Genomic DNA, 134,658 nt, shown 5'->3' on the forward strand with positions numbered 1-134,658 from the left:
ATCATTACATTAACCGAAAGTGCTGGAATATATGTCCAGACCCACCACTGTGTTCATAAAGATGCAAAGGCTTGTGGCTAAGGTTTCAGAAAAAAAGCACAATATAATAGGATTTTTTTTAATTGCTAATTTATTCAGAGCAATTTCCTGCAGGCAAACTGCATTATTGTGATGTCATTTATTGGCACTGAACCTGCAACAACTGGGTTAGCAGTGCATATTTTTTTAACCATTAAGCTACTGTATCCCTTAAAACAGTGGTTCTCAAACCTCTCCAAGAAGTACCCACACCCCTGCACATTATGTATGTCTCCCTCTTTATCACACCTGATTCAACTCATCAGCTCATTAGTGGAGACTGCAAGACCTGAAGTGGGTGTCAGATATAGGGAGACATACAAAATGTGCAGTGCTGTGGGTACTTCATGGAGAGGTTTGAAAACCACTGCCTTAAACGATGAAAAAAGAAAGCATTTTTGGCACTGCTGTAGTTAAATTGCTTAGTTTTGGTGCGGTTCAGGACAATACAAAGTAATCTGTAAAGCTCTTAAGATTATAGAAAGGACAAAATACATGTGTTTAGGAATAATTGACACTGTGTACATCTAAAGACAATCATTTAATTCAACAGTCTCGCATGAAGGAGATGAATGTAACCTGGTTGTAGGCGAAGAGAGAGATTTAAATGAAACTATAGAAAGAGGCAGAATCGAAGGAACAGATGGACTTGGGCGGATTAAGTGAAATCTGGGTGGGTTTGTCATAAACATTCACTCGAGGTTGAGAATGAATGAAAGAAAACACAGTGAGAGACCGTGAGATAGTAAATGTGAAACAGAGGTGTCTTTACGGCTGAAGGTGGGTTGCATTTCCTTGTTTCTGTCTATATTATATTTTTTGATAATGCATAAAATATTTTTTAGGAAATGTAATGCCAATTTGACAACTTTTATGTCTGTGAATTTTGCCTTTATAACAATTAAAAAAATAATAATAATAGAAGTGGCATATATGCACCACATATATCTGCAAATATGGTGATGTAATGCAAATGTTTCTTTTAAATATTCTCTTATATATATGCATATATATATATTATTACATTTATAGCTCAGACTCCAAGATCTATAATCTACTTCATAAGACTTAATCTGTCTTAATACAGTTTGTTGCTTAGGTGTCTGGGGGGCTCTGGACAGACCAGGAGAGACAGATGTACCTTTCTTCCACAGATCATGAAGAGATCATGAAGGATTACAAAGAAATGGATGTTGGTGATTAAGACATGCAAGAACGAAATTCTCCGGAAATCTTTGTGAATCTCTCCAAGAAAGAGACCAGGTGAGAGATGGGTAAAATCAAAGAGGAAAAACAAGGTCATTCTTGATTGACTGCATGACTAAAGACCAATTTCTTCTGTGCTGAGCTGAAGAACATGCATCCGGGAAACACCTCTGAATATTCAGTATGAAGATTTGTGATCATCAGTCTCATCTCCATTGACTTTGAGGACGTTTTGGCCACATTTGTTGGTCGTAGACAAAGGGAACATGTTTAACACCTTCTGAGCCATTTCTGCTTTTCACCCAAGACATCTTTATATGGAAACCTAAGGCACTGGCAAGTGTGTTTTCACATGCTCACATCTGTCTAATTTCCTTCAAGTCCTCTGCTCATCATCTCACTTCCATTGACCTTTAGTTCTGCCTTTGCATCTTCAATTTCAATTTTTTTCTGCTCATAAACTCCTCCTCTCTGACTTTTGACATTTTGACCACTTGAATAATTTCTTTAGGTCTCGTAATCTTGCTTTCCCATACACAACTGACCACATTTATGTCGCTCTTCCCTTTCCCTCGCCTCATCTTTACTAACTCTAATTTCATATGTAGATGGATAGGCACACAAAGCTTCTTTCTTAGTATCTGAATGTTGTCTTTTATTTGTAAATTGCAGTATCAGGTCTTGTCTGTATCATTCCACCATGCTGGAGCATTTGTCCCGCAGGAATCGGTCCTTGCTGTCTCTCTCGCTGACCTCTCTGGCCCTAGCGCTCTCTGTTTTGGCCTTCTGTACCTCATACTGGTGCGAGGGCACACATAAAGTGGTCAAACCTCTCTGTCTGTCGCCGGTCAAAATGAAGAACTGCGGACAGAACAACAGCCAGCCTTATACAACTGGTAAGAAGTGTAACTGCACTCTTAAAATAAAGAGTAGAAAAGGAGGGTTTCACAGCAAAGCCATAGAACCATAATTTTTGGTTCCCCAAAGAACCTCTCAGTGAACAGTTCTTAAATGAAATATATTTTCTTAGTTTTATTAGCATATTATCTAAAGAACACTTCTGCACTATAAAGAACCTTTTGTACGGTGGAAAGTTTCCATGGAACCAGAGATGCCTAGAACCCTTATTTTTAGAAGTGTGTACTGTAAAATAATTCAAGCCCAACTTTAATTGTAAATGTTAGCCTGTTGCATTCATTTTTAGGGAAAATCAAAATTGCATCCTGCAGGGATTCATTGCACTTTTTTACAGAAATAATTGTGAAAAGTTCAAACGAATACAGCCAAGAGCTAACAAACTAAAATTGGGATATTTTGTTTATTATTCATAAATTACTACTTACAAAACCCATAATGTATATCTAATTTCCTTTTGAACAAACAGTCTACATTCATCAACGTTTAGATATAAACAATATGTGTTTGATTCATAAAAAAAGAACCAACTCATCAGAGCCTTTCGTTTGGGAATGGTACTTTCCTGTTCACGATGTATGTGTTTGATTCACTAAAAAGAATCTGTTCATTCATTCAAGAGTCATATATTCATGAATCAAACTACACTGGTTGCGTTGCATGTTTTTGATTCACTAAAACAACTGGTTCACAAGATTTGTTTGCTTTGTTGTTTTTTGTTGCATCACAATGTTTGTTCGCTAGTATGTTCGCCCCTTCCCACCACTGAATAAAAAGTTAAAAAAGTCGCTAATTGTGACTTTTTATCTCACAATTCTGACTTTTTTCTTGCAATTACGAATTAACATCATTCTGACTTTTTTTCTCAGAATTGTGATATTAACTCACTATTGCGAGTTAATTCAGAATTGCGAGATATAAAGTGAGAATTGTTGGATATAAACTCGGAATTGTGAGAACTAGTTTATATCTCACAATTCTGACTTCATTTCTCACAATTACGAGTTTTTATCTCACAATTCTGAGAAAAAAGTCAGAATTGTGAGATAAAAACTCCATACTATAAAGATTGGATTGCAGTGTTGAATAAATAAACTCTGTCAGGGAATTCTTTTTACAACATTGTACTTGCGTCGACACTTGCGAGAACCTGTAACAAAACCGAACATCATTCTGTTCTGGTAATTCTTTTAAAGAAATTGGCTGTGAATAAGCTCCCATTCCTAGTCATTATATAACAGACTTGACTAACATTTGGTAAGAAGTGTAGAGTACAGCCTGTTTACAGATACAGATGTGTTCTTTTGTAAAATTACTCATAACCATAGTTAAAAAATAAATAAATAAAAATCCACTGAAAATAACCTACTGCACTTTCTGTAAAGATCAGAGATTTACAGGTCAGTACTTGCTGTAGTGTAATCTTCCATGTCAGACCTCAACAAATCTAATAGATCGTTTTAACCCCTCTTACACTGAGGGAGATTATCACTAAATCTGAACATTATGAAGGATTCAAAATGAAAGGTTTTGCTTCAGATTAAGTGAACAATTACATGATTATAAGATATATCTTGGAAAACACCGCCATCAGTGTCAATTGCACAATTCTAGTCAAAAGCAAAAATGATAGTGTGTTTATAATCGTACAGAATAGATTTGACACATTCAGTCTCTTTTTATTTCTCATTCTTCTTTTATTCAGTTTTCCAGTCTTCTCCACTCAATTCTCCCTCTTTCCACAGAGGTCCCAACAGCAGACCCCAAGAAACCAGACTCCAATGTGACAATGTCCCCCAAGCAGAAGGAGGAACTGGCCCGTATGAGAGCCAAGAATCTGGCAAATGCAGTTCACTACATTTGGGAGACGGGTGAAGACAAATACATGCTGCGCTACTTTCACACTGGCTTCTGGTTGTCCTGTGAGAAACGCAATGACGGTGCTGGTGAGGGCAAATACTTCAGTATACTTCTTTCTGATATCTGTTAGCTTTTAATGATGATGGTAAGTGATACATCTTCTAAATTCACTTTTATTGACAGCTATTTTGCAGCTGTTTCGCTGGAGACTTCATATAAAATTCCAATGAATGGAATTCAATTTGGGTTCAAAGAAAATTAGTAAAACACACTTTTAACACATAAAGCAACTACTGTCATATGGCCAACTGTCAAAGCTGTTCTTGATACTAATGCCCTGATTCAGTCCTTTTGAACATCTGTTTGCTGTTGTGGCCTTTCTTAACCCTTATTTAATTGCCATGGGGTCACCCCAGTTCTCAACATCTGCTACAACAAGACAGTCTTACACAATTCAGAGGACATGGCTGCAAGTTTCTTAAGTTACGTAATGCACATCACTGTTTTTAAAGAGATAGATAGATAGATAGATAGATAGATAGATAGATAGATAGATAGATAGATAGATAGATAGATAGATAGATAGATAGATAGATAGATAGATAGATAGATAGATAGATAGATAGATAGATAGATAGATAGATAGATAGATTGATTGATTCCTCAAGAAACAGTTGGCAAAGACTGTGCCTATTCTTCACAGGTGAGAAATGTCGGAGCTTCATTGAACTGACCCCTGGAGAAACACAAGGTGAGATGTTTATGAGCTATAGATACAGAAATTGGCATGCATTAGCTCATTTCTGATTCTGTTTCATATCCTGTAGGAGTTCTGTGGCTCTCAGTGATCTCAGAATTTGCATACATCAGCCTTCTGGCGATGGGTTTTCTCCTGATGTGGGTGGAATTGCTGCTCTTGTGTCTGAATAAGGACATGTATGCACTCAAGATCAATGCTTTTGCTGCCATCTGTACCGTGCTGTCTGGTGAGTTTCTGAGAGTTTTGGGAAGAAATATGTTTTTTCATCAGTATGTAACAGAAACAACCAAGGAGAACAATATGTTTTCTACATTTCAGGTATGATGGGAATGGTGGCACATATGATGTATACAACAGTATTTCAGATGACTGTCAGCATTGGGCCCAAAGACTGGAGACCTCAGACATGGGACTACGGTTGGTCATTTGCGTAAGTCTCCTTCTTTCTTTCTTTCTTTCTTTCTTTCTTTCTTTCTTTCTTTCTTTCTTTCAAATACCATGCAATGTACAGTGGTCTCCAAAAACCAGAGCTAACATTGTTAATCTGGGCTTCATTACAGAATTTGAAGCTGCAGCCTTTCGATAGTCTTTTGGATAATTTTTATAATCTATTTTTAAAATGAATAATTAATGTGTGTGTGTGTGTGTGTTATATATATATTTATATATATATATATATATATATATATATATATATATATATATATATATATATATATATACATATATACATATTAACTGATAAACTTAATTAGCTGATTAACTGAATAACATTTAATATTTATTATTTATAAATATATAAAATATATTTATAAATAATAAATATTAAATGTTATTCTGACAGTATACATTATTTTCCTAGTGGTTTTAGACCCCACTGTATAATACTACAATTTTTTACATGTTTATTTGGATATATTAAATACCCTACTATTCAAAAGTTTTGGGTCAGTAAGATTAGTGTGCTTGTACTTACTCAACCATATTTTGGGGACAAATTTGTACCTAAAAGTGAGCAAAATCTGACAAAAAAAGATTATTTTTTTTATTGTAAAAATTCAGGAAGTTTGCTGAGGGTTAGGTTTAGGGGTAGGTTTAGGTTAGAAAATGTATAACTATATATAAAAACAATCAAAGTTTATGTAATGTCCCCATTTAGATAGTTAAGCAAACGTGTGCGTGTGTGTGTGTGTGCGTGTGCGTGTGCGTGTGCGTGTGCGTGTGCGTGTGCGTGTGCGTGTGTGTGTGTGTGTGTGTGTGTGTGTGTTTAAAATACATTTACTCAGGACATATTAAATAGATTAAAACAAAGACATTTACATAGTTACAAAAGATTTCAGGTTAAAATAAATGCTTTCTAATCATCAAAGAATCCTGAAGAGTTTATCAGTTTCCACAAAAATATTAAGCGGCAGAACTGTTTTCAACATTGATAATAAAAAGATATCTTTCTTGAGCACCAAATATTGGAATGATTTCTGAAGGTTTATGTGACACTAAAGACTGGAGTAATAGATGTAATAAAATGCAGCTTTGCATCATAGGAATAAATTACTTTTTAAAATATATTAAAATATAAAACAGTTACTGTAAATTAGAATAATGTTTCACAATATTACTGTTTTTAAATGGATGCAGTCTTTGTGAAAATAAGAGACTTCTTTCAAAAACATTACAAAATCTTACCAACCCCAAACTTTTGAATGGTAGTGTTAAAGGGGTCATATGATGCGATTTCACGTTTTTCTTTCTCTTTGGAGTGTTACAAGCTGTTCATGCATAGATAAGATCCCTAAAGTTGCAAAGACTAAAGTCTCAAACCAAAGGAGATATTCTTTATAAAAGTTAAGACTTGTCCACGCCCTTCTAAAACGGCTCATTCAAACACGCCCCCACATATCTACTTCACTGTGTGGGAAGATTTGCATAACACCACCCAAATTTATAAGCAAAGAAAGAGGGCGTGATTTTTATTCTCGCAGTAGTATTTTTGCTGCCGTCGGCGCCATGTCCTGGCTGTGTTTCATTGTAAAAGCGAAAGTACTTTGTTTGGGCTTCCAAAAGAGGACACAACTAGAAATCAGTGGTTAAGTTGTATTTACAACACTGTTCCAGAACAGTTCAACGCAAATATTAGAGTGTGTGCAGCACATTTTACAGAGGACTATATCCTGAACCTTGGAGAGTATCCTACAAAGCCAGCTGTGCACAACGGCTGTTTCTATAAAGTGGGACAATTCCTTTGCAATTCCAAATTCCAAATACTTTGCAAGGACAGTCTGGCGCTTCTGACTCACAGCTTGTAGGTATGTTTTCATATTTAAAGACTTTGCCACTGACTATTCAAATGCGAGTTTTGAGCAGTGTAGAGTAGTGCTTGTTGTTTGTCGTTTCTCTGATCACAAATGCAGACACGATACAACACGATGCATTAAAAAGACAGTATAAGTCATTATGTGGGAAGTCGTGGCCTAATGGTTAGAGAATTGGACTCGTAATCGAAAGGTTGCGGGTTCGAGTCCCCGGCTGGCAGGGATTGTAGGTGGGGGGAGTGAATGTCCAGCGCTCTCTCCACCCTCAATACCACGACTGAGGTGCCCTTGAGCAAGGCACCGAACCCCCAACTGCTCCCCGGGCGCTGCAGCATGGCTGCCCACTGCTCCGGGTGTGTGCATTTGTTCACTACTCACTGCTGTGTGTGTGCACTTGGATGGGTTAAACGCAGAGCACCAATTTCGAGTATGGGTCACCATACTTGACAATACGTCACGACTTTAGACTTTTTTTTTTTATAATCAGTAAGTAATGTCCCAACTGGGTGCAACAAATGCCTTGTTTTATTGTTTTTGTCTCGCGTTGGGACATGGCATCACAATACGGTAAGGGTGCGTAACATTTCTATTACACGCTTGAGGTATTCGGCCAATCACAAAGCACTGGATAGCTGGCCAATCAGAGCACACATCGCTTCTCAGAACGATGAGCTTTGTAAAAATGAACGCAATTCAGAAAGGCGGGGCATAGAGGAGCAACAATAATGTACAGTATGTGGAAAATAATTTTTTTTTTTTTTTTACTTTAAACCACATAAACACATTACATTACATCAAATACACAAAATAATGTTCTTTTTAGCAACGTCATATGACCCCTTTAAGTCAAATGATTGCAAGATAAGTCAAATCATTTGAAACATTGGTGCTTCTTCCACAGCATGGCGTGGATCTCCTTCAGCTGTTGCATGGCAGCAGCTGTATTCACCTTGAACTCTTACACCAAAACTCTGATTGAGATGAAGCACCGTGCCCGGATCCGTTTGGAAGAGGCCCGTGCTGCCAGCCATGCGCCGCCCTATGATGAGGTCATCACTACCGGTGGTGGGAGCCTCTACTCCGTCAGCCGTCTGGTTCAGCAATGCCAGAAGGGTGCATTTATCGACACCACTTGGAGCCACAGGGAGGAAGTGACTGGTGGGGGTATGGTGGGGGCAAAGAGTCCTCATGGACTGGTACTGGTGGGGGGGTGCGGGAGAAAGGGATGCGAGGACTGTGAGAGAGAAATGGATGAGGTGGAGGATGCATTAGAGAGGGAAGGGAATGATGAAATGTGTTGAGGAGAACACCTTCAGGATGTCCTTCATAATCGGCAGTATCAGTGACCGAGTTTACATGCATAACATTTTCTAATTTAGATCTATATTTTGGTTAGGCCTTTAAAAAAGAAGTTTATATGCACTGCAGGTGTTGAAATATCCCTGTATTCATGTAATCAGCATAATAGTTGTGATCTTGACATTTATTCTAAGTACAACCCGAATTCCGGAAATGTTGGGACGTTTTTTTAAATTTGAATAAAATGAAAACTAAAAGACTTTCAAATTACATGAGCCAATATTTTATTCACAATAAAACATAACATGTTTAAACGGATAAATTTTACACTTTTATCCACTAAATGAGCTCATTTCAAATTTGATGCCTGCTACAGTTCTCAAAAAAGTAGGTACAGGGGCAACAAAAGGCTGAAAAAGCAAGAAATTTTGAAAAGATTCAACTGGGAGAACATCTAGCAACTAATTAAGTTAATTGACATCAGGTCTGTAACATGATTAGCTATAAAAAGGGATGTCTTATAGAGGCAGAGTCTCTCAGAAGTAAAGATGGTCAGAGGCTATCCAATCTGTGAAAGATTGCGTAAAAAGATTGTGGAATACTTTTAAAACAACGTTCCTCAGCGTCACATTGCAAAGGCTTTGCAAATCTCATCATCTACAGTGCAAAACATCAAAAGATTCAGAGAAACTGGAGAAATCTCTGTGTGTAAGGGACAAAGCTGAAAACCTTTGTTGGATGCCAGTGGTCTTCGGGCCCTCAGACGACATGCATCACTCATCGGCATGATTCTGTCATTGACATTACTAAATGGGCCCAAGAATACTTCTAGAAACCACTTTCGGTAAACACAATCCGCCGTGCCATCTGCAGATGCCAACTAAAGCTCTATCATGCAAAAAGGAAGCCATATGTGAACATGGTCCAGAAATGCCGTCGTGTCCTGTGGGCCAAGGCTCATTTAAAATGGACTATTTCAAAGTGGAAAAGTGTTCTATGGTCAGATGAGTCCAATTTTAACATTCTTGTTAAAACGCCGTGTCCTCTGGGCTAAAGAGGAGACAGACCTTCCAGTGTGTTATCAGCTTTCAGCTCAAAAGCCAGCATCTCTGATGGTATGGGGGTGCATAAGTGCATACGGGCAGCTTGCATGTTTTGGAAGGCACTATGAATGCTGAAAGGTAGGGCTGTGCGATTTGGGGGAAATATGTAATTGTGAAATTTTATTTATTTTATTTTTTTTGACAGATATTGCGATTGCGATTTTAATTTTTTTTATTTGCGATTTTAAATTTCCAAAGTCAAGCTTCAGCTCAATATTGTCAATAATGTGCAGCACAGTATGAGTATCGTTACCCTGCTGAAAAAAACCCCCAATAGAAACCATCACAGACATTCTTATAAAAACTCTTATTCTTTCCATAAAAACCATTACAAAATTCCTTTTTGTTTTGGGCATTATTCCAATAGGAATTACTGTTGTTCTATTGATTGCCATCTGCTAGATTACATCTCACCAATAGAATGCACCAAATACCAGTAGACACCATTAGTTTACATTTAAAACCAATACAATTCCCATTATAACCCTTAAATCCATTACATTTTCTATTGTGTTTTGGGAGGTGTTCTACTGTTTTTTTGTTGTTGTTGTTGTTTTTGTGTGTGTAATTATTATTTATTTTTTTTATTATTATTTTTTCCTGCAGGAAAAAAAATAAAATGATGCTTTTACAGAATTATTTCACAGGAAAGATTTGTTTATTTTTTATAAATAAAGAACTGGATTTCTTTAGTCAATTATTAAAAGTATTACATGATTTATTCATTTTTAAGTATTTGGGATTTTAAGTGAGAAATGTGCTGAATGTTTCATTTCATCCAAGTGAAATTGGCAAGCAGTTAGACTTAATTTACATTCATTTTAAACGCGGAGCCTGGTGCGAGTTGACACAGGTTGCGTGTGTGCGTCAGGTCTCGTCCATATTGGCAGATGCGCTCGTGAGGGACTTGTGAAGCAGAACCGGGCGCAATACCGTGAGTATAAAAGAGCATTACGAGGCTGCGTGTGTGCGGCAACGCCGGCAAGTTTAAACTGCTCGTCCGTGACGCGGGAGACGCGCAGCGTGGGGCAGAGCGGAGCGACTATGGGAAGCATTCAGAGACACGGGCTGCGCGGTCTTCTGAATTAGAGAACATGCATTATAAACTTATAACCATAAACTCTTCAGCAGATGGAAACCTATATCAGGCAACAATGGGACCAAATTCCAACACCAAAACTCCAGAAACTCATATCTTCGATGCCCAGATGTCTTCAAACTGTTTTGAAAAGAAGAGGAGATGCTACTCCATGGTAAACATGCCCCCGTCCCAACTATTTTGAGACCTGTAGCAGGCATCAAATTTGAAACGAGCTCATTTTTTTTCAGTTTAAGCATTTATGTTCTCTATGTTCTATTGTGAATAAAATATTAGCTCATGTGAGTTGAAATTCTTTTAGTTTTCATTTAATTCAAATTGAAAAAATATCCCAACATTTCCGGAATTCGGGTTGTAGTTTTGGACTGTCATTTTATTATTCAATGTCAATCATGTCCTACACGCAAGAGTGGGAACCTTTGTTTCAATCTGAAATGTAGGTCTTGATGTTTCTTTCACTGTTTGTACAGTAATAGTAAAAAAAATGGTCCTCTTTGCTTCAGAAATGTTTGTGTTGACAATGATTTAGAGTTTTAGGACATTTGCGCTTTCAATTTAGTTTGGATCACATCTGGCTCTCTAGTTTGTGTCAATCTGTACAATCATTCTTCACTTCATTATATTTTGGGCTTTCAGTAAGATCACCAAGCACAATATATAAAATAATCTGAATATACAACAAGATGGACAGATTACAAAAAAGCAGGAATACCAGCAGCTCTAGACAGATGCTTTCAAAAGATGGACAGAAGATTATGTGAATAATCTCCCCCGTAAGAGACAGAGATAAAGTGGGAGATGCAGAGAATGAGAAACGGTAAGAAAGAAAATCAGAATCACAAACAAAGAGAGGAGAGAGAATTTTTTGCATGTTTTTAAGCCAATGTTTACTTAGTGATGGTCATGTTACAGCATACATATTCAAGTTATGGTAAAAGCATACACATATTTGCATGTTACTTTTTAATATTCCATTCAATCAGTAACCTATAATATTCTGTCTGGAGAAAAACAAATCTTTACACAAATGTTTTGCAATAATACAATGTAAATGTTATGCAAAAATAAACCACAAGAAGATTGTTTAGATTAACATAGACTACAATGAAAGGACACCATATTTTAATATGAATAATTAAACAATTTCAAATGGACACTAAACAATGGCTTACATCAACTAAAAGCAACTGCAATCTAAAAAAAAAGACTATTATAGTTATAAGGTAGGCCTGTGGGCCGTGCAAACCTCTAATTCAACAAAGGCATGACAGAAATCAAACACAGCCTGTCCTTAACCTAGAAATTACAGTCAAATGGAATAGAATATAATATTTCAACTGTAGTTACTAACTGTAGTAACTGTCCAAAGTCTATTTTACAAATACCACAAGTTTTTGTTTTTATTTGGCGTAGGCTATTATTTATATGCATTTTCATGAGACCGGGCATCTTTTTATCTTTTTAGATGTGAGTGTACCATCAGAATGACTTTGAAACTGATATTTCAATATAAAAAAATAAAAACTACAGTTGCTTTAATGAAAAACACGTGAAACTAGCATTTAATATACAACAAATGCACATGAAGTCAAGCATGACAAAACCACTGTTTGCATGAACATGATTATGTTGGGTCATTTATGGTCGTACTGAATGAGCCGTAGCGCAACTTCGTTTGACTGAACGGCCTCGATGAACTCTCCCTCTGCGACTCGTTCTGCATATGTGAGAGAGAATTTACTTTGTAAATGTTTTCTCTGTATGCTAATATCAATTAACAACAAATCATGAGAATCTTAAGTTAGTTTTCTTACCATTGTCCTTTTTGTTAAAGATGGCCCAGAGTTTCTCTGCTCTCTTCTCTGGCGTGCTCTCATCACTGGAAAGATTTGCCTGCTTCGCTTTTGGTATGAGATTGAAAATTGCCTAGTGAGAAAAGAGAGAACAGGATCAAATGACAGAGTTATTGGCTGGAGTGAACTCACCAAATCCATCAAAGCGAATACGGACTTTTCATTTGAATCACTGTAGGTTTAGTGGCAATTTTTATTTGAATTACTTTAAAGCCAATATACATCATCTGTACTGTATATTTCACACTTGTGTCTTTGTTAATGGGTCAAGTAATACATTTTACCTTGTAGATTTATATAATGTTTTATGGGTCTCAATGTGTTGCATGTTAGGGTGTAGTATTCTTTATTAACAATGTATTTTGAATGTTTCCGTTTAGTCAAGAGTTCAGCTGATGTCATAATTGCTGTAATGTAGGATTTGTTTTGTTTTTTTGTATGACGATGTTGTTGGCTATTACATGGACCTATTCTTTGGATAACATCTCATGACGCACAAACCTATTTCCAAGTCTGTTATTTTGTCCTGTAATCCATGCTTAGCTCAATTTTAATGGATTGTGTTCAGGCTATGTGCTAAATTTATTTCTACTCACTTTCCCTCAGCTCCCTATCTGTTCAGCCTAAGTGCTATATATGTCTTACTCCTTCTTTAGAGCTTAACTTGCTTGTTTGGTAATTTGTTTGCATGCTGATTCGGCTCAACCTAATATAACTGAGGTTACCTAACAATAGGCCAATACAAATAGATGAAAAGGTGACAGCTGTGCCAATCTTACTTGAAAGCTTTAGCAAGATAAAGAGGACAGCCATGTCTAGAGTGCACTTTTAACTCAAAACATACAAGGTGAAAAAGTGTAATAAATAAAAGACTAAAATGGCCAGACTTTCAATTACATTAATCGCTCGGTTAGCATAAATATCCAGAAAATGTGTAATGCTGAAACAGAAATGAGACATGTTTCAATAACCATTTAAGGTTTGGTCTGTTCACGCCAAACCAGTTGTATGAATTAAGAAGACCTGGAATCTAGTGCGTGAGACCTGTTCACACCAAGAACGATAACTGTAACGGTAATTACAACTATAATGTTTTAATACAACAACTATAACGATAAAGGCAGAGAAACAATATCATTGGAATCACTTTCAGAATGATTTTTTTACCCTGCTGACGGATGATAAAAAACACTGACAGCCTATCAGAATCCAAACGACTTTAAAGACCACAAGCATTTAAAGTGGCAGACGACAAAACTGCCGTGTGAACAATGAACAGAACATTATAATGCATTGGTGTGGACACTGTATAGTCATCATTATAATTATTGTCTTTGTGTGAGTTGACTTTAATAATTTTTGGAGCTTGACAACCCTCATTCATTTTTACTTTATGTTCAGTTCAGTGTTTAGATTCTCTCCCTGTGTTCCATGAAAGAAAGTTATGTTTGTAACAACAAGAAGGTGAGTAAATTCCAAAGTCATTTTTATTTTGTGGTGATCTATCCATTTTTACTCCAATAAGACAGGCGAAATTAGTATTTGACTCATCTGAGAATGCTAATCAGTGATCAGTCTCAGTGATGCTGCAAGTGTCTCCTATATAATTAATTTTCTTTCATGTGGAGCTACTACAGTTTGAAGAGAACCTTGCAGAGCAAATTAAAGTTTACAGATAATTAAACACATACAGCAATGGCACAGACATTTCAAGGAAGCGCTATCGTCCCCTTGAGTACTCATGTACCCCGATTCACAAGTATTCACAACAGAGTGATCTCGGGTGTCATAATCCAAAAGATAGCCCTGCTTTGATGTAATATTACACTATTTTTTTAAAGGAAAGTTTACTGTTTTCAGATGATACAACATAAGGGATATCATTTATTATGTTGATTCAAACTACAGCATCTCTGTCCAACACTTTACAATACTCCCTGGGAAATTTATCGCCCATTTCTAAGAAGAAGGCTTAAGAGTTGACATGTCATTGAATCCCCCTGCACCCATGGTCTTAAATCCTGATTGCACATTGAAGCGCTTATCTCTCTCACAGTACCCACCACCCAGTCCTTCTGCCTCCCTCCGCAATGAGTCCTTATAGAGCTCAAGCTTAAGGATGATGTCACTCTATGCTTCTAATCGCTGTTCTTAGGTCAGCTTTAATGTTAAATGCTTTTTATGTTTTAATCGTCACTGTCAAAATGACCTGACTCAGAGTCTGAGACACATTCATGATTCCTAATGACTTAGATGGGGTGTCCCACCACCAGGCAAACTTAAGATGCGGTCACATCGCCACAGTTTTGCAGGCATCTGTTCATTATCAATAGTGTAGCAATAGTTGATCAACAGCGAATTTGTGTGACCAACTGGAACACGAGCAAAATCTGCATGGGAAAATTTTTAACCCACACTCGAAACTCCCTAACAATTCTCCCTAAAGTTTCTGTACATTTACCCACCAGTAGCATGGCTAACTTAATAAATATGAAACATTGAGTTTAAAATACTATTATCTGTGAAGAATTGAATCGACATTGACTCAACCAATGTATTTGGGGGCAGGGCTATCTATTTGTCTGACCAATGACAGATGGAGGCGTGTTCATGGAAAACTGTTTGAAATCACGAATTATGCATTTCTATTTGATGACGTTGGTGGCACAGAAATGACACAGTTCAACTTAACAAAATCTATCAGGTAAATAAAAAGTATTATAATACATGGAATATATGTGTGACCAACTGAAACACGAGCGAAATCTGCATGGGAAACCCTTTAGCCCACACTCCAAACTTGAAAATCTGACATTTTTGGATTTCGCCTGCAAGATTTCGATGAGCAACAGTAACTGTGACTGCATTTTTACTGTTTTAAGTACTGTTGGAGTTTGTTAATGATGTTTTATCATAATGTTTTCCCAAGGGGTGTCAGCATTTTTAAACCGTAACTGTAAAGCTTAAATCATTGTTTTAATTCTGTAGTGAAGTCCACAACACAACTAATGACAACGACACAGAATTTAAAAAGCTTGAGCTTGAACCTCCTGCTTTTGCAGATTCGTAAATGGCTGAAATTTGCCAAGCAGTTTTACTTGTGATCCTTACTGTCCTACTGTCTTGCCTTACTGTCTTACGTCAATAATGTTTCATATCATAATTGCATGGCTAACTTATAAATAAAAAATATTAAGTTTCAAATACTGTTATGTGTGAAGAATTCTATGACTGAATCAATATTGACCGATGTATTTGGGAGGCGGGGCTATCTGTTTGTCTGACCAATGACAGATGGGGCGTGTTCAGGAAACCTGTTGGAAATCATGAATTATGCAGTTACGTTTGGTGACTTTAGTGGCACAGAAATTACACATTTTAAGCTAACAAAAATATATTAAGTAAATAAAAAGTATAGTATTATATTTTCATAGTAAATTCTATGATAAATATATTGGGAACAGAGTAAATCTGTGGAATGGAGGTTTGTAGGATGGAGAACAGCTCCAATTTATGTGAAATCTAATCATTTTCTTACCTGGCTGAGTTCAGTCACTTCAGGTTTTGTGACGTAACCATTCTTGTCCACATCGAACAGTGAGAAGACCCACTCTAGCTTCAAGGTCGACTTGCCCGAGGAGGTCATGTGAAGTGCAACTACATACTCTTTAAAGTCTAATGTCCCATCATCATTGGTGTCAAAGGACCGAAAAACATGTTGGGCATAAGCTTTGGCATCACTTTCAGGGAAGAATTTAGCGTAGATCTCCTCAAACTGCTGTAGTGATATGCGACCTGTAGGACATTGCTTCTGGAAGTTCTCATACCACTGGGTGAGCTCAGATTCTGAGAACCTGGTGGTCAGCTTGAGGTCATCCAAGATCTCTCTGGGAATCCCTCCACTCTGTGCGTTTCCCATGACCTCCCTTTGAGTGATAGAAGAATAGAAGATATTAATGTACTAACAAAGGTGTGAAATTGTATCCTTCGTGAGGATGGAAGTCAGTCATGGTTGAGTGTTAGTGTTGCTGAAAAAAATATGAAAATACTTCAAAACTAGAAAAAAAGAAGAAATGTGACTAAAAGGTACTTCTCTTTAGAAAGCAAAAACCCTCACCTCTGAAATATGTTCCCAAATTTTTGCATGCTGCAATTAGGAAACTGGCTGTGCATCTTATTCCATCTACTTTTAAGATTTTGTAGCTAACACAATCAGTGTCCTAATAAACTGTAGTAAATAAAGAGTGATTTAGTCTGTTTTTTCCAGCCTATATGACAGACTTAGTCTCATAAAGGTTCTTTAAGGCTTTATTTAATGTAGATAGAACTCACAAAAAAGACGGGAACGGGAAAAAAAAAATCAATAAATGAATAAATTAGCTCAGAAGTATACAAGAATCTGTACTGAGTAAAGCCACTGATAGAGAGAAATCAAAAATCTTACATGAATAGAGAACAATATGCTTACCTGTGGTTGCGGACTAAGAATGAGGAATCAAGGGGAAGTTATCAAGGTAGAGCGTGGAAGAGTAATGAGGCAGTGTTAACGGAGGCGGCTACCTCTCCATACTGGGTTAAGTCAATTAAACAAGATTCCACAAGGCTCAGCCAGAACAAGATTTTCATTTCATGTTTTGCACATTTGGTTTTTCTGTTCTGTTCTGTACTTTTTTTTAACCCCATAATAATTATAGTCACATCTTGGTCTTGGCTAAACAGCTCTGGCAAATGACTAAAATATAGTACACACTCCTGGATGAGCTGAAACATATGATACAACAAAAAGATCCAATCATTTGCCACAAATACCAGATTTTTACATTTTATTTTATGATTTGTTTTTAAGTAAAATGATGCTGACAGTTTGTGTAGCCTATTATTTGTGGTGTTGGTTGTTTTATTTAAACATTATGGCAAAAATCTTCCTCAGTAATGATTATCAGCATTATTAAATATATATATTGATTGATTGATTGATTGATTGATTGATTGATTGATTGATTGATTGATTGATTGATTGGTTGGTTGAGGATTTTATTGTGTTTTTGTAGGTTTGATAAGGGGATGTAAGTGGCGATTTATACCACCATTGTGACCTTGACAAAGGCACTTAACCTTTGGGATTTTCCTTGTAATAAATGTACTGTAAGTTACATTGGATAAAACAAAAAAAGAGAGAAGACCCTTCCAATTGACTGTTGACATACTGTATAAGCTGTCTTCACCTTTCATTTGTATCTTACCCTAACATAAAATCTTTCCACCTTTTTAATCGTTGGATTGTCTCTGGGGTCATAAATACATCCTGATAGTCTTCTGATCAGCTTACTGTCCCTAGTCTACCTTGTCCTGCCCACGATAATGTCTGATACCAGACAATCCCTTCATCTATAATGAGAGAGAGCACACAGAAATAAACATGGTTGGAAAGAGTGAAAGACCAAGGAAGGAAAGAACCAGAACACATGACTTGAAAGGAAAGTCAATCTTCTGTACACAGGTCACTTAATGTGTGGGATCCAGTTAATTACATCTTCCTATGCTTGATTAAGTGCAAACCCAAACATAATGTCACATAATGTTTTTTTGTTGTTGTTTTTTTACAGCATATAGTAAGCTGACATAACCTAATAAAACAGCACTGATAAACACATTGTTATAGTTTAAAATTAGGCATTAAACTTTTTTTGTCATATTGTTAGAAACTGTGACAACATAGCTGAATCTCTACGAAATGTCTTTCACGTGAAATACAGAAGTCAGTCTAAAACTAACAGCATTTTAAAATTGTGGAATATTTTTCCCCCTATCTGTCACCCTATAGAAATATAGAATTAAAGAATAGCAAGCAATGTTTCCTTTCAAAGTGGTATATCATGCAGTAGGTTCTTCACTAAGGCGTTTGCCTCAAAAATAGGTGTAAAATGCATTATATTCTGTCCAAAAGATTTTCAAGTTGTTTAATCTCACAGATTTGAATCCTTTTGAAAGGAGGTGGTTATCTGACCTTTGGGATCCACCATATTTATAAATAACTATTTCTAGCTTTTTTTTCCACAATTTTCTCTCTCTTATATTACACTAATTTATTGATTTAGAACGGTATAACTACCATTGATTTGTATTTGTATCTAACATTGTTCTTTTACCACATTGTAGGCCTACTTTTCTCACATCAAGTGCAAATTTTCCTTACGCACTCCAGTCTGGACCACACAGAATATGCCACTTTTAGACCACATGTGCTAATAAATCCCAATCCCATTAGACAGCTTAAAACGAGAAAAGCCTTCAGAGATAAAGTGTAAAACGGGAAAAGACCCTAGAGCTAAATAAAGCCCAGTTTTTTTAAGTCTTGGACTAACCGTAAGCTTCTTTTTTTGTTTACTGGAGGTACTTTTAGAAGAGGAAAGCTTATCTACTTAGAAACACAATATTCAGGGTTTAAGATATTTCAATAACAAATAACAATAATAATGCAGTTTCATATTTCTAAAATCTTTTTTCTTGCTAATTTGTGTTTGAATTTCACAACTGTCATACCATCTGTAGCAAAGAACAACGTAAAGGATATATATTTTAATACATTTATTAAAAAAAACACCTTTTAATTAGTCAAAAATGTCATTTTTATTCATGTTAAAATATGAACATGAAATGTTCAAGTTTGTCTCCACCTAGAGATCATATGAAGTACTGCAAATGTTCTCTGATTGGTGGAACTAAATTTTCTAGGCCACTTGAACATGTTCATTTAATATAAAACAATACTGACAATTTGTCAAATATCAATCAAGATAATATACATTTTGCGTACATGTTCAATACAACCATTTCTTGATAACAAAAGAAAAAATAATAACTAAAACATACTTTACAGAGAATAAACACTGCTCTTGTCCATAAGTTGCCAAAAACAACAACAAATAAAAATATAAGTTAACAAAATACATTGCACTACAGTACAGTAAAATTGTAACAATGTTGTTTAGTAAAGTTCTTAATTACTTGTTACAGTAACGGAACAAACTACAATAGTATTATATAAAATCTAATCTTTTAAAATTATAGTCTGTTTCCAGGCAGTTTACCGAAGCAGGGTGTTAAGGTCAGAATACTTAATTTAACAATACTATTTTCTCCTTTAAATCTCCATATTTAAATCTGTCAGGCACAAAAATGAGGCACTTTCTTTTTTATTTAAAAAATAGAAATTAGAAATAAAACAGCTAACAGCATCACTGTTAAAAGTTGAAAGTCAGGGCCCTCTGTGGACACGATGTGTGTATATTTTCCTGCTGAGGTTTCGGGCCAGGCGATCCACAGCATTGCCGATTCCGCTCAGATCCTTTTGTGTTGGCATACCCTCAATGTTGCCGCTGTACCACATGACCCAACCGCCAAGAGATATCAGTACCAAGACAGCCCCAGTGTAGACAAGAAGGTCCCCGAAATCTCTCCCCTTCATTTCCAGTGGCGCAAAGAGCCCCAGAAACAGGGCCGTAAAGCCAAAAATGTCAAAAATAACAGCAAAGCCCAGGGCCACTTTGCAGTGTTTCAAACCAGCACACGCCATCTTAACTGTTGGGGACAAACAGACAGTAAAATATGTTTTTTTGTAGCATCAATTAATGCATTCGTGAACAATGTATAATATCATACATATTAACAGTGTAAAATTGCACAATGCAAATAGCTAGTAATAAATGAAGCCAAATCCACAACTGTTTACCTTTCTACAAAACGATTTTGTTACTCTGTTGGGCCATTTGTAAAATTCTGGGGCTTGAAGCCTCAGATTTGAAAGTAAAGCAACTTTAAACGTTAAATCGATCAGCATAACTACACCAACTTTATTTTATATTGTTTTATGTGCTCAGAAAGACCATGTGCGAGTGTCAACACTCAAACAATACACAGTCATATCAACAAACAAAAATTACACATAGGCTACTCGTCGAGTATTTAAATGGCATTATTGAATATACTGACCTTTATTTTCGTATCTTCACTTCACGAATATTAAATATTTAATCGCTTTTCAGGTGTGGTTGCGTCAGGTATGAACTAAACCTGTCTGAAGCTGTTTCCGGAGCCACCCAGACGTGTTGATATTTGACACCACCGGAATGCGGCCCTTTCAAACAAGCTACCATGGTAACCAATTTTCCGCGAAAATAGCTAAAACGGTCATCATATCATCAAAATTAATCTATTTTAAATAATAAAATATTTAATAATATAAAAAAAGTGAAATACTAAATTACCAATGAATCAAAGTAAATAAAATGTTTGAATACCACACCATAATTAATTAAAATGATTCGTTTATAGATTAAATTATAGGGGAATAATTAAATTAAGGTGTGCTACTTTGTATAAAATAAATCAAATAAACACATTGATTAATTTATTTAAAAGTAAACTCATTTATTTAATCAAAGAAGAATCTGCTGTGGGCGTGTTTATGTGGGGATTTGAGCGCGCCGTAGATAATATATGATTTCTAAAAGACCCGGATAATCTCGTTCTGCAGACTGTCGTTCAGTGAGTCAATCCTTATGATGCAACGATTGACACAAACGCAAAACACAAACAATCAAGAGCCAATCAACACGCGGCCGCACCAATCCTGTTTGGGTCTTGGCTAGTGAGGTCCTTCAAGTTCCAGGTGTAAGTTTATTATCTCATAATATATGCATGCAGTAAATGCCTCATGCAGTTTAGTGGAACTGTTTGATGCGAATTAATATTACAAAGATAGGTCAATTTAAGTATACTCGCTGCCCTGTTTGACAGGACCGGGGAGACACACAATTAACTAACGTTTAATTAACCACTTGTTAATGTTAATGACTAATTAACTACTTAGTCGTCCTTAGTTGTTATCAATTGCATCACGCCCTGCTCTGTGTCGTGCATTCGCTCCAAAGTTTTGTATCAGTTTAATTTAGTTATCAGTTGGATTCGTGTTTTTGAGAGAATTTATATTTGGTTGTAGATTTGTGAATATCAGCCAAATCCATGTCACCGAAATCATGATGACTGATGCTCAGAGAAGCACGAGGAGCTGCAGAGGTCAGACTTTATTCATTTTTAAAAGTCTTTAAACTATCTTATTTGAGAAATATTGTTTGAAGGCGATTTTGGGATATGAAGCTGATTTCTAGTTGGTCTAAGCTGGTTGTTATCTGGTCCCACAAACCAGCATGACCAGAGATTTGTTTGTTGGTTTACTGTGGTAAAGTATGACATGAGATAATAGACGGAAAAGTGTTTGAAATTGAACAATTGATTGAAACCTTTCACAAAATACATATAAAAAAAAGAGTTTCCAAATTATGATGCATCAGGCTTTTATGGCTCGTATTGAGCTCACACTCAAGGAGGAAAAACACTGGCCCAAACTGAGCAAAAATTAGCAATTTGGTGCTGTATTTATATTCTAATAGCTTATGTAAATCACTAAAACTGTATAACAGACTACTTGCAAAAAATGTATATAAATATCCGTTGTCACTATATCTCTCATTAGTATCTCTTAAAATTATATTTAAACACTGTACAAGTAAACCCTAATCTGAATTTATCACACTTTAACAACATTTTTCTAAAAGAGAATTTATATGGATAATTTCAGTTTCTTCAGGCCAGTAAATGTTCATGTTGAAATATGAAAGTTATTCTTTCTTGCATAAAAATAAACAGACCGCAACCTCAAGGTGAATTGTCAGATTATACTAAAAAGCCTTTTTTATTATTGTGTTGATAATTTAGAGACCTTAAAATGTACGTTTGAGGTGGTCTACCACTTTGTACCAACAAATAGCCAGTTTGGACCTAAAACCAGTGACCATGCAAGGCAGATTTGTTTTTTTCCTGGTGACAGGTTTGAAGAATGAAGATGGGTATGAAATTTCCATCCCCTTTGAGGACAACAGCCTGGATGATTCTGGTTTCTATAATCAAAATGATCACACCTTCGATGGTATTTACTCCAGCCACACTGTAACATGTTTGATTATCGCAATTGAGGTCTACACAGTAGTATGTTTCAATGCGTCTGCAGAGTCAGCGTCAGGTCAGATCTCTCCTTGCAGTCCATATCTCCTGATTACCAGCCTCCGAGCACAACTGCAGATTTCTCTGGAAAAAAACTCCTGGCTTCAAAAACGCATCGAAGATCTGGAGGAGGAGAGGGACTTCCTGCGCTGCCAACTTGACCGATTTATTTTCACCACCAAGAGTCAGGGGAGCAATGGCATGATGGGAAAAGGTAGCTTTAGACTGCACTTGTGCAAAGTAGTGTCTTGTAATGTAATAACCCAATTTTATGAAGAGTTATCTTTATTTAATTTAAGAAACTGAAGCAGAAGCTGAGCCTCAACCCACCACTATGAAGCAGCCCACCCGGAAGACAGCTATTCCTTCTCCATCATCCATGATAACACGCTCTGGAAAAATCACACAACGCAACCAGAAGCGCAGCAGAAATAACAGCTAACTAGTTTTTGTTTATTTTTAGACCTACTTTCTTCTTTTTTTTTTTTTTTTTAAATCAATATATATTATTAAATATATGCTAAAGTTAAAAATCAGTCGCATCAATCTCACTATTGCTTTCTTTATCTGTAAGAGTATTATTTTAATATCATTAAAATAATATTATAGTTTTTGGTAGTGTTTTAGATTAGATTTTATTTTCATATTTGAATGTTTAACAATTTTGTTGTTTTATTTTCAATATCTATATAGTTTAATATCTATTAAGCTTTAGTTTAGTTTATTTGGTTTTAGTTATTTAGTACTTTAACAATCTAAATGAAAACAAGAAATGTTACCATGGCTGAAATAAAATAACATTTCAGTCAATGCTTATTTTATTTCAAGTAATGAAAATGTTTATTTTTATTTTACAATAATAACCCTATAATAAAAACTGATCTGCAATGAAAAATGTTTAAATTGTAAAGGTTTTTGTTTTTTACTTTCTGTTATTCACCTCAGATCAAGAGGACGAAGAGGTGATTGAGGAGGAAGAGTATATAGCAGAGGAAGACTTTGTGGAAGAGGAACAGGTTGTTACAGATGATGATGGCGATGATTCAGATAGTATAAGCTCACGTAAGAGCCGTTCAGGAAGGCAGAATGGTCAGACAAGGGTGAAAAGACGACGTGTTTTCCGTATTGCGCGAAGCATGGAAAGACAAAGAGGTGAGGTGCTCTTTTTTTTTTTAAGTTTCTATATATTTCAAAGCAACTCTCTATATTTAATAACTATCTAATAACTGCAATTTTGTTCGTAGTTAAAGACCCTGCAGGTGTTCTGCTTCGCTACAATAAGATCCTTGTCACCTATCAAAAGTTGAAGAGCATGTCAAGAGCATTCCAGGTCAATGGGGTTGACCGAAACACCGTGGCCTCCACCACTCCTATTGCTGAAATGCTTTTGGTTGCTCCTGAGAAGGTATCTGAAGTTGGTGAGTTTGATTCCTCCAAGGAAAAGCTTCTGGATTATGCAAGACGCTGCTATAAAGCCCTTGACGAGAACGCTCATGCTAAGGTGCAGGCCTTGAAGAAGAACAACCTTTTGCTGCCCATTTCATACAGGTTCAGACACTAAATTTCCACAAATGTATTCCTTTTTTGGGGGGAGGAGCCAGCGCTGTTGACACGGTCAAAGAATGGACTCCATAGTATCCAAACCACTATTTATAGGCCTTTTTTTTTCTTTTTCTTTTTTTTTTTTTCTTTCCATGCCTCAATTCTAGATCTACACATTTGGAGTGAAAAACTGTTCAAATCCCAACTCTGTGCCAACATTTGGGCAAATACTGTACAGTTAAAAAAATATGTGGGTAAAGAAATAAAGGAAGAAGAACATTTGTGAGATAAATAGTCAGCTACTGTATGTAAAGGGTTACCTTTTCTTTTGTAGGTATGCTTAAGTTTCTTACTGTAAAGTATGGAATCTCCATCCTTCAATGAAAGGGACTTTGTGTTGTTTGAGTTCATAATTTGGGGATCATGCAAGGTACTACTTCTCTTTAATATTCTGACCTTTGTGATCACATTTGGATGATCTGTGTCAGGCTTAAGATCACTGAATAAAAGTAAAAGTTCTCAGCTTGCTACCATCATCTTCAGAGTTTCTTAACTTTCTAAATTTGCTGTGAAATAATAAAGGAGCAACTTGTTCTTTAATCAGTGGCCTTGGCTATAATGAGCTGCTGTTTTTTCCATTCATAAACTAGTGAGAGAAACTCAAAGAACAAACAGAAGTAGTTGCTGAGATTATCTGTTTATTAAAATCACACCAGTGCGGTGTTATTCTGACAAATCATTTCAGACTTCACAAATGAAGCCTTTGTTTAAAAAAATACAAACCCTTACTTTTTGTGTTGTATGGGACTTTTAAGCACTTTTTTTGTATTGACAAAGGGGAAAATAAATTGTATATAAATTCAAAATGTGTGATATTGGAGACATTGTTTACATTGTGCAGTTTTTGCATGCTTTGGGTGTCAGTCCTACTTAGTGGGTTACAAGCAAAAGTAAAAAATTTTGAAGACTTTTGAGATTGTTTATGGATTTAAAATATTATTTGCTTGAAAATGTTGTTCACCACATTCCTTACTAGATCATAGTGTGCCAATAAGATTAAATGCAATGCTAAAATTGTGTTTATACATTTATAAATGTATACATGACGTTTTTGTGATTGTGATTACCTACTATTTTTCCTATTGTGTTATGACTATTCACTTCAAACCCGTACCCTGTTGTTAATAAACACATCTCCAACACAGTATGGAAGAGCATTCAGTTATTTTCAACATGAACTCCACTATATACTTTATAAATAGGAAATTTCACGTGTAATCTAAAGTGATCAAAGCTAAAATGGTTTGTGGATAGAAATTGAAAAACGCTTCCCTCCAGGCCTATAGGGGGCGCACTGCGCCAAAGCTCTTGTTGAGAGTGAGCTTTGTGCGGTGAAGAAACGGTCAGCGCATCCGCCAACGCGGAGTGAGCAGTTAGCTTTTTTGGCCGAGACGGGCTATACTTCAGCAGAGTCAATAATGACATATAACAGCATTTGATTATCAGGGAATATATCTAAAGAGCAAATCATTACATATAAGCGATTTAATCATCTATTTTGCCGACGCGAACATTTTATTTTCCTGCATCGGTTGGAGTTAGCATTAGCAGCTAACAACCATCTGAAGCAAAGCGTTTATTTCCCTCTGCACGAAATTTACGCGTCTCGGAAAACTTTATGTGCTGGTGTTACATTTTAAAACATCTATATTTTTATAGTCCGTCCTTTGAAATTGCGCGAGACTGAGAAAGCTATTTATAAGCGAAAGAGCGTGTTAACGGAAGATCAAAACACCAAGATGTCTGATTTCGATGAATTTGAGCGACAGCTTTCTGAAAACAAACAAGGTGAGTATAAATGTTCATTATTGCCTGCTCCGAACAGTAATCACTTGAATAACATCATAACTAAACATGGTGTCAGTATAAATACTAATTAATTAATCACAAATTAATGCTTTTACGATAATGAAATGAAAAGTATATTGTTGTCTTATGCTCAACCTATAAAGAATAGAGATTTAAAAAGCTGTAAATATGCATAAACATTTGAGAGTTGGTAATTGTTGATATTTACTGACTGGATACTTATTTTGTTTAAATTATGCACATTTGTTTTTGATACAACAACATCTCAATGTATTTGTATAATCTTTTGTAGTCACAATTGAATTTTTTTTTAAAACATACATTTACAATAAGTGCTGAGAGGGTTTTATATTTTAGAAATTACATGTCATTTAAAGCTTTGACTTACATGTCTTACATGATCAGCTTGTAATTTTAGTTTTGTTATCGGATCGCCTGTCATTAGTGACACATTTTGTATTCTGTTTGTAGGACTTAAGACGTTTGCAGTAAGTTGCAATATCGTCCTCTTTCCCTCCAGTTCGCAACATTTATTTTGTTGTTTTCCTGTTTATTATTGTAAATCTGCTTTGAAACAATCTGTATTGTATAAATTAAAATGATGACTTATACTCTCTCATTTTCTTCCGCACAGGTGACAGTCTAAACGGTCATGGTGGGTATCCCAGAATGATGTGTAGAAAATATGTACAACCTGTCTTCTTGCTTTCAATCTAATCTTCCTTTTTTCCTCCAGATACTCACTGTGAAAACTGAAAAGCTGTATAATATCTCTCTACTTTCTTTAATTCTGCGGCTGGATTGGGCTGCTTTCTTTTTCTTTCCTTACTCCTGTTTGCTTCAGGAACCTGCAGCTTTGTCTCATGTTTTTGCATGCTTGTTTTTTACTTGTTTGTCTTCATTCGGTCTCAGAGCGGGACAAAGAGAACCGTCACCGGCGACGCAGCCCATCACGCAGCCGCAGTCGAGAGAGGAAAAGGAGAAGCAGAGAGAGGAGAAGTAGGGAACGCCGCAGTGACAGCAAGGACCGCCGCCATAGACGCAGGTTAGAGTTTTTGCAAGTTATTGAAGCCTTGCCAGCAGAATAAAATCTTATTGTTTCCGCCCTGTTGTAATAGATGCTGTTATTACAAAATTTGTCACTTGATGCCCAGAATGTAAAACTGAAGTAGTGCACAGTAATCAAGAATAAAGCAAGTTATCCAGTTAAATCATTAATCCAGCTCTTAAACCTCATCCAGTTGTTTATGTACGTGGTTTAAGCTACTGAAAAGTAGCTACATGTCAAACCCTGTTCTTAAATGTCATTTCAGTGATCATACTCAGAACCAACCCCAAGACAATGTCAGGTAATACTGCAGATGGGCTGACCCTGGGTTTTTTGGGTTTTTATTTTTTTATTTTACAAATTCAAGACTTTTTGAAGGCATTTATCAGATGAATTACTACTCTAATTTATATGTTAAAGGAATAGTTCACCCAAAAATTAAGATTTGCTAAAAAAATAAAAATAATTCCTCACCCTCAGGACATGTAGGACAAGATGTAGATGAGTTTGTTTCATCATCAAAACAGATTTTGAAAAAAGTGTTACAGCATTGCTCATCAGTGGTTCCTCTGCAGTGAATGGGTGCCGTCAGAATGAGAGTCCAAACAGCTGATTAAAAATATTACAATAATCCACACAACTCCAGTCCATCAATTAACATCCTGTGAAGTGAAAAGCATTCCTTCAGGCTAAAATATGAGTCTTTTATGAGTCTATTGCTTTCTCCAGTGAAAGTTTATTCTTGTCTGAATTAGGAGAGAAATATGCACAGATCAAGCACTGTTTATAAACAAAAACAGTCCAAAACAAATATGTTGGTGGACTTTGATGTGAGGGGACAACAGGGGATGGTCTTTTCACTGGAGGAAGCATTATTATGGACTATATTTTGGCATATAGTCCATAATAGACTAGACATGACAATGTAAAGTTAAAATAGCTTAATATTGGACTTTGTTCTTGCAAACATTCAGCTTTTTGCTTCAAAAAACAATATTGGTTGAATGGAGTCATGTAGTCAACCCGTTGATAAAAACCTCACAATAATCCATTAGTAAACCCTCTGTAAATTATTGTGATGTTTTTATCAGCTGTTTGGACTCTCATATTGACGGCACCCATTCACTGAAAAAAGTATCCATTGGTGAGCAAGTGATGCAATGCTAAATTTCTCAAAAATCTGTTCCAATGAAGAAACAAACTCATCTACATCTTGGATGGCCTGAGGATGAGTAAATTTAAGCTCTGTCAGATAAAAATTCATCCTCATATTCTGGAACATTTAATATACCAGTTAGGTACAAATTAGTTAACTTCAGTACTTTTCTTTTTCTCTCTGTTTTTCTATAAATCAGCCGTTCTCCTCACCGGGAGAAAAAGAAGATAAAAATTAAGAAGTACTGGGATGTTCCTCCTCCTGGCTTTGAGCATATTACACCCATGCAGTACAAGGCAATGCAAGGTGAGGGACATGAAACTATGTCCACTCATTCTATTCACTCAGTAGAGTTGTGTGTGTGTGATACCGGTTGCAGCGATGCACAGAAATTTGTAGAGAACTTTTTTGCTCTATTAATGGCTGGTAAAAAAAATGACCTTTTCTTATTTCTTAGTAGGATTTTTAAATCGCTTTCCATCATTTCTATAATCATGCTATATTTTATCAACTTAACATTAAGAACATTGGAGGTTTTTTTTTTTTTTACTTATATCACCCACACCTATCACTAAGTATGATTTATTCTGTTCCTTGCTTTCTGTTTTTATTGTATATTAGGGGTGTAACGGTTCACAAAATTCACGGTTCGGTTCGAAACAGCAGTGGTGTCACGGTTCGGTACGTTTTCGATACGGTCGGCGGGACAATTGGTTACTTCGCAGTGTTGGAAATATTTCATGGTTTTAAACCATGAAGGCGAGCCAATGGATATCACACAAGCACGCGTTTGCACACGTGCAAGCTTTGCGCAAGATTTATGCCGGTGAACGTCTTAATCTCAGTCAATAAGCAGAAAGCGAAAGTAAAAACGGAATGGAGTAATGAGCTTTCAGCATCTGACACCGCTTATTCTCTCAGAGACAAAGAGAGACGAATCTACTTCAACATATGCTGATAATGGTATAGCATATAGCTGTTTTCATTTATTTCCTTTATATTTCTCTTGTGGCCCGTACATACTGAAAAAAAAGAAGAAAGAAACGTATTTCGTGTTAAACAGGTTTGAAAGTCGGTGTTTGAAATAAAAGCTTTTTATTTCATTGATTTTTTTTTGATGACTGCAGTGTTAATTTTTTAATTATAGGACTATAATTCATTGTAGGTAGCCTATAGCCTAATAGACCTGTTTTAAAAGACCTTTTTTAAAAACTTGAGGAGTAAATATAGCCTAATCTTATCCTCGCAGCGTGTCAGTTATGCGTTAATTATTGCAGGGCAAATTAATTGTCATTTTAATTTAATAACAAAAGTAACTTCATAATAATAATAGGCCTAATAAAAATAAGAATGTAACAGGCCTACATTAATTGGAAATGCCAAATCCTCTTAAGATTGCAATAATTTATGTTTTTGACAATATCTCTGGTTATCGTCGATACAAGATCATCGTCTATCGCGGGGCAGACAGTACGATGCCTGTTACATTGTTTGGGCTGCGTTGTTGAGCGCAGTGGCACTGATATTTCACACACTTTAAGCTTTTATTTTCCAAACGTAATAGGATTAGTCTAACGAATCGTTCGGTTTGTAATGCGTACCGAACGGTTCAATACGAATACGCGTATCGTTACATCCCTATTGTGTGTGTGTATGTATGTGTGTGTGTATATATATATATATATATATATATATATATATATATATATATATATATATATATATATATATATATATATATATATATATATATATATATATAAAATAATACATAAATAAATTTATTTATATATTTTGGTTAATTAATTTTTTTTTTTTACAAACATCTGATAACAATATAATTTAATCATTCATGGTCTGTTAATGGAGTTATTTTCTCTGTCTCTCCCTCAGCTGCTGGTCAGATCCCCGCTACGGCTTTGCTGCCCACCATCACGCCAGACGGCCTGGCAGTAACGCCGACCCCGGTACCCGTAGTGGGCAGTCAGATGACTCGCCAGGCTCGCAGACTTTACGTTGGCAACATTCCATTTGGCATCACAGAGGTGTTAAATGAACACTATTCACATAATAGAATTACTCTGCACATAGAGAACACTGGCACGATTAGATGAATTATGCAGAAGCATATTGCATGTTAAATTGTGTATTCTCATTTCCTCTATTTTTACATTTAGATTGCACTTGCCTTTATTCATTGCTCACTTAAATGTTATCTTTAAAAAAAAATTATAAGTTAATAACACTGTTAAATGTACTGTTTAGAAAATCTTATTTAATCTAATCTAAATTTGTTTTCAGTGTGTTTTTCTTATTTTAGACGGACTATAAATGTTAAACACTTTAATATAGATCAATTTGATAAGTTATTGTTTACAACACGAAATTAAATATCTGTATGTTAGTATCTGTGCACCCCTTTTAACACTTTTAATGTCCTCGCATTACGTAACAAACTCCAAACTTTTTCCATAGCTCACTTATAATTCTTCTTCCTCAGGAATCTATGATGGACTTCTTCAATGCCCAGATGAGACTCGGTGGTCTGACTCAGGCCCCAGGAAACCCTATCCTCGCCGTCCAGATTAACCAGGACAAGAATTTTGCTTTCCTTGAGGTGAGAGATGCCTATATTCACTGACCGAGGCTTATATTGCTAATAAATAGGTAAGCTGTGTTCATTACAATTTTCCTCCTTCAGTTCCGATCAGTGGATGAGACCACACAGGCCATGGCATTTGATGGCATCATCTTCCAGGGGCAGAGTTTAAAGATTCGTCGGCCACACGACTATCAGCCATTACCTGGCATGAGCGAGAACCCCAGCGTATATGTCCCAGGTACGCAGACTTTACATTTCCCCCTTTACTCTTGAGATCTTAGATCACAACAGACATGACATTTTCCTTTAAATACAAATAGATTCAGCATACATTTGTATTACATTTGCATTTCCAGGTGAATTAATTTTATTTAAACTTGACCCTAAGAAAATTAGCCTGTTACCAGGCTGATATTTCTATTCTCTTCATTACAACCCTCTCATTTTGGTTTTTCAGTCTATTATTTTCTTCTGCCAGTCAATTGTCTGTTAATGGCTCCATCTGCTCCACAGGTGTGGTGTCCACTGTTGTGCCAGACTCTATTCACAAGCTTTTCATTGGTGGTTTGCCAAACTATCTCAATGACGACCAGGTTGGTTACAAATGGTTTCTAGTAGAAAGTATATATAACACACACATTGTATCAGAGCATATTTTAGCAAATTTTATTAAGTCTTTTTAGATAAAAAGCCTAATATACCTTGAAAACATAGATACTTTTTATTATAAAGAAATGAAAAAGAAAAAAAAACATTTATTAATTTTTAACCATGGGAACCGAGGCCCGTTAGGGGCCTTAGGAAACTTTCAAGGGGACATCAATATGCTTTAAAATAAGCTAAACAGCTTAGGCATCAGGCAATTTCTTATTTTAATTCACCCCCTCAATAAGTGTATTTTTCTTTGGAGAACTATGGTTTAGAAAACCTAGATATGAAAAGTAGCCCAATTTTAATGTTATTTCTAGACCTGCAAATGGTCATGGTAATTAATAAAATATTAAAATGCCATGGGCAGTTTTATAATGAATATACATTTTTCTTTTGAGTAAAAGTTTTTTTTTTTAATCTATACTCTTAGTTCTTATCCAGTAAATTGTGAACAACTGGAAAAGTCATGGGGCCTTCAAATATTGTTGTGGACAATGTGGGGCCTTGGGGTCAAAAAGGTTGAGATTTTGAATCACTGAATTAAACTGCAGAAAATGAGTAAGTTATACTGAAAAAATGAGCTAGTAGGATACATTGCATTAGTCCTAAACACCATAAGAGCTAACAATAATTTGTGGTACATTTTGCCCAGATTGTGCTTGTCTTGTGTAGCTCTTCATTCTCTTCAGTCTCACATGAGAAATGTACCTAATTATTTTTGTGGCACAGGTTGTTTTGTGACAACAAAGTGATACATGCATATTTGACACAAGCAAACACCCAGCAGAAAATGCTAATCGAAAGCTGAAATGTTATTGGCACAAAAAATCCTTTAACATTTTTACAACTTTTTTTCTGTTGCTTTTCCCTGCTTATGTTTGGTGTGGTGTAGCAATTTGAATGCATTTCTTTATGTCCTCAGGTTAAAGAGTTGTTAACTTCTTTTGGACCTCTCAAAGCCTTTAATTTGGTTAAGGACACTGCTACCGGCCTCTCAAAGGGCTACGCTTTCTGTGAATATGTGGATGTTAACATCAATGATCAGGTGAGTTGGCATGGTTAGATTTTCCATAGTATCCATGGATTTTAACATCTTTTGGACCACTTTAACAAAGCTAATTTTTTCCCAGGCTATTGCAGGACTGAATGGTATGCAGTTAGCAGATAAGAAGCTGCTGGTTCAGAGGGCAAGTGTAGGAGCCAAGAATGCGACAATGGTGAGCAAGGAGCTCAACTTCAAATATTTTGTATATTGTTTTAAAGGGTATGTCGATTTCAAGTTTTCCTTTCTCTTTGGAGTGTTACAAGCTGATTGTGCATAGATAAGATCGCTGAAGTTGCAAAGACTAAAGTCTCAAAACCAAAGAGATATTCTTTATCAAATTTAAGACTCTGCCACGCCCTCCTAAAACGGCTCATTCAAACACGCCTCCACATGTCTACATCACGATGTGGAAATATTTGCGTAATGCCGCCCAAATGTTCACGCAAAGAAAGAAGTTGTGGTTTCAGTAACCGCAGTAGTGTTGATGCAGCCATGTCAGAGAGACGCTGTGTGTTTCTAGGCGAAAGCAAAAGCACTTTATTTGGCCTTCCAAAAGTAGATGCAATTAGGAATCATTAAGATTACTAACAATAGAACAGCAATGCATTTTATGGACAACCGTTTCGTGAACCTAAGAGAGGAGGTAATTCTGACTTTGCTATGAAAATCTGGTGCTTCTGAATCAGCGACTGTAAGTATGTTTTGTTATTAGTTTAAGTATTTGCTATTGACTGTTTAAATGCGGAGTTTTGCATGTTGTGTGTGTGTGTGTTCGCGTGTGTGAGAGAGGGAGACACGGTCACACAACCGCGGCTTGTGTTCTGCAAACACGTACAAGCATCATCACGCGACTCTGTTCCCCTCTCAAGGCTTGAACTGATGGTAAAACTAAGGACATTATTATCTGTCTTTACTTTTATTTTGAAAGTAAAGCTTGCGATTATGGAAAGGGGCGTTACATTTCCGACTCTTGCTTTCGGTGTTTGGCCAATTTCAATGCACTGTGCCAGTTGGCCAATCAGAGCAGACTGTGCTTGTCGGAAGGAGGGACTTTATAGAAAACGAAGCATTTGAGAGAGGCGGGGCATAGAGGAACTACAATAATGTACAGTATTTGAAAAATAATGTGTTCTTTGAACATTAAAGCATGTCAACATATTCTGTTACACCAAATACACAAAATAATGATCTTTAAAAAAGCTTCATGGCCCCTTTAAAACGCATTCAAAATAGACCTTTTAATTTCTTAATACACTACTGCTGTGGTCAGTAAAATTTGTTTTTGAAAGTCTCTTTTTTTTGCTCACTAAGACCACATATATTTGATTAAAAATACAGTAAAAAAAAAAGTAAAATAGTGAAATATCATTACAATTTAAAATAACTGCTTTCTATTTTAATATAATTTTTAAATGTAATTTTTTCTGTAATGTAAAGCTGCCATTACTCTTTAGTCTTCAGTGTCAAATTATCTTTCAGAAATCAGTAATATGCTGATTTGCTGCACAAGAAACATATATTATGAATGTTGAAATCTAATGTGCTGCTTAATATTTTTGTGAAAACTTTTTGATTAAGACAAGTTCTTTGATTAAGTTTTAAAAAAAAAACTTTAATTTGACGTATTTCTAACAATATAAATGTCTGTCACTTCTGAACAGTTTAACGCATCTTTTCTGAATAAAGTTTTAATTTCCTTTAAAAAAAATTACTGACCCAAAACCTTTGAACGGTAGTGTATATATGCTGGTCTCAACTGTGCATGTTGTTCCAAAAAAAGTCTTTAATCAAAGTATAGGCAGCACTTCCTAGGAAAAACCTTGATGAGTGAGCTCATTATTTTAAATGAGAATTTTTTTTCTCAAGCTGTCTGTCTTCACTTCCGTTCACTTACCTTTTATAGACAAGTATAAATGAAACTCCAGTGACGTTGCAAGTGCCGGGGATGATGACGAACCCTATGGTGCAGATGGGCGGTGTTCCCACCGAGGTCCTGTGCCTGATGAACATGGTGGCTCCAGAGGAACTCCTGGACGATGAGGAGTATGAGGAGATAGTGGAGGACGTCAGGGACGAGTGCTCCAAATACGGCCAGGTCAAGAGCATAGAGATTCCCCGGCCTGTCGATGGCCTTGAGATCCCTGGAACCGGCAAGGTAAGCTTTACCAAACCAGCAAGTGATGGATGGAGGCCATGGACTTGGTCAAACTCTGCGGTTCTTCAGTCCTTACGTAGGTGCTGATTAAAGCACTTTGACTTTGAACCCCCCCAGCAATGAACATCTGGTAGACTACTACACAAACATACACAATCAGTCTCACGATCTGTTTTATTTTTTCCAGATCTTTGTGGAATTCACAACTCTTTTCGACTCCCAGAAAGCCATGCAGGCCTTAACGGGGAGAAAGTTCGCCAACAGGGTGGTGGTGACCAAGTACTGCGATCCAGATGCTTACCACCGCCGAGAATTCTGGTAGAGGAAGAGAGCAAGAAAAATAGGATGGAGTAGTAGCAGCTTTGCGATAACTCATAAAAAGAGAGAGAAATTGAGGCAGAGATGACAAAAGGGGGAATTTTTTTTTTGTACTCTTAAAAAAGAAAAAAAAAAAAAAGGTGAATGTTCTGTTTTTTGTTTGTTTTTCTGGCTGAGATGATTTGTGGGCAATTATGGGAGGGCTTTTGCTTTCCTTTGTATTTTAAGAACATTAGCGGGAGATATTCTGTTATACTGATTATACTTATTCTGTTAATAAAATTACTATTTTTTAATTGCATACTGAAACAAATGATGTAAAATCTTGGCCATCAGAGAAGACGCAATAACTATTGATACCCAACTAAATGTTCATATTAGCCAGGTAATTCAAATGAAAACATCACATGTCGGTCTCTTACCTTGATTTTATCTCTTTTTATTTCTCATTTGAATATCCCACTGTGACAGACCCTTCTCGGAAGTCATTCGTCTTCTCTGTTGGCCAACTCACCATGTCTCCCTCTCATTTTGTAGCTTTTTGCAGTTCATATCTCCAGGTATTAGACTGTCCCAGTTTTTGTCTGGTTTTGTTCTTAAACTTAGTTTCTTCCATACATATCACCAACCCATTAGATGATGGCATTTGTCCAGTGTGGCACCGTTTTTCTGTATGTGTGATGTTTTTTTTCCCTCAGTATAATAGGCCACTTTTGATAATAAAACTCTTGGAAGTATGATCAGTTGTGAATCTGGTTGTCATTGATTTGCGAGACGCTGCACGCTACTCTGTTAAGAAGCAATGTGTAACATTTTTGTACTTTATTTTTGGCCGATCACATAACCAATATTTTCTTCATCTTTGGGTCGAAGTATAAATATTTATTCCCTCTGCAAATCATGTTTGGAGTATGTTTTATGCTGCTTATTGCTTCTTACATAGTACAGCATTATCAGACTTGTATATTTGCTGATTTACTAAAATAGAACTATTTAGTGAATGCTAATACCTGTAATCAGTAAATTTAAATAATACACTCATGTACCACAAGTGTCTATAATCAATGACAGATTTTCAAATGTTTCTCATTTAAGGACTATTTAGTGTTACCTTTTCCATAGCCACTGAAGTTTGTTTTCTTGTGGAGGTCGTGATTGCTTCATCAGTCTTTTCAGCTTGTTATAGGACATCAGATTGAACTGGGATGTATTGAGATGCCGTGGAGGGACTGTGGTAGTTCATTTGAACTGCTTTTATGAATCTGAACCAAAGTTAATCACTTCTTTCTCTGTGAAGTTGAAGGGTTTATCACTGCCGTGCAGCAACATGCTGCAATCACTTTTTTATTAGTGTTTTCCGATTTAAGCCGGTTTTTTGTGCGTTTAATTCTACTCTAATCATGTTTGTTGTGGTTTCAACATCAAGGAGTGTTAATAAGCGTGTTTGGTAGAAACCTGATTAGGCCTATAGTGTTTGTGTCAGCTTCGACAGTTATGTGCATAGTGTGTTGATGTGTCTGTTTCCGTCTCAATCTCTGTTCATTGAATAAGTTTGGTAATGTCTTGATTTTCTTATGCAAACAGTAGTAAAATGCTTTTACAATCAACAGTTTTTTAATGGAATAGTTTTTTTAAAGCATTTTAAAATCACCAAAAAGCATCTTATTTGATAGTCATAAAAGCAGAGCATAAATCATCGGCAAATGAAAGTATGTATTAATATTTTGAATTAGCTTAGTATTTTATATCGTTAAAATTAAGTTTTATAATTGTTAGTTTTACTTTTTTAACATAGCTTGATCTTTACTTAATTTTTTTTCGTTTTAATACGTTAACTTGTTTCAAATTAGCATTTCTAATTTTTGTTGGTTTTTCATCTAGTATTTACATTTTTAAAAATGCGAAAGATTTGAAATTCAGGTTAATTTTGCATGTCAGAGGAACCTGGTGTGTTGCTAATTAATAACAGTAGAGTTAAAGGTAAATATATTTAGAATGATCTTTTTGACTAAATAATTGTGCATTCATTTAATCAGATCTGATGTACTATGGAGTTTACATTTTATTCACTTTTTTTTTACTTTTGTGGGCTTTATTTCATAGTAGATGTGTAACAGTCATGACTGATACTTTTGAATAACTGAGCAGCACCTACAAATGTTGGTCTAAATGATGAAGGCTAATGTTTAGAAATTATTTTACAGGTTTTTCCAGTCTCATGAGCTTTTATGTTGCTAAATCTAAGCTGGACTGCACTGATCGTGAGCAGCATTTTAGATTCTAAAACCTGGAAAACACTGTGAAACAGTGCTAATAAACTACGCTTTCTTTTGTTAGAAGCTTAATACACTCGTACAGAATAGTACTTAACTTACTAGGCAATTTGCATTGTTAAAAGCGCTATACAAATAATATTAACTTGACTAGGCCATATAGTAAGTCGGAAAATTTCAAAACATCCCGGTACACCTTTAACCTCTCCATATACACCAGCCATCACTCGCTATGTATGCACGGAAGCTGTCAAGCACTGAGAGTAGATCGACAGCTCCTCTTATCCAATGAGAGAGAAGAACCGATGACTGATAGCCAATGGCGTTTCATTGGGCGGGGTCACAAGCCTCCAGCGCACCAGCGGAGGAGGTGTTCCTGACGGCCATCTTTGATGTGAGAAGTGATTGTTTGGCGAATAGAAATAATAGGAAATAAAAATATAGCGTGAAAAGTTGGGCAATTGTGGTGGAACTGAAGGGGTTATTGAAAGGAAGAGTGAAAATCAGGTAAAACATCCTCTCAGCGTCACTCCATTTACGTGCTGCTTTTTTTCTTTTCCTTTCTAATTTGTATCCCAGCCAAAAAAAGCTCGAGCCGGTCGCGTTCACTACAGGCTCGCGAGCTGCTTGCTGGACCGGAGCTTTCTAACTCCTCTGAACTGTTAATATTATCGCATCAGTGTTTCAGCACGTAGAAAAAGTGGAGTGCATGCAATTTAAGTTGGGTAAGAAGATATCAAAGAAGCCACATGCATGGAAAGACGGTGGCAGTCTCTGGTTTCATATTACTGCAATGTTATTTAGTAAAATCCAGCTTGCTCTAAATGAGATGTTATCACCAGGACTTTGAGATCTGTGCTTTTAGGTTTACTTTAAACTGTTAACATATCTGATGGAGGCTCAGCTCTCTAACTGCCTGGTGTTGTGTTTGCACGCGCTACATTGTTGCGAAAACTCAATGGATGCGCGCGACTGTGTCAGAGGATTTTGATTGACACGCAGCTGTCATCCAGACTGTTTATATTTTATATAATTATCAGGACTGTGGTGAATGAATAGCAATTTTTGATGCATTATTAGCGTTCAGCTCCAGTCACACATGTGCTAACTAGTCATTATGGAAGTGCATGGATGCATGAAATTATGTCTGTCTTCATTGTGGCAAATGAGGCTGATGCGTCTTGCTCAGTGCAGTTAGAAATTAGTTTGATAAAATAGTTAGATGCAAATCTGAATGCATCGTTTTTAGCTGTTGTCATCATTTAATTTGACATTTGTTGCTTCATTGTTGTCTAATTTGTCTTATGCCTTTTAAACATGTGTTTGCATTGCATGTTTTCACTGACCAGGAGCAGGTTAAGTCAAAAGGAAGTTATATTGGTATTTTGTCAACAACCAAATCCATTTCTGTATGCACTGTAACTTGTCTTAGCTTTGAAAGTGCAGTGCTGGAGAAATTTGTCTGTGATAGTCCTTTAAAAGGACCTAAAGGGGCTATTTAATCATTTATAAATGCAGGCTTCAAAGTGTTATTCTTGCTATCATGTGCCTTTATATCATAAGCTTGTTTATTTACTGAAGAAAGATAGGTGACAACCTTCAAATACAGGTCTTCAAATGTCTGCATCATAATTGATTTTCAGTTTAAAGGAATCTTTCACCCAAAAATGAAAATTTGCTGAAAATGTACTCCCATTTAGCCCCCTTTTTCACACATTTGGAGAAAATTTAGCTGATAAAAGTATCACAATATTACAGAGAAAATGTGAGTGTTTGTAATAAGCAAAGTCAAGACATTTTAACTTTAAACTGTTGCTTCTGGCTAAAATAGGGAATCCTTTATCTATAATATTGCTCTCGCCAGTGAAAATGTCATCTAGTCTGAATCAGGAGGAAAAATATGCACAGATCAAGCACTGTTTATAAACAAAAACAGTTCTGAACAAATATATTGGTGGATTTTGATGTGAGAGGGCAACAGGGCATGGTCTTTTTCTACTGGAAAGTTAAAATACTTTAATGATAAATTTGTTTCTTACAAGCATGCAGCCTTTCACTTCACAAGAAACTTAATTGATGGAATAGAGTCATGTGAACTATAATGATGCTTTATCAGCTGTTAGGACTCTCATTCTGATGGCGCCCAATCACGGCAGAGGATCCATTGATGAGCAAGTGATGTAATGCTAAATTTCTCCAAATCTTTCCTGATAAGGAAACAAACTCATCTACATCTTGGGTAGTCTGAGTGCGAGTACATTTTCAGCAAAGGATCATTTTTTGGTGAGCTACTATTTTAACAAGCAAGTCTTGTATACTTGCTGCTTGTGTTGAGCAACACTCTTGAGCTTTCTGAATCTAATAAACGCTAAATTTAGACTGAGATAGCACATCTTTAAGTTTCACACCGGCATTCTTGTGTGCATGCATCCTAAGACATACTTTAAGCTTGCAAGTATACATTTGACTAGACATCCCTGTCTGCACATGATTGGTATCCGATGCTAAGAAATATGATTTATTACTATATTTACTTGAAATAAATGCAATATAATGATCTAAATTCACTGAGAGATTTTTGTAAAATTGTGCACATCTCTCCTGTATAATAAGGGTTGCTCTCATGTAGATAACCAGAACTGGAAAATTGCATTTGCGTTGGTGGTATTTTCCATAAAATTAGTAACATGTGTAGCAGATTTGCATAGAATGCTTTTTGGATGGTGTAGGTGAAAAGGTGGAGTGTGTAATTTATTCAGTGTTAAAATATTTTATCTCATTCCATTTTAATGTGCAGAAACAACTCCGTAATTGTCATGGAAGTCATCTGGAGGTGGACTTCCAAAGAGAGTGTTAAACCTGTGGCTCTTATGTCAGGATTTTATCTCAACCAATGCCATGGATTTTTTTTTTTTCTGTACAATTATTTGCAGAGACCTTTAATGCTTTGTTTTTATTTTTACTATTATAATTTTTTTTCTATTATAATGATCTAATCTAAAACACTGCCACCAAATGGCAAATAAAAACAAATTTTGGTTGCTTTGCATGTGTGAATAAGTATAAGCCTTCATTGAAGCTTATTGACAAATTAAGTGTGCCACTTGGTCCAGTTTTACAGCTAGTCCCAGAATTACCAAGTAAAAAGAGTATTTGCGTTTTTGTATTCACGACAAACCTGTCTAGCCATCCCAACGGCATTCACAAAAGTTGTTTTGTATGTTTGTAATGATGTCACTGTGTCATTATAATAATTACTCTAACAGTTCAGCGGGAAAAACATGTAATTATAAAATAGACCATCAGTCTGTGAGGCATGTGTTCTTTTTTTTGTACATATTGCATTGAAGCACATTATAATGACAGTCTTGTTGATTTCATATTAATCGCAACAATGGTGCTCATTTTCTCTTCTATCATTTTCAGTAAAAGAAGGCATGAAGAAAACATAATCGAGAAGTCATGGCTGATAAAAGAAAACTTCAAGGTAAGAGGGGCATTTTGTTTCTGGGCCTTATCTGTTTAGTGGATGATATCTCAATGCAGCTTCGTTTGAGGAGAATGCTACATGAGTAGCTTAAATTATTTGGCGTTATCTGCTGTATAAAAGCATGTGTGTCTGAGAATATGGCCTGGTCTCACCTCTTCCCATCATGTACCTAAGGTTCGCTTCTCTCTCCTCAGGTGAAATTGACAGATGTTTGAAAAAAGTTACAGAAGGGGTAGAGCAGTTTGAGGACATTTGGAAAAAGGTAAAGAACGACTACGTTAGCACTTTGTGTAAAGCTCATTATATCATGTTAATTAGGTTAAGATTTTTTAAGACTGGTGTTTTACAATGTCATGTCAAATTCAAAAGAAAAAATGGTGAAAAATGAGAGCATGATCATGATCACAAAAATATTAAGCAGCACGACTGATTTCAACATTGATAACAATTGGTAAATGTTTCTTGAGTGCTACATCAGCATATCAGAATGATTTCTGAAGGATCATGTGACAATGAATGCTGAAGTAATGGCTGCTGAAAATTCAGCTTTGCATCACAGAAAAAAGAAAAGAACCGTTATTTTAAGTTTTAATAATGTTTTACAACAGTACTGTTTTTACTCATAAATATTTCCTTTGAAATCTTGAGAGAGCGCTGGACATTCACTCCACCCACCTACAATCCCTGCCGGCCCGAGACTCGAACCCGCAACTTTTGTATTACGAATCTGACTCTAACCATTAGGCCACGACTTAAACCACAATGCAACACAAAAGTGTGAGTCCCACTCCCATGATGAGCAAATGTAGTCAGTGAAGACAATATAAGACATTTTTGAATGTGAACGTCTTCAGTTGACATCTTTTTCATTTATATTTGATCTGCTGCTCAGGGATGTGATTGTATGTATCTTTTTCTTGAGGTTAAATGTGGGCAGTAGTTCACAGTTCTGTGTGTGTTCAGAGACGCTTAGACCTGGAACTCTGGTGTGATTTAAAAAAAAACAAAAAGAATTGTTGTCTCTTCACTTCATGGAGCATGAGCAGAACAAATTGTTGTTATTAGGTTGTTCATTAAATACAGTAAAAGCAGTAATATTGTAAAATATTATTATAATTAAAAATAACTGTTACCTGTTTTAATAACTATTAAAATGTAATTTAATACCAGTGATGGCAAAGCTGAATTAGCTGAAATCAGCTGCCATTATTCCAGTCTTGATGATATGCTGATATGGTGCTTAAGAAACATTTATCAATGTTGAAAACCGTTGTGCTGCTTAATATTTTTGTGTGAGCAGAAAGTTCAAAAGAACAGCACTGATTTGAACTCGAAATAACAATATAAAAGCCTTTCCTCTCACGCATCAATTTAATGCATCCATGCTGAGTAATTATTTTCTTTTTTTAAAAATCTTACTGACCTCAGACTTGATCAGTAGTTCTGAACGTTGGTGTACTTTTTTTCTCTTAGCTCCATAATGCAGCCAACGCCAACCAAAAAGAGAAATATGAATCTGACCTCAAGAAAGAGATAAAAAAACTACAGGTAAGAATTTTGTGTTGATCACAAACTGAATGTGCTGTAGGTGAACCAACTTTTCATTTTATAAGACATCGGGCTTTTCGCTGTTCAAGGTGTGTTTTTCTTCATTGGTAGCTATGAGGACAAGCGCTACCCACGCCAAGGGTCATGTATGTGCGTGTCCACTGTGCTTGGCGGCACAGGATGATTTGGGCACGCTTGATTTCAGGCGTCCAGCTCAATTTTCTTCTTTGTTTCTACATGCTCTTTCTGTTTCTGTCTGCATTGGTTCTGCAGCGTCTTCGTGACCAGATTAAGACATGGGTCGCCTCCAATGAGATCAAAGACAAAAAACAACTAATAGAGAATCGCAAACTCATTGAGACGGTGAGTAGATGCCTGTTTTAATCGGACAAAAATACCTCATACTAATAAATAATGGTAGATTTAATATGCTTTAAGTATCTTAAATCATTTTTAGATTAAGTACTTTAGTAATGTTTTCAGTGAGGTGGGACCTTTGAGATGTAAACTGAGATCTATTTGTAATTTTGGGGGGGATATACGCATAGATCACTGTAAGATAAGAAATAAATAATAAATCTGTATGATGCAATTTTCCCCTACAGCAAATGGAGCGGTTTAAGATTGTGGAACGGGAGACCAAAACAAAAGCATACTCTAAAGAAGGACTCAGCCTCGCTCAGAAAGTCGATCTTGCACAGAAAGAGAAAGAAGAGGTCGGCCAGTGGCTAACGGTAAGAACGCAAGCATGAAGCAAAAGTAGGATTGCCCTCAATTTTTACCCATTTTTTTTTTTCTTTGGACTAATGTGCACTGATAAATCATTCATAATAAGACAAGAAATGTGCATTAAGAAAGCAAATATGATTTGTTTTGATTTCTTGTTGACTTGACCGAAATTCCTGTCATTCTAGGAAGGAGTTGTCTGTCTTGATTCAATATGATAAAACATTAGGCTCATTTTAGGTGCCAGATGCCTTGTTTTTAAAGTAGATGATAGTAGGCGGCTGCTGTCAGGGGAGGAGTGAAAAAAAGAGCAGCTGAACTCCCACTTCTTATAGTGGTCTAGGAATCCAAGCAAAGGAAATATCGTGATAGCATTCTTTGTTGCCAGTGAAGTGGATGCGTTTGACATTGCTTTTAGATTAAGATTAATATGATGAATAAGTAATCCAGTGTATCCTATTTAATTGATATAATCTGTATCTTTTCTGTTCATTTCTAGTTTAATAAGGCATTATTACAGCAATATGTTAGAAGTAAGTTCTGAACTATAACACTAAATTTTGATGAAACTAACTTGAACTTGAATCCGTGGGGAAATCAGCCTCAAGTAAAATTCAAAATTGCATGGATTTCTGTTGAAATTACTCTATTTGGCCCTTGAAAATTTGTTCGTTTTCCAATTATTGTTTTTTTTTTTGGCGAAAAATATGCTCATCTTAACTGTTGCTCATCATTTTCTGATATCATCTACTTCTGCTTTGTACCTTGGTTGTTCTAGAACACGATAGACACGTTAAACATGCAAGTGGATCAGTTTGAGAGCGAGGTTGAATCGCTTTCTGTGCAGACCAGGAAGAAGAAAGGAGACAAAGAGGTCAGTTACATTTACTCCGCCATTCTTTGTTCTCATCTTTTACAATGCAACTGTTTGATGTGGGATAGTCTAGCCTAATAGTTAAAGATCTGGGTTGGAAACCCAAAGTGGTTGATTCAAACCCAACATTTGGTCATTCATGAATGAGTCCTTTTGTCCTCTTCAACAAGGCACTTATTGGGTGATTGGCCCCTTATAAAAGTATCAGATAAGTGACAGATTAATTAGTGATTATTGATGCTAAATACACATTTTTTGGTCCTTCATCTACCATAGTATTTACCATGTTCTGTGGTGTTTAACACAGAAAATTATGGGATTACCATGGTGCATATAAAAAAAAAAAGGTTTAACATTATCGTGGTAGGTCATTAGTAAGATATTTTTCTCATGCTGTGCCCTCAGAAGCAGGATCGGATCGAGGAACTGAAACGAATGATCGAGAGGCACCGGTTTCACATCCGCATGCTGGAAACCATCCTTAGAATGCTGGACAATGACTCGGTACAGGTGGATGCCATCCGCAAGATTAAAGATGATGTCGAGTACTACCTTGATTCCTCTCAGGATCCTGACTTTGAGGAGAATGAGTTTCTCTATGATGACCTTGACTTAGACGACATGCGTAAGTATTTGGTGCACGTATCAGAATTCTGTTGCATTTTGTTCTTAATCATAACACTTTTTTTTTTTCGGTTTTTAATAAAAAAAATAAAAATTTGTAGCCCAGCCACTAGTTGCCACATCTCCACCAGGTAACACAGAGGATGAGATCTTCCAGCACTCCAGTTCCACACCGACCTCCACAACGTCGTCATCTCCCATACCTCCCTCTCCAGCTACTTGCACTACGGTGAGCATCTCCTCCTCATTGACAGACCTAAAGTTTAATCAATATTACCAGAGCTTGGGATATCATATCAGTCATCAGTTAAGTCATTTAATTTAGTTTGTAAAATGTAATTTTTAGCAAATATAAAAATTTATATAAAATTTTCATACTGAACATAATGTTGTGATGCCTAAATTAACTTAATTTTTTTTATTAATTTCAATTTTATTATTAGTTATTGGTTCGTTAATCTTTAAAAATTAATAATTTAATAAGACTATTAACTTATTAATTTTTCCTTAACTTATTTTTATTTTAAAGATTAAATTGATTTGTATAATAAAAAATAATCTTAAAATAACAAATTATTTCTAAGCTAATTTATTAATTGTTAATTTGTTAATTGTAATTTCTTTCCTTGGGGTGTTTATTTATTTTTAGCAGTTATCTGCCATATGATAATATTTATCGACCGATCAATGTGGCTTTTTTTTTTTTTCAAAGCAATATAACTGGCTTTTCAAACCTACTTGCCTACAAGCTAATTTGTCCAATAGAAGTTTATGTGATGTTATTATGAAAATGTATCCTGAATCTCACCACATTTCCTGAAAATAAGTCACATTAGATAAATGGTACCCTGATTTGTTCGTGGACAGTGACATTTAAAAAATATATAAATATGCTAAAATATAAAGTACTAAACTTCTAAAACACTTTTTAGATTAATTAGATTAATTTTTAGATGAATATTTTCAGTGTGAATGCTGTAGATGTGGATGGATATGGTTTATAAAAATGCAATTCAGTAATTAGTTTTGATTTGCTTTTGATTTGTCATGTTCTCTTCATTTCTGCTTATGAGAATTTGGAAGATGATAAGAAAAGAGGTCGTTCAACAGACGGTGAAATCAGCCAGGTGGGAAAAGAAACCCCATGTCACTTGTATTATAATCCTTTTGAGCTGAAACCGAGCTCAAAAAATCCTATTGTTTTGTCGCAGTCACCTATCAAGAATGGAAATCCATCTTCATCTCTATCCTCCTCTTCCTCATCCTCGGGAGCCTCTTCAAACTCTGTGATCTCAATGGCCACTGTCGCCAGCAACATAAGCTCGGCATCAGGGAGCAGCAGCCTCTTAGGCAACATGGGCGGCCCCCTCCAGAACTCTGGCAGCTATAGTTCAGCAACCCAGCAACAAACACAGCAATCTCAACAGCAGCACCAGCCCAAAAACTCTGTCTCCTCTCTCTCCAATGCCAACTCGGCCTCCTCTATCAACAGTACCTTACTCCCAACATCCACCTCCACGTCTCCGCCCAACAACAGCACACTGGGCCCTCTGACACCCAGCTTGCAGAGCCAGCCTCCATTGGGAATGGGCCTTTCCTCCAGTCTGGGCCTTGGGAAAGGGACGTCTGTTACTAGTGGCACAAACCAGATGCCCAGTCTGGTTCTTTCAGGGATGCCGGCATCATTGAACAGCATGACTGGGTTTGTGAGTGGACCCACCCTGGCACCTTATGCACAAGCGGCTGCCGCAGGTTGCGTGGGCAGCGGGTTGTCAGCGTCGATCGGAACGAATATTAGCAGTACAAACTCCAGTGGAGTCGTAACCTCAGTGGGGACTAACGGAAGTCTAGGCCCAACAAGCCTCTTGGGCTCAGGGACTGGTGTTCTGGGTCTTGAGTCCACACAGTCCACTGTGGAGCCTCTACCTTTGGTGGCTCCCAGCTCTGTGGGAGGCGCACTGACCTCAGGGAGCAACGTGGGAGTTATTGGAAGCAACGGAGGAACCTCTGGGACAGGAAATGCAGTGGGAAGCGTCTTGCTACCACGGCCACCTAGTGGGCCGAAACAAAACGGCGGTACAAGTGAGTGCAGAATAGCTGTCTAATCAGGAAAAATGTAATAAACAGGGTTTCTGCAGGTCTTAAAAAATATTAATTTGCCCTTACACAAATTAAGGGTAAAAAAAAAGGTGTTAAATGTGAGCAGAAAGTCTAAAATTCATAAAGGCATTGCATTAAATGTTGCATGCATTGCAAAAAATGAATTTCTTGCTCGGTATTTGTTTTTGTCTTGTTTTCCAGTACAAGTATCTCAACATCCTTAAATCAATATACATTTACTTGAGGTACAAAATGACATAAGAAGTCTTATTTTCTGTAAACAAAATTGATTATCTTTAAAACAAGAACAAATACTGTATTTTCCAATAAGCTATGAAAAAGGTCTTTAAAGGGTTCAGATGTTTTTCGTTTGAATTAAAGCTTTTCTTAGTCTAATCAGAAACTCAAAATGCATAACAGATTTTCTTTTCTTTTTTTTTTTTTTAAGTGTTTCTAATAAAACTCAGTATGTTCTCTAAATGTAATTGTCTATAGAGGACATAATGAGTTTTAATTTATTCCTTAAATTTTCTTTACTTAAAAAGGCTTTTTAAGAAGTCTTACATTTCTTATAAAACCTGAAGAAACCCTGAATACATTTGTTCAAAAACATTATAAGACACTGAAATTTTATAAAAAGTAAAACTTTGTTCATAATTTACTTAAATATTCCCGCTTCTTCCAGGTTATAGTGCTGTGGTAGCAGACAGCACGTCAGACTCCGCCCTCCACAGTGCCAGCCAATCACAGAATAGCCAATCCTCATCCTTAAATTCCTCAACAAATCAGCCGTGAGTACTCCTTGCTTACACCTTAGCAACTACAAAGCAATGCCCTGGCAACCATCTACATACAACAACCTAACACTGAAAAGTTTTTGTGAGGTTTAAAAGATAGTCAGTAATATTTAGCACTATGACTGCACTGCCACTACTGGACGAGAACCACATTTGAACTGAATTGAGCTGGACAATGATAATGATACCCTTTATTGCTGAGATGTTGTTTATTAACTGATTAATTTTGTGATATTGGCACTGTTATTGAGGCAACATTGAACTATATTGAGCCGAATGATGGCACTATTGTCTTCGTCTTCTGTAGAGCCGTTTTATATCTTAATTAAATTTTTCATTATCAAGCTTTGCAACATCGACATTTTTATTGAACTGAACTGAATCGACATTAAATTAAGCTGAACTATTGTTTTCTGTAAAGCTGCCTTACAGCGGAAATTGAATGTTTCATAATTAAATTTCACAACATTTACACTTATTTTGCTGTTAATTAATGAGAAGCTGCTTTGAAACAATCTGTATTGTATAAAGTACTTTCCTGGGGAAAAAAACAAACGATCATCTGAATTGCAAATTTATGTTATTCCTCATTAAATTGATTTTCTAAATGCTCTTCTCCCTCCTGTCAAAACAGTAAGGACAGTGGGTCCAGCCTTCTGGGGTCGATGACACTGCTGCCCAGCTCGCCCTCACCGTCATACAGTGAGAGTAAAGCAGGCGGTGGCAGCCTGCTGAACGGCCCGCACTCATACACACAGGCTGCCGACACCAAGGTCAGTCACGCAGTGTTTGCATATACGCACTCAGCACATTGTGTGTCATTACATCACACTACACCTGTTTGATGAGTGGGTGCACATCTCAAGGCGAAGTCCACATCTCTGTTCCCTGATAGTGCCCTGCAAAGTGGATTTCATTGTGTGATTGGCCAAACTGAGATTAGACCGCAACAGGCAGAGCATTTAACACATTAATTATTGCACACCACCTTAATGCTACATGAGGCTTAGATGAAATAAATGTGGTGAAAAAGCATTGGGAGGTTGGGTTGTTAGTTGTATGAAGACAAATATGCTACCATTCAAAAGTTTGGGGGTTTTGAAAGAAAGTAATACTTTTATTTAGTGAGGCTGCATGAAATTGGTCAAAAGTGAAAGTAAAGATTAAAAAAATGTCTAAATCAAATGTTCTTTTGGAGAAACAAAAAATCATCATATTGAATGATTTCTTATGAATCATGTGATGCTGAAAGATTCACGATGCCAATCTTTCGTCTGGGACAGCTGAAAATCGTGCAGCGTGTCTCGGGCTTTAGAGAGTTCTTTCAAAAAAAAAAATCTTGCCAAACAATTTTAAATGATATATTGTACGTTTAAGTTAATGACATTCATAATTCATACTGAACATCTCACTCTAAATGTTGTTATAAATGACTAATTATTTTAAATAAAGTGTGTTTGTGTGTGTGTTTCTGTGAATTGTGGGGACTTTCCATAGACTTCTATTACTTTTACACTGACCAAACAATATATATATATTTTTTTTCCCTTAAACCTACCCATTACAGAAAACCTGTTTGCATTGTTACACTTTTAGATAAACATCATTTACTATTTTTAATGATTGTTTTCCCACAATGTCAAAAATTTCAGGTTTTACTATCATTGTTTTACAAAGGTGTGTGTGTGTGTGTAAAATACATGAATGTATTATATAAATTTATATATGGAACCTATTATTTTTATATAAAATAAATGTTACTTATATTTCATCAAAATATCTCAAATTTATCTTAAGCTCTTTTGTCAGATAAAGTGAAATTCTATGCATATCCCTTGCTCCGTGTGCATAGGGAACATTGAATACTGCATTGGATACTTTCTAGGCTTTATTAGGCATTCTTGTAAAATCCATTAAATGATCTGTATATGCCAGTGTGTTATTCATTTTATGATTTGCCTCTGTCACTATAAAGCTGCCTTATTTCTATGCATAATAATTTCTTAGATGCGATTTATGCGATTTATGCATAGGAACTGTTCATCATCGCTACTCATTTGCCCATGGCACTGTTTTAAGAATATGCTAGAGCACTAAAGTCAACTTTTAATTGACCATTGTTTCAAAGTGTTTTTTTTTTTTTTTTTTTTTTTTTTTTTTCCACACTCTCCAGCCTCAGGAGCCTCCGAGCTCTTTAAAGTCTATGGCTGAGAGGGTTGCCCAGGGCTCAGGGTTAGAAGGAGAGCTGTCTGCACTACATATCTCAAGTGGTAAGTATCAACAAGTACTCATTACTCTCAGCTTATAGTGCACTATTTTCTATGTTATTTGGCTGCATTCTTTTTTTTCATCCTCCTCTAGATATATTCCCCAGCACCACAGCCCCTTCAAGCACTCCTGCAGCTCCTCAGTCTGCTCTGTCGGAGGTGAGCATCCCCCCATCATTGGGTGTGTGTCCACTGGGCCCCGCCCCCCTCTCCAAAGAGCAACTCTACCAGCAAGCCATGCAGGAGTCCGCCTGGACGCACATGCCTCACCCGTCTGACTCGGAGAGGATCAGGTGAACACACATACAAACACAGTTCCTTAGTGTGCACTGATTCTGACAGGTGACTAGTCACATGCCTCCAAGTCTGAGAGATTCCTGGAAACTTGCTTTACAATGTGACCATGTTTTGCATTAGTTTGTCATAATTTTTTAATCCATTTTATTCTAAAGTATAATGCAATGTTATCTTTTGGGGCAATGCAAAATGAAGAGTATTTGCATTGTTTTTTGTACTTTTTCCAAATGAAAAATATTTGGCACTTAGTAAGCCATATTAAATAAGTAAATCAATATTAATATTTCAATCTACCAGTTTATTTGATAACATTCTATGGAAACATTATTGCACAAACATTTCATAATATCTGCTCTCATAAAACAGGCACTGGAATGAATGAATGAGTGAATGAATTACATTTCAAAATTTAAATAAAAAATAAATCATTTCAATTCATATAAAATTAGTTTCCACCTGTCACTTCAATGTGCATTTAATTTAACACACTTTATTAATTTGATTTATCAAAGTGTGCTTATTGGTCCATTTACTTGCATGTATTTATTTTAAAGGTATGTGTTTAGGAGTACATAAAATGTAAAAAATAAATGTATTTATAATGAATTAATTAAATGTATCTATTTTTGACTCCATATTAAATCCACACACAAATAAATCTTGTCCTAACCTATTTCAGATTATCAGACTGATTATCATGAAATGTTTTGAATGTATTCTCATGAATCGTTTTTTTCTTTTTTTTTCTCTCTCTTTTGGACACACAGGCAGTACCTGATGAGGAACCCCTGCCCAACACTGCCTTTTTACCAGCAGCTGCCACCTCCTCACTCCGACACTGTGGAGTTCTACCAGAGGCTGTCTACAGAGACCCTCTTCTTCATCTTTTACTACTTAGAGGTGTGTGTGTGTACGTCTTTACAGTTAACGCCCCATTGGAACCTCGGTAATTGTAAACAGGTTGTTTTGTTCTTCAGTAAGAACATATGGCTTACATTTTGATTAAGATAGTCGTAATATTAATCTTAGAGTGTGATTTAAGGATTACAGTCTGTTTCATTGGCATATTTCTGGTGAATGACAAATTGTTGCTTTACACTCCCTAGGGTACAAAAGCGCAGTATCTAGCAGCCAAGGCCTTGAAAAAACAATCATGGAGGTTCCATACCAAGTACATGATGTGGTTCCAGAGGCACGAGGAGCCCAAGACCATCACTGATGAGTTTGAGCAAGTGAGTCACACTATATCAAGAGCCGCAGCTTGGAACTCTATGGCCCGTAATTTTTTGGTCAAGAAAATGCACCTGGTCAAAATATGTTGAGCATGCCTATGAAATTAATAATTTTATTCAGCAGGGATGTTGAATTAAGGAAAAGTGACAGTAAAAGACTTTTGCGTTAAACTAAATGCTTTTTGAACTTTTTATTCATCAAAAAATCCTAAAAATAGTGTTTCTTGGTTTTTACAAAAATAAGTTTTCTGTCTTGATATTTCTGAAGGATCATGTGACACTGAATATTGGAGTAATGGCTGCTGAAAAATCAGTTTTGCCATCACAGGATTAAATTATATTTTAAAATTCATTACAATAGAAAATAATTATAAATTGCAATATTACTTTTTTCCCTTTTTTTTTACTGCATTTTGTATCAAGTAAAAGACTTTTCAAACCCATTAAAACAATCTAACTCAGGGGTGCCCACTTTTTTTGTGTGTGGATCTACATTTCAAATGAGAAGCTCACCGAGATCTACCAAGTGAAAAATAAATAATAAAATTCATAAAATAAATGCATAAAGAAGCTTGTTGGGATGTATCCTTTATATTGCATTCATTTAATTTAATTAAAAATAATAATAATAAAATGTTCAATTCTTAGTACCCACGTAGAACTGTGCCTGCATTTACAAAGCAGTGATTCTCAACCTTTTTTACTCCCAAGACCCTCTCCTCTCCAAATCAATTCTGCAAGCCCAAACTTTTCTATTCACTAAAACCTTTGTATTTATTACTTTTCAATTACATGTGTTTTTTTTTAAACAAAACAAATTCAAAATAGATTTAAATATTAAATATACTTTGCAAAAATGTCACTGCAATTATTCTATACAACTTAAAAGTATGTAAAGCTCAATTATACAGTAATTTTAACATATAAGCTTGAGACAATACCACAGGGAGATGACCAAGGACTGCATATAAACTACGGTCCATATGGGGCCATTCAGAATCATTAAACACACCAAAATACAAATGAAAAATTAAACCATTCTGAACTCGACACCACAGTGAATAGTTTGGAGCGTCTGATGCCCATATCGAGGGGTGACAACCATAAAGGCGTAATTGTCATTTCACCAACTTTACAGGAGAGCCAAAACAAAAATTTGACCACAGTTTGATCTGACTTTGTATACTGATTTCAGTTGTTTATAATAAAAAATGGTACACTCATGGATGACTACTTCTGCCAGTAGAAAGAGCTCATTAAGAACTTTCTTTTTTTTTATATATAGATAGATAGATAGATAGTGGCGCGAGGAGCAAACGACAGACACAGTGGGTGTGGCCTCAAGCCTCGGAGAGGTTTTTATTAAACAATAAAGGGTAAAATAGTGTCCAAAGGGGGAAAAGTGTCCAAATAAACGGGGAATCTGGTGTCCTCGTTGTGCTGCGGGGCTTGTGCAGGAAGGTAGTGTTCAGAAGGGAAGGGTCCAGGGAAGGGGCGGAGTCCGGTGGCCGCACACGCTCCCTTCTCGGGGCCGGGAGCGAGTGGTGGCGGCGTCTCTTGTGCGGCTTCTTCCATCTCCTGGGCCCCCGGCGCTTCTGGGGGACTCGACGGCCCGGCATCCTGGCCCATCAGCCGCCTAACGGGTGCGGCAGTCCTCCTCGACGCACCCTTCCTGGACCCACGAGGACACCAGCGTGCATGCACGGGGAAGAGACCGGTCTCCCGAGGAGAGGCGCGCTCGGCGTTTAAACAGCGGCGGTGATGAGGCTCTATTCACATCAGGTGCGCCTCATCACACGCCGCCAGCCCTAGGTGTTCAGCGCCCCTCCTCTCTCACACACCCACTCCCGTCGGGAGCCTGGTGAAGGGCGGCGAATACGGGACGGGGTGGTGATGATGGACAGGGGGGAGGCAGCCGACTCGTCACAATATATCCATTTCACCAAAAATGTCACTTATGCCCTTCTGGTTCTCACCCCTCTATGTACAAAAACACCACTGATCCTCGCAAACTTCTCCAAAACACGCGAGCATCCATTAAAAAACTCACTGTATTCAAATACATTAATATACAGAGCTGTATTCAAGCAGAAATGTTATAGTGATCAGTGCGCCGCGAGCGCACATACACGGTTCGTTTGCACATCATTATAACGGACACAATGCGCGCCTAATGCACAATCCTGTATGTCACTGTAATCATCTTTACCTTGATTACAATCGTCATCCATCAAACTCCCCCCACCCACCCAGTAACATAGTGTATGTGTTAATAAAACTTCATTAGTAACTTAATTTTGCTGAATGATTCGTTATTTCTGTCTTTCTACAGGGGACGTATATTTACTTTGACTATGAGAAATGGGGCCAGAGAAAAAAGGAAGGATTTACATTTGAGTACAGGTACCTTGAAGACCGGGACCTCCAGTGACGGATGGTCAACTAGAACGGAGGACTGCTGTCGACATTCCGCACTGAATCAACACACATGTACACTCTCTTTCATTCATCAAGGAGGAGACCCAGATGCACGTGCGAGGCTGTTTTATGTCTTGCTGGTGCATATTGCATCTGGAGCCCCTCCCACTCTTTACAATTCTCCCCGCCCACCAGCCGATCCCTTTGTGACTCCGCCCTCTCATTCAATCAAACTTAACCCCAGTAAATCACCCCTTTCTGAGAACTTTATGGAGCATTTTGCGCCAAAAAAGTTGAGTGTGGTCAAATAAAACATTCACACTGTCAGCAAGATTACAAATACAAATCAGTGTGGATTAATTATTTAGCTTATAGTTCTGCTATAATATTGATAAAATAAAGCCAACTAATCCAAATTCTCTGCACTACAGTTGTTATTCAGAAAATTATTAGGTTAAAGTAAACATAAGCAATTAAATTCTTATGCACAATTTTCTTGCATATACCTGTCCACCAAAGCTGCGGTTTTCTCTTACCAAGCTTATTTTATGGCTTGTTACACCCTTGTCTTGTTAGCTCCAATTAAAGCACAGGTCTTAATACAGATAAACTTGCAAGTACGTGTTCCAAACTCTAATATTGATAATAATATTCGTGCTATCACTGTGGCACCAAATAATTGCACCAGTTCAAGCACACTATTTTTGTTTATAGACAACACAATAGGAGACCAAGTACACATCACTCAGCTTGTGACTCTCATTTAAAGAAAATAGTTTTTTAGACTGGCAATTAATGAATATGTTAATTTATTAGAGTAAATGCACATCTCCATCTGTAAGTTTTGCAAAGCGACAGGCTTTTGAGAGCTTCAGTAAACTTGTATGTCTTATAGATTTCACTAAAACTTCACCGTTTTATTTCAATGTGGCACTCATAAATTTTCTAGGATTTTGTTCCCCTTAATTGTTTGTGCTGTATAGATTAACATCCACGGAATTACTTTTAATAAGAAAAAAAAAAATGCTGTAGAGGTGAATGAAGTCAGTCATTTTGAAATTTAATTCATAGGGCGTTAAATATCCAATCAGAAATGCGCGCACGCACACACACACATACAACCTTGTTTTTATCTTAACCTTTATCTTTCCCTATGAGCTTGTGGAAGAGAGCAGAAATGTGATAATTTTTTTTTTTTTTCCTAAATGGAAAGTGTTGTACAGAACATTTGTTCTCCTTCTGTTGACCCCCCTCCCCTTTCCATTTAAACAGCATGGAAAATTACACTTCCAAAGTGGACTGGAGTAAAAACCTAGTAAATAAAGCATTGCAAAGAAAATAAAGACTGTAAAATATAAATAAAAGAACTACTTTTCAAAAAGAGAGCGTGTGGGTTTTCATCATTGCTGAGCATGTGTTTTGAATTACATTGTTCTCATGAGACTGTCTCCAGTAACACAATTTATTGCCTGCCTCATGAAGAAACTGATTATCATTTTAATTTAGTCCCATTATAATTCAGTTAGTTCCAGTCCTTGAGTGTCGTTCTGAGAGTGTTGATATACAGTACAACAGCTCTGGGACTTTTCACTGTTCGTATCCTTCTGCTTGTATTTTTTTTTGCAGGGTGGAAGCAGAGCGAGGGGCAGGTGTTGAAAGTCAGAGCATCTGTGATTTCTCTTGGTTCATGATCACTTATGTTTTTTTTACTATTAAGGAAATGGAGCTGAAACAGAAGTGAAGTGCAGAGAAGAAATCTGTCATTCCACATCACTCCCATACTCTGTTCTACACTGGCTTTCATTCTGTGCTTTGCTCAGTGATGGCCAATGCTTAAATCTTTGGCTCATTAAGAAAAAAGGCGGTTGTTGGTTTAATGTAGAAATCATTACCGAAAATCTCGTAGTCAATTCTGTCTTACTGAAAGCATATACTACCTTACTACATAAGTTCAGGGTCAATTTTTTTAATACTTTTATTCTGCAAGGATGAATTAAATTGATAAAAGCATTGCCATCACAGAAATAAATGACATTTTAAAATGTATTAAAATAGAAAAATATATATAAAAAGATATAAATATTCTCTTGTGTGTGTATATTTATTTCACAATATTACTGTTTACTGTGTTTTTGATCAAATATGCGAGCATGAGACTTATTTGAAAAATTATTTTTCAATTTTTTTTTACCAATCCCAAACTTTTAGACTGTAAATTACAAATTGGAGTTATATATGTTTGGATATACAATTGCCCCAAAATATTTGGAGACTTGTATATAGACTACATTAGAAAACAAAATATCAAACCAAATGGCATCTGCAAACAAACATAGAGCTTTTCTCAGATCTAACTTGGCTTTTCTGAGCCATATGTGTTAGCTTATTATCCGGCCATTTTTTTAGTGAATGTATGAAGTTAACACAGTCCAGTCCAATGCAGTCCTCTGAATCTGATGTTTTATCATTTCAAACCTATAAACCTTTTTTGTCAAATGTTTTGCCTAATATGTTTGCTGTGTCTTTGAAATGAATTATTTTAGTATTTTGTCATCTAATGTAATGACATTAGAAAACCAAGCTCTTTTGTGGGGTAGTATTCATTGTGTAAAAGACGTATTTCAGGCAAGTATATTGACATCATATTGACGCTTGGCAAAACCTTTCGGTAGCAACCAAAATTCTTTATGCTTTGGTGTTGAACCACTTTAACAAAACACCATGCTTGAACTTGTCCCACACCTGAACCTGTTTTTCACATTTTTCATCCGTTCACGCATGTGTGAGCGTGTGATTCTGTGTTTTTGTGTCTGATTATTTTTGTGTGGCTCTGTGACGCATTTGGTTTGGGCCAGCGGCTGCAGGAGTTTTTGAGTCATCTGGCTGTGTGAGAGCGCATTTGTGTGTGTTTACATGTGTGTGCGAAAGCTACGAGCACTTCTGGCAGGTTCACTATGAAGCTCCCACAGCGACAAGACTGACCCCACCATTGCCTCCAGCAACACAGGGAGCCATGTCTTGCCCCAAATAAAAACATTCGCTCTCACGTCACTGCAGATCGGAATGCTCATACCCCAATGTCCTAAAGTGTGTAGCCTTCAGACTGCTGTATGATACTTGAGAACAATGCTGTCTCCTCCAGAACGCCTCCTGAAACCATCTAGCCTTTTCCACGATGTGAGATAACCAATGCCAGCTTCTGAAGACTTCACAAACAGAATGTGAAAATTGATTTAAACATTTTTAAACCATTTTAATCACTTTATTTTTTTGCTTTTGCTGTTTTGCAGTTCAGCTAAATAGTCCAGTCCTGTTCTGGAAAATTCTCAATTAATATGATAAAACAGCATAAATATAATAAATCAAGAAGTGTAACTATGATATACAATAATTAGTAAAAATGTGTTTAAAATGGTTTTAGATATATATGTCACATTGCGGTCACCGCTTGACATGTTGACAACCTATATGCAATGCTTTTTTTATTCTCTAATATTGTCCGAAAATTATTTTTAACTTTATAACTTTTTGCTACTTATAGCAATATCATATTTTAATATAATATTAACAATAATAATTGTAATATTACATTAATAAATATTATTTTTAACATAATATTAATAAAAATAAGGTTACATTTTTTAAGGTGTCCTTGGTACGCTACATGTACTTACTATTATAATAACTATTAATTACACATAATTACATGCAAGTAACCCTATAAGTACATGTATAATACTACTCAGAACTTAAATGTATAATTACACTGTAACGATATAATATACACTGTAATGTAACACTATAACTACACTGTAATGAAAATATTTAGAAATAAAAATAAAAGATAGTTTGTTATATCTAAAATCATTATCACAACAAGACATCACCCACCCCCAATTATCATGTTTTCTGACGTTTTAACTCATTTTTATTCTCGTTTTCATTAAAATACTTTTCATTAATTTCTAATTTCTTTTTTCCAATAACTGTAATGTTGAAATTACAGTAGCCTACATTTTTTTAGTAGTAGTTTTTTTTTATTTTATTTTTTTTATATTGTCCAAATTACAGAGTTTAGGATAGTTACTAGAATTAAATGCTTTCTAACATGCATTATTATCAAAATAATGATAAATAGGGGATAGGGAATTGTCATACTGTCATAATAGCCATAATATCTTAATGGTCCATTAAAACTCTAAATATCTATAATATCTTCTTTTTCAAATTCGATTTATACTCAAATTGACCAAGACATGTTCTTGACATATTTCTTAAGATTCACTATCAATCCAGGTCCTTCAAGGGATGCTGCGGTTACCACAGCAACCACTGGCACAACACTTTTTATAGCCTATACATTTCTGTTGCGCAAATGGAGGAGCTAAACTCTATTACTTTAACTCATCCTGACCTTTATTTCTCTTATACACGCACAACTAAGTTAAAATCTAACCCGCGTTTAGGAGTTATCTGAATTATCGCGCGCTAGAATCTCCGCGTACCATTCTGCGCACGAGCGTCAGTTGATTTTTCCTAAAAACCCAGATCGCGTGGAAAAGACGTTCTCAGCCAATAACGCGTGCCAGCCATCGGCAAATCATTTCCAACATTTAGCTAATGAAACCACGTGCAAGCATCTGTTCGCTCCAATCAATTGATGTAAACTGAGCGAAGCGGACCTTTGTGAGAGCAATTGCGTTTCCGTGGCGCGGAGGTAGATCTCTATTAGTGAGTGTGGAGCCCACTGAATTTGTGGTGAAAGCGGAATAATACGGTCATTTAAATAGTAGGGAAACGGATAATACCGGGCGCGTCTAATTAATCAGCTGCTTTATGCTTATTTGGCAACACACGGATTAGACTGCGCATAGTAAATAGCGTTTTATATGAAAAATAACCTATTTTTACCTGGATGCACAGATTATTATGCGCTTTCCTTTCTCGTTGGACTGTAAATTACGCATGGTCGATATTTTTGCTAATAGTTGGACGTCCACTTATTCCTTTCGTCTTTTTGTGACTTGTGACTCAATGAAAACTAAATTTTGAAACTGACATTTTTTTTGTAGACCATCCAGGATTTATTCGCCTTTAAATGAGATACTCTCCCATCGCCAATGCCACAAAACTGCGTCTTTTTCTACGAACCAAGAGCTGTAAAGAAACGCAAGACCCATCTCTGTGAATACTGCGAGTGCTGCATCATCTCATTCAATTTGCTGTCAGCCAAGAGAGGGGCGACAATAACTTTGAACGGTTATCGTGTCACATTTCCTTCCGTCTCCGCATCATTTTCCACAGATTCGAAGCGGGCAGCTGTTGCAACACACGCAGGTAAGACGTGCCTTCATTTTGTTCCCATCTGATGCTGCTACTGCTGCAACGTGCGCAAGGATCGCATACACATTATAGCCCTTGATTTGCGGTTTTTGTTTATTTTCTGTGTGTGAAGACATTTTTATGAGCTAAACCGGGAGCATTCATAACGAACATAAGATTTGGGAATGGATAGCCTACATGTCATGGGGATTGGTGTCGCACAGCGTGTGTCGTCCGCCACTGGAATTTTAATTTCCTCCCTGAGATCTGCCATGATGCTGCTGCTGCTGCTGTGTGTGTATAGCTTGCTATAGTGTTTGCGTGTGTGTGGGTCAGGATTTGTGGACTAAATAATGCTAAACGAAAACGTAAAATATCTTTAAAGGAGAACTCTAGGGGTAAGGGAACGAAAATGTAATTATCTCAGTATAACAACAATAGAAGTCAATGGAAAGTGCTCACTGTGTGGTAGAAAAACAAGCATGTTTGTTGTTTGTGTCACTTCTAACTGTGGCGCATTGTGAACACCAGCATTCAAATGTAATAATTAAGCAAATCCTTCACTTATCAGTTGACTATTAGATGTCTTTGTTCGTTTCTTTTGTTCGTGTCCATCTCAAAATAACATAGCAAAGCTTTTTCTTTCTTTTTTTTGTACTAGGACTTGTTGCTAACTACCATACTTTTCCTAAATAAGATACTTTCATTTGATCTCCCAAGGCCTACTGTCCTCTTTCTAACCTTCATCCCCATTTCTGTGTGTGCTCGCTCGTAAAATGGTAATGGGCTGCATATTGGCCTGACATCTGTCATCTGCACCTGTTTGTGGATGGGACGGATGCCTCCCATCCTCCTGAGTCAGAGAAACAGGCTGATGGTGATGATGAGGAGGATGAAGGGGGTGGGGAATGGAGAGGAAGAGGAGGCTGAGTGGAGATGTATACTGCTCTCTCTTATAGGAAGAAGTATGTTGGATATTTACCGCAAAGGGAGGATGAAACGAGCGAGCTAAGCGAGGTGATCCATCTACCCATCTCTGTCACATCCCTCTCTATCTCACTCACTGCAGCAGAGCTATTCTAAGAGAACACTTTCGACCCACGCTCTGACAAACAGATTGGGAAAAATAAAGAGTGTATGAGAGAGAAGGAAGGACGAGAGGCGTGTAGTGTGGCACGCTCAGGCCATCTTTGGAGAGTTAGTGTGCATGTGTATCAGAGGAGTATGTGCAGATGCTGTACAGTACATCTGTGAGGCAGCCCGTGCTTCCAGGACCCTGTCTCTCTGCTTCACATCATTAGCCACACAAGGCGTTGCCGATGGCAACCCCGGAAAAGAGGCATCTCGGTGAGCGTAAAGCACGCTGTAAAAGTAAAGGGCATAAGATGCACTTGGTTTCTGCATGTGATGGACCGTTGAAAGGTGCGTAGCCTTGCTCTTTTCCCCTCGTGCCTTCTTCCATAAGGGTCCCAAAGACCCTTCCTCCCCCATCCCTGCATCCTTCCTGTCTTCTCTTCTCCTCTCAATAGGGTCTCTCTCTGCCCTGCCAACCCCCCACTCGGCACACATCTGTGGCTGTGTCACCCCCCGCTTCCTCTCTCGTCCAAAGCTGCACCTCTTTGAATGTATTAAGCCTTCAGTATGTTCCCACAAGCCTTTTTAGTGGCATTTTTACACTGTTTTGTACCAGATTTTGAGCCTGGTGCTGTCATTGAGGATTTAAGATTCACTGTATTGCATCAGCTATGCTAACATGTGCATGTTATTCACTGCTGAAACGTGTGACTCAGTATGTGAGAAAGCTGAGGTCGCACTACTATATGCAGGAAATATGGTGTGCATATTGCATATGCTTTGCACCTTGTTGATCATGGAGGATGATGTGATTCACAGCCATATGATTTTGGATGACTTTGGTTTTGTTGTAAAGAAACAATATACAAGTGTAATCAAACCTGAATGCACAAATTTGATACAATTGTCACAAATTTTAAATAGTTTCTTGATTGCCATAATTGCGTGGCTGAATGTGTACATATGTGTCAGTGTCTGAATAATAAGCAAAATCTTATATCACAGAGTGAGTAGTTTTATATCACTGTTATGGTGTGTATAGGCCTAGCTATTTTATTGTACAATACAATTCTTTTTAATGGGAAATTCAAGAAAATTGGGTTATATATTAAATAACCATATGGTAATGTGTAATTTGGATAATTCAGTAAATTACATCAAAACACTGTGATTTATTTTCACTTTTATTTAAACAAAAAATAGGATCATTTATAGTGAATAAGTCTGGCATCAGTACAACTACTGCTTCACATAATGCAATACTAGAGTTAGGGATGGCTCGATCCCATAATTTTGGCTTCGGTACGATACCAGAATGTAATATATATAGGCTAACTGAAGTAATAAGATGAAAATATATTCAAATCTTATCTTTTCAGTGCAAACAAAATGTCTCAAAATGTAACAAAAAACCTACCGGGAACATGGGATACATTTTGACTGAGTTTGAAGAAACAAAATTCAACTGAGGTTTCGCAATTAATGAAACAAATATTGCTTTATTGTAAAGTGTTATTCTAACAGTCAAAGTAATATTCAAAATCACGTTATTATTTCTCTCTCTCAGATTTCAGACTCAGCCCAAGAAAAAGCATTAAATATAAATCTCACTCTCTCAGCTTCATAGTAGCGATCGGCAGCGCGTCAGAAACAGTCCCTTCATATCATTGATACTAAAATTAATATAGCAAAACTCTTGCTCAATTCAAATCCAATTAATATTCGATTGTATGAAATGCAAGTGCATATATTATATATTATATGCACATTTGAGCTAGTGTATCACATCTGTATGTGCGTTGATCAGTTGTAAATAAAAGTTCAAATTAAATCTGAATTTATGAATGATGCACTCACCTGTCGATCTCTTAATTTTCTGAAAAGATCAGGATGAGCAAGCGATAAATGCTTAAAAAGGTTTGATGTGTTGTCTCTGTGGAAACACATGATTTATAGCAACGCTTGCATACAGGTGCAGTAAGGTCAGTCCCTTCACCTTTGTCATCTGTTTTGTATGCAAAGCCATATATCACTTCTACTGTTCTCTTTATTTATTAATTTTGGGTGCGTTGATAGAGTTTAATCTGTTTGATGATCCACGACGTTGTTCTGTTGTCACATTTATCAGTTGCGCAGTAATTTGGGAAGCACTACCACCTACAAGTGCATTTCGCAACTGCAGCGTATGAAATAACGAATTGAGCAAAATTATGATATCGTACCGTTTGAAATATAATATATACCGGTACTTTTCCAGTACCGCATGTTTACCACTTGTAAACAATGCAATGCTATGCGTTGTGCCTAAAATGCCCTAATATGATCTTCTGTTCATCATCCTACTTTGATATTACTCCAAGTTTCATTAACATGAAGCAGGGCTGCCCACTGATATTATTGTCTAATTATTACTATGTTTGTTGTATTAAAGCTGCAGTCCGTAAGTTTTGCCTCTTTGTTGCCATCTCTGTTTGAAAACTATGGAATTATTTTTGTGTCAATAAAAATGAACATAACTTTATAAAAATGAACATAACTTTATAAAAATGAACATAACTTTATAAAAACAAACATAACTTTTCCAGAAACGATCAAAAATATGCCATTACAAAAGAAGAAAAACACAATGAAAATGAAAAAAATTAACTGATTAACAAATGTAACATGCTCTTCAAATAGGCTTAATTCTTTGTTAATGATTTTCATAGCTTCGTTTTCGCAAATCGTGGATTCTGAATGCGTTGCAACAGATTTCGCTTAAGCTTCGCAAATTTTCGTTTGCTGTTTTGGCACAAACCTCTCGTGGGGACGGGCTTAACAGCGATCCACTCTGATTGGCTAGTGAGCTTTTGATGGACAGCTGCTTTGTTTTTATAAAGTTATGTTCATTTTTATTGACACAAAAATAATTCCATAGAAAACCTGCAGTTGCAGCTGTGTGCGCAATTATCTTCCTTGCGTGGGATGTGCTCCAGCACGGCTTCAGCGCGGATGAATCTAATGTTTTGAGGAGTATGTGTGGCAGTCAGTCACCGCACCGGTGTGGATATTTACTGTACTTCGCAATCACAGATTCTGGCCTACGTCTTGGAATATATGACCCAAATAAGAATTTTCACCATATATTTTCATCTGAACAAGTAAATAACAAGTCTGCCATGTTTGTTCTGGCCATGTTCTCGAAAATTTCACATGCTGTAGACATGTTTCTTAAATGATCCGAAATCAATATTTGAGCAAGTACACAACCAGCCAGTGTTCAAAACTATCACCTTACTTTAGCCCAATTCACAACGGTTAGCTTATAATAATGTTTTCTGTTTGTGATATATCATTTTGGGCATTTAAGCTCATTGCAGATCAGGTATTTGATTCATTCTTAACTTCCTTTTGTCTTTCAGTTAAAATCCAAGACTAACAAAGGAAAACTGAAGCCAAGACGAAGAGCCATTAGCCTGGATGAAAACGACTGGAGTCCTGGCCAGGAATACAAGTCGTCTTTTCTAAAGCAGATGAACTATCGCTGTTTTTGTGAGCCAGGGGCTTTTTGAAAGGATGTTGATTTGCACAGATTGAAGATTTTCTCTTTGATTTTTTGCTACCAAAATCAGTGCCAAACACTAACTGTGCCAACCAGAAGCAAGAAATTATTTCACTAGTATTTTTGCAGTTATATTGATCCATTTAAGCCATTGAAACTCAATTTTCACTAATATAAGTTCACAATTTTACCTTACCTTCACTATTAGTCTTTTTTACTATAATAGCATGTAATGGTTCCCAAGGTGGAAAGTTTATATGTGTATCACTTAGTTTAAGTCAAAAAACAACAAGCAGCTTTCACTCCCCAAAATAGGGAAACAGTGCATTATTGGTTAAACATGCTTTATGTAAGAGTGGCCGTTACGAATGCATTAGCTTGAGAGAGTTTGGCTCCTGATCGATTAATCGATGGATGGACGGGCTTATGGATGGCTGGCACAAGCCTCATTAAACTTTCCAAAGTGAGCTGCTGCTAATTCTGTTGATTAGTCGTCCGTTCCTCTCACTAAGGCCCATTTATCTCGTCCTCTCCATCAGATCTCTTTAGTCATCCATCTCGTTTGCTCCTCCCTCCTCTACAGACTCTGCACATTTAGAGCAGAACCCTCAGAAATCTCTGAAGGGTTTAGATACTGAAGCCATACGTCTCATAGCCATACTAACGTCAAGATCCCTGCCATCACTGCAAGGATTCGGCTCGGTCATTCGGGAAGAGCGGGTGCATGGGTATTTTCAGGAAAATTTTTAGAGCTGTGCAGGTTCAATGGTGGTTCAGGTTTGACGTTCCGTAATCTGCCATATTCCCCAGCAAGCCATTGACACATTTACTGTGTTGACAGTAGGACAACATTTGAAGTTGTCCCTCTACTTGAAAAGACTCTCTTTAACACTTAGAATAGGTCTTTTGGTGCGTTTGCTTGACGATCTCCACGTGTTCCACATTGACGGATGAATCCTGACTTGTTCATGCCTGTTCAGTGGGCTCAACCATGCTGTCCTGCCAGAACTGGGCCCAAGCCCCCGTTTGTTTTATTCTGTTGGGTTGAGCTAAATCCAGAGCAGAGACACTCACGCAAGAGGGTCCAACACACATAGACCCTCAAACTTTACCTAGACTCAGTTCATCCTTTCATTTCCTCTCTTCCTTTTCTGAACACTTCTTCCTTTCTGGCCTGACTTCAAACCAGGAAATTATATATACCTGCTGCTTGTTACACTTTGTGAGTGCCCTAACCGACCTATACTCTTCCAAAGCCTTCGTAATGAGCCTTTGTCCCGTGGTGCCGCCTTTAGAGAAAAGATCAGCTCTTCCCCATTTCTGAACTCGTTAAAGTTGCTCGTTCATCGCTTCATCCTAACTTTATCTCTAGCCTCAATGACTTCCTCCTGAAACTCGAAAAGATTAATAAGTACTTATTATTTTTCTTGAGAACTGACACTGTTAGCCTGATTATGTGGACTGCACAACAGAACCTCAATGACCTTGAAAGGTACTCTTGTTAGTCTCATAAGACATTCTCATTGACGATTAAAGCCTAAAGCGGCTACCAACTGAGATTTGTTTACAAGACGACATCGACGATGACAATTGTTTACAAGTCACATGGAATAACTGAGTACTAGTAACTGTTTCTTTCTATACGGTTGTTTAGTGAGTAGACAACTGAAGTGCCAACCAGAATAGAAAACATTTGGTTTACACTCGAACAGAAATGTTTACATGTTGCCCATAAGGTGAACTCAGAGTCTTGAATGAATTGTTAGTGCCATAGATCCGTTCAGTTACACAGACTTAAATAAAACCATCTTTAAGAAGCTGTACCCATGACTTTGCGACACTTTAAAAGGTTTACATTGGAAAAATATACATTTTGTTTACAGGACTAAATTGCTTGCAACAAAAGAGTCAAATATTTGTTCATTTCATCTCGCATTTGAGTCATTTTAATATTTTTAAAGCCATTGTTTTATAGAATTTGCTCATTGAGAAGATTCCAAATATTTAATTTTGTGCCAAATCAAACTTTTCAAACATTCCAGCTCTCACCCATTAAGCATAAAAATTGTATATAGATTTACCTCATTCTAGTTAATTATTTCCTCAGAAATTAGTTTACACCCTAACAGAGAGTCTCATGCTTATTTTCTTTAACCCGAACTCCCGCACTTGGATGTACACTTTACATATTAAATAATTTGCATACTACTGTATGCACCCGAGAAAGAGAGATTAGACTTGTCTACATGTCTTATATTGCCACACTGACTTGCAACTTTTGATAGACGTCAGCTTTTTGTAGGCCTCGGAAGTCTTTTGTACGAAGGCTTCACATTTTGTTCATCTTTGATAAAATAAACGTCCATTGTATCAAGATGCCACCCGCTGCCATCTTGCTTTTCTTCCTGTTTGGCCCTGTGGTCTCCACAGTGACTATTACCTCGGAACGCTCCTCCGTGAACGGGGGTCCGGTGCTGCTTCTGTTGCGAGGACGCGGCCGCAAGTTCCCTCAGCCCGATGTGAGGGGCAAGGAGGCAGCAGCCATGGCGGCAGAGCCAGAGGCAGCCGAGGTCCCTCCGAGACCCCTGCCACAGATTATGCTACCCCGCAATGTGACGGCCGATGCCCTGAAGCCCCCGCTGGGCGCTGCACAGGTGGCCCCTCCTCCTCGGCGCCTGGTGGATGTGGACGTGTGTCAGGGCTACTACGATGTGATGGGACAGTTTGACAACACTTTCAACTGCACCAAGGGCACCTACATCTACTGCTGCGGCACCTGTCATTATCGCTTCTGCTGCGAGCACCAGCGCAACCGTCTAGACCAAGACTCCTGCACTAATTACCGCTCACCCGACTGGGCCATCACGACGGGACCCGTCACCCAGACCCCGGTCCGACACGACCCAGATTTCGACCCACTGCAGCAACAGAGCAACAACACGGCTTATGTCATCGGGGGAGTCATCTCGTTTACCATGGCCATGGCCATTGGGGTTAAAGTGGCCTTCCATAAACTGTCTCGACGACCGAGGAACAGAGACATCAACATGCCTAGGTGAGTGAAAGGCCCATTATGACTGGGCTCACAATGTGGAAGGAGACAATGCTGTACACATCTGAGTCTGCATCAGTGACTGCCATCTGAAGAGATCCGTAGTGATTTTGATGTCAGACTCTTTCAGCATTCGCCTTTTGATTCCGTCATACACTCATCCTTCTTTTTTACTGTTTATCTCTCTCTCTTCAGAGCGCTGGTGGACATTCTGCGTCACCAGTCCAGTCCGGTCCAGCAAGGAGAGAGGAACAACAGCACGGTCCTCACAACCGCCACCTCCAGTGAGGGAACGCTGGGGCGGACGTCAAAAAACCTCTACACTCCAGTTCTCCAGAGCAAAGACAACCGGAGTGAGTCTATCTCACCCACTCATGAGAGTTACAGAACGAATAAAAAGCTAAAAGGGCATAATGGATGTAGTCACAACGTATATACATTTGCAGGGGAATGAATAAGCAGATATTGAGAAAGAGGGGTTTGAATTGTAGAATCAACTGGGCAGAAATTCAATCTGGAAGCATGATTTAGTCGACAGATCGACAAGCCTGAGTGTATGAGGTAATGTAGAACAGAGGATGTGTCAGAAATGAGTCAGATTAATTCTGCTTCAGATGCTATGTAACCACATGAAACTAGAGCAGCAAGTAAAGGAGGAGGTGTTTTCCACCTTTTAAGCTAAAGCATTCTCGATTAACATCCAAAATAGGAATGCTTAACGTATGCAGCTCGGAGGCTGCTTTTAGGAAGTAATCAGCAGCCAGTGAATACAATACAAATCTTTTCATAATGTTAGTTGTTTATTAGCTGGTTTTGAGGAGTGCAGTAACCAACAATTGCACCTATGTCTTAGACCTGTTAAGTGATGGTCAGTTTTTAAAAGATGCTTTTCATTTTCGTTAGTGAACTTAAATTGAAATGCTATTTACAATTCAAAACACGTTCACACTATACATTCAAAAGTTCGGGGTCTGTAAAGGATTTTTAAAAATGTTTTGGAAAGAAGTCTCTTTTTCTCACCAGGGCTGCATTTATTTGAAAAATAAAGTTAAAACAATAATTGTGTGAGATATTAAAACATAAAATAATATTGTGATGGCAACTACAGGTTTTAGTGATCCTTCAGACTTATTATCATCAATGTTGAAAACAGTTGTGCTGCTTAATATTTTTGGAGAAACCATAATACAATGTTTCAGGATTCTTTGATGAATAGAAAGTTTAAAAGAAAATCATTTATTTGAAATCTTTTGTAGCAACATTATAAATTAATTTACTGTCACTTTTGAATAATTTACTCCATCCTTGCTTAATAAGACTTTTGAACATAGTGTATATATATATATATATATATATATATATATATATATATATATATATATTCATAAAATTAATTAATACTTTCTAAATGTTTTTTTAAAAATAATTCATGTGCAAGAAAAAAAATCACTTTAATTAATCTTAAGGATGTAACCAAAAATTTAAAACTGGGGAGACCAAAGGTAAAAATTAAGAATTAAGTCATTGAAAAATATATTTAATGAATAATATGGGTATGCACCCTCACTGTTTGTGGTATTTATCGCTGATTTTACATTTGGTGTTCTTTTTAGGATTGAGTCCATTTTGTCATGATTTGTCTGTTTTCACTCTCAAGTTTTCAATGTTTGGCTGCAGTTGCTTACAGAACACGTGCTTTTTAAATGTGCTGCAGGCAGTCTGTCCAATCAGTGATTATAGTCTTTTAGTGGCACCAATCAGCTGTAAGAATATTTTACATTTTTTTATCATCATTATTGAAACTGAAATATGACTGCACTGCAAGCAACGTGGTAAAAGCTAGACCGCTTCATTCGTTATAACTGGACCGTTATTTTTGCGTCGTGTTTTTCACTTGCAGTACTGATAGATATTTCATAAAAAATATGGGATGCAGGCCACTGAAAGCCATTTTTAAGTGGAGATATTAAACATGCTAAGAGGCCTCGCATTTTCTGACCTGGGAGTGGATCAGTGTTCACTCTGCTCTCTTGCAGCTGGGAAACACAGTTTTGGCCAGACTGGGTCCAGTCCAAAACACACCGCTACTATCGGTAAGCCAAGGAGCTTAAGCAGAGTTTGCAAATGTGTCACTTCTGTGAAAGCGCCAGTAAGAAAGCTTCAGATTTGTCTGTGTGTATTTGTCACTGCCTTTGCTTTGGCTTGGTCTTGTTGGTTCGAGTGTGTTTGCTCGTGCCCTCCCACTCTGTCGCTACCCTGATCTATTTTCTTGTTGTTTGTCCTGCACCCAGTGCTGTTTGCACCAGTCACCAAAGCTTATGTGCTGGCATGCATAGTAGCAAAATGCCAAAATCATGAAGAAAAAAAGTGTCTCTTCTTCATGTTTATGTGTGTTGTTAATTTATATTTATATTAAGCACATGAATATATTGTTTAACCAATAGATTGGGAGAAAATCATCGTGCATCCCTATATATAAATCGTCTTTCTTTCTATCTATCTATCTATCTATCTATCTATCTATCTATCTATCTATCTATCTATCTATCTATCTATCTATCTATCTATCTTTGCAGGAAGAACCCGACAACATTTTTTATATATTTGAAAAAAAAAAAAAAAAAAGTTAAATCTTAAAATAAAATGTCTGGGGGGGAAATGCAGCGATCTATATAGTTTATTTATATTTATTTCCAAAGCTTCATTATTTTTTAATTCTAATAAATAAGTTCTTGTTAAAAACTAACCAAAATTTATAATATTTTGCTTATAATTTCTACACAGGAGAGACTTGGTGTTGTTTCCAAATAAAAGGAAATATATATCGGTATCGGCCAAAATGAGTTGAAAAATATCGGCATATCGGATATCAGCAAAAATCTAATATCGTGCATCCCTGTTTATGTATATATATATATATATATATATATATATATACACACACACACACACAAACTTTTTCTCAGTTGTTTTGGTGCATTTCTCGAATCATCCTTATATTTGCAAGGAAGTATGTGCATTTTTCAAAACAATTCGTACAAACCGCACCACACAATGGATTACCTGCAAAAGCCTTACTCAAAATTATTAGTTCATCTCTCAAATGTATTTATGTCAATGAACATATCAGTGCCATCAGAATGAAAGGTCCTTGTGTCATTGTTCACAAACAAGATAATGCTTAGTCATGTTGTCAGTATAACAGTGTTATTTACACATTACTGTATGTGGGATATTGATTGAAAGAGACTGAATAGGATTCACAGTTACACTTTTACTAGTGGTCATTACAACGTCATTATGATAATGAAAAGAAAAAGAAATATGGGAACAAAGGCAAAAATAATCATTTTCAGAATTTGTAACTCTTGTGTTGTTCTCTGTCTACATATGCTTTTCAGTTGAAGGTTCATGAGATGTACCTTTTGAGCTATTTCAGAGAACTGGTTTATCATTGGTTGATCTACATTCTCTTCATTAGTGAAAGTCAAGATTCAGTTCCACAATTCATGGCAAATTTACAAAAAGCCTAATAGAAAAAAAGAATAATACATTTCTTTTACGATGTGCACAATTGACTAGATGATGTGGAGGTTGAACAAGTATTTTTGAGAATTTCATTTCTGATTCGAGAAATGCACCAAAGCTACTGAGAAAAACTGTATATAAACATTTTTTTGTACATTTATTTATTTTCTTTTATTTATACACATATTATGTATCATTAAACATAGCATATAATATTATGTACTGTACTATATGATATGTGTGACCCTGGACCACAAAACCAGTCATAAGTAGCACGGGTATATTTGTAGCAACAGCCAACAATACATTGCATGGGTCAAAATGATCGATTTTTCTTTTATGCCAAAAATCATTAGGATATTAAGGGCCAGTTTTACTTACAGGTTGCGCCAGCACAAATCATCTTTTGGTGTTAAAATTATACTGTCAGGATTTACTAAAGACGCGCAGTGAAATATTAGCGCTGAAAAGGCATGGACACAGTAATTTTTGCGCCTGACCTTACTGAATATGCATTTGTAGAAGTTTCCCTTTCAGATGCAAAAGTTATGGGAGGAGAGTATTAAAATGAATCACGCAATGCGTTTTGCTAACTTTTGCGCTCGTCAAATTACTGGCATTTGCACCATTATTTAACGCACCAAAAAAGCATATCTTTATTATTAAAGTAACTATTTTGTGCTTGAAACGGCTGCAATTGTTGTTGCTAGGAGGAGGCACCGCACAGAGAGCGCGTGGTAGTAGGGAGAGGATTTTTTCCACACGTATTTACTTATTTTAAATGCCAGAAGAACACATTATCCGAACATATCATTTGCCAAGCCATGTTATTTTTAATTTGTTTCAGGAAATAAAAGACGACTTTGAACCCTCAACTAGGAGTCATGCAATACCAGGTCTATCAAAACTTCTTGAAACCTTTCATTTTTTTGCCTCCAGTACTTTTCAACGTACTGTGGCGTCTTTATTTCTTTATCGTTTATTTGCGACTACGCTAATTTGCGCTGCGCATGGTATATTGCGTTGGTCGATATGTAAATGAGATGTTGCACCTGTGTTCTTTAATTTGTGCATTGTTAGTAAATCACCTGCAGAAATTTCCCTTCCCATCGGCGCTGTTTTGGAATGAACTACTTGCTCTGAACCTCGTAACGCACTTCCGTTTTGAAATAATACGGCTCGGCTATTGCCGGTTATGTATATTTTCAATGTGCTGTAATCATCTAGTTGAATTAAACGCTTATTAAAATGAGAGTCCGTAGGATGATTTCGAAATCCGGACATTTCAGATAAAGGAGAAGAGATATTCTGATTACTGTGTGCAAAATTTTTCAAACTCAACGGAACTTTAAATTTTAATCCAACAGAAACCGATCTGAGAAAGCAGTGGCTGCTAATCATACGTGATTGTTTCACCAGCGGGTGTCAGTGCAATAAACTATTAATCGTGACGAGTGTGAATATTCAAAGTACTGCTACGTGTTTACTGTTTAAAATGAATTACATGTTTGACATCGTTAAATTTCTGTAAGGCAGTTACTGCACATTCATTCAGCCATTTTAAACACTGGAATAAGAGCACCAACGCATACAAGCATACGCTTATGAAAATTACCCATGGTTTTACAATTGTAGTTAAACCACATATTAACCACAAATTAACCCGAGTTTTCTAAACTAACCAGAGTTTAACCATTGTATTTGTAGTAAAAATGTGGTTACACAAGTAATCCGCAAAAAAAAGAAGAAAAAAAAGAAAACGGTACTACACTTTACCATAGTAAAACCATGGTTAATTTTCATAAGGGTGTATCAGTCAAACTGTAAATTCAACAGGTATGAAATATAATCAGTAAGAGAAGAATACTGTTTATGAGAAGACAAGCTCTGGACCTTGGCAGGTTAGTGAGAAAATGTATTTATTATTCAGAATGCACTTTTGGAAGGGAAATATATTTATAGGAACATTTCAGCAACTTAAAGATAATTTACGTTAATGCAGAGAATGTTTCATTGTTTTTTTTTTAAATTGCCAGCCCTAAAACGTAGTAATAATCTGCGTTCTCATTAAAATCGATCTGCATTTAGGTGCGCTAAATGCTGACCGGAAACTCCCGAGTCATAATAAGTAGAACGCAGAAGTAGTTGTGCAATTAGTCCATTGCGCTATCGTGCTAATTTGCCCCGTTTAGTAAAACTGGCCCTAAGTAAAGATCATGTTCCATGAAGATATTTTGTATATTTCCTATCATACATACATAAAAAAATAATTTTTTCATTAGTAATACGTGTTGCTAAGAACTTGGACAACTTTAAAAGGCGATTTCTCAATATTTTTTTTTTTTTTTTTTTTTGTCCCATTTAGATTCCAGATTTTCAAATAGTTGTGTCTCAGCCAAATATTGCCCTATCCCAAAACACCATAAATCAATGGAAAGCTTATTTATTCAGCTTTCAAGTGATGTATAAATCTTCAAATTTAAAAAAATTGGTCCAGTTTTTGGTTTTGTGGTCCAGGGTCACATTTATATACTATATTTTGTAACATATATGTGAGAATCATAACAGTTTTATTCTAAAGTAAAATTAAAAGCCTTTGACTTCATGATTCAAAATAGCAAATGTTGCATGCCATGGTGAATTGGGGCTGGTGGACTGAACTGGAATGCTAACTCCAAGGTACTTAAATTAAAATCTCAGCAAGGATGATCTATGAACTGGAGAGTTTCTGAGTTCCCCTGTGACCACTGTGCCCTTGACTACATTTAATCTGAAGTGCTTCAGTAATCCACAGATTACTTATAAAAGTGTCTGTGGAAAAAATTACTACATGAATAAGGATATTATCATTATATAAGGATATATTAAATTTAAGGGAACAACCAATAAGACAATATTCTAGTCACACATCTCTACACAAACATTCCAGTTCCAAGTATTTCTGCCGTTGTCATTTACAGACTCGGGATGCAGCTTCAGTGTTCCAGTCACCCATATTCTACATTCGACCCAGATAGATATGCTTTGAACACATCAGTTGTTGGTGTTTTTCTTATTGTCTTTTGTGCTCCTCTTCTAGAGCGAGTTCCACGCATGAACAACACCCAGCTGGCCTCAACAGGAACACTGCTCTCCAGCAAGCACAATAATTCTGGCTTTCATCCCTCCTTCTCTCACTCCTTCCACAACCTTGCCCAGCTACCTCCATCATACGAGACCGTCATGAAACCAGAGCTCAACCGCTACAGCTCCCTCAAGAGACTAGGTGAGTGTGTGTCTGAAAAAGAGAGTGTTTAATTTCAGAACTGCTACTACTCAGAGGGTCTCTGTGAGGGAGTGTAGCATGGAGTCAGCCGCTACTGTTATAGGAAGGATGCCCTGGTGGCATTGGAGAGTTTCTGCATGTTTAATTTTATCAGCAAGTTTGGGGAAGTAATATTTTAGTTGATTATATTCATATTCAATCAATGCTCGAAAACTATAATTGAAAGAATTTGGAAATTTCTATAAACAAAAATTGACTTGCAGTCAAAAATTGCTTTTTTTTTTTTTAAAGGGTGGAGATTAATTTTCTCTATTTCTACCTAGCATTACTATACATTTCATATCTGGATACTATCTGTATATTTTAGCCAGATTACATTTTAAGCCCGGTACACACCAAGCCGGCTGAAGTTGGTCCTCGTCGGCTTTTTTTCAGCCGATTTGACATGTTGAACTGGTGTCGGAGCTCGTTGGTCAGTCGGGCCATCTGATCATTCTGATTGGCTGTTCAGCTGGCGAACCAGTGCACGAGAAAAGCGCAGAACGGACGTGCTACTTGGCCGTCAGGTGTCAAGCGTGAATGAGTCTGTTTTCGTTGCTACTAGTTCGTCGGCGTCGGCATCGGCTTGGCGTGTACCGGGATTTTCACATTCAACTTGAGTGTGATTGGATGGTGTGATCTCACTTTACCAAACAAAATGCAAATCTCCACATACATAATACAAAAGAGGTTATGTTAAACTGGAATTAAGTCAGTTAAATCTAAATTTAAATTAATTTTATAAACAATGATGGATAATGCAGAAATCTTTCCATCATGTCATGCTTTTCCTTTCTTTATGAACCCTGTAGTTTGTTTTAATAATGAAATATTTAGATTTTGACTAAAGATAACACATTAAGTGTCATGAACTAAAATTTAACACTTTTTACAGCATCTGGTTTAAAATGAATTAATAAATATATACTTTGTTATTAAGATATTATATTAATATATACTTTGTGAATATTAAACTATGCGTTATTAATATTAAACATTAAGTATAGAAATATAAAAGTTAGCGTTAATAAATGCTGTAAAAGTATTGTTCATTGTTAGTTCATAAGGCCTAATGCGTGATCTGTTAACGAACTGAGCCTAATTGTGAGGTGTTACCAAAAAATCTGCAACGTAGCTTTTTTAGCAATTAATTTTAGCTTTGCAAATTACTTGCATAGCTAAATATGGAAAACACATTTGCATGTTACACCTTCATTAAATGTGGTTAATATCCATCCCAGACAACTTCCAAATGAGTAATCAGAAATTCAATCACATTGCATCATTTTAATGCGGTCAAGTGTGATCTGATCACCAAAACGCTTGTTAATGACAGGAGTAATGGGTTAAATTTATGAAAGATACTAATTTTCATATTTCCTTACTACAGAAAAAAACTTTGAGGAATATTCTGGATATTATACCTCCAAACAAAGGCCAGATAATGCTCCTCCCAGCTTTCACTCCTCCCAGCACCACATTCCCTGGGGTGGTGACTTCACACTGGGAGCCCGGGGTACCCTCCCGCTAAACACGTCCCGCACACGTATCCATGTGCCCACTTCCACCCCCAACCCCTACCCTCTACCCCAGACGCAGTACAACCCCACGTTCGACACGATGAGTAAACCACCTCGCCGGGTGATGTCCCAAGACCAGCTTCTGGCGCTGGGGGAGGGGAACACTCTCTCACGCCTCTCCAAGAACCAGCAGCATCAGTACTACAAACCCATGACCACCAGCAAGAGCTCCAACACCCAGACTTTACGCAAGTCTCATGAACGCCTCCTGGTCTCTCCGGACCGCCTGGAGGAGCGAATGAGGGGTGATTACGGCGGGATGGTGCCTACCATGTCCCGTCTCACGCACCACCAGAAAGCGCAATCCACGCAGAACGTGTGCGTGACGCCCTCGCTCGACCGCCATCACATGATCAAAATGAATTCGCACCCTACCTCCGGCCGCGAGCAAGACCATGCGGTCGCCACCATGTCCTCTGGCCATGGGGCCGGGACTTTGGGATGGGGGGAGGGCCACGGCTCCGGAGGAGGACCCGGAGCGAGGGCGCACAGCGCTCGCCGGATGGCCTTCGCCACGAAACGCCAGAACACCATCGAACAGCTGCATTTCCTTCCCGGAGGAGGTGGGGGAGGGGGGGCAGGGGGTGGAGGTCAGGCGCTGAGGACGGGGAGCAAGAACGAAGTAACCGTGTGAGCGCAAAAAGAAAGATGGTAAGGAGACGATGGATAGATGATATGTGATTGCGCAAGCCGAAGGGAGGGAAGACGGTGGAGTGTAAAGAAGGCTGAAGAACGGAAAGTAGGAAGGAGATAAGAAAGGGGTCAGAAATCAGGCCCAAATGAATGGAATACACAGTGTATTACTATTGAGAGAAGGAGGGATGTAAAAACCATAGCATAAGTGATTCTGTTAATTCCTAAATTGCCAGATTCTCCATAAATAGAAATGTGTAGAAGGACCCAGGTCTCCTCTGACCTGTGAGTAGCATATAGTGTCTCGATGGCACTATTTAGACATAATCTGAGGAGATGCAAAAAGGAAAAGTTTCATTACTAGAATAGGCCAAGTTTTCTCTAATTAGTACATTCCAGTTGATGTAAAAGTCAATTGGTTTAGGGGTTCATTTGTTTTTCCTGAATCCAGTGATACAGTTGACCTTGCCTCCAAATGTTTGGTTTCGTTCAATGCAAAGTGTTATTCTCAGAGAGGTGTATCACAATCATCATTAAAATAAGGGAACAATGAGATAAACTGGATGAAACTGTCAAGTGTCCAATAGTACACTGAATTACCTCACGGAAACTATGATTTGACCTGTCTCAAATCAGATCTGACTTGACTTGGGAATGGATTATTGTGCACATTAAGCAGTTTTCCATCAAGTGAAGAAAACACTGGTAACTCAAGAGAAGAACTCGAGGACTTGAAAAATGTCACTTGTTTTGTGACCTGACTCTTTAGTCTGCACTGTTAATATTAGTCCAAATCCATCAGCCATATTAGAGCTTATTCATATGGAGTATAATGGAGGAAAACATCTTCATTGGGAGACGGGTGTTATACTGATGATCAAGAGATTTTTAGCCTCTTATACTGAGACTGTGAATCAAAGCTGACATGAATACTTGTCGGTTTTGATGTTTGCATTGTGGATAAAATTTTGGCTGTTTTATATTATGATCAAAAGGCTGTCAGATTGATGGAGGAGTCAAGTCCGAACAAAAAATGCTTGAGCAGACAGATGTTTGGAAACTGAATTCAGCCATTGAAATCTGATAGAAGTCATGCCTCTTTCTTGCATGTTTGACCAATCAGAGAACAGCGTTATAAGCGTTAAGAGCTGAGATTTAATCATGGGCATGCAGTAATGTCAAATAAGACAGCATACTCTTCACACTTAATTTGCTACTCAAGCTGTTGTATTGAGGGGGAAAGGGTTGGTTATACAATGGACAATTTAATCCAAGGGCTATTCTGAAACTTCTTCATTTGTATCTGTGCTTCCGTGTTCTGACGGCTTTTTATCTTTTCCCGTGACACGGCTGTGCAGAACATAGAGACTACGTGCCAATGAGTGTACAAAACAGAAAAATAGAACAAAATCTGCAAAGCTACTTCAAACACTCTGTGTCACTCTAGTATGCATTATTATCTAACTGATGAGTTAGGATTTAGGATTAAAAGGTGTCTTGTTTATCTATACTATATTCAAGAAAAATGTCTTTTTGTTAGCAATTTCTGTGTTTTTCAGCTGTCTCCACATCAAATGGACACTGTTGTGGTGGAATGTCTGAGAACGACCTGGCTGAGCAAGATTATTGGGCCATAATATAGTATTTTAGATCACTCTGCAATGTTTAAGCTTTTATTAACTTTAACTCAATTTAAACACGTTGAAAAAAAAAGGTAAAAAAAAAAAAAAAATTGAATTAAATCCTGAATGTTCAAATATGTACACATGCCAATTTATGTGCATATATATATATATATATATATATATATATATATATTAGTCATCAATATTATTCATATTCTTGTTTACAAACCTTTTGTTTAGTTTTTTTCCTCTGTGACTTTAGAAATTGTTTTTATTCCTGTTTTCTGTTTATATTTGAGTTTCTAGTGGATTCTAACCTTTGTAACTCGACAAAAAAAAGCATATGCAATCATAGTGAAAAGACAAAACGCATGAAGATGTCAAAGCCAGTGTTGATGATGTCATATTGCTGACTTCTGATGTCAAGGTGTGTATGTGTCCAGTTTGTGTGTCGGTATTTGTGTGCTTGTGTGTATTTCAGTGTCTATTTTGGAATGCTTTATCTCGCATTTTATCTGACTTTTGCTTTGTGTGAAGTCAGAGAATGTGCATTTCAGAAAACCCAAAATATAATTTTATTTTTAAGTCTCTTTGAATGCAAAAAAAAAAAAAAAAAAAAATTCCTTTGCTGCATTCACCAAAGTTACGGAAAACAAAACAAAGAGTATTTAGTGTCTTTTTTTTTAAAGATTTTTTTTTTTTCATGAGATACATAAAGCTTGTTGTAAATTTTCTGGGGGAAAATGCCAAAATGCCATGCATAAAATATTTACAGCAAAAACTTTATTATTTTTAAATAAAATCCTTACCATTAAGAAAGACGTTTCCTGGAGATTGATGTGTACTTTTTCTCATCAATTATTAAATATGTTGGTTGGTTTTACATTTTTGGGATGTTTATTCCAATATATTATGTGCTGAGTATTATGATCTTTAGATTAATTGTTTGTTTACATTGGGTCAAACAGCCAGTGGTCTGTTAAACAGATGTAACTCATTTAGCTACTTTTGACAGCTATATGATTTAGGGTCAATTTGGATTAGAATGTGTGGATGGGTTGTGTTAACAATGAAAGACAGAGAGAATAATCTAGTGGCTGATGTATTGTCTAAAGGTTCAAAGTGGATTCTGCACATTTACATAGGCCTACCGTAAATCTCAGCTTTTCATTCACTTGCATTCATTTTCTTTATATTTAGTGGTCTAAAATATTGTTTAAACCTAGTTTTTTATTTCTACTGCTATGGTGTAGGCTACATTATATTTTTATTTGACATCAAATCCTTTTTTTCTGCAGTATAATGTTCTGTTTTATTGTATTTATTGATCCAAAACGGGCCGTTCGTTTCAGGTTCTTAAACGGTTCCTGAGGGAGACGGACGAGGCATCACCGGCATTCGCCATTTTGAGGGGCAGGGTGGGCGAGGACCTTATGTTCGGGTAGGATGGGGTGGGAGGGGGACGGGGGGGTGACGGCGGCATGTTGGTAAAATGGCTTCAGAGAGGTGAAGCCTCATCCTTTCCAAAATATATGTGCTGTCTAAAAATGCTGCGCGCGTTCTCTCTCTCTCTCTCTCTGTCGTTCTCGCAACGTGAATTAATTGTTGTAATTAATGCGCGGAACAGCTGCTCCGACTGGCTATTTTGTATCAGTCAACGCGCAGTGCGAGAGATGAAATGTGATGTTTTTGAGTCTCGCGCGGGAAGCTCGTGAAATGTGCGGTTTGACAATGTGTTACTACGTCACACAGCAGTGGAATATTTAGAACGCGCCGTTTGTTTTTGTTTTTGGCGCTTTTACTAACCCCGTAACATTACGACGACTAACTTAACGTCAAATACAAGGTTCGGGGTGTTTCATTTAAACTAAGTTACGCACCATGTCCCTGTCATCCTACCTCAATAAACTCATATCATTGAATGAAACCATGAATGAAAACGCCTTTCTTTGACCCCACTTCATCGCATACTGGATTCAGTGCGTTAAGCAGGAACATGTCGGACGTTTTAACATGTAACACCACCCGGAACTTGTATCACTGCCCGGAAACGACCACTGTGAGGCGAACAGAAGTACCCAAAGGAAGACGGGGGCACTAAAAATTGACACGGGGCGGAAAATATTTGGCCGACCATAATCCGCAAAAAAATTAAGCGGAAAACGGACTGGAAGAGCTGTTTCGGTCGAAATCCTAGGATGAGAACGATCTCGCGCGAGGTTAAGCGTTAGCGAGCACAGCCAGCGGAAATCGGGGTTTGTTTAACGGATCGAAAGCGATGGAGAGGCCTGCGAGAGTGTTTTTCCACGGGATGAGGAAAAATGACCTGCTAACCTGAAATCGGAAACCGCCTTTGTGCACATCTACGCTTTCGGCGCCCTTTTCAGCATTATTATTTTTACGCATTGCTCTTCGAGAGGACTTTCTCCGTCCACGAGCAGGTGGGATACCAAAGCTTTTGAATGCATTCTGTTGCAATGTAAAACGGTACGACGTCTTTATTTAGCTAGCTAAGAGGCTAGCAGAGTGAAGTGGGCTTATAGGCTGAATTGATCTGACGGGCTGTCTGCACTCAGTCACTTTCTTGTTTATGTTTCTGTTTTTCTGTCATGCTGTTAGCCTCTACGCAACGAGTAGCATACGCACATTTAAGCTAAATTAGTGCATGATAATGCCGAGTTGTTTAAACTTTTAACAGCTCTGATTTTGCTGAAATTTTTTATTTTGAAACTTTTTGCTGTGCCATAGAGGGATGTGATTGAAAGAGTGAATTCGGCTCTCCCCTCTCCCTCATCCCCCTTCACAGTCCACACAACCATCCCGAGGACCAGTCGGCGCTTTTCTTTCTACCTGCAAAAGCATTGGTAAGTTTTCAGTTATACAATGGAATTTAATTGTAGTTGCGTGGATCCACCCCCCCCCCCCCCCCCCCCCCGTTCTCTAATTGGAGTTATTGGTATTAGAATGACCAGTGTTTTTAGTTGCATTTCAGTTACACTTGACAAGGCTCTCTTTATATTTACGTTAAAAATATATATTTATTCAAGGTGAATTCATGTAAATGGCAGCCATTTGTTTGTTTGCTTAATACATATATTGCTGTACAAGTGTGAATTTTGTCGCCTTTGTTTACGTTGAGTAAAACAACCATTGGTATTTTTAAGTAGTGTCAGTTCACTTACTTTTGACTAATATAGGGATTTGATTTGTGCAGATATAAGCATGAATGTTTGGGTCATTTATTTGTTTATCTAATAAATTACTTGCTGTGCAAGTTTTGGTGGTTTTTACATTGAGTAAAACAATCAGTGGTCATTTAAATAGTTTCGGTTGAGTTAGGCTACTTTTGACAAATATAATAGCTATCAAAATCAAGTCCTTATTATAATTTCTAAGGACCACTAAGTTTGGAATGTATGAATGTGGACAGTTTATTTATTAATTTATTATGATTGTTATTAGCTTAGTTCTTAATTATGTATATTATGAAAAATAGGCTACTTATGTAGTTGCTTAGAATACATTTTGCTTGTGTCATAACAATCCTTGCGTATCTGACAACGGGATGCACTGTTCATCTCAGACCTGGATACACCTGATAACCTCAAACTGAGTTTAACCTGGTAACATGTTATTTTGGCTTAGCCCTCAGACATCAGGCGTTATGGTTATCAGTATTACTATACTGTAGTGTTGTTGTAATACTACGTTTTCAGTATTTGTTACCAGAGAAATTTCATGTTATTTAATACCAATTTGCATACCACAGCAAAAAAGGAATGTACCATTCTTACATTGCATGTTATATGCATTCCTTTATTTAACTAAATATTAAAGTTTCATTTTTATTTTTTAGGTATGCATGAGCTTGTGACTAATTTAGTGATGTTTGTTTACACTGAGTAAAACAACTAGTGGTCTTTTAAATAGTTGCAGCTCATTTCCTTTTGAAAGCTATAAGGACTTCTAAGGACTAATTTAGATTTTTTTCAGGATTCCTTGAATATAAAGTTCAAAAGAATGTAATAACTTAAAGTGTAAAATTTATGCTTTCTGTTTACACTGAGTAAAAGAACAAGTGGTCTTTTAAACAGTTGTAGCTCAGTTACCTTACATTCCTTATAGGAATATGTGAATGAATGTGAATCGTTTATATTAACGAAGGTGCCTTTATTTGCTTGTTTCTTCAGTTACAGTCTGCATGTTTTCCATGAAAAATGTTTGTATGTCATAGCAGTGCTATTTGGCAACACAGATGGAGTTATTAGCCTCATACTAATTTTTTAAATTGTGAAAAAAAATTGGATCTTAGATGTCAGCTGTTTATGGTTTGTTTGCTGTCAATATTATTTTAAGGTAAATTAAAATGCAGAAGTTGATACCAATGCCAGTGAAATTCTGCTATGCCATACCTTTCCATACATTTCAGCACCACAGGAAAATATTGAATTATTGAAAAATTACATTGAACATGCTCCTGTATGTAAGTAGTTAATAAAGTGAAATATTAATGTGTATGTTTAAACATTAAATTATGAAGTATTATGCATTTCTCTACTAAGTAAATGCTGCTGTACGTTTTATTATTTTTTAATTTTAAGTAATTAATTTTGGTATTGTACAAAAGTAACAGTTCTGACATCCCTGTTTTAAGGTAACTAGTTGTTTTTTTTCCCCATTATTTACCATTACAGTTCTAAAATTATTTCTATTGGGATTTATGTCTATTATCTTGTTGTGTTTTATCTCTTTTATCTTTGTGTCTTTAGGATTTTTTTTTGTGGTAGATAGTGATGTTTTGTGAATTGTGTTAGAAAGTTATGCTTTGCATTTGGATTGTGAGTCATTGCTTCTCATGTCTTGTTTGTACCAATCTCTTGATATTCTTTTGAAATATTTGTCCTTTGATTAAAAATCTTCTTACTATATTTGATCTCTCTTTTCTTTAAATCAGGACTGACAGGGTGCCCAGGGCAGAGAGGAGGAAGAACTACTTGGTCATACCACTGTGCTGTGTTTGTGGTCTTCCAGCTGAGGTGTTCTAGACAGAGGTTGGATACACCCTGTGGACTATCTGACCTTTCACCTTTTCACTTCAACTTGGAACAATTGGGGGAAAAAAGTTGCTCACCAGAATTTTCTCATTAAATGAAGACATTACTGAGGAAATCAAAAAGTGGGACCATATTATTCAGAAGTTGTCAAAGGAATACACCAATATCAAGAAAGAAAGACATTCCCTCGTTGCTTCAGTTTTAAGTGGCTTTCAACACTAAATGGTTTGCTTTTTAGTGAAACACATTTTGTGAAGCAAATTTTCATATGATATTAGTAGACATGTTTTTACTGTTTCAACTGTAGATATAGTAATTTTGAAAGACTAATGCAGACCTGTGTTTATTGCATGATATTGTAAACAACCTTTACCCCTTTTTTCATATTTATAGACGATTATTTAATCCAAGACTTCCAGAGTTTTATCACATGTAGTGGTCCACTACTATAGCCAAAACTCTGTTTGTTTGGGATGGACGGTCATAACATCAGACAAATTACTCCCACACAGGCATTTCTTTGTAAAAACTGGAGCTGCTAGCAGATTACTTTAAAGCTTTATATTGATTATTAGTGGCCCTAGTGCCAGATATTTTTTTTTTTGTGCACATCTCTTAGGTTAGATTACATTGTCCACTTTACTGCAGTAACAAGTGAGCAGGACAAAAATATCCTAGGAAGACCCCTCAACAGTGAGAGGGAGATGTTCCAGTTTGGAAAGTACCCAATGGACATTTTAGAAATGCTCAGTGGACACCAGGCCCACCAGTTCAAAGGACTGGGGCTGGAAAGACAACTGCAGCACCAACAACAGGTCCAACTTCAGCACCAGCAGCAGCTTCAACAGCAACAGCAACAACAGAGTGAGGCATCTGGTGGCCTCCTGTCTGGGCTTGGCCTCGGTTCCCTTCAAGGATCTAGAAGTAATGCATTCGCGGATTCTTCATCCTTATTTGCCAAAATGAGTGCACCCCCTCCACCTCTTCCACAACAAACTCAATCCTCATCTTCACAAAGCACACGTAAATCAAGCAAGATGAACAGCAGCAGCGGGAGTAGCAGTTCTGCCTCTGGCTATCCACAGTTCCTACGCACATTTCACCCTGCTGAGGCTGCTCTAGCGCAGGAGCAGCTTCACTCAGGAATGGGGCGTTTCGATTTTGCTGGAGGAAGTACTGGAGGAGGCTCTGGGGTAATTGGAGGTGTTGTAACATCAGCACCACCTCCACCACCCTTGCACCCTGGCCTCTCAGTTCCTCAGCCATCTCCTGGGCCATCCTCGTCATCGCCCTCCCCTTCGAGTTCAACCACCACTTCTAATAATCCCCCTAGCAGTAGCAGCTCAGTGGCTGGATTAGTCGGAGCACAGTCTGATGCAAGAAGTTTACACCAGCAGTTCAGTTGCATGCTCGCTGCAAACCAATACCTGTTTTCTGGAGTGCCCACAAACGCCAGTTTAGAACAGTTTCTAGTTCAGCAGGGTCCACATAATCATCTCGGCCTTGCGGATTCGAATACAGGTCTTGCTCCTCCCCCAGCCCTCCATCCTTCCCACACCCATGGCCATCCAAATCCCCAGCCCCAGCAACAGCAGCAGCAGCTGCCACCTCATGCGTTGTCCCACCCTCACAGCCATGCGCATCCACACCACCCTCTACACCCTGCCCCCCAACCTTCACCTCTTGGTGGTTTTGATTTCCAAGGTATTCCTGTTCTTTCATCTAATCAGTTGGCTTCTCTAATGCAACAAGAAACAGGCCTGCCTTTGCCACTCCCACTCCATCTCTCCATACCAAAAGATGATGGAAAAGGAGATAGTGGATCTGGGGCTGGAGGAAGTGGAGGTAGTGGCAGCAGGAGAAAGAAAGCCATGGCTGGCTACCTGCCCCAGAGGAAGTCAGAAAATAACAGTAGCAGCAGCACAAGCAGTGCTAACTGCCATGCCAGCTCTGGGGCACATGGTCATGATGGGTCCTCTGGTCTTGTGGGAGGAGGTGGAGGGGTTGGTATGAGGGGTCTTGGTGGTGACCCCTCTTCCATCCTCTCCTCGTCAACACCGTCCTCCTCTTCTTCAACTGTCTCCTCCTCTTCTTCCTCTGCCCCATCTTCAAATTCTGCTTCTGTGCTGGTATCAAACATCTCTCAAAACCCCAAGCCCGAAAATCAGCAATCAATGACTTCCAATATAACACAGCCAGAGCAAGAGCCTCTCTTTCATTGTGGAGAGTGTGGCAAGTCTTTTTCCCACCTCCCAAGCCTTCGCCGACACATACGCTGCCATGAAGAAGATGGTGGTGGTCCCAACAGCAGCACAAACACAAACCCAAGTCATCAGCATCAGTCAGATCTCCCCCACTCAACACAAGATGGAATTTCGCAAAATACTCACCATCAGCATGAGAATACAGACCCCATGTCTTCCACTTGCTCAAGTCCAGATAAGTCATACTGTTGCAATGAATGTGGAAAGGGGTTCAAGAAGAGAGGGCACCTCCTTCAGCATGGCGTTATCCACTCTGGGGCTCGTCCATACGCCTGTTCTGTCTGTGAGCGTTCATTCAACCGCAGAGAATCGCTCACTCGACATGAGAAAATTCACGAAGAGAAGCCCTACCGCTGCCCTGCTTGTGGCCGCTGCTTTAGAGAGAGCACTTCCTTGCTTAACCATGCTGCATCAGGTAACTGTGGCAAGCCAGGGAGGAGATCTAGAAGCAGTGATGGTAGCTCAATAAGTTCAGTAGAGGGCAAGGTTGAAAATGACTTTTCAGGTGGACAAATGGATGACACAAAAGAATTGGTATTTTGCAAAAATGAAGAAGGCACAACAGCGATGTCTTGTGACAGTCTTTATTCACAGGGAAGAAGTGTTAATCAAAATCCTGTGGGCAAAACTGAAGAGAAGTACAATCCTGAGTATTCAAGAGATCCTTACCAAACTTCCTACAGAGTCGATGACTATCGTCGTCAACAGGCCAACCCGTCATCCTACTCTGGAGACTCCTGTAGCAACAGCATGTCGAGTCCGGCCCTCAGAAAAGCTCCTTTAGCCCCCACACTTCATCCACACCCTCAAAATCAGCAGCACCATCACCAACCACAGTCTCATCTGCCTCTCTCCTCTCTTTTGGATGACTCCGAGGATGAAGTCACCAGTAGTGCCATGTCTGCCATTGCTGCAGCTGCTGCCGCTTCTGTCTTGCCTGCTGAGATGAACAATACTGGGGGACGAGAAGAACGGAGAGACATTATCGGAGGTCTGCTAGGAGGGCTTGGCTTTGGGTCTATGGGTGCCTCTTCATCTACATCCGCAGGAAATGGCGGGAATGAAGAATGCCTGAGTGGTTCAATGATACCTTTATCTCACCCCACCCAACAGCAGCAGCCTAACTCACAGAATGCCAACAATCCTAATGCCAAACCCAAGCGGCCACGGAAGCCCAGACAGAAAAGAGAGCCGAGACCTGGTGGGGCTCCAGGAGAAGGAGTGAAACGTCGGAGAAGCAATGGTGCTGCTGGAGATGGTTCTGAAAGGCCTTATTTATGCACTGTTTGTGGGCGGGGCTTTAGTAGACGTGAGACCTTACGTCGGCATGAACGCGTGCATACAGGTGAAAAGCCATTTCATTGTGACATCTGTGGTAAAGACTTCCGGGAGCCGTTTCATCTTACCAAACACCAGACTGTTCACTCGGGGGAGAAGAACTACAAATGCACCCTTTGTGGAAAAGATTTCGGATATGCACAGAGTCTGAAAAGGCATGAAAAGCTGCATCTACGGGGAGATTTCAAGCCGAGGAGGAGTAAAACCAAATCTGCTGCAAATCAAGGGGCACCCGCTAATCAAGATCAACCCGATCAAACCAATCAGACCAACCCTGGCGCTTATTACTCCTATTCTCAGGATAAAGTTCAAGGATCTAATGCTAGCACAAGTAACCAACCCCCTCCTAAGCTATATACATGTGAGATTTGCTGGAAGTCTTTCCGCCATCACTTCCACCTGACTGCCCATCACCAAGCCATTCACGAACACGGCGGGGAGAAACTATTTTCGTGTGAAGTGTGCGGTAAGGCGTTTTCCTACTCCAATAGCCTGACCAGACATAGATTATCTCAACACGGTTTGACTCGTACTGGGCCAACGACACAGCCAACTGGAAGTGAATCTATTGGAACTGCCCCATCTGTCTCCGAGAGTGAGGCTGCAACCAATGCACTCCTTCATATAACACCCGAAAGTGGAAGTCATGGAGTACAACAGCCCCATTCAACCATTTCTCTCACGCAGCATCCTCAGCCTGCTGGTTATTCTCCGCTCTTCTACACTCCAGAATCAGGACATCACGGTTCAAATGTGAATTCACTCCCCCAACATCTGCACTACTCAAACCCCACTATGGGTCCCCTCCAGCTTCAACAACCAATCAGTGGGAAGCAGCTAATTTATTCAGGGGTTCCAAGTAACACTGTTCATTCCACTCCACCTCATATCCACATTTCACCACCCCAGCACTCTCAACACCACCAGCAACAGCAGCAGCACCCCTTTTCGATGCAGTCTCAACATCTACAGCAAAACCCTCAGGCCCAGGGAGATGGCACCCAGAGGAAGAAAAAAAAAAAAAAGAAAAAATATAAACTGGCTAGTAGCATGCAGTTGATGGCTGGATTCAGTGCTTATGAAATTGCCAGGAGGCATATGTATTTAAAACGAAAGAAGTGCAGGCTTCAGCAGCAGCTAAAGAGGAAGAAGTGGATAGCTCAGCTGAAATGGGCCAAGTTTACTGGAGGAGGGCTTGGTTTAAATGTAGGTGGAGGCACATGGCGTGTAGGGCGGTTAAGGTTTAGAGGCCTGCGGTCTCTCATCATTCCTTTAAAGTCATACTCTTGCCCTGTCTGTCCCTTTACCAATTTCTCAAGCCGCATAACTCTTTCAGTGCACCGTGTGACCAGGCATCCGCCAAGAAAACATGGCCGTCAAACTCGCCTGCGCTGCATAGTCTGTGGAAAACGTTCTCGAAGGCTACTGACAGCTCTCCGTCATCGGGCCCACCACCTGTCTCAAGGGGCGTTCTCTTGCTCTCGATGTCCCTCTCGATTCTGGAATGGCACACTCCTGCAGCGCCACAAATTTGCTTGTCGGCGTGTCAGTAGAGGAATCAAAATGTCAATAAAGGGGATTAATGCTCAGAAGGCAGAGGACCAGACTGAAAGATCAACAGTTGTGACAGGTTACAGGCATTAAGTAAATTGACATCAAAATTTACATAAAAACTGATGCTTTCGAGGCAAGGATCACGTGAAAGTAGGCATAGAGGACTTCGGTGGAAATCGCCACACATTCAACTCGTGGTGAGACTATAACCAGGGGAGTGCCTCTTAAAGATAAAAGACTCGGTTGACGTGAAAACAAGCCTGTACCTAAAGAACCATCCATTATCGACATGGATCTCTAACACGGTTTCTCCAAAGGGGAAGAATATTCTAGATTATGGAACTGTTTTTTGGTAGCACCTTTGTTGTAATGGTAGCATCTCTATCCTCTAAAAATGCATTCATTATGTATTTTCTTAACTTTATTTGTGCTGCAATGATGGATGCATACCAGTGAAAGTGAACTAATTTGAACAGTAACAATCTATTCTCTAAACTAGTTTCCTCCCAGTACTCAGAGCTTAACGGTATAGCCTTTGTTTACTCTCAATTATACGTAGCTTTTTTGTTCATTGAGGTGTTGTTTTGTTTCCCCCCCTTTTGCTGTCTTCATGTTAAAATGCAAATATTTGACCTGGAACTGAAAGTTACTGGTTTTGGGAAGAGAATCAAGTACATGGTGTGTGTATTCCCTATGAACAGCCTCAATTATGACACTCCATTGTTGAATTGAACAGTGTCTCAAAGAGGACTCGCTGCAGTGAAACTGTCAAAACGTGCAAAATATTCTGCAGAGCTGACGCGGAGGGGACATATAATGGTGTTGCTAATGCCATGTTCCTGTGTTTAATGTCATCTGTTTTTTAAGAAATATGTAAAGAAACCTTTGCAGGTGTTTCTATGGCAAGTGTTAATGTTTTTGGTTATGAGATTGGCTTGCGGGAGCGAGGAATAGCCAGTCTGTACTGTACAATGCGTATTATATTTTATTATGTAACAGTTGTTCTTTTTTTATTATTCAAAGTATAAGTTTTTTTTTTTTTTAAATAATTTTTACTATTTTAGGGGTGGGTGGGGGCCTGTCATTGTAAGATGTGGGGAATATATGTATCAGTGTGATTTTTGTTCCCTGCCCCTTTGATCTGTTTAACCCAAACCACAGTTTAGCCCAGCTTTCCCAACACTATTGTATTCATTCTCAATACTTTACTTAGCTCTACTGTCCCAATGTTTCCCTTTCAGTAAACTAAAATACAAAATATAAATACTAAACAACTGTTTTCTTTTTCTGAGTCAACAGAAATGTTTTGTTTCTCAGAAAGCAAATAAAAAGATAGAAAATGTACAGTTTTTGTTCTGAGTGTCTCTTCTGAATGTTTATGAGAAGCAGAGCTTTACCTCTTCGTGACGGTAAGCAGATTGGGTTAATTGGTTATTTATGCAAAGTTAAATGATTTATAAACATAAAATGAGAGGATACGACCAGGTGTTACGCACCTGGTGCCATGGTGCCTAGTTCTGCAGGATGGGGCTGTTTACAGCTCGCATGTGTTGGCACATGCTCTATGCAGTGCCATACACTATTAGAGGTGGAGGGAAGAATGCCCTTAAGGGTACTTTGGTTTGGTGTGTCAGAGGAACACAACCGTCTGTTCACTTAGTTTCTCTTTCGGGTGTCTCCAAGCAAAAGTTTAATGAGTTCAATACAGGACCTTAATTGAAATTAACATGAAACTGTGAGTTGCAAACAATGTCCACTAGGTGGCAGTACTGTTCTCTGTGTGGCAGAGGTATCAGAAATCAAATCAACTCGATTTGCTTTGCAAGGCTTGTGCAGTGCAGGCTGCTTAACAGAATCATGCACAATACCAACAATTCATTTTTTTCTCCCTCCATGATCACATATAATAATTTAATTTGTTTCCAAATCTGTTATGTTGTACTAATATATTCTGAACACTAGTATAAGGAAATTTCAGATTTAAAGTTACTGTAACAGTCTTTGTATACTCATGTTTTGTATAAAAAACCTGGATTTATCTGAAATTTCAGGCAAAGTTGTGACATATTGGCCTGAAAAAGTTGCAGAAATTTACATAGCGAGTGTATTTTTTTCTAACATTTCAAAAAGTGAAACTTTCACATATATTTTACATTCATAACATGTAAAGTAAGACATTTCAAAAGTTTTTTTGTTTTAATTTTGATGATTAGAGCTTACAGCTCATGAAAGTCAAAATCCAGTACCTCAAAATATTAGAATATTTATATTTGAGTTTCATTAAACGACCATCTCTACAGTATAAATTCTGGGTATCTCTTGTTAAACCACAATAATGGGGAAGAATGCTGACTTGGCAATGATCCAGAAGACAATCATTGACACCCTCCACAAAGAGGGTAAGTCACAGAGGGTCATTACTGAAAGGAGTGGGTATTCACAGAGTGCTGTGTCAAAGCATATTAAATGTAAAGTTGACTGGAAGGAAGAAATTGGGTAGGAAAAGGTGCACAAGCAACAGGGATGACCGCAAGCTTGAGAATACTGTCAAGCAAAGCTGATTCAAACACTTGGGAGAGCTTCACAAGGAGTGGAATGAAGCTGGAGTGCATCAAGAGTCACCACGCTCAGATGTCTTCAGGAAAAGGGCTACCAAGCCACTTATGAAACAGAAACATCGTCAGAAGCATCTTACCTGGGCTAAGGAGAAAAAGAACTGGACTGTTGCTCAGTGGTCCAAAGTCCTCTTTTTTAGATAAATTTAAATTGTGCATTTCATTTGGAAATCAATGTCTGGAGTCTGGAGGGAGACAGGAGAGGCACTGAACCCAAACTGCTGGAAGTCCAGTTTGAAGTTTCCACAGTCAGTGATGATTTGGGGTGCCGTGACGTCTGCTGGTGTTGGTCCATTGTGTTTTATCAAGTCCAGAGTCAATGCAGCTGTCTATCAGGAGATTTTGAAGCACTTTATGCTTCCATCTACTGACAAGCTTTATGGAGATGCTGATTTGCTTTTCCAGCAGGAATTTATCACCTGCCCACAGTTGCTGACCATGATATTACTGTGCTTGATTGGCCAGCCAACATGCCTGACCTGAACCCCATATGGAATCTATGGTATATTTTCAAGAGAAAGATGAGAAACAGTCGAACTAATAATACAGGCCAACTGAAGGCTCAATAGTGCCTCAGCAGAGCCACATGCTGATTGCTTCCATGCCATTCCTCACTGATGCTGGAGTTTGTGCTAAAGGATCCCTGACAAAGTATTGAGTGCATAAATGAACATACTTTAAAGAACTTGAACTTTTCTGCTTTGCAAATCCTTTTTTTGATTGATCTTAGGAAATATTCTAATATTTTGAGATACTGGATTTTGACTTTCATGAGCTGTAAGCTCTAATCATCAAAATTAAAACAAAAAAACTTTAGAAATGTCTTACTTTACATGTAATGAATCTAAAATATATATGAAAGTTTCACTTTTTGAAATAAGTTACAAAAAAAATCTGTTTTTCACAATATTCTAATTTTTTTTAGATGTACCTGTATGTATTGGTTCTTCTGAGTGCTTTTACATGTTTGCTTGTAAATCAGGATGAAACATAAGTCTATCTTTTGAGGTTCTTAACCTCAACACTATATTTTAAATTAATACAAAAGACTGGTGCCTGCCTTATGGTGCCACCCCAGTCTCTATAAATAAATAAAATAAAATAAAAATATTCAATAATCCTTAATTGCATTTCACACATCTTTTTTACCAGTAATTTTCCATAAACTGTTCAGTTGTTTATCACTGGTTAAAAGCCTTTCAAAACCCACTTATGAAGAACAACTTCTATCCAATAAAATATAGAGATGAGCATAACTAGACAAAGCTATAAAAATGTCCATAGAAATTTCTATGCCTTTAAAACTTTTAAAAATTGATTCTAAGAAGCCTAAAAGTCACAATTTCAAAATTCTCTCATATTTATAGGTTCTCCGTGACGCTTGAAACGCTGAATCATTAAGGAATAAAAGCCATGGAAATTCACTTGTCAAAAGTTATGGGGGTTAACATATGTACATAAGTTACTATCTTGTTTACTATGCAGCTGTAAATCAGTTCCAGAAAAATGATTTACATCTTGCCCTTTCGCGCATACAACTTAATAAGGATCAGATGGTTTAATATTATTTCAAAGGGATATTATCATAATCTCACACACTTTAAATTGTGCATAGTAAACCTATCAGCTGTGTGATCAAAAACTGCAGTCTGTGTATAAGAATCCTAGTGCATGGAACCTTCTTCGTATTTGTTTTCATTTTTAAACACGCAAAGGCAGATTCCATTTGATCTCTGCATCTGACAAGAGTTGCCGGCACTAATCCACAAAGATCTCACCAAGCCGCCTTTGCATGTTGTTTTACTCCCATCTCACGCGGCACTAGCATGGGGAGAACTCTGGGAGGAGCGACTGACCTAGTTTTGTCCAATCGGATCTGGCGAAGGGCAGATACTGACCTACTTTAGACCAATCGCGTGAAGGAGAGGCCGTCGGTAGGTAGCGATCGCGCGTGCCTGAGCCATGTGCTTGCTACGAGATCTAGTCCTGGCCTTAAGGTACTGTGGAAATACATTTGTGTCGGCCAAACTGACATGCTCACGTTTTTTGACTTATTCTAGCCAATGACAGCTAGCTACAAATTAGAGAATGAATGAATATGATGATGCTTAGAGAAAGCAGCGTTACCAAGAGTCACAGTTTGAACTTGGACAGACCAGACAAATGTTATTGCAATTCCAATAGTAGTCTTTTGTCTTTGCATCTATTGATTCTGTCATATCTGTTTACATTTGCAGGCACATTCTCAGACAATATTGCCACTGTGTAGATCATTGCAGCCCAGCAGATCTTGCAAGGCAACTTATGGAGCGCATTTATAGATAAATGATATGACGCTGTGTCAAAGTTACACATATGATTCTTACATACACATTTATTATGAATGGTGTCAATTCAAAGTCCGAATTCAAAATTATTTTAACATTTTTTTAGCGAGTCTGTAAAAACGTATTAATACGATTAAGATTGTTCAAGGAAAATGGAAGCAAGGTAAGGAGCAAGTACAGCATTCAAGTATTTTTTGTTGAGAATGCTGAAATTTTTTTCAAAAAGCCAACATAAATACAAAGTACACATTTATGAGAACTAAACACTTTTTAAAATTCCCTTTTGTCATTGACACGCACATGCATTATATCGAGCTGTGTCCTGCTGTTTGGATGCATGAGTCCTCCCGTTCAAATGAGTTCGATCTATGAAAATGTATCGGCACAGAAGAGTTTAGTGAAAAACAGGGGTGGTCTGGCATTAATATGTAAACAGGGACACTTTCTATTGGCCAGAGCGACTCGTTTATCATATTGTGGGCGTTGATCGAGGAGGTGTGTATAATGAATAATTAATAGCCCCGCCCTTCAGTGCCGTTCCACCGTGAGGTGATGTCACGAGCGCTGCCCGTGTATGTTCCAGCTGACTCTCGCTACGATACCGAGCGCTCGCTTTACCGAGCGCCTGAAGAAAGAAAGAGAGAGAGAGAAAGAGAAAGAAAGAAATAGGTTGCGGAGGTTAGCTACAAAAATAACGAGAGAGAGAGAGAGCAACAAAGAGGGCAGAGGAATAATAACAGCCATCAGTTTTGACCGTCACCGGTCACGTTTAATTGTTTATTATATTCTGAAGAGGGGAACCATCTTTTTATTTGCACACGGAGTTTTTTTCAGCTCTCTCTTGATTCGATATTATAGTTTACTCGCAGTTTCCTGCTGACTGTGTGGGACTCAATCGTATCTCTGCCTCCATGGACGCCCGTCTAATCCAACTCATTCGTTTTTTCGGGGAATATTTCTGTCCTGGCTGCGAGGAGCACCAGTTAAATGCGATGACATACGTCAACAAATGAGCGGCGATCCGACGGAAGGTTTACTGAACGCCAAACAATCGGCACAATCTTCTTTAAAGGGAGCCTGTGCGTTTGAAGGGGATGAAGTACAACTCCGGCATCTTTCTCACTTGAGCAGACCATACAGAACGTCAGTTCACTTCAGATTCCTAATGGGAACGCATTAGGACTTTGAATTCGAATTTAAATGCTCATGAACCTCCATACACACACACACACCACGATCCAAGGTTCATTCAACTGCCAAACTCTGTGTTTTTGTACATTTCTACTTTTGATTGGAACGCTTGATTCAGTCAACCAGCTCAACTGTGCAGTGATCTGAAAAGTTATAAACTGGTTAAACCTGGACTAGGTGTTACACCAAGGAATGTCCAGGCCAATTTCTCAGCTATTGCCACCTGACCTTCCAGCAGGGACCAGTCCACAGCTCGGTCCTGCTAACCCTGCAGGTACCACCACCAATGGCCACCTGAATAATTCCATGGCCAGTCTGAAATCCCTTCTTCAGCTGCCTATTAAAGGGGACCAGAGAGGGAAAGACTGCTGTGCTGAGATGAAAGGTGACTCTCTCTCTCTTAAATAGTGTCTCTGTTAAGATAATCTGTTTATCCACAATGTAATTTTTGCTTATAGTGTAGTTAAATCACCAATAGAGAGCAGCAATATAACTTTTGGTGCCTCACAAGCTCTAGGCTGATCTACCTAAGTTCTGTACAACCAGGAAACATCTTCTATTCTTGACTCAGTTAGGCTGTTTCCTCGACTCAATGGCTAAATCGTTGACAAATGATGTGAATTGATGGGTTCACTATAAATTGAAGAAATTAAGGGCCTCTCCCCTCTCTTAAAGGGATTTCTAAAGCTCCCATGGCTGCCATTAAAGGGATGCCATCCTAAAATGCATTGAGGTGTTGTCTTAATACAGATGTACACATTACTATTTGCTCAGTTGCGCAATCTTGTGGATAATGCATGTCACTTCAGGTTTAGAAAGGTTAAAAGTAATCAGGAAGAGGAGGATGGGTACTGTGACAGCACTTTTAGTAAAAGGCCAGTGTTGTTTTATCAAAATGTATTTGTTCATTCTTTAAATACGAGTTTGTTATTGGTAAATTTTCCAGTGTAATGACACCTCGCTGCTGTGCTTTCTAGAAAACTCCCAGTCTTCATCGATATTCTCTTTCTCTTTCCATTTGTTACCGTTGTTTCCCTCTTCCAGTTTATTGGTTGCAACCTCTTGAACATTCCTCCACTTCCCATTTGTCAGGACACTGTTATGTAGAGTAAAACACAGCTTTTTCCCAGCTATCACTATGCAGTGCATATTCCCCAGCTCCATCTTCAAAAGCCCCTGTGCTGGAGATGACAGCTCAGCTCCCTGCTTCCCTCAGAAGCACTCATGCAGTACTTGCCAGCCAGATTCCCCCCCAACCCCCCACATCTCTCATCTCTCCATCTGAGCGACGGGCAGAGAGAAAGAGACTTCCATCTTGGCCCATGGCATTCCAGCCATGTACATGGCATTGTGTGTTTCTAAGCCCATTGCAGCTGTGATACTGCAGGGTTCGAGGGTCATGTACTCGTGAGATTTGTTTATTCATTAAGCACACTGTCCGCCTTTATGCATGGGCGGCATGTTTATTTGTGGAAATACGTTGGGATGCACCGGTATTAAAAATGTTTATTTTCATGTTATGGTTGAAAACCGATAAACGTCCAATTAAAATGATATACTGTTTTGTCTACATAAACAAAAATAAAGCACTAAAAAGACAATTATTTTAAATGCTATAAGTGAATTTCGGCACCCAAACATTATAATGTACATTATCTTAAAAGGATATTCATCTTGAGATTTGCTTAAGATTACATTTAACAGTGTTATTAAATTATTGGAGGGGACTTTAAGTGAGTGGACTTTAAGTGAGTTTTAGATGATGGCGAAGATAATCTAAATGTAAAAATAATGGACATGAGCATGCAGAATTTAGTATTCCGTATTATCCAGCAGTGTTGTAGTTGTTGTTAACTACAGCTAAAACTACTGATAATTGTTTGTGGTAATTAAAAAAAATCAACATTAAAATTACTAAAATAAACTAAAACTGTAATAAAAAATTAACATTATATATATTAAAAAATAATAAATATTTGGATTAAAACATTTAAATAATATAAAAATAAAAGCTAATAAACACTAAAATAGTAAAATGATTAATTACTATTCAAATAATGTGTAATTAATATTAAAATACTAAGTAACTTTTTTGTTAAAGTTTACAAAATTTAGACAATTACGTCATTAATCTTCCAAACCGTGTTTTTGTGTTATCCTTAATCACTACAGAATGCCTACATTTATATTCAGATTATTCTTCCGCAAGACACATGCAGTTTTGTTTATTAACCACTAGAGCTCCAAAAGATGCATAGTGTACCTTTAAAAATCCAGAATCTTGCTGATAATGTTAGGGTACTGATATATCATGCACCCCTTGAAAATTTAATTTGCACAAAATTTGAGCTTTGTGCTATGGTAAATTAAAGTTTTTTTGTGTGATTAAATCCAGAATTTTGCAGATTTTCTTTCCAGTGACATACAACCCGAATTCTGGAAATGTTGGGATGTTTTTTAAATTTGAATAAAATGAAAACTAAAATAATTTCAAATCACATGAGCCAATATTTTATTCACAATAGAATATAGAGAACATAACAAATGTTTAAACTGAGAAATTTTACAATTTTATGCACAAAATGAGCTCATTTCAAATTTGATGCCTGCTACAGGTCTCAAAATAGTTGGGACAGGGGCATGTTTACCATAGTGTAGCATCTCCTCTTCTTTTCAAAAGAGTTTGAAGATGTCTGGGCATCGAGGTTATGAGTTTCTGGAGTTTTGGTGTTGGAATTTGGTCCCATTCTTGCCTGATATAGGTTTCCATCTGCTGAAGAGTTTGTGGTCGTCTTTGACGTATTTTTCGTTTAATTATGCGCCAAATGTTCTCTATAGGTGAAAGATCTGGACTGCAGGCAGGCCAATTCAGCACCCGGACTCTTCTACTACGAAGCCATGCTGTTGTAATAGCTGCAGTATGCGGTTTTGCATTGTCCTGCTGAAACACACAAGGCCTTTCTTGAAATAGGCATCATCTGGAGGGGAGCATATGTTGCTCTAAAATCTTTATATACCTTTCAGCATTCATAGTGCCTTCCAAAACATGCAAGCTGCACATACCGTATGCACTTATGCACCCCATACCATCAGAGATGCTGGCTTTTGAGCTGAACGCTGATAACACGCTGGAAGGTCTCGTGGAAGATTTCCAACAAGAATGTCAAATTTGGACTCGTCTGACCATAAACACTTTTCCACTTTGAAACAGTCCATTTTAAATTAGCCTTGGCCCACAGGACATGACGACGCTTCTGGACCATGTTCACATATGGCTTCCTTTTTGCATGATAGAGATTTAGTTGGCATCTGCAGATGGCACGGCGGATTGTTTACACCGACAGTGGTTTCTGGAAGTATTCCTGGGCCCATTTAGTAATGTCAATGACATAATCATGCCGATGAGTGATGCAGTGTCGTCTGAGGGCCAGAAGACCACAGGCATCCAACAAAGTTCTTCGGCCTTGTCCCTTACGCACAGAGGTTTCTTCAGTTTCTCTGAATCGTTTGATGATGTTATGCACTGTAGATGAGGAGATTTGCAAAGCCTTTGCAATCTGACGTTGAGAAACGTTGTTTTTAAAGTATTTCACAATCTTTTTACACACCCTTTCACAGATTGGAAAGCCTGCTTCTGAGAGACTCTGCCTCTCTAAGACATCCATTTTATAGCTAATCATGTTACAGACCTGATGTCAATTAACTAGATGTTCTCCCAGCTGAATCTTTTCAAAATTTCTTGCTTTTTCAGCCCTGTGCCAACTTTTTTGAGACCTGTAGCAGGCATCAAATTTGAAATGAGCTAATTTTATGGATAAAAATGTAAAATTTCTCTGTTTAAACATTTGTTATGTTCTCGGTGTTCCATTGTGAATAAAATATTGGCTCATGTGATTTGAAAGTCTTTCATTTGTAATTTTATTCAAATTTAAACAATATCCCAACATTTCCGGAATTCGGGTTGTATATGCTAATTTCTCTCTTAGTCCTCTCTGCGCTGTCTGGTGCATAAGGCAACCTGTTGTTTCCATAGCAAAAGGTTTTTAAGGGGCGGGGTTGCTAGCCCCACGCCCAACCCTCCTCCTTTCTCAACCGGGCTTGGGACCGGCTACGACGGAGATGTATGCTAATTTTTTTATGATAAAATTAAAAAAAGTGAACATATTTGATGGATTATTATTCTTTTTGCCACTCTCAGATAAAGACAAACCGCTGGACTCCGATGAGGATTCATTGGGTGGAGTTGGGGGCATGAACAGTGGGAACGGCGTCCTGCGTTCCACTAACCAGTCCGCCTTCCTTGGCCCATTGCTATGGGAGCGTACATTGCCGTGTGACGGCGGACTGTTCCAGCTACAGTACATGGACCTGGAGGAGTTCTTGACAGAGAATGGGATGGGGTGCATGCCATCGGGAAACACCTGCAGTACAGCCGCTCAGGTCCCTTCCCAGAGTACGCAATCAGCCGTACCCAGCCAGAGTTCCCAGTGCCCACCTTCTTCCTCTCCGCCATGCTCTTCCTCCGCTTCCTCCATCTCTTCCCTCTCCTCATCGTCTTCATCATCCTCTTTACTGGGTCTAGACGTGCCGCAGGGCCCTGGACTGCTGGGAGGTCCGGAGTGTCTGCATGGTAAGAATGTTTTTCATTCTAATTTATGAGAAATCATAATGGCTTGCTAATGGTTTAGTTGCCGCATACTGTTTTTAATGAACTGTCTAAAATAGTTGCATATCACAGATTGATTAGTGTTTGTCTGTACGACAATGTTATTTTGTTTCCACCACTTTTTTGGTGTATTTTAGTGTGTGCATTGGTGTGAACTTGAGCAGGATAGTCTCAGCGACTCGTGTAGACTGCAGTGAGGCATGATGGGATGTCTAAAACTGTTGGCCTCTGAAGCCCAGGGCAATGCAGGCTTTGAAGCTTTAAGGGCACAGCTGTGTGTGTGTGTGTGTGTGTGTGTGTAGAGTGGAAATGTTTCTTTACAGCATAACCTCATGTAATATTTGGGGAAGCACCAAATTTTGCTTTATCAAGCAAAATAAATCCTAACTAACAACGTAATGGCATTATTGATTGCATATACTATGTGCAATACTTCCAATATGTCCTTAGTTTTGGACATTGTTAAATTGAAACTAATATAAATTATTGTACAGTATTCTGCACTGTATTCACAAAAAGATCCATTTGAATTTTCAAAACGCTGCACAGAATGACGGAGAGAGAGGAGCGCTGAGATGTGGGTGCCTTTCTATTGCATGTTTTGAAATCTTTCTCTCTCTCTCTCTCTCTCGCTCCCCCTCCCTCCTGCTCTCTCACACGTTGGGGCCATGTGCAGTAGACTTGTCACGTGCTGATGCAGAGAGCAATGGAGAGAGAAACTGAGGGGAAAGAACGGACAGGGGAGGAGAAGGAGGGGCAAGAGGGATAGAAAGAGAAAGCTAAAATATATAAGTTTTAAAATATATGTATGCCTATGCCTGGAATTTGTCTTTTCGTAATGGTAAAACAAATGTTTGATTGTGTTTGAATGTCTGAAACAGATCAAGCTGTGTGCATTGATATGTGTGGCGCTAATAATGTGGGGATAATTGTATATTTAAAGTACATTAACTTGTTTGTGTATAGACAGACAGACAGATAGATATACCAATAGATCGATATAGTGAGAAAGATGCATTGGTCTAGATAGATAGTTAGGTAGATAGGTAGATGGGCTTGCTTTTGTATGGCAGTATAAACACTGTATGTCATTGTGTGTGTTTGTATAGCTTGTACTATGTGAATTGTGCACACAGCTGTGTCTCTTGTTTATGTCTCCTCCCGCATAGAAAGGAAGAGGCCTAAAGGACAGCTGGTCTTGTACATGTTCATGGGAAAAAACACTTTTTTTCCCCTTGCTAGATTTCAGACAGACGAGGATTAGTACAGGAACTGGACAATACGTCGGTTTGGTGGGAGCACGCTTTACGTAACGATCTTCCTATATCACTTTGTGTTGGTCTTTGTGTGTTGTCTTAATGAATGAAAAACAAATCTTTGGCAGGCCTCCTGAGTGCTCAGGCTTAGAAGCTCATTATTAAATTACAAAGAATTTGATTATGTTTACATGAGCAAATTGGGCTTTCGAGAGCTGTTTTAATTCTGAAACCTGATTGTTCTGTTGTTGAAATAAACAGAATGATTTTATTTCAACATTTACAGGCGATGTTTAAAGTTGCATACAAGAGCAAATGCTACATGCATATAATTAGCTCTCAATTCTATGTGTGCATCCAAAAATACATTATATCTGTGTAAGAAGTTACTCAGGAGCAATTTAAAGCAGCAGCTCAGAACAGCTAAAGCAGAAAAACTGCCATTACAGCTAATGTATCATAATTAACGTCAAGTGCTCGGCTTCCAATCGCAGCGTTATCAGCTGCTCTAAAAGCATATTTCACACTGACAAGAGGAAGAATATATGAGAAGTAAGCAATGTAAAGTGCTGGAAAACGAGGCCCAAAGAATTTAAACGATCTCGGCCGTGAACAAAATGTGAGCGTTTTCAGGGTCAGTTTTATGGTGTTTCTCTGGATGTTTATAACATGAATTGAAACTGCAGGTTGGCTTGTCGACCTTGCCTGCCAGCTGCTGAAATTGGCAAGTGTCCACGTTGGCTTTTGGCGGAACCTTGTGGCCAAAACAAGCCACCGCATCTAGTTAGGGAACATACTCTTGTATTGTTCATAATCCTCATTGCTTTTCGCCCAGACGCGTGGTGTTTTCATCTGTCTGGTAACACGTGGTCTGCGACATGTGAGAGACTCTTTTTTTTTTTCTGATGTTTTTTTTTTCCTCAACAGGGGCTCAAACTGCACCACCTGACCCTTCTCCGAGCCCCTCCTGCCCACCTCCGCCGGTGGTGCCGCCCACCAACGTGGCTGATGTCATGGTGAACTTTGATCCCGACCCCGCTGACCTCGCCCTGTCCAGTGTGCCAGGCCAAGAGGCATTCGACCCACGCAGGCATCGCTTCACAGAGGAAGAGCTGAAGCCTCAGCCCATGATCAAAAAGGCCCGCAAAATGCTGGTGCCAAATGAACAGAAGGTACTACAGATCATTTTATTTGTAGAGATTGTTTGCCAAATTTCTTATCATGCTGCTGGCAAGCATCTATAAATAATCAATGAAATAAATCAATGAAAATTAAATATTATAAAAATCTCTAAAGTATAATATACAGTTTTATTCAGCATCCTAAGAGTCCATTTTATAAAAAACATCAACCGTATTGTTATTAACATTGTAACTGTATGGTTCTGAGCTTGAATAAGCCGCTGTTATTCTGATTATTACATATTACAATAGATAGATAGATAGATAAATTATTGTTTTCCAAATTCCAGATAAACTTCATTGTTTTATCATGCTGTTGGCAAGACGTCTATGACAATTAAAATTAAATATTATAAAAATCTCTTATATAAAATCCATTTTATAAAAAATTATTGTTATTAACATTGTAAAATTCTGTGCTTAAATAAGCTGTTATTGTTCTGATTATGATATATTATAAAGGACGCACCGATATAAGCATTCTAGCTGATATTTAAATTTATATGAAGCCAATAATGATTAATTATTATGGTAAATAACAGGTAAATGTTAACATTTTATAACATTAAGAAAATAAATTAAAAATAAAACACATACACACACAAAAACTTTATTTTACAGTAGGTGTACTTACATGTACATACAGTGTACGTAAAGTGTAAATATCTAAGAAAGTACTGGTAATATAAGATAACTACATGGGGTAGGGTTAGGTTAGTACCTAGATATTACCCAGTTATTGTAATTACTTTATTAAATACATAGTATGTACATGGGGAACAGGACTGTAAAATAAGGTGCTACTGTTTCAAACGCTAAGAGGATTCATGTATGAATTTATTTACGTATAGAATGAAAAATGGATATACATTTTTTGAGGATTACATTTAACAGTGTAATTATTCAATTACTTGTTTTTGTGAGCATAAATGTGAGCATGACGATAAAGCTAATCTAAATGTAAGAATTGGTGGAAATTAGCATGCACAATTAAATATCGAATATCAACTGATATGACTAAAACAAATTAATATTGTCTAGTAATAACCCATATGGTACTCATATATCATGTCTCCGTAAATTATGATCTGACCCTTTTCCCCATTTTTTACCTCCAAAGGATGACAAGTACTGGAACCGACGCTTCAAAAACAACGAAGCAGCAAAGCGTTCTCGTGATGCCCGCCGACTGAAGGAGAACCAGATTTCCGTCCGAGCAGCATTCCTGGAACGGGAGAACGCCGCCCTTCGCCTGGAGGTTGCCGATATGCGAAAAGAGCTGGGCCGTTGTCGCAACATCATCAACAAATACGAGAGCCGTCACGGAGACTTATAAAAAGGAGAAAGGAAGAACAGAAGGAAGAGAAAGACACGATTACTGATTTTGAAATAGCGATTCAAGGACTGTTCAACTCATCCTGGAATAGCATTTTCTCGTAGAGTTTGCTTCAAATAAGCACTACGATACTCTGTTCACTGATTTACATTTCTTTCCGTACGTGCAGGGATCGGTTGAATTAGCTGGTGTGGTGCTTGGTTGAAACAAATACTTGAAAATTGTGGTTCAAAGTTGAGCAGCCCCAGCACGAGGGATGTGCATAAGGTCTACCTGTACTGTAAGCACAAACGCATTTCATAAGCATCGGCTCTTCTCCTACGATACACCCCAAACTTTTCTGAGGATGTGCAATCCAATCTCTCATAAATACTCACGGATCATAAAGGCAGATCATTTATAACGTCACGTAGCCCTTGTGAACATCCTCTTTCTATACAGGACGATTTTCTCAGAGAGAGAGCTATACAGGAGGCGGTAGAGATGTAATTTTTTCTATGACAAAAAAACATTGTATATTTTTGAACTGTTAGGGTCAGCTATAATAGAGTAGATGAAGAGGCGGAGGAGGGAACGCGGATGGTGGCAAGAGCGCGAAAGAGATTTTGACATAGGAAAACTGTATATTTTTATACTTGCAGAAGCAGGCAGACGATGAGATTTTGGAAATAATCTTTTTTGTATATTTTATATATGGGTGGGAGGGTGCGGGGAGCTGGACAGAAAGAGGGCTATATGAAGAAAAAGTCAGGATCGTTATCATTAAATGATATATTTTCAACATCAGGAGCAGTCAGGCTGGTCAGGAAGAACAAGACTAAAGGGACGGACGTCAATAAGAGTTACAAAAAGAAACGGAGCTGATGAGAAACTAAAAATAGCGGACATGAAAACTGTATAGTTTCACATTTTTATCATGGGTTTGTTCGAGCACTTGTTTTGGTATCTTTGATTCCTTTTCTTAAAATTCAGTGTGTTTGTTTGTTTTATCCTGAGGTAAGAGAGAGACAGAGAAAGATGGCATTACATCCTGTCACTGTGTCTCGGGAGTCGTGAAATGTGTACAAGATTTTTCTGTGTATATATTTAAATGTTAAAGCAAATACGTCCACATGCACACACACACACACACACACACACACACACACACTTTTGAACACAAACTGGACGTGGGTTTTCATGGCCAGTATGTTATATATGCACAGACAGACTCTTTGAAGACGTAAACCACAGAACTGTTAAACACAGCAATATCCTTTCTCTCTCTTTTTCTCTCTTGCTCGAGCTTTTGACGTTGTGATCGGTGCTGGTTTGACATTTCTCACCCAGGTCGAGTCGGCAGCGAGTGGGTTGCATGCTTGCGCATGCTTGCGTATTTTTCCACTGCAGTTTACGACCTTCATTTTATATGGTGCTCACCAGTCTCTTGACCCAGACGCACATAACCCAACAGTTATAACCTGTTTGCCTATAACCTTTGCTCTTTTATGGTTTCTTATGATTATTGATTATTGTATGAGGGATCGTATACATATATATACATAGACCTACACAAGTATATCTATACATTTCCTCGAAATTAACCCCCCCCCCCAAAAAAAACCATGCACCCTAATACTGCTGTACCATACAAAGTACAATATTATATTATATATTAAATATTAAACTATTCTCTCACTAGATATGTGTGTACATGAGTATATGCTTGAATATGTGATTATAGATGTAATTTGCATAACTTGACTATATTAATGTAGTATCTTTCCGATAAAAAAAGACCGATCTGATTTCTTATCCGTTTTCTCAGGTGTCTGGGATGACTATAAAAAAATGCCACGCTGATCAGCGATACTGTGGCTTTTTTTGCTTGATTGTTGTCCAATTTTTTGAAGCCAGCTAATGGTGGCTGTATAATTCCACGGAAAAGAATAGTGCACTACCAACTATTTTTGGAAGAAGATTCTGTTAAAAAAAGAAAAGGACAAAAAAAACAGTGCTGGATAAATAACTTTATTACTTTACAGATAGGAATTAAATGTCTTTTCCTTTTGAACCTTGTTGCTCTATTATTACAATTGCTTGCATTATCATTGCTGTTGTTATGATTATAATTATCACGTTTCTTTTCAGCGTTTCAACTTACTTTTCAAAGGAAATGTATTGCTCTCTTACCTCCCTTGTAACTGCAAGACCATCTTGAATTACTCAGTCGAGCCCGTTCACTGTTGGAACGATCCACCGAGACTGTGCAAGGCCTCAAGTGCAATGGGGGGGCCGTAATCTTGTCCTTGTGTGTATGAATTTGCTATAACCTGAAACAAACAAATAGTAGACTGACTGTTCCTTTCTCTTGACAGAACTTCTTCTACCACCTTTGACTCGCTACTTTTTGATGCCATGTCAAAGACGTACAGTTTGTTTAAAAGAAGCTTAAAGCAAGTGAAAGTTGAAACCTTAAAGAGCTTAAAAACTTTTGACAGTGCTATTTTTCTATGTAACTGTGTGCACATACTCTTTTCATGGGCATTGGTAGCCAGCGACAACGGCGCGCTGCTAAATGTTATTGCGGGTATTGTATACATCATTTTATCCATTTTCCACGTGGATTATGAACAGCTCCCTGTTTGTGACTGTTATGAACTATGAATCTCATGAGTGCACCACTACCAAACATCACTTGGTAATGTCTACTGTTCCTGCCTATAGGGATGCTGGGAAATGTGGTCTGGCTCCCCCCCCCCCCCCACCCCAAAACACCAATAAACAATTACCCCTGTTCACTGACAATGAATCCCTTGTGCTGTAAATACCTATTTATTTCAGAATTGATGGTTGAAAGCAAAGTCATTTATAAATAGGACATTTTGAATGAATGCCTTGATCTGATCAGAAGCTGATTTGTTATAAACCACTGGTAGACCAGAACATTATGACTCGCAATCTGAATGGTGATAGAAGTGAAATAGCAGCTCAGCCCTAGCTTGTGCATTTGGTTACTCGCTGCTATTGTCAGTCTCTAAGCTAATTGAATGAAGGTTAACAGCAGCTGTTTCGCACACGCCATCAGCCAACTATCCAAACCAGTTTCAGACATGCAAAAGGCCTGCTTGCATGCTATCTGTTTGGCCTTGCGCATCGAATGCTTGCGTCAACACACGGCTATTATGCTCATATTTATCTTAAACTAGATGAAAGTTCCAATCCAAAACGCTCCAAAAGGTCCCGTAAAGTTCAACCTTTCTCGGTCTTCGTCTCTGAGAAGCATTCAAATATAGCATCCATTCTCTCAAGTGGCCTTCAACAGACTGCAGGTGAAAAGCTTGAAATTGCAGAGTGAAATGTTTTTGCTTACTGAATAGTCTCACTGTGACTCTAGCTGCGTCTAATTTTAAGTTAGGGATATGTATGAAAAATGATGTCTACAAATCAATTTTATAGGTGTCTTGAAAACAGTCTAGACTTTGTATTGGATCACCGACTCGAGTCAAGGTTTATTATTGCGGCTCTCTTCTTCAGCATTGGAGACTAAACAAAATGTACTTTCTCCTGTGTGAACATTTAGCATAAGACAGGCAACATTAAAAAATAAATGGAAATAGAAATAGAAAAATAAAAAGAACATTACCAGGAGTGGGCAACAATAAATGGGAGATTAAAATGAAATGTAGTGCTCAGTATAGTGCATTATTGCAGTGTTGAAAGGAGAATTATTACACTGAGGTCGGTACTGTAATTTCATACACATATGCAGGCCTTTCAGTGCCTAGTAGACTTTTCAGGTGGGAGGTTGGGGGAGGCGATGAGTCAGTGCTATTGAGCAGCTAGATGGTTTGAGGAAAACGCTTTGTTGGATCTGGTGGTTGTAGTGTTATGCGGATAAAAATGAGTGTTTTGGTAGGCTAACATTAGACGACTAAAAATAGTAACCAGAGACCAGCTCATGCTGGTCTGCCAAGGGGCCGTAGTGGTCAGCTTGCGCTGTATTCGCCAAGAGGCCGGGGGCCGTAGTTGTCAGCTTGTTGTATGTGCACCAGCAGCCCTGCTGCTCATCTTATGTTGGCAGTTTCCAGCCTCAGGCCTGAGGCTTTGGAGGGCCCTGACAGTCTGAGGCTCTGGGGCTCAAGGTCCATAAACCAAGCCTGGCCGTACATGCTCCACAACATGCCAAAAGCCTTTATGTTTGATTACAATGACATCCCAGAACAGGCTGGTCTCAAGCCTCTTCTTACTCTGTATGAGTTCAAATTAAGTTCCTTTATGGTATGGTTTAATACCATACTGCAACAAAACTCTTTTCCTATTATATAACTACGCTGTCATATGATTGGACGTAAGTCTAACAACATTTGAAACCTATAAAAAACCGGAACCGATTGATGTTCGGTTCTGTTATCAGTTCCCGCCCGTGAACACAAACTCCCGCCGATACTGACCGAATACCGTCATAGGGTCATTCTTCAATTGTGGTGGCAAATGAGAGGCAGAATTTGTAAAAATGCTTGTTTGTTTGTTTGTTTTTTTCTAATAAAATGTATTGCTATGCATTTAAAATTAGTTTAATATGCTATATCCATTAAAATAAAAGCGTAATAACATTTAGATTTTTAAATAATTTCAATCAAACACTAGTGACAGCCACTTTATGTCTATGTCATTTTGAAGAAACACCACAGACTTTATATTGCAAGTTATTATAGGCCCTGCGGTGTTACCAGAAAAGACAGTAACACCACAGACAAATCAGCCTAAATCCAGACTTTTCTAAAATGGAGGCTGCCATCATGATGATTTCAAGATCAGGGGACATTTTGAAAATATTAATAAATATGTATTGATCAAAATTTTGATTAAAATATGTCAGATCTGCAAGTTATCAACATAACACCACAGACACTAATAAAGTGCGACACATGAAATTGTCAGAACTTTAGCTAACTTTAAGAAAATTAATAAGAAAGAATGTACTTCCCATGCACCCCTCTGATCAACCAGCACCTGCAGTGACATTTACACACAGGAAGTAGTCCAAATACAATTCTCCCTTTTCTTAAAGGGGCGACATCCATTGTTGTAACACCACAGACATGAATTTGGGGAACACAACTTTTTTCCAAAACATAACAAAATATGTATTTTTTTTAAAACAATTGAATAAAATTGTACATGTTAAATAAAATCTATTCACCATATAACCACTTTATTTGTGTTAAAAATATTATATTGTTGCGATTGCATTCCATGATACCTCTCTCCAAATTTTGACTCAATTAAATATGTATTTTAAAACCAAAAATTTAACTATTAACAGTGCACAAATTGTGTTTATCCCACAGAATACAAACATGCAAACGTTTTATGATTTATTGGTATTTGAAGTTTTATTTCAACTGTTGTAAAGTAGAGGGACACCACTTGCCACCACAAATGAAGAATGACCCCGTACAAGATAAAGACACTGCTAATTCTATGTCTATCGACAGATATTCATTCTAAGGATCATTTTCCATGACAACATTTCACCAGTCATGTGTTTTCTGTCAGCTGTTTAGAATTGGATGATGCCAGATTCGCGAATAATGAATCACTCTTGATTCAGTCGGTCTGTTTTAGAAAAAGGTCTGAAATTGTTAACGATTCAGTTTGATTTATTCGAAAAGTCCACTCACACATTTAATATTTTCAAGTGGTTTCTCACTACTCACATAAGTGTTTCTCACTTATGAAACAACTTGGAAAAGTCTTCTATCCTTTTTCAGCCTTTTTCAGCCATTTACTGCACATGAAGTTGCAGAACAACTCTACAGCAGTTAAAGACTATTTTTATTATAGCCTATCCATTAGAGCAGGGGTGGCGAACTCCGGTCCTGGAGAGCTGCAGCCCTGCAGAGTTCAGCTTCAACCTTAATTAAAACTCACCTGCCTGTAGCTTTCTAGTAACCCTTAAGACCGTGATTAGCTTGTTCAGGTGTGTTTGATTAGGGCTGAAGCAAAACTCTGCAGGGCTGACTCGTTCGCCACCCCTGCATTAGAGCATTAAAAGAGTATCAAAATATGGGGATGCAGAAATAATGAAAGGATTAATATAACCTACCACTGGCAACCAGTGCTATTTGATTCATAAGAAAGGCTCGTAATTAATCAATTATAAAGAACGACTCTTCTTTTTAATGAGTTGCTCAAAAAGAATGTGAATTGGACTTCACTGTTCACGCCATGTGGTTGCTGTTTCATAAAACGGTGAGGAGAATGCATAAGGAAGATGCCTATTTATCGTCTTTTTATTATTTAATTGCATGTCGTCTTTCTCTTTCAACATTAAATTCAAACTGCATGCTCACAACTCATTTCTTTTGCCGTGGCTCTGCAGATTCAGTAGCAGCGCCGTAAACACTGTCAGAGTATTTTACCATCTTTTCACATTGGCAAAAGAACATAGGCATTCAAGAACTATTAATGTCATGAAAATCATTGGTTCCACTACTGTTCTGAGGAAGAACTGGTTCTAAATTACTAACCCTCACTGTATGTAATGTGCAGGCTTGACGGATAATGGCTTTGACTTGCAGTGAAAAGTCTAAACCGCTCAAATGGATCCTAAAGAGAACAGATTTTCACACAGAAGGCCAAATCTAAACAGATGATTGCAAACGTATGTAGGCCTACAGTGGTGTGGAAGTGTAAATGATTATATGTGTGCTTTTGAATGTGCAGGTTCTTAAGAGACAGGAATGAGTGAGAGGTCCTATTCATTAGAAACGTCTCAATAGAAACCATATGTGAGACCTTCCAAATACCCTTCCTGCAATCTATACAAGTCGACTTATTAATTTTCACCCTGCCTCCCTCTCTTTCTGTTATTTCATCTCTCTTTCCATCTCACACCTCATCCTAGTTCTCTGCCTCAAATTCCTGTCTCCTTAGCAACTGCTTGGTAACAGTGGGCTGTTAGGACCCCACGGTCATTGCAAGAGAGCTCGGACAAACAGAGCTAGAGATTGTTGTCTTCAAAGTTGTTTCACAATGTGACCATGTTTGTGTCTTAGTGTCTGCTTGATACCATCTAATTTTCAATATTATAACAGATAATCTCTCAAGCGACATGAAGAAAGCAGATTTAGTCCTTTTATTGGATTTGAGTGTAACCTTCAAGCAAAGCTCAGCTGTCTGCATGCACTTCAAGCATGTGATTTCATAATAACTGACTTTTCAAAACGACTCGTACTGAATATTATATAAATTGAAATATTTCACTGTATGCGACCTGTATATAAGGACTCATTTCAGTAGCAGAATCTAGATTTTTCACTGTACATTTAATTTTTTTTTTTTTTTACACTTCTACATCTGTATATAGTGCATTATCATCGTCATTATTATTATTTAATTTTCTGTTTTTATATTCCATTTCTACTGTGTGATTCCTATGTACAGTATGTCTGCACTAACATGGGTTGCGTCAAGGTTTCCCAAACTGAATTTGTGAAGGAACTACAGGGTATTTATGAGTGTAATGAAAAGCTAATAATTAAATAATATTAAATTAAAACAAATTTACTAATTAAATATTTTGTTTGTTTATCTGCATGTCTGTAACGGGGCGAACGAGACGAGACGTGCGGATCCATTTGCAAGCTTTATTATACAGAGACGTGGTCAAAACACAGGCAGGGTCAAAAACACCAGCAAACAGGTATGGCACAGACGAAAAACAAGATTAATCCAAACCATGCGCGAGTCAGTCATCAGCAAACGTTATCCAGAGGGCTTCTTTTTACGCACTCTTTCACAGATTAGAGAGCCTCTGCCCATCTTTACTTCTACTCTGCCTCTCTAAGACATACCTTTTAAAGCTAATCATGTTACAGACCTGATATCAATTAACTTAATTAGTTGCTAGATGTTATATCAGGTGAATCTTTTCGAAATTTCTTGCTTTTTCAGCCCTTTGTTGCACCCCCATGCCAACTTTTTTGAGACCTGTAGCAGGCATCAAATTTGAAATGAGCTCATTTAGTGGAAAAAAAGTGTATACATTTCTCCGTTTAAACATTTGTTATGTTCTCTACGTTCTATTGAGAATAAAATATTGGCTCATGTGATTTGAATGTCTTTTTAACTTTCATTTTATTCAAATGTAAAAAAACGTCCAAACATTTCCGGAATTCGGGTTGTATTTTAAAATTTTTAGGGGTACTTCAAATAAAAATATATTAGGTGGAAGAGCATCAGATGACAAAAAAGTTGGTGAATTTGTGCATTTTAATGTGTTTTAAAGACAAAGGCCTTTCCGAAGTAATACATGGTAAAATGACCAACAGAGTGATTCAAATAAAAATGTATATGTTCATCAGTAGTTAATGCAGTGTTGAGACACTTTTTAAACCTGAAATGATTTTTGCAAATCCAGCTGTCAAATGCTGTGTAGCCAACTGACTAATGACTGAACTCGGTGTGAATGTCCACGAAACTGGGAGACTTTCTGAGTAGGCTATTTTAGAACGGAAAATTTAAAAGATAAAAAAGAGGAATTAAGGAGAATGAATAAATTATTGCTATTGTGTAAATAATATACAATCATATAAAGTGTAGTTTTTGTACATTTTAATGTATGAAAAAATCAATTAAACTTTTATAGTTTTGATGCTTGAAAACCCATCTTTGACCCATATTAAAATACTTGCTTTGTCAAATGTATTTTTACTCAATATAATCTTGACCTAAAATGATGGCTTGCCGCCAAATTCTATTGCCGGCCCAGGTCCAGGATCTCAGCAGGAGCGGGTGAGGAGGGGCATGACAATAGGTGCGTTCGACTTGAAGCAAGGCTACAGACGGTGGTCAACGAGAGTAGCCGCTTGCAGTCAGGGGCGGAGTTGAAAACGGTGTCGTCAAGTCGGACACTTCGGGGCTCTCGTAGTTTGCTGCATCTACCTCAGTCATGGCAGATCACGTGGCGTTTGCTTGCTTTATTGCAGACGAACTGGAAGCTATAGAAATGCCGTTATTGTTGTATGAAATTGAGCACAATGAGCAACGAAAGTGAGTAAAGGTTCAATGTAATAAGTATTGTTTTTATATATCCAAAGGGACATGGGACCATACCCAACACCAGTGTGACTCATTATTTCTAATACTAACCAATCAATGCAATTATACTTAACAATTTTCATTAGAAGTGATTCTTTTTTATTACTGTGTTGGTTTATGTTTTAATAAACCTTTAAGATGTATGTAATATTTTGAAAGGGTGTCATCACGACTTTGACTTGTGCAGTATGATTCATTATGTGTGTTTTTGCTACTGCAACTTAATAAAAATAATCTATGAAGATAATAATTGTATGTACTAAATGTGGTTTTCATTACAGATAAAAGAATTAGGATGTTACATATTTGTTTACTTATTTTACTATTTCTCCAGTTAGGTAAGCACATTTTAGTAAGACAAAACACCATGAACATTCATATGTGAACACCATGAACAGGCCTACGGATAAGCCCAATTTATTTGCCTTTCTATTATGATTTATACCAGCTTATGAAAGTGATCTGAATGTTGTATTAAGTTGACATCCAGCCAGAGTTGTTGGCAGTAATCACATGCAAGGGAAGATGGATGAACCCAGCAACTAGACAATTAGTATCAATCAGAATCCATGATGACCACATTATATTAAAAGTCTGTAAGATTGACATTTGATTTATTCCATAAAAAAATGATTATCTAAATAGGTTATGCAGCTTAATACTGTAAAGGGTCTGTATAAAAAAGGTCCAAAATAAACCTATGCACAAAACCTATATAAACGAATTAACAAAAAAGTGATTGCAGTAAAAATAATTGTAATCTTTTGATAAACATGATTTACGAGATGAAGATGACATGAAAAGTTAATTTATTTTTATTTTTATTTTTTTGAAAGTCCATATATGAGCATTAGTGGGACTGAAGTTGTCAGAATAAACCTGAAATACACGTCGTTGTTGTCATGTGGTGAATTTGGCCAATTGTGAAACAGCTGTGTCGTCATCAGCGCTCCCGCAGTAGCTCTGGAGAAATTGCGCCGGCTGGGTCAGCCGGCTGCTCTCGAAACGCTATCGCGGTACTTTGATGCCACACGTGACAGTGACGTGTGGTCGGCGCCGGTTCAAGTCGGACTAAATTTCTAACCGGCATGCACTGCTTCAAGTCAGCCACCGATCGGTCTGCTAAGTGCTGCATGAAGTCGAACGCACCTATTGCTGCAATACAGGCAGCACGTGATGGAGCACGTGTGATGTTTATTATGCCTCGTCACCGCAGTCATAAATCTTGCATTGCACCTTGCTCTTGGGAAAAAGGTATTTTTCTTGCACGCACCAGTTGTCCTTGAGGTCCCGATGACCTCCTGGCCTTGCGCCGCTCAACCTGAATATCACAAATTTATATTGTTTCATGCCCCATAGACTTCACAACTTCTACCTTGACACTTCTCCTTTTCATCTCTCTTTTTTTTTTATTATTTAATAAAGGCCTCTCAAGAATCCGACCACTTATGTCACAGTGTCTGTCTTCACTCATCTGAAGACAGCTCTGGCCAAACAACAAGACCTCTTGCTTGCTGCTCAAACACAATGCATGGCAAACAGGAGAAAAGAAGCCAGAAAGATCCGCTTCCTCTCCATTTATTCAATCAGCGTCTCTAGAGCACCGGCAACAGAAAGTATAAGCACCTTCAGCTCAATACCGAAGCCTCTCGCCTTCAAATAACCTAGAGAAAAAGGCACACCTGAGATGAATTTCTCAACTCTAGCCACGCACAGGTCATGAGTGAGAAAGAGCCACAACTTTAAGACTCGGTGAACTGTGACTGTGCAAAGCAATCGAATAGCAACACCTGGCAACCACCCTAGCCTTTTTTTTAAGAATAGAATTAGAATAGAGAGTGCTAGAGTTAGAGGGTCAAATAAAGATGGAAGAGATGTGTTTTTAGCCGATTCTTGAAGGCGGCTAAGGACTCAGTTGCTCGGATTGAGTTGGGCAGGTCATTCCACCAGGAGGGAACATTTAATTTAAAGGTCCGTGAAAGTGATTTTGTGCCTCTTTGAGATGGTACAATAAAGTTTCTAGAGGGCACATAAGTCTGAAGTAATGAATTTAGGTAAAGGGATGCAGAGCCAGTGGTGGTTTTGTAGGCAAACATCAATGCCTTGAATTTTATGCTATTGGTAGCCAGTGCAAATTGATAAACACAGCCTTTCAAAGTATACTCCATTTGATGTTGTGCGTGAACGCGGGCAGTCAACACATGCGCTTTTTAAAGCTTCATCCATGGCCAGTGTCTGCTCTATTTTCCCCCATAATTTCAGACTGATAACAAATATTTTTGAACTCTTTTAAACCAAAGCTGGGCCATCCCATACCCTCTAACTCATAAGCGCTTGTGATGCAGCCGTCTCTGCTTTTTTTTTTGTGTTCCGTCTCTTAAGTTTCATTCTAGTGTGAAACAACGGCCCGGGACAGTTTTGCCACCTTGTGGAACAACTGATTACTGCAAAATAAATTCAATGCACATGTGCAACCTGTGTATACTATTCTGATGACAAAATTTGCGTCACGTGCACTGTACGCTGTCCCTCACGTATGCAGAAAAAGAGAAGGTAACGAAAGTTTTGAGTTCTGAAACTTACAGTTTTTAAAGCAGTGGTTCTCAACTCCAGTCCTCGGAACCCACTGCTCTGCACATTTTGTATGTCTCCCTTATTTAACACACCTGTTTCAGATCATCAGCTCACTAGGAGAGAGACTCATGAACTGAACTGAGTGTGTCAGATAAGAGACAAAATGTGCAGAGCAATGGGTCCTGGGGACTGGAGCTGAGAACCACTGTTTTATAGTAAAGTGACCTCTTATATGTCAAAAGATCAATTTTGGTTTCTCCGTTCATGAATATATAATTTCATAATTAATAAAAAAGAATTATATAAATAATAATTAAAGATCGTAATAATAATTATAAAAAACATTTAGATCACCTTAGCAACCCTGGCAACCACCCTCAGCACTTTTTTCATTTTGAGTAAATGTTAATATATAATTTTTAAATTTAATATAATTATTGGTGGTAAGTGACATGATTTTTATATAAATATAATGAAAGTAATAATAATTTAAAAAACAAAAATTGAATGAAAAATAATATTTTTTAAAATATTTTTAAATAAGCTGTATTAACCTTATAATTTATACGTATCAGCAGTACATCAGCTTGTTTTTTAGATATAAACTGGCCAACCACGTTCTACAAATGAACCTTTGACCTCAAGCTTTGCCTTGTTGCTTCAAAATAACTTCTTTCTCTTTCAGTCTCTTTCCCGACCATCTCGTGCTGTTTCTCGTCTCCTCTTATTCTACTGGCAGGCCTGTTCAGAGACATGACTTGATTGGCTGTTGCCACGGAGACCAGAATGGTAGTAGGGAGGGCCTGTTTCCCTCTGCCTAGGTGGATGAGGTGAAGAGCCCTGTGTGTGAATGTGTGCTGATGTGTGTGTATGAGAGTGAGGGGGGGAGAGAGAGAATGAGAGAATAAGAGCCAAAGAGAGCGGGAGAGGGGCGTAATGAGGCTATGTATGTCAGCTGATCGCTGTTGCTCAACAGTGTGAGCGAAAGCGTGTGTGTTCGTGTGTGTGTTAGGCCGCCTGGAAATGTGGTAAGGTGTGTGATTGTAGAGATCTCGGCATGCATTTTAATTAAGCACTCTGAATTTTTTTGCGCCCCATGTGACCCGAACGAGAGGTTTTCCTGAGGGAGAAATGCATAAGTGTGTTTGTGTGGGTGGCAGCTGTAGCTGAGCAAGGCTCGGTGCCTGATTGCTCATTTAAAGCACTATGCAGCTCTCCCCTCACTCTATCTATCTCTCTTTCTCTCATCCAGACACACAAACTCACACACACACGCACACGTTTAAACAGGCACACACACTAGTCAAAGCAACCCAGCACGGACTGACAAGAGAAGTACCAGAGCACATCAGTTCTCTCCCTGTTGTCTCTCAGGAAGATATAGTGCATTTAATTAATAAAGCTATCATGGGCTTGTCAAAATGACTTATGATTAACCTGTGATAATTATGATGTCCTTTAGCACTCTGCTGACATGCCAAGACACAACACACACTGTCACAGTCTATCTCTCTCTCTATTTTTTCTCTCTCGCATGCACATCTTCTCTGCCGTAACACTGGCAGTGGTTGGCAAAGCTACAGTGCTGTCCGCATTCAGGTTCACTCCACCTGCACACCCAATATTTGATGCTGCAGGTCCCAACAGGAAGCACTAGTTGGCGCCGTGGTCTAGTAATTAGCATGTGCTCCAGCTGGATTGAGCTGAGGTGCTCACATGGGAGATACAGTTTTGAATCATGTTTTGAAGCCCCTGGCCAAATCCGATCCACCTTAGTTCCCAAAGCGACTTCATTGGCTGTTTTAGTTACTGTTTAGGAAAATACATAAATGAATGGTTCAACAAATGATCGAATTAAACATTTCTCAATTTTTTAAGTTTAAAATATTCACAAGTTTGTATCCTAAAAACATAAAATCTTATACTCCATGTTTTCAGGTATAGCTTACAAACTGATTAGACTGCTAAGTTAACATATTCAGTGCAAGTTACTTGCAATAATCAAACACTACTGTTAAAAATAAATAAATAAATTGAAACTTTTATGCAGCAAGGATTCATTAAATTGTGACAGTGAAAGTAACAGTAAATACATTTAACAGTAAATACATTTAATACATTTAAATACATAAAAATCATCATGGTCTCCATATAAATATGACTCAGCCAGTTTTTAACACTGATAAAATAAGAAATGCTAATTGTGCATCAAATCAGCATATTAGAATGATTTATGAAGGATCATGTGACTCTGAAGACTGGAATAATAATGTTGAAAATTCTGCTTTGCATCACAGAAATAAAGTACATTTTAAAATATATTCAAATAGAAAACAATTATTAAAAAATTGTTATAATATTTTACAATATTACTGTTTTTCTGTATAAAGGTTTTGATCAAATAAATGCAGCCATGGTAAGACCTCTTTCAAAAACATTACACTATTTTTTTTTGTGTGAAAATGTTCTTGTATGTCTGAAATTAATTGTTTATTTCATCAGAATGGGGGGGGGGGGACTTCACAGTAGTTGCTGCATATTTTACATGCTCGCTGATTCTACATCAGTAGTAAGTGGTGATTGTTGTGTGGTTGGAAACCTAGGCTGTGTTTCCCAAAAGCAACTATTGTCGCAATATAGTTCAACGGAACTTGCGACCATAGATGACTACTGATGATTTTGGGAAACGCAGCCCTGATTTACTCTCGACTCACCCTTTTTCTGCACCAATCAGACTGATCTGCTGGTCATTTAGGGCAGATGTGCAGGAAGACTAGCGTCTGTGAAGCACAGAGTAGCTAGAGTAAGGCTGTATCCAAAATCACATACTTTCCTGGTATATTAGGTGATAAACAATTTGTCAAAAGAGTAAAATGTCTAAATTCACAGTTTTCATAAAACAGTAAATGAAAAGTTCCCATATGACCTATTACTTCTGGCAAGAAGTGCGTATCCAATGGACACTTCACTATCCCATGAGGCCATGGGAAAGGATTTGCAATGAAGCGACACAACTTACACTGGTAGGTCACATGACAATGACAACATGACAAATGTAGTTCGTCATGTTTTGAATGCATATTCATACTAAGAAGAACATACTTTTTTAATAGTCACAATTTACTTGGTCAAAATAAGTACCTACTCAGAGAGAATGCGATTTTGGATTCAGCCTATATGTTGGTGTTGGGGCGGCATTTTGCGGGTTAGTGATTTTATATAATATTTTCACTCATGGGGCATTTAAAGTAGGCTCGAGTGTCAATCAAACAAACTTCTGAAAGCGCATGTTTGCTATCCTTTCGTGTACTGACTTTCAGCATGCTAAAAATCATCCATGAGAAACTTGACCTATTAAGTAAACTCATTTAAAGCAGCACCATGACAGTATAGTAATGTCAAAACTAATGTTGTGACTGATTTTTTGTCTTGTAAAAGGGTTATGCAAATCTTTTAAACACTGTGTGCATTGTTGCCAAAACAACCTGTCTTCATATTCACTTCTGCCACATTAACATTTTTATACTTTTAAGTGTAAGAGTAAGTGATTTGGGTGTAGTGGCACTAAAACAAATCAGTTAATTTTGAAATAAACCACATTCAGCTCAAAAAATAAATTTCACTTGAAGGATTTCAACATTTCCTGAATAACAAAATCTGCATGCAAAGGAGAAAGCTTGTGTTACAGCAACAATTACATTACAAATGATAAACAACATTCTCAAATGATTTTGTCTGTTCAATGTAGTTGGCAATACAGATAGGATATTGCCTATTTAAAACCAATAATGATGTTCGATCGAAAACAGAAAGGCAACATAATATTCAATGTACATTCAGTATGTGAAATATATTATCCACACTCAAGTACTGTTTAATTATGAGGATATTTATGCAATCAGTTACAACAGGATGATGCAGCAGACATTTCTGATTAGGCATGGCTACCCCTTGGGGTCCAAGAAGGATAGGAGTCTGTATTACCAGCCCGCTTTGTTTTCTGATCCTGTTCCCCATCATGTTCTGTTGTCTATCCGCTTCGACTACCAATAAGATAAACACAGAGAAGCTAGAGTAATTGTAAATGTCAGGACATTGTAAATTTGTAATGAGCATTATTTAATTTCAAGTATTTGGCTGGATACTGGTTATTGACGTTTCAATAATATTATAATTTTGAGGTCTGATGGTATTTCAAGATTTATTGCATGCTCATTGGAATTATTATAATTGATGCGTTACAATTGCCCCTGTTAAATTCAATAATATGATAACCATGTCTTGGTAAACATTTTGATTTGCTTTAGGAATACATATACATTTTTTTTCACACCCAAGGATATATTGTCATTCCTCCCAGCAGTTATTGTACTCTCCGTAGTATAAGTAAGCCAGCTTCGTGTTCTAGGCTTTGGCTTCTTATTACTCACTGAGAGCAGTGCTCTACTGTTCCCCATAGAGTGGAGGGCAGAAAGTACAAAAAATAGTTTGCTGTGGGGAAGGTACATTCACCGTATCTTCCCTTTGGAAAAAGGAAAAAAAAGGGGAAAAGGGTCAGTGAAATGAAAGGTCAAAGTATCAAGAATGAAAGGCAGTGCTGCAAGCAAAGCAAAAAAAGCTATCTAACTTTTCACACAGTTTTCTGATTCTAATTTGGACTTTCTCTTCAAAATGTGTTGTGCCCCAAGAAAAAGAACTATCGACTGTATTACAATAGTGGCAGTATTTATTAAGGTTTTGTTTATCATCACCTCACTTACAAATACACCACTTCTTTCTCAGCCACAGGAAAAACCGAGGAGGGTGTGATTTGATTTTGTGGCTGCCAGATGGTGAATTAATTTTAAGTTCTGGTTCTTGTAATTCCCATTTGTGCATGCTGCTTATTTGGAGTTCCACCGTATACAAATCAGGTTTGGGCAACGCAACATCACAAGTCCCCTGTGTAGTTTTCCATGCAGTTATTTTCAATGAACAAGGAAAATACGGTTGCTATTGTAATTCAATTCCCATACAAAATGTTACTCATTATTTTAATGCAATCAAAGCATAAAATTGTACATACTTTAATAAATACGAAGCAGATTTTCAAAGACTTTCAGAGATTTAAACTGTGCAGTATTCCAAATACAAACATCACTTTCAGTTTGTTTGAAATGCGTTGCACCAAATCAACAATTCTGACATGGAAAGCTTGAGAATAAAAGCACTGATGAACGAAAGCAAGGTGAAAATGCTGACTTCTCCGTGAGGAATGTGTAAATATACACTGGTGTGTATAAATGAGCTTGTTGTTGGTTATGAGGGTGTTGTACAGAGATAATTTGACGTTCATTGGTGGCTATATTGAGATGTAACATCTTTCCTAATTATCTCCACTGAGAGTCCATGTTTAATTGGAGTCCTGTGGCATGAGGACATGCACGCATCAAAAACATGCATTTACATAAAACACATGCACAAGTTCAACGTAAGCATGATAAGAGAGTGTGATTAGGAGTCTCACATCTGACATTGCACTTCAGCATCACAGGGAAACTGCAAATTGGAATCAAAGGAATTGCTCTCTGCTGAGCAGTTTCTTTCTTCTGTTGGTACAGTCTGATCCTACATTATTGCTTAGGCGCTCAATAAACTAGGGCATAGTTTCCCACCTTCTCTATCTTTCTGGACAAACAGAAAGCAGTGATTGAACTAAAAAAGGAGTAGAACTGTCATGTAACCGTTTTTGTGTTTGAGTTGTCACTTCATACTGCACTATTGTTTCAGTCTGAGTCTGGATTTCAAACAGTTGAAGCAATAGTTCTCTTGTTATTTCTCCACCTAGTTGTTGTTCTTTCTTCTGTGGAAAACAAAATGAGTCATTGTACAGAATGTTCTGAGTGAACTTTTCCATAATATGAAAGTGCATGGACTGTAAGATACTATTCAAAAGACTGGGGTCAGTTATGAAATAATTGAAATTGACCAAAAATTGTCCAAAATTGGCACAAAAGACATTTATAGTGTTATAAAAGATTTCCATTTGAAATAAATGCAGTTCTCTTGAACTTTATCAAAGAATCCTGGAAAAAAGTTTCAGTTTCCTCAAAAATATATTAGGCATTACAACCGTTTTCAACACTGATAATAATAATAAGTGTTTCTTGAGCAGCAAATCAGCATATTAGAATAATTTCTGTTGGATCATGTGACACTGAAGACTGGAGTAATGATGCTGAAAATTCAGTTTTACCATTACAGGAATAAAGTAAAAATGTTTAATAGTAAAATAGAAAATAGCTATATTTTGAACAGTAATAATATTTTACAATATTACTTCTTTTATGGTATCTTTGATTAAATAAATGCATCCTTGGTGATCCATAATAAGAGACGTCTTTCAAAAACATTACTGACTAATGTATGCACACAGAAAAAATTAAACACATTCACAAGTTTATAAATAGTCAATTTAAATCAGGGGCATTTCCTCTGAGGAGGCACGGGAGGCATTGCCTCCTCAAAAAACTGGATGAGAATATAAAATCATAGTACGAAATATGACAAAATTTGACATAAAAAGTGTATAAATCACTTGTTTTTCTAAAGTAAAACGGTCCAACAGTGACACCAGTGGGTAAAGTTACAGCAGGAGTCTGTGTCTCTCTTGCCTCCTCTGAGCCCATTGACTTTTTACAGACCCCTGCAGTGAGTTTGGTGTGGGGTAAATGAGAATGAATGGGGGAAAGTCACGTGAGACGAGGCAATGCCTCCATCGTGATATGATTGAATATGACTGGTTATGATCGGCTATGACTGGTTCATGCTATAAACCCTGCCACTTGTGTTCGTGAGCATTCTGCGTTCATGAATTAGTCTGAATATACAAAATGATGGCGTTAATGGGAAGTCTAACACAATGGTAAGTAGGCAATACAGACACTTATATATCACTACATTGTCACTTAAAATGGCCTGAAAATATGATCTGTGGTGTTTTTTTTACTGTTTTTAAGATAAATTGCAACAATAATATGGACTGTCAAAGAGGAAGTTAGTAATAAAAATCTAAATCAGAATAATATTTGTAAGTTGATCAGTCCATCTTCTAAAATTAGGATTTCAAATTCTAGTATGCACATGTATTTGTCTATAGCTAAGTGAGCATGCATTGTTTGTCTGTGCTCGATAGTATGCATGTATCCCTCCAAGCCTGGGAGACTGATGTAATTGTGATGAGAGAGCTCTCGTAGAGTACGTGAGGGCTGCTGTGAGCAGATCCCTGGTGCTGGGGAACTACATCAATAACCACACAACATACACCACAAATGTCTTCTCAACCAGTGACAGCCAGTCCCTGCAGCTTCCCACAAGCCCCCACAATCCCTTTCTATTTTCTCACTTCAGATCTCTCACGCTTTCTCTGTAATCTAGGCCAGTGAAATGTGCTTATAATGCAGCTGACATATTATGAATAGGATGAAACATTATGTACATTCAGTGCTCATGTCAGGCAAGCAAACACACGTTTTGTAGTAACGTAGAAATATTTAACAAATATGAATTATTAAAGAGCTGCTTCAGTGACTTTCCCAAAAGATTTTGTATTTATTTACATTTTTGTTGCCCAGCTCAGTGTTATGAAAAAGATTTCCATCAGCCCTTTGCTACTTGTTTGCTTCAACAAAGACAGGTGAAATCTACATGAACTTGTGTACAAGACTACTGACCTGTGCTAAAGGTCACTGAGTCCTTCAACAAAGTCACTTGCACAGAGCCACAGAGCTATCTAGGTGTTAGACGTGTGTTTGAGACATTCATTACCCTCACCGTGGTGATTCACCCTCCTTACACAGCTTTATTGAACACACACACTTATAGTCCAACACATTCACACACCTATGGTGCTTCATTATCTCTCTTTGTACAGGAGATTTTCTGTGGATTGTCTTGACGTAACAAGAGATTGCAGTGAAACCCTCACTAATATCGGTTTGAGAGCTTTCGAGTTCATTGAGTGCGTGTATGTGTGTCTGTGTGTGCGTATGTTACATGCTTTCTACAGACACTGCATGGAGAATTGTATTTTTTATATACTATAGTTTCTATATTGCATACTGTAATACTATATTTCTAATTTCTATATTTAGGGGGTAGTCGTGGCCTAATGGATAGAGAGTTGGACTTGTAACCCGAAGGTCGTGGGTTCGAGTCTCAGGTCCAGCAGGGATTGTAGGTGGGGGGAGTGAATAACCAACACTCTCTCCACCCTCAATACCACGACTGAGGTGAGACCCTTGAGCAAGGCACCGAACCCCCAACTGCTCCCTGGGCGCCACAGCATTGGCTGCCCACTGCTCCGGGTGTATGTTCACTACTGTGTGTACACTTGGATGGTTAAATGCAGAGCAAAAATTCTGAGTATGGGTCACCATACTTGGCCACACACCACTTCCCTTTCTCTAATTAAAATGCAATTTATTAAAGCAAAATTTTGAATATCTTTAACATATACTGTATACACATATTAAATATGTTACAATATTACAATTTTGACTAATACTGATGATTGTTTTTCAAGATTATGTCATTAAATAGTTTTTCAAAAATAACTTAAAGTATGCATTAGATAAGCTATTCAAAAATTTAATTAAATTAAATTAAGTAAAATTTAAAAAGCTAAATATATTGAAATGCTGTGGCAAAACAACTCTGGCTATTAAATAAATACAAATAACAGGTGTGTGAGAACTATCTTTGTTTTGGGCCTGTGTGCATCAGATTTGATTCTGAATATTTATTTACCGTGCTTATTATGATAATCCTATAAATGTTGTCATGCAATTTGAAAATCCCATCAGCACAAATGCAGCATTCTGCAGCTTAATGTCACATTTATATATCCTGTTTCATTACAATCACAGCCAAAGCAGCTCAGTGACAATACTGAATGAAAAGATCATCCTTACCTCCCCTCAAAGATTTCTGAAGACATCATAAATGATAATTTTATTACTTTTTTTAACAGTTGTACATTTTGCTACACATTTACCATGCAGCAAAGATACAGCTATTGATTTGTTGGCTGTGTGAAGACTGACCGGTCAATTATCACGATTCTCCGCTTACATGTGTATTGTCAGAAAAATACCCTATATTTCACCAAAGCCTCTGTCTCTTGTTTTTTCTCTGTCTCTCTGTATTACAGACCGGCGTGTCATCATGATATCCTTCAGTCACACCACTCTCTCTTCCTGTTCTCTCTTTCTTTTGCTCTCTCCTATCAGATAGTGTTGGCCACTCTCATGGGAATGCAAGCTGGCAGTGGCCTGTCCCATCTGTCAGACAGAGGATGAGGAGGAGTGAGGGTGTGTGTGTATGTGTGTTCACGCTGGCGTGTGAATGAAAGTGATATATATATATATATATATATATATATATATATATATATATATATATATATATATATATATATGCAAAGAATGTCTGATGGGACGTATGCATTGATTTATTTGGAAATGGTCTGCTGTGCAAATGTTAATGCAAGAAGTTATGAATTATGTCTGTGCTTATGTTGGATAGAAAGACAGATACGAGAAGAGATTAATGCATTCGATGGAAGAGAGAGATGTAGAAAAAAAGCGAATGAGTTATAAACCGTCACCATTCTATGCATAATTAAACTCTATATGCCTGAGCACTGAGCGTACAAGTGTGTATGTTGTTCAGTGCTGCCCCCTGCTGTAAGTAATGCGTCAACGACACCTCATCCAGACAGGAAGGTGTGCTTTTGTACGTAAAGAGGACAGGCTGTTCTGCACAGCCGTCTCTCTCTCTCTGTAGACTCTCTTTTGAACACTGCAAGCAGAATCAATGTTTTTTTTGCTAGCAATGCTCTTCGCACATTTCGCAGTTCAAAGAGAATACAACATTCTCAACAAACTGTGCCTGAAAACGAGGTTGTATACACTCTTAAAAATAAAGGTGCTTCACGATGCCATAGAAGAACCTTTTTGTCTAAATGGTTCCATAAAGAGCCATAAACATCTGAAGAACCTTTTTGTTTCACAAAAGTTTCTTTGTGGTGAAAGAAGGTTCTTCAGATTATAAAAAGGTATGGAAGAGATGGTTCTTTAAAGAACCTTTGACTGAATGGTCCCTTTGTGAAACCAAAAATGGTTCTTCTAATCTATGGCATCGCTTGAAGAAACTTTTGAAGCACCATTATTTTTAAGAGTGTAGAGAGAGGTGGGACTGAAGCCTAAGGATACATGGCGTGCGAGACAGCAAGAGACATACATGGCTGTAACATAACCGAATAACTTCTGAAATTAACGCAAGCTTTTAAAGTAAAATATGGTGTTAAAATGCAAACGATTCATTGCATGATGAAGTGTGCTGGCTTGTTTAAAGTGTGACTCAGCACTTGATGTTCCAGACAAGCAATAGCAACATCAAAGAATCTTAGATATAATTCATAAGATTCATGGCGGTTTTGGAGGACTGTTTTTATTGTGATCATTTTGAATTGCAAGATGTCAGAAAACCCGATAAAGCATCATAACTCCCACTCCCTGTATTGTTCAGAACATCTCTGCACGTCGTTCCTATCCATTTATAATCTTCACAGAGGAAGAATAAATGATTACATTGCTCTCTGCCGCCAGCAAAACAGCAGGCTTTCTCTATTAATGCTTTTTAATCTAGTTCACTTTGTATTTTGGACTGTTAGAATCACACCCGAGTAATCTACAAGAAAGACCATAAAAGAGGAGAGCCACTCACCCATGATGTCCATATCTATTGATTTTCAGTTAAAGCAATTCATTCGACATGTTTACAGTGTATTTGCTGCATTGCAGCTGTCTGGCTCTATATGGTGCAAAATGAAAGTCAACACTATAGACTTAATTTGATGCTTAGCAATTTGGGAAGACTCTGCAGGAACTTCAAAGCAATAATATTTTATGATCGATGGGAGAAATAATTAGAATCACACTGTGGAGGAAAGAACCACTAAGCCTCAGTGAGAACATTGTAGATTTGAATAATTCAGAAGCTGGTAGTTGGGAATCAGACAACAGTTAGAGATGCAGTGGACTAGTCATTGACAGCTAATATAGTTTGGGACAGTAAATATTCAAACACTGCACCACCGTTTCAATCTGCTGTACAAGTCACTTCACAGATGATAGAGATAGTACTGAGATTCATGGAAAGAAATGAAACCACAGAGGTGAAATTCCCTCTAGCAATACATAAGCAACTGTATGAGGTTGATGCACATCCGAGCAGGTCAGTTCCCCAGAGCCGCCAGACAGAATTCCAGAGTAGCTCGTAAGCAGCACGCAGATTTGCTTGAATTAAAAAGTGAGTCATGATATTTTGGAATAGCTTCTCCATTTGACAGTTCATTTACGACTATGGCATGTGAAGCTCTCATGTGTTTCTTAGCTGTATTTCAAACCCAATGACCCACTTTAAGGATCACATTTTAATAGAGCGATGATAAGATATTGATCACAGCGTCGCCCTGTGAATAGACGAATAAGGCAGGCGTTCGCGAAACGTGTCATTCTAACCAACAAGAAAGAAGGGAAAATGTTAAACGTTGTCAATGCGCCGGTGGAAAAGCTCACAGATGCCTGCGAGTGTGACGAGATCTCCCATCAAACCATCACTGTACTCTCTTCACAAGATATCTGTGCTGTTATCTGATAATGACAAAGGATATCGGCCCATCAATCACAGCTAGCATGCCTCCAGCAACTGTCAGAGAGAAAGACTCAGTGAGAGAGAGAGCGGGAGGGGGGAAAAACATTCTTGGGGACTGTGAGATGAGAGATGGAGGTGACACATGCATGATTACGTTCTGCTCTGTTCCAGTCCCCTCACGCAGCTACGGCCAGTCGGCCCTGCGAGGAGATGGAGACGTAGGCCTACTCGAATCGCAGGTGCACGGAGGTAGATGCTAATGAATCCGTTCCAGCATGATGTTAATTAAGATTAATGAGGGGAAAAAGCCTGGAGCGAATAGTGTCCAACAATAGAAAAATCCCGTGAATCATGTGAACAACCATGTGTATAAAAGATAGTTTACACTGACTCTAAATAAGCGTAAAAAAATGACAATGGAACATGTTGGAACAGGCCTTAAAGGAATATGTCACTCAAAAATGACAATTCTGTCATTATCTACTCACCCTCATGTTGTCCCAAATCTGTTTGCTGTTGTTTGTTTTTTCTGTGAAATACACACAAAAAAAATCATTTTTAAAGAACCTTCACCCAGACCACTGAATCTCCTGCAGCTCTAGAGGATCGCTCTGAATTTAATATGTATATTTAATAAATATGATGCCGATACAAATGTGAGTAAATTACACAATTTTCATTTTTAAGTGAACATGCAGGACATTTGGAGATAAACCTAATGGGAAAGTTTATTGTAAAAAACATAAAACTTGGAAACATACTAAAGTTTATTGTAGTATTGTAAACTAAACATTTTTGGTAATTAAGCTAAAATAAAATACTATAAATATTAGATGAACAACTCAACAAAAAGAAAATTAAAAATTTTGAGACTCAAAGCAGCTAACTGAAGTGAGTTGAAGTAGCCTAATAAAATGACTAAAACTGAAATCAAAATTAAATATGGCTTCATATAAATAAGTAAAAAAAATAAATACAAAAGCACATAACAAAATTATTCAACTAAAATAAAAATGAAATCTGAAAATATAAAAATAAAAGCTAATTTAAAATATTAATAAATACTACTAATATAACACTTGCTTATAGAGGAAAGTTGAGTTGAACTTGGCTCAAACTGTGAATGCAGATGCCTGAAAGACCTGATTAGATTTGAAAATCCAATTTTAGATCGGCTTCAAAGAAATTGTATACGTGTATTTTTTTTTTTTTTATCACTGGCAGATGCTAAAATGGACTCTGAGGAAAATGACTTCTCACTGAAGGGGTGAGCTGAGGGAAGGGCTGTTGCTTTGAATATGAATGATTTCATTTAGGTATTCTGGCACTAACTGGCACTCCCCTAAGTACTGTAATCAATATAATGAATTGAATATGGCTTGACAAAACACACACTGGAGTGGAGACTAGACATTTGACAGCAAAGCATCCTTGTAATAGCACCATTTCAAGGAATTTACTTTTATATAGTGCAGCAGCTTTGATCTGCTGTTTGTGATCAACAGTTCAATACACAAAATACCCTTTGAGTGGTGTGTTGCTATTTATTTAAAGACATTATGAAGTAAATAAGAGGTAAATAAAATATTTAAATGTACCTCATACTTTTAACATCCACAATGCAAAACTCCTTTCCCCAGTCCACACAGCTGGTTTATGGAAATTAGGCTGCCAAAACAGGTCAGTTAGAAATTATCAGCTATGATTGATAATCTATTATCAGCTATGATAATAGATAGATAGATAGATAGATAGATAGATAGATAGATAGATAGATAGATAGATAGATAGATAGATAGATAGATAGATAGATAGATAGATCTGGATTCAGGGAAACACATACAATGGTATGAAAGTAGAATATGCCCCCTTTAAGGAAATGTTAATTCTGTAACTCACCTGTCAGGGGTTTCAGTTTAATTCTCCTTCTCCAAACTCCTCTTCAGAATATACTTATCTAAAGACTTTCCTCATGAACTTAAATGAGCTCTCTCCTAATAGAAACCAAAGCAGACGGCATTATAAAGATGAGCTCTGCTTTAAGTAAAGAAAGAGAGATAGAGAAAACAGAGGGAAAGGGGCAGATTAAGCTGCATTCCCTGAGGGAACAGGCCTGGGTCTTCAGCTCGATGGGCTAATCATGAAGCCCATCAGGCTATTACAGCATACAGTTACAGGTTCAAGACCTTCGAGACTGCCTCTGATGCATAAAGCTGTGAGCGCCTTTGACAAATATGGCTGCCTCCGTGTTGATTTTCTAAGACAAATTATCAGGGCAAATCACTCTCTGCGGCGGTGAATTTCATTACACCAGAGCAATTGATTGCTCTTTTTCTGCGCTCATTGAAAGTGATTATTGGTAATTAGCACTGGAGCGATAACAAGTTAGAGCATTTCTGGGAATATATCTGGACGTGCAAAAGACACAGAAAAAAATGTGCCTTTGCTCAACTGAAACTCTAATTAGAAACAACTTTTCTTTTAGGAAATAAAACTCCTTGTTTGTAAAATCAATTATATAAGGTTAGAACAATTATATAAATGGTCCTTGTATCATTTTAAATTAATTAAGGATGCAGCCATGAGGCTTTGAGGCAGGTAAGGAAGAATGTGAGGAGATTGAATTTTTTTTTTTATTATTATTTGTATTTTATTTACAACACAGTATAATCAAAACATACATAATGAAGGTCAAAGACACATTATTGTGCACACTGACATAACCAGAGATGTGAACAGACTTTGAGTCATTTCTGCAACAGATTCTGTTCAACAAGTGAAACAAGTAATTCATACCTAATATTTACGTGTGTTATTTAAGTGTTTCTGCTACTTTCCATGGATTCAAGAAGAAGAAAAAAAAACAATCAGTAGTCAAGGATCTTGTTTTTCCATAGAATATCAGTGTACAGCGCTCTCAGAGGAAAACAGTTTGAAGAAAGTCATCAGGATTCATCTGTGTTGCAGGTATCTGATTCAATAAAACACAAACAACCAAAAAAAAAAAAATAAATAATAATTTGTGAGCATGTTAATATCAGGAGCATCTATATATATATATATATATATAGGTTTTGTAGCCATAGACTCACGCATGCTTTGTACTATCGTAAAAAAAAAAGATTTTATATCTGATAAACTAATTATTATTGTTTAGCACGTCAATCTATTTTTGAACAGAGTAGGCTATTAATAATAAACATGTTCTAAACATACTTAGACTCGTAAACTTCATCATGTTACAGTGTACACTCATATTACTTTTATTGTTTTATATAGAGCATGAAAACATCATCGCGCCATAAGAAATTAAATACAGTGAATTGCCTAGAACACTTTTCCACTTTGAAACAGTCCATTTTAAATGAGCCTTGGCCCACAGGACACGACAGCGCTTCTGGACCATGCTCACAAAAAATAAAAAAAACGATTTTCAGTTAAAGGCATTTCATTATTGAATTCAGTGATGTCATCATGCAGCTCAATGTCTTTGCAATCAGGTCGACGATATCGCTGGAAATGAAGTGTTCCAAACTAAGCAAGCCAGAGACGACAGCAGCAAGGAACCAAAACTCCATCGGTGACAGAATGGAGTAAAAAAAAACTTGGGAGAAACCAGGCTCAGTCAGGGGGGCCAGTTCTCCTCTGGCCAAACGAACCAGCAGTTCAATTCCAACTGCAGCAAAGCCAGATTGTAAGGGCTCAACTGGTTCCAGTGGGCTTTCCTGATGGCTGTCTAAGTGGCAGGGTCCTCAATGAGGATCTGTCTCTGGCGCTCATCTCGGTGTCCTGGTCTCCGCTGACGTTCAGGGCTATAGAGGTCGTCTCTGGGTGCTAATCCACCATCTGATCTGGATACGGACTGGATCTGGTGACTGCAGTGACCATCTGGGCTGCATACAGACCGGATCGGGTGGCTACGGTGACTGGGGATATGTCCCCGGGGCTCATCCAGGTGTCTGGCCTCCGCCGACGATCAGGGCCACATACATCATCTCCTGGCGCCGATCCACCATCTGATCCGGACACGGATATAGAAACAGAATAGAAACAGACAAATATTAGCGTAGATGCCATTTTTATTATGATGTAATGAGTACATCATGTGTTATGGGGAGTGTTTGGGTGCTAAATAGGAAAAGGATCTGCCGCCCGCAGTCGATTTTGATATTCTAGGTATTATCAAATGGCCAGAGTTTTGAGAACGCAGCAGATGTGGAGGACTATAATGTGATAAGAGCTCACTCAAGTACTGAGGCGCTAAGCCATTCAGGGCTTTATAAGTAATTAACAAGATTTTAAAATCTATATGATGTTTGATGGGGAGCCAATGCAGTGTTGACAGAACCGGGCTAATATGGTCGTACTTCCTGGTTCTAGTAAGGACTCTAGCTGCTGCATTTTGGACCAACTGTAATTTGTTGATCAAGCGTGCAGAACAACCACCCAATAAAGCATTACAATAGTCTAACCTTGAGGTCATAAACGCATGAATTAGTATTTCTGCATTTGACGTTGAGAGCATAGGTCGCAACTTAGATATGTTTTTGAGATGGAAAAACGCAGTTTTACAGATGCTAGAAACATGGCTTTCAAATGAAAGATTGCTATCAAACAGCACACCTAGGTTCCTAACTGATGAAGAAGAATTGACAGAGCAGCCGTCAAGTGTTAGATAGTGTTCTAGGTTATTACATGTGGGGTTTTTAAGTCTGATAATTAACACCTCTGTTTTTTCAGAATTTAGCATTAAGAAGTTACTCGTCATCCAGTTTTTTATATCGACTATGCATTCCGTTAGTTTCTCAATTTGGTGCGTTTCACTGGGCCGCGAAGAAATATAGAGCTGAGTATAATCCGCATAACAGTGAAAACTAACACCATGTCTCCTGATAATATCTCCCAAGGGTAACATGTAAAGCGTGAAAAGTAACGGCCCTAGTACTGAGCCTTACTCCGAACTGCACTTGTGATCGATATGATACCTCTTCATTCACTGAGAGACTCTGCCTCTCTAAGACATCCCTTTTATAGCTAATCATGTTACAGACCTGATGTCAATTAACTTAATTAGTTTAGATGTTCCTTTGTTGCTAGATGTTCTCCCAGCTGAATCTTTTCAAAATGTCTTGCTTTTTCAGCCTTTTGTTGCCCCCGTGCCAACTTTTTTGAGACCTGTAGCAGGCATCAAATTTGAAATGAGCTCATTTTGTGGATAAAAGTGTTTAAACAAACCTGTTTAAAAGCAATTATTATTTTTCATTATTCTGTCTGGTACCACTACTGATACAGAAATTACATATTTTTCTTGACAGCCCTTGAATATGCTTTTAATTTAAAAATGGCAATAAATATTGAATATTGTTTTCAGAACTCTGAATATACACAAAAGTTTTATCTGTGAACAAGACACGCTTGTCAACTGCTGCCTTATCCAAATCAAATCCACTTCTGGGGATTCCGTCTGCAATCCCAAGGTTCATAAATAATATACTCACTGTAAACAAAATAATATGCACATGATTTGTGCAAAGCCCTAAAGCCCCCTTGCTATTTGTATTTGAGTAAACCAATAATTTTAAAAACAAATTTCTGCCGTTTCTAATAAAAGGTGACAAAACTAATAAATAGGTTGTGAGGCTGTAACTCAAATCACATATTTCCTGTCTGAGTGTGTAAAATAATAAAGCTAAATTGCAAGGTACAAGTGATCTGAAGGAATGTCAATGCATATTCAAGAATGTCAAACTTTTCTATGAAGTATTAACATGCACCTTTTAAGCATCAGCATATTACTTTTCATATTACTTTGCCTTAAAGGAATAGTTCACACAAAACTGAAAATTCTCAATAATGCTATGTATGACTTGTATGATTTTATATATATTTTTAACAGTCATTGGTTAATTTTTGTTGTATGAAACAGTTTGACCATTCTGCAAAACAACACCTTTTGTGTTCCACAGAATAAAAGGCATCTTATGGGTCGGCTAATGTTGGCAAAATACCTTTAAATATACAATTCAAACCTTGATCTATTTCTATGCCCAGCCTCAAAGACTGCATGCATCATGAGACAGTGGTGCTGATTGGGATTACCTTTTCCATCTGTACATAGTGACTTATTAAGGGGGAAAACTTATACAGAAACAGCTCATTCTTTACTTGAATGCAAGACTGCTGATAACATGGTTCTCCACTGTAATCCCGGAAAGGTGCTGAATTTGCTATTGGCTTGAAGTAATGACTTAAAGCTTCAGAGATGAACAAGCCATATAGATTGCATGAATAGACATGTATTCAATAGTCAATGCCACTGAAAATAAGAAAAGAGCCATTTATAAATGAATATTTCAATGAGTATCAATAAAGAATAATTATGACATGAATGATTTATAATGATACAGAGACCTGCTTACTGGACTGTATTATTCACTTGCCTCTGGTGGAAGCTAAAATAATATAGCAGGGAAGCTGTTAGAAAGCCTTATATACAGATTTTATGGAAGCAGACTGCAATTTTCATAATATTCACATTAGTTCTACACAGTTCGTCCTGCATAATCCCTTTTCCTGGTGATACACAGGGACTTCATCTCAGAACTGTATACTGGGCTGACTGTACTAATATTAGCTGATTTATGTATCCATGTTTGGGCTAAGTCTCCACTGTATAAATATATTTTCAATGTTCGTCATACCGCTACTGCCAACAGAGGTCACTGCCCTGTCCTCCAATTACTGGCTAGACCATACAAAAATGGGATGCGAGTCCTGGGCTTTTAAATAAATTAGAGCTATTTTTAATATTTGAAGGAAACTGAGGGCTGTTGATATTTATGGACAAATACAGACAGGTGGAAATACAACCGTGTGCACCTTTTCAAAATACACAAAAACACCCACAGTCATTCTCTCAGTCACACTTGTGCACACACACATTCACACTGTCAATCTGTCACACAAATATAACTCATAGATACACGCCTCTAGGCCCATGTGTCTCTCCCTTGCTCGCTTACACACACACACACACACACACACACACACACATCCACACACACAAGCACACCAGGGTTGTGTGCCATTCAGAAGTGAATTGAGAATGGCTTTTATATTCTGAGTAAATGAACAACAGGATTCAGAAATGCTAATTTGAATTTAAGGAAGCAGAATTAAAATGAAAGGAACTGCAGCAATATAAAATGTATATAATTTTTAACTAGAAGAGAAAAGTTAATCATGAAAAAATTTGGCTTGACAGGTTTGTTTGAAGGATTTTTGTGACTCTGGACCACAAAACCAGTCAAAAGGGTTTTTTAGACATCATCTGAAAGCTGAATAAATAATAATAATAATATCTGCAATCTGACAGTGCAAAAAAAAAAAAAAAAAATCTAAATATTGAGAAAATCACCTTTAAAGTTGTCCAAATGAAGCACATAGCAATGCAAATCACCAATCAAAAATTTGTTTTAATAATATTTAGAACAGGATATTTACAAAATTTCTTCATGGAACATTATTTTTTTACTTAAAATCCTAATGATTTTTGGCATAAAAGAAAAAAACAATAATTTTGACCCATACAATGTATTTTTGGTTATTGCTACAAATATATCTGTGCTGCTTATGACTGCTTTTGTGGTCAAGGGTCACAGTTTGAAGGTTTTACTGTACGTCTTACAAACAGACCAATGCACAGATAAATAGACCAACAGATATACAAAAATAGGCTGATAAAAGATTGAAATATTTCAGTAGATAGATAGCTAGATTTAAAAATGACCTGAAATGAAGTCAAATATTTTTTATTTAGTTGCCAAGGCGCCATTTCTCAACAATGCACTAAAATAAAAATATGTAACAACTATTAAAAAATACAAAAAACACACAAAAATATTGAACTTTAAAATGAAAACAGAAAATCTAAAAACTGATTCAAAATATGAATAATACTAGGCTATAATAGTATCTTAATGATATTAAAATAACACGGATATAGACTACAGACAGATACACTGTACATTTTTAAAATCTAAATTATACAGTAATAAATAAAATCAAATATAAATTTAAATAACCATTTATAATTTCCCCCTAAAACTGACTGGCTGATTTATTAGCCTACCAACATAACATTTTTATTTTTATAGTAAAATTCTATAGCATTTTTTGTGCTTAAATTAAAAACATTTTTGCAGTGTTGAAATATTTGAAATGCCAACAAATAGAATTAGTAACTCTATTAGCATATTAGTTTATTTCATCGTATTTATTTTATAAATGGACGTTTCTCTCTCTCTCTTTTTTTTTTTTTTACTTTTAATTCTAATTCAATAAATTTATCTTCCTGTCAGTTCAATTCAATTTGCTGTGGGGTGTGGCCAAATGAAATTCAATTGTACAAACTCGCACCTTATTCTGCTCACTCAGTCACACGCTACATCTCCATCCTCGCGAACGCGCTCTGCATCCCCCAGTCCGTCCACATATACAGCATAAAGTGATTACCTTCAGGTCGGAGTGCTGAGCACTCGTTCTCTGCAGCATTCAACACACAGATGTCCAGCAGAGGACAACAGAATGACCGGCTCGGGGGAGGAAGAGTATGATAAAAGAGACAAAAATCCTCAAGAGTTTGCTACGGTCTCAATATAGCTCACCTTTTCTCCTTGAGCCAGGCAAAACCCGTCTGGATTGATAAAAATGAACGATTTGTAAAATGACTTTGTTAGTGTCCTGTGGAACACAATGACAGCAAAAAACGGATAATCCCAGGTTAGAGAATAATTTGTTCGAGCGTTTTATTTCTCTGGTGCCTCTCCATTTTGGCGACTAAATTGCGTCTCCGGGGTCTTTAGGGGGGAAAAAGCGGGAACGTTCCCGGCTGGGGTTAAAAGGACGGGAGGAGGCGTGTGAGGAAGCGGGCTATAATAACTATCTTGATTGCATAGTGATACGCCACCGGCGCGTGAACATGAGCTTTTAAAATATTCCTGCAACCGTCCACAACGGCAAGTTTAGCATTCAACACGTGTCGCGCGAGTGATGAGGAGAGAGAGGGAGGTTGCTAGGTGACGGGGCGTATATACTGAATTTTAACAAAATAACTGGAGAGAGAGACAGAGAGAAAGAGAGTAGAGGGGGGAGGTAAGGAGGGTGGGAGAGAGCTACTCAGCAACATGTAGGCAGGCTGAGTAAAGACAGGTCGAGACTGTGTGTACGTTTTTTTTTTTTTACCTCAGAGAAACATACCGGGTGGAAACGTCGTGGAAAT

General features: G+C 37.6%; 8 protein-coding genes across 10 annotated transcripts; 7 read left to right on the plus strand and 1 right to left on the minus strand.

Annotated features, from left to right (window-relative positions):
- The first annotated feature begins 768 nt into the window (after positions 1-768).
- On the plus strand, positions 769-8,831 carry LOC306846871 (germ cell-specific gene 1-like protein). The gene is made up of 8 exons (XM_079380545.1): positions 769-858; positions 1,166-1,620; positions 1,957-2,180; positions 3,945-4,145; positions 4,763-4,810; positions 4,887-5,045; positions 5,138-5,249; positions 8,033-8,831. Exons 3-8 carry the CDS (start codon positions 1,985-1,987, stop codon positions 8,430-8,432), a joined length of 1,116 nt encoding a protein of 371 aa, XP_079236671.1. The 5' UTR covers positions 769-858; positions 1,166-1,620; positions 1,957-1,984; the 3' UTR covers positions 8,433-8,831.
- Positions 8,832-11,484: 2,653 nt separating this feature from the next.
- Positions 11,485-17,056, minus strand: LOC306846875 (visinin-like). Of its 2 annotated transcripts, none has more exons than XM_079380550.1 (4): positions 16,954-17,056; positions 16,024-16,411; positions 12,447-12,558; positions 11,485-12,349 (listed from the first exon to the last, which is right to left on the minus strand). In XM_079380550.1, the coding sequence occupies exons 2-4, from the start codon at positions 16,402-16,404 to the stop codon at positions 12,267-12,269; spliced, it is 576 nt and encodes a 191-aa protein (XP_079236676.1). In that variant the 5' UTR covers positions 16,405-16,411; positions 16,954-17,056; the 3' UTR covers positions 11,485-12,266. The 2 variants fall into 2 exon arrangements, with proteins under 2 accessions (XP_079236676.1, XP_079236675.1); XM_079380549.1 differs by having other exon boundaries at positions 16,603-16,957.
- Positions 17,057-21,066: 4,010 nt separating this feature from the next.
- LOC306846873 (coiled-coil domain-containing protein 106-like) lies at positions 21,067-25,288 on the plus strand. Its single transcript, XM_079380547.1, has 7 exons — positions 21,067-21,158; positions 21,487-21,563; positions 22,375-22,473; positions 22,555-22,761; positions 22,847-22,984; positions 23,493-23,699; positions 23,792-25,288. Exons 2-7 carry the CDS (start codon positions 21,524-21,526, stop codon positions 24,106-24,108), a joined length of 1,008 nt encoding a protein of 335 aa, XP_079236673.1. The 5' UTR covers positions 21,067-21,158; positions 21,487-21,523; the 3' UTR covers positions 24,109-25,288.
- A 203-nt stretch (positions 25,289-25,491) lies between these two features.
- LOC306846868 (splicing factor U2AF 65 kDa subunit-like) lies at positions 25,492-36,538 on the plus strand. Its single transcript, XM_079380541.1, has 13 exons — positions 25,492-25,937; positions 26,593-26,613; positions 26,871-27,003; positions 27,272-27,307; positions 28,362-28,468; positions 30,056-30,207; positions 30,663-30,779; positions 30,864-31,002; positions 31,278-31,357; positions 32,338-32,460; positions 32,546-32,632; positions 34,364-34,615; positions 34,803-36,538. Exons 1-13 carry the CDS (start codon positions 25,889-25,891, stop codon positions 34,935-34,937), a joined length of 1,431 nt encoding a protein of 476 aa, XP_079236667.1. The 5' UTR covers positions 25,492-25,888; the 3' UTR covers positions 34,938-36,538.
- Positions 36,539-37,548: 1,010 nt separating this feature from the next.
- On the plus strand, positions 37,549-54,955 carry LOC306846861 (CCR4-NOT transcription complex subunit 3-like). Of its 2 annotated transcripts, none has more exons than XM_079380530.1 (18): positions 37,549-37,713; positions 40,633-40,693; positions 40,891-40,958; positions 42,170-42,244; positions 42,518-42,607; positions 42,850-42,978; positions 43,749-43,844; positions 44,250-44,469; positions 44,570-44,697; positions 45,542-45,595; positions 45,680-46,550; positions 47,254-47,359; positions 48,000-48,138; positions 49,539-49,635; positions 49,727-49,925; positions 50,697-50,829; positions 51,036-51,161; positions 53,494-54,955. In XM_079380530.1, exons 2-18 carry the CDS (start codon positions 40,669-40,671, stop codon positions 53,590-53,592), a joined length of 2,655 nt encoding a protein of 884 aa, XP_079236656.1. In that variant the 5' UTR covers positions 37,549-37,713; positions 40,633-40,668; the 3' UTR covers positions 53,593-54,955. The 2 variants fall into 2 exon arrangements, with proteins under 2 accessions (XP_079236656.1, XP_079236657.1); XM_079380531.1 differs by having other exon boundaries at positions 44,600-44,697.
- Positions 54,956-65,891: 10,936 nt separating this feature from the next.
- LOC306846865 (protein shisa-7-like) lies at positions 65,892-75,614 on the plus strand (the record flags this gene model as incomplete). The annotated part of the gene is made up of 5 exons (XM_079380538.1): positions 65,892-66,571; positions 66,764-66,921; positions 68,605-68,661; positions 73,176-73,361; positions 74,791-75,614. The coding sequence occupies 5 exons, from the start codon at positions 65,892-65,894 to the stop codon at positions 75,612-75,614; spliced, it is 1,905 nt and encodes a 634-aa protein (XP_079236664.1).
- Positions 75,615-79,280: 3,666 nt separating this feature from the next.
- LOC306846860 (uncharacterized protein) lies at positions 79,281-88,764 on the plus strand. Its single transcript, XM_079380529.1, has 3 exons — positions 79,281-79,679; positions 79,987-80,102; positions 82,193-88,764. The coding sequence occupies exon 3, from the start codon at positions 82,997-82,999 to the stop codon at positions 87,536-87,538; it is 4,542 nt and encodes a 1,513-aa protein (XP_079236655.1). The 5' UTR covers positions 79,281-79,679; positions 79,987-80,102; positions 82,193-82,996; the 3' UTR covers positions 87,539-88,764.
- Positions 88,765-93,006: 4,242 nt separating this feature from the next.
- LOC306846872 (thyrotroph embryonic factor-like) lies at positions 93,007-102,666 on the plus strand. Its single transcript, XM_079380546.1, has 4 exons — positions 93,007-93,966; positions 97,780-98,211; positions 100,431-100,675; positions 101,805-102,666. The coding sequence occupies exons 1-4, from the start codon at positions 93,774-93,776 to the stop codon at positions 102,018-102,020; spliced, it is 1,086 nt and encodes a 361-aa protein (XP_079236672.1). The 5' UTR covers positions 93,007-93,773; the 3' UTR covers positions 102,021-102,666.
- Positions 102,667-134,658: the final 31,992 nt, after the last annotated feature.

Source organism: Barbus barbus, assembly GCF_936440315.1.
Source record: "Barbus barbus genome assembly, chromosome: 27".
In the NCBI taxonomy this organism is placed as follows: Eukaryota; Metazoa; Chordata; class Actinopteri; order Cypriniformes; family Cyprinidae; genus Barbus; species Barbus barbus.

Bases quoted from the DNA above. Each gene is read 5' to 3' on its own strand.
- LOC306846872 (XM_079380546.1), top strand. From the start codon at position 93,774: ATGTCCAGGCCAATTTCTCAGCTATTGCCACCTGACCTTCCAGCAGGG. The intron at 93,967-97,779 runs GTGACTCTCTCT...TGCCACTCTCAG, and splicing joins CTGCTGTGCTGAGATGAAAG to ATAAAGACAAACCGCTGGAC. The intron at 100,676-101,804 runs GTACTACAGATC...TTACCTCCAAAG, and splicing joins TGGTGCCAAATGAACAGAAG to GATGACAAGTACTGGAACCG.
- LOC306846871 (XM_079380545.1), top strand. From the start codon at position 1,985: ATGCTGGAGCATTTGTCCCGCAGGAATCGGTCCTTGCTGTCTCTCTCG. The intron at 2,181-3,944 runs GTAAGAAGTGTA...CTCTTTCCACAG, and splicing joins CAGCCAGCCTTATACAACTG to AGGTCCCAACAGCAGACCCC. The intron at 4,146-4,762 runs GTGAGGGCAAAT...TATTCTTCACAG, and splicing joins GAAACGCAATGACGGTGCTG to GTGAGAAATGTCGGAGCTTC.
- LOC306846868 (XM_079380541.1), top strand. From the start codon at position 25,889: ATGTCTGATTTCGATGAATTTGAGCGACAGCTTTCTGAAAACAAACAA. The intron at 30,208-30,662 runs GTGTTAAATGAA...CTTCTTCCTCAG, and splicing joins TTCCATTTGGCATCACAGAG to GAATCTATGATGGACTTCTT. The intron at 31,358-32,337 runs GTTGGTTACAAA...TTATGTCCTCAG, and splicing joins ACTATCTCAATGACGACCAG to GTTAAAGAGTTGTTAACTTC.
- LOC306846873 (XM_079380547.1), top strand. From the start codon at position 21,524: ATGATGACTGATGCTCAGAGAAGCACGAGGAGCTGCAGAG. The intron at 21,564-22,374 runs GTCAGACTTTAT...TCCTGGTGACAG, and splicing joins AAGCACGAGGAGCTGCAGAG to GTTTGAAGAATGAAGATGGG. The intron at 22,985-23,492 runs GCTAACTAGTTT...TATTCACCTCAG, and splicing joins GAAGCGCAGCAGAAATAACA to ATCAAGAGGACGAAGAGGTG.
- LOC306846861 (XM_079380530.1), top strand. From the start codon at position 40,669: ATGGCTGATAAAAGAAAACTTCAAG. The intron at 49,636-49,726 runs GTAAGTATCAAC...ATCCTCCTCTAG, and splicing joins TGCACTACATATCTCAAGTG to ATATATTCCCCAGCACCACA. The intron at 50,830-51,035 runs GTGTGTGTGTGT...TACACTCCCTAG, and splicing joins TCATCTTTTACTACTTAGAG to GGTACAAAAGCGCAGTATCT.
- LOC306846875 (XM_079380549.1), bottom strand. From the start codon at position 16,658: ATGCACAGCCAGTTTCCTAATTGCAGCATGCAAAAATTTGGGAACATA. The intron at 16,412-16,602 runs GTGAGGGTTTTT...TATCACTCAAAG, and splicing joins TTTGGGAACATATTTCAGAG to GGAGGTCATGGGAAACGCAC. The intron at 12,559-16,023 runs GTAAGAAAATGA...TTTTCTCACTAG, and splicing joins AAGTGACTGAACTCAGCCAG to GCAATTTTCAATCTCATACC.
- LOC306846860 (XM_079380529.1), top strand. From the start codon at position 82,997: ATGTTCCAGTTTGGAAAGTACCCAATGGACATTTTAGAAATGCTCAGT.